Source organism: Hakea prostrata, chromosome 5 (assembly GCF_041222555.1).
Source record: "Hakea prostrata isolate BN-2017 chromosome 5, UWA_Hpros_2, whole genome shotgun sequence".
Lineage (NCBI taxonomy): Eukaryota > Viridiplantae > Streptophyta > Magnoliopsida > Proteales > Proteaceae > Hakea > Hakea prostrata.
Window position 1 is genome coordinate 13,518,859 of NC_142604.1, and position 108,113 is coordinate 13,626,971.

General features: G+C 37.1%; 8 protein-coding genes, 1 non-coding gene and 1 pseudogene across 12 annotated transcripts; 2 read left to right on the plus strand and 8 right to left on the minus strand.

The window, feature by feature from the left end:
• Positions 1-297: 297 nt before the first annotated feature.
• Positions 298-8,715, minus strand: LOC149015287 (uncharacterized). The gene is made up of 6 exons (XM_089157204.1): positions 8,137-8,715; positions 6,686-6,820; positions 6,476-6,563; positions 6,124-6,218; positions 1,445-1,612; positions 298-1,347 (listed from the first exon to the last, which is right to left on the minus strand). The coding sequence occupies exons 1-6, from the start codon at positions 8,489-8,491 to the stop codon at positions 1,187-1,189; spliced, it is 1,002 nt and encodes a 333-aa protein (XP_089013330.1). The 5' UTR covers positions 8,492-8,715; the 3' UTR covers positions 298-1,186.
• A 5,200-nt stretch (positions 8,716-13,915) lies between these two features.
• On the minus strand, positions 13,916-17,959 carry LOC149015288 (basic leucine zipper 23-like). The gene is made up of 4 exons (XM_089156471.1): positions 17,671-17,959; positions 16,478-17,396; positions 15,492-15,546; positions 13,916-14,803 (listed from the first exon to the last, which is right to left on the minus strand). The coding sequence occupies exons 2-3, from the start codon at positions 17,280-17,282 to the stop codon at positions 15,518-15,520; spliced, it is 834 nt and encodes a 277-aa protein (XP_089012597.1). The 5' UTR covers positions 17,283-17,396; positions 17,671-17,959; the 3' UTR covers positions 13,916-14,803; positions 15,492-15,517.
• An 8,416-nt stretch (positions 17,960-26,375) lies between these two features.
• LOC149015289 (uncharacterized) lies at positions 26,376-30,989 on the plus strand. Its single transcript, XM_089155265.1, has 3 exons — positions 26,376-26,730; positions 28,909-29,248; positions 29,350-30,989. Exons 1-3 carry the CDS (start codon positions 26,647-26,649, stop codon positions 30,498-30,500), a joined length of 1,575 nt encoding a protein of 524 aa, XP_089011391.1. The 5' UTR covers positions 26,376-26,646; the 3' UTR covers positions 30,501-30,989.
• Positions 30,990-31,071: 82 nt separating this feature from the next.
• On the minus strand, positions 31,072-35,658 carry LOC149015290 (kinase with adenine nucleotide alpha hydrolases-like domain-containing protein). Its single transcript, XM_089155264.1, has 10 exons — positions 35,266-35,658; positions 35,090-35,163; positions 34,840-34,958; positions 34,638-34,756; positions 33,931-34,548; positions 33,603-33,851; positions 33,353-33,513; positions 33,020-33,247; positions 32,789-32,938; positions 31,072-32,158 (listed from the first exon to the last, which is right to left on the minus strand). The coding sequence occupies exons 1-10, from the start codon at positions 35,429-35,431 to the stop codon at positions 31,943-31,945; spliced, it is 2,100 nt and encodes a 699-aa protein (XP_089011390.1). The 5' UTR covers positions 35,432-35,658; the 3' UTR covers positions 31,072-31,942.
• Positions 35,659-43,642: 7,984 nt separating this feature from the next.
• LOC149015291 (vacuolar protein sorting-associated protein 35B-like) lies at positions 43,643-69,000 on the plus strand. Of its 2 annotated transcripts, XM_089157063.1 has the most exons (22): positions 43,646-43,824; positions 43,930-44,026; positions 44,182-44,305; positions 49,502-49,687; positions 50,081-50,168; positions 50,324-50,380; positions 50,482-50,571; positions 50,693-50,815; positions 51,228-51,302; positions 51,404-51,463; positions 55,771-55,887; positions 56,117-56,356; positions 56,461-56,526; positions 56,776-56,865; positions 57,000-57,089; positions 59,379-59,468; positions 66,130-66,198; positions 66,357-66,437; positions 66,583-66,690; positions 66,784-66,887; positions 67,896-68,009; positions 68,104-68,999. In XM_089157063.1, the coding sequence occupies exons 1-22, from the start codon at positions 43,732-43,734 to the stop codon at positions 68,312-68,314; spliced, it is 2,373 nt and encodes a 790-aa protein (XP_089013189.1). In that variant the 5' UTR covers positions 43,646-43,731; the 3' UTR covers positions 68,315-68,999. The 2 variants fall into 2 exon arrangements, with proteins under 2 accessions (XP_089013190.1, XP_089013189.1); XM_089157064.1 differs by lacking the exon at positions 57,000-57,089 and having other exon boundaries at positions 43,643-43,824; positions 68,104-69,000.
• Positions 69,001-69,967: 967 nt separating this feature from the next.
• On the minus strand, positions 69,968-71,348 carry LOC149015292 (ubiquitin-conjugating enzyme E2 28-like). Its single transcript, XM_089154919.1, has 4 exons — positions 71,198-71,348; positions 70,597-70,724; positions 70,356-70,460; positions 69,968-70,264 (listed from the first exon to the last, which is right to left on the minus strand). The coding sequence occupies exons 1-4, from the start codon at positions 71,265-71,267 to the stop codon at positions 70,121-70,123; spliced, it is 447 nt and encodes a 148-aa protein (XP_089011045.1). The 5' UTR covers positions 71,268-71,348; the 3' UTR covers positions 69,968-70,120.
• Positions 71,349-72,988: 1,640 nt separating this feature from the next.
• Positions 72,989-79,284, minus strand: LOC149015293 (rac-like GTP-binding protein 5). The gene is made up of 8 exons (XM_089154918.1): positions 79,175-79,284; positions 78,697-78,904; positions 77,993-78,080; positions 77,801-77,910; positions 77,603-77,666; positions 74,066-74,130; positions 73,772-73,837; positions 72,989-73,675 (listed from the first exon to the last, which is right to left on the minus strand). Exons 2-8 carry the CDS (start codon positions 78,793-78,795, stop codon positions 73,574-73,576), a joined length of 594 nt encoding a protein of 197 aa, XP_089011044.1. The 5' UTR covers positions 78,796-78,904; positions 79,175-79,284; the 3' UTR covers positions 72,989-73,573.
• A 3,157-nt stretch (positions 79,285-82,441) lies between these two features.
• On the minus strand, positions 82,442-90,904 carry LOC149015294 (putative chloride channel-like protein CLC-g). 2 transcript variants are annotated; one of them, XM_089154926.1, is made up of 8 exons: positions 89,837-90,904; positions 89,535-89,735; positions 89,257-89,434; positions 86,346-86,608; positions 85,008-85,277; positions 83,793-84,921; positions 83,252-83,444; positions 82,442-82,913 (listed from the first exon to the last, which is right to left on the minus strand). In XM_089154926.1, exons 1-7 carry the CDS (start codon positions 89,992-89,994, stop codon positions 83,301-83,303), a joined length of 2,343 nt encoding a protein of 780 aa, XP_089011052.1. In that variant the 5' UTR covers positions 89,995-90,904; the 3' UTR covers positions 82,442-82,913; positions 83,252-83,300. The 2 variants fall into 2 exon arrangements, with proteins under 2 accessions (XP_089011052.1, XP_089011051.1); XM_089154925.1 differs by having other exon boundaries at positions 82,442-82,991.
• On the minus strand, positions 90,896-101,703 carry LOC149015295 (uncharacterized; annotated as a pseudogene). Its single transcript, XR_016173390.1, has 5 exons — positions 98,995-101,703; positions 97,042-98,703; positions 96,863-96,918; positions 95,874-96,023; positions 90,896-94,842 (listed from the first exon to the last, which is right to left on the minus strand). The product of XR_016173390.1 is annotated as an uncharacterized LOC149015295 (transcript).
• A 1,396-nt stretch (positions 101,704-103,099) lies between these two features.
• Positions 103,100-103,171, minus strand: TRNAQ-CUG (transfer RNA glutamine (anticodon CUG)). The gene has a single exon. It is a non-coding gene; the product is annotated as a tRNA-Gln (tRNA).
• Between the last annotated feature and the right edge of the window lie 4,942 nt (positions 103,172-108,113).

Sequence of the window (108,113 nt, forward strand, 5' to 3'; positions counted from 1 at the left end):
AATGACTTTTAAGGTTAGAACATTGAAGCCATATAATTATACTATTAGCAAAGTATTGAAGTTGATTGACCAAAACAGTAGAGAATGTGGAGAAGAGACCTTTTATCTGAATTATTTATGCCATGTGATGTTGAGGTAGTTCAGAAAATACACCTCACTGTTAATCGTCATGAGGACAAATTGGAGTGGGGGGGATCCAAATCTGGGTTCTTCACTGTTAAATCCATATACCATGTTCTTAAGAACAATTGCAGTAACAGTTCTGCAGATCAAGAGTCAATCGAAATAGAAAATTCAGGAGTCCTCGATGGATAAGAAGTTATGGGAGCGCACTTGGCATGCAAATACTCTCCCAAAAATAAAAATGCTATTATGGAGATGCTGCTCAGGTGGTATGGCTGTTCTTTAAAAGAGTTCTTGAAGAGTAACATAAATATTGATCCCTCATGTGTTTCTTGTGGTGAAGGTATGGATTCTGTTGAACATACTTGTGATTTTTCAAAAACTACCTGGTTTGGCTCATCTCTATCCTTTCATCTTTCCTATCTTGAAAACCCCAGTATGGAAACTTGGGTGAAAAGTTGGGATTTCCTTACTTCTTGCTCTCCGATCAGATTATGATTCTATTGCGGTTGAATTAGAATATTGTGAAGCCATCTCGATGATCAGTAAGTATGGTAACCCACAGGTGGAGCTTTATAATGTTCTACAAGACATTCAAAACTATAGCCCCTCTACACCGGGGTTGGGGATTCTGCAAAGCTTTTGCAGTTCTGCATGGCACGAGAAAACATCATTTTAGCAAATTAAGTACTGCTTCTCCTGATTGCAATGTGCACACAAAGGCATGGAATAGGTTTCCTCTCTTTCATTGAAAATGCATGCAAAAGATGATACGGAAATTTCAACACATGACTTATGTTCAGGGAACTCCACAATCCTATCATATTCATATCATCATAATCATTAAAATCCGAAACTCTATGCTGACACCAAATAATGAGTGAAGTTTTGGGCGAGCAAAATTTCATGCACAAGTAATTAAGTCAATAACAAAGTGACACCATATATGCTTTCAAAATTGGTCCCCTTTTATTGCCTAGGCTAACTTGAAGAAAGAAAGGTTATCACTTCAAGTGGAAGTAGAGGGCACCACCATGCGTTCAACCACCCAAAAAGCTCCAACCTACATGTTGATCCTAGAAGACTCACCTACCGCTCTTTCCATTTTTGTGTACCAATCACCTATTCGTGTGTTCTCCACCATGTCTCCACCCGATCTCAGGTGTCTGATGGGTCTTAAAACACCAAAGACTGCAAGATCAGCCAAATTAGGCCTAGACCCCCCTGTCAAAATGAGCAATTCACAACAAAAATAAGCCAACAGTCAAACAAGGAGGGGTAAGTCATCATCCTTATTTAACATAAAATGAACTGAGGATACCTAGAAAATCTCGACCATTTAATGCATCCACCCAAGTCTCTGCTGCTTTGTACAGTGCTGCACGTTCATCAGTAATGTTATGTTTCTTCTTCAGATTCTTAGAGACAAAATACATAGCAGCAGCTCCAGCATATTTCACTGTTATTTTCTCTGTGAAGCTGAAATTACCTGCAATATGGGACACTTTTAGATGAGAAATTCATATTATGTTTTTCCTCTTTTGGAAGACCGGGGGGGGGGGGGGGGGTGTTAATATTGCATTCAGTATATAACTTAACAATATTCCAAATCCCATTTGTTTTAATTTGATGACAATAGTCAAAATTTTCCTCTAAAGAAATTTATAGAGGGAACAACCAAATAAAATAAGAACGCGGACTGATTTCCTATTGAAATCACAAAGCATGAATTGAAAGCTAAGCAGTGGTATTCCTAAAGATCTCCTGGAGCAATAGAGATGTCTCCTACATCACCTGTAATGTGGAAGTATCAACATAAATTCATAGCATCATATTATCCGAATGCTACATAAAGAACATAAGCCAGAACAGGGAGAACTAGGATATAGATGATCATAACATGAGTGATTTAGCACACTAAGTTCCTTCATCCTCTCATACTTCATCATATGATTCTTATAGCATCCATCTGTCTAATCAACACATCCCACAAAAGCCATATGAAGCTAATATAGTTTAGGAACGGGTTTTGGTTGATCAAGTAGAACAATCTAATACAACCAGTAGACATCACACCTGGAAAGAGTGGACAAGCTAGAGCAAAAACTACTCAACAACATTTAGACAGGTGGGTAGTGTTGGGGTAAACCAGGAAAGTCTGTAGAGACTACAATGTACACCGTAGCAAAATGAAACATATATTCAAGAATATAACTGCAAGATAAAGCTAAGCAGGTTTTCACACACTGACCAATTAGAGGTGGTCAGAATCATCCCTTTCTTTACATCAACCAATAAAACTGTCAACCTTGACCGTATTTATAAAAATATTTAAATGAATTAGCAAAAATTTCTCTAGCCATCAAGCATTAGAACTCCCACCCCCCACCCCCCCCACCCCAAAAAAAAAGGAAAAAGAACAAAATTTCAACCTGCAACACATCTCTTCCTTATCTCTACTTTTTCCTCCTCCCCCATTCTGTATTTATCAGTGTCTTAGTGAACTGACCTCTAAAGGATCTAAGATTTCAATACTATGTTTTAATACCGCAGCTAGGGAAAAAAAACTATCAGGGATAACTACACAATAAGAGGTGGCAGGTAAAAGACTAACAACATAAGAAGGATAACATTATATCTATTTGAAACCTTTTTTGTTTTTTTGTTGTTTTTTGTTTTTTTGTTGTTTTTTTTGGAGGGGGGGGGGTTGAAAATTCTATTTGAAACTTAAGACATAAATAAAAAACTATCAGGGATCACTACGCAATAAGAGGTGGCAGCTTGGCAGGTGAAAATATAAGAAGGATAAAATTATTTCTATTTGAAACCTTTTTTTTTGGGGTGGGGTGGGGGTTGAAAAATCTATTTGAAACTTAAAAGATAAATAAAAGTTGGCCAATAAAGACAGAAATATGGCAATATATTTACTAGACATTCTGTTAACTCCCTCTAACAACAAACATGGCTGTATTAAATAGACTTTATTCAAGTCACTAGTCCTATTTAATTAAGGGTTAGTTGAGTCAGGTTACGTTTAATCGAAGAAAGAATTGCGAGGATACATTCAAAGAGAATGGTGGTTTTCCCAAATTTTTGACAGCAACTCCGTTCATGTTCATGCATACAAAATAAGGTTTAATCAAGAATAGAATTCTGAGGAGTCATATATTCAGAGAGATTTTCCCTAAATTTTCAATACGCAACACTGCACAAAACATTATATGCAACAGGACACTAAAGTCACACATATTCATTAGTTTGACTATCTCACACTTTCCATCAGCTGTATCTCGCACACTCCCTTAGATGAGCCAAATGAAATCGACACTCCCCAGTTGTACATGTAAGCTTCTGTAAGTCTATTAGTTTTTATGAGGATCACAATTTAAACCAATAAAGAAACGACACAACATAATTCTGACCATTTAAAATTATTGCTAAAACAATATGAGGGATAAAGACCTTATTGTCAATTAGATAAAAGAAAGGACAGAGACTAAGGTGAAAACAGAACAATACAACCCCAACAAAACTGTGGGTCCCAACAACGAGTCCTATTTTCAACATATTTTGCAGAACTGCAAATCAAAGAAAGTGGGAAACATCTTGACGCATAAACTAGGAAGAAGAGGTTGAAATAAGCCTGCGTCTCCAGATTCTTCATCTTACTGAGAATCAAAATCCTGTCCTTCATTAGGAGTAGTTATCAGTCCTAATTTGATTTTTTATTTTTTATTTTTATAATTCAAGGATGCTCAGGCATAAACCTGCCATATCTCCTATCAAAGTCCACCACCAACTTAACAGCTCAGGGTGGTAACTATGTTGAGAAACCAGTGCCTCGTAGGACAACTCCTCTACCTCTCCCACACCAGTAACTGCCTACGTTGCAGGAATTGTTTGCCGGTTTTTTAGTGATGCAGAAACTGTTCACCTAGAAGTATGCAACATTCTTCAGTATTTGAAGTCAGCCTCAAGGAAAGGAATCATGTTATCAGACAATGGAAGTCTAGAGTTAGAATTTTTTACTGATGCAGCTGGGCCACCTCTGTTGATGACCATTGATCCACTTTTGTCTACTGCATATACCTCAGGTGGTAACTTGAAGGGGAAATAGTCTGTAGTCTCCAGATCCACGCTGAAGCAAAATAATTGCAGCTTAAAGGAGGTACGCAGATTTGGGCATCTAAGCAGAACCAGACCATTCAACTTGCCATTTACACTCTCCTAGGGTGCAACCTCAGGGAGCTTGCTTTGAATCAGCGGCACAAGGAGTTTGTGAACTCATTTAGTTAAAGAAACTACTACATGATCTGAGAATAGCACTAGAAAAACCTATGAAACTCTACTGTGATAACAAAGCGGCAACTAGTACAGGTCATAACCCTATTCAGCATTATACAACAAAGCATGTTGGGATTGACAGACATCTCATCAAAAAGAAGATTAAAGAAGGCCTGATATGCACTCCAACTGTTACAACTGAGACTTAGCTGACCCTTTGTTTTTTTTTACTGAAGGCTTATCAGTTAAATCCTTCCATCCTACTGTTTCCAAGTAAGCCTTCACGTATCTATGAACCAACTTGAGGGGCAGTATCAAAGAGTAGCCCATTTCTCTTTTAGTTTGGTTCCCTTGTATGTGTTCATTATGTATTCTCCAGATTCATTGTATTTCTATACCAGATAGGATCTACACGTCAGGCCTTGATATCATACTTTCCTGTGATTCATTTCCCAATTACCTCTATCAATTTGACTAGCCAATCTATTCTCTCTAATCTTCTGTCCTCAACGACTCCATCTGGATTATTGATGGCAGTGCATCCTCCCTTATGACTGACAATGGCAATTCAGATTTTCTTCCATGTCAAAAGATTTCAATACTTCTCATAGCATTCTTGCTGAGAGCTCCACCACCAAGGTAACAGTGTCAGGTACAGTCTCACCCACTTCATCCATGACCTTGTCTTTTGTTCTTCATGTTCCACAAAAATTACTCAGTAAGTCACTTAACTGTTATGGTACTTTCTACCTGTCGTACTGTGTTTTCCAATACGTTCAAACAAGGAGAACAATTGGTGGAGGATTTGAGCAGACTAACCTATATTATCTAGATGGCACTGACTGTCTACCATTGCTGTTACAACTATTTGTTAAGCTTCTCTTCTTCAATGTCATCTTTCTTTATCCAACATCAACACATTGTTCCAAGTTGCAGACATGTTTCTTGTCTTAAGTGTGAAGCTAATAAACTCAGGAAATATCATGAATCATCTTTCCCTAATTGTAGTATGTCAGAGTGGGTCTTTATTTGTTTTGATGACTATTCCCAATTAGCTAGAATTTATTTGCTCAACAATCCTTCTTGGTTCTCATGGCTTTGAAGAAACAATTACCAAGAAATAAAAACTCAGCTTGATGCATCTATTGAAGATCTCCAATTGATAATGCTTTTAAATATACTCAAGAGCAAAATCTTTGATCTTCAGTAGGCTTATAAGATGATTCATCAAAAAGTTGCTATACAATTAGATCATCTTTCCCTAATTGTAATATATATATATATATATATATATATATATATATATATATATATATTTTCATAGGCAGAAAAGTTGCTTATATACCTTACAACAAATGGGGAGGCGCCCTCCCCCTCCCTCCTTATTTTCCCTCCAGAGGATGTGTTTACAAGAAAGAACCTGTTAGAGCACCACTTTTCAAATGCATGGATCCTGGTCAACTCATGTAACCCTAAGTAATTGATCTGTCTAATACGCACCCAGCAAAAATTATTATGCCTTCTCTTCAAAAATCAATTCGCAGCTTCCCTATACTTGAAAGAATGGGAGGGTTGAACAAATCCCAAAAACTAGAATTATTGAAAGATTTGTCATATAGAATGTACAAGAAATCTAACTAGAAAAGAGAAATTTCTAGTACTAACTCAGATGTAAAGATCTTATTTGGTGGACTGCTTTGAAAAAGAACATCTTACCATTGCTTGTGATATAGTCGAATGACTCAAGAGCCTCTGACACACTTCGGTATATGTTTGGCGATAGGACATGCACCAAATCATTATCAACCCACCTACAAGGTGAAGAGAAGAAGTATTATAGCTTAGTGAATATCCTAAAAATATACATTATTGTTCAAAGGCTGAGATGCACTCAGGAAAAGAGTTCTGATGCTTTCACTCTAATTAAAAACAGTGTGATATATGCAGGGAACATAAGTTCCAACTACATTCAGAAAATTAAAGTACAAGAGGATTTTTATGTACTCTAAAAATTCAAAAGAAACACATATTCAGACAGATTAGGCTGGAAAGACTAGAGAAACCATACCTACGCCACTTTTTCTCCTCATCATCATCAGGAATAGAATCATCTGATTTTTCAGGATAAATCTTGCAACTTAACTTGTCGATTATATCTACAAAACCACCGCATTGTAGCCTTAGATAAATAATACAAATATTAAAGACTCAAGAACTGGCACAGACGCTTCCCAAAAACCAAATTGATGTCTTGGAGAACCAGATGGGCAAAACCAACCTGATGAATCAACCAGCTGTTCACCATCCACCACCAGTATAGGAACCTTCTTATAATCAGACCACTTGATCTCCTTTTTGTTGAGAGGGTTCACTTCCACGACTTTGTATTTTATATCATAAAAATCTAAGAATGCTGAGGAATAATATAAAATAAAAAAATTTAAAAGAAGGAAAGAGATAGAACATGTCAATTAAAGAATATATACATAATTTTCAGAAATTATAAGGAGTTATTTTAAGGGGGGGAAAAATTATATCTGCTTCATTTTTTTCCATTTGATTATTTAGGTAGTCTTTATTAAAAGGGCAGTGACAAATTTACTAAAAAGAAAGCCAAGAAAACTATTTGAAAGATATTTCCAGTTTCTTCACATTGCTGGTGAAGCCTTTTGTTGTCAAATTCCAGGTTATTTCTGATACATGCCTGAGCCTGACCTATACAAGTAATACTTTAAGACCTTAACTACATCAGTACTAGTGCTAACAACAGCACTAATACTGATCACAACAGCAATATCAATTGTACTTCACTTTAACTTCTGTTCATCTACTGCGTATGTTAATTGGTCATACAAAATAACAAGATATCATCCGGAATGTTTATTCCTTTGACACTTGATAAAGCACAGAGTCTGCCTCATGGTTAGGAGCAGCAGGCAAGCAGAAATGTATCCACAAATAGCTAGTCTTGAAGTTTTTGGAGCAATTGGGGATAGAAGAATGGCAGAGTTCCTTTCAGAGAAAACTCAAGCCGATACGTTCTAAAAGTTAATGAAGTAGCTGTAATTTAATTTTCTGATGAGATTCCTGTCAGAGTAACTAAAATTTTATTTCCTACTCCTTTATGTTGATAGTAATTAGTTGTTCTCGGACTAGCCTAGTCCATCAAGACATTTTAGGTTCCAGGGGAAACAAGAACCTTCCGCTCTAGGAATCATATTACACCAGTTTAGGTTCTTCAAGCAACATCTTGTTCATCCAAGGCCCGAAGTCCTACAACTGATGCAATTCACCTGCAGTAGGTTAGCTTATGAGGCAATCCTATTGGAGTTGTATTCTGTCCCCACTTTCGTGGGTTGTTTCTGAAAGGTCTTACATGGTTATTTGGGTAAATTCCTGTATAAGATTTTGCTATTAATCTAGCGAGGGTTATTTCTCTATAATGAAATCTGAGAAAAGTATGAGGAGATGGGGCTGTAATCTTATTCTCTATTGATAGTGAAACAGAAAACTTGCAGATTCTTGTATTTGTGTGATTTTTGTTTCAATTTCCTGCTTGTCAATCATTCCCAATCATTCCCATTCTTGATTACGAAACAAGAACACACTTCAACTCCATAAAATCCTCCACAAAATATAACTACAACATTGAACAAAATCAAAAGTATTTCTCGATTGAATTTTTAGTGGGAAAGATAGTACGAGTAAAAATGGAGATTAAAGCAGCACCTTTAACCTTGTTGCAGAAAGGGCAAGCTTCGTACTGGTAAAGAACGACATCCTTAGGCAAGAACTGTGAAGCTAGAGGCTCCTTCGCATATGCATTCGGGACAGCTGAAGAAGCTGCAATGGAGAAAGATAAGGCTCCGGTGACACCGAGAGATACAGCTCGAGCGGGTCGTCCACCGTACCCAGAGAAAAAGCGCTGTCGATCAGAAAAACCGCTGTAACTGTTGTATGAAGCTACCTGCAAAAGCCTGCTCTGAACAGGTGTGGCATTGGCAACGGCAGAAGAAGAACCCTCAAGGGCTGGAAGCAAAGCTCTTCCAATTACAGAAGAGGCTAGACTCTGAACCCTCCTCATTGCTTCCAAACCCACCTCCCAATTCGCGAGCAGAAACCAAGAACTGGCTTCTAATTTCTGGGTTTTGCCGTTTAAGGTTTAAGGTCGGTTCCCAGGTTTGTGTTCCTTCGAGAGTGTTTGACTTCCAATTCTATGGAAATCGACGCTCCACATAGAACCCCTATATGGAATTCTTAAATGGAATCTCAGTAAATTACAATTGGGTTAGCGTTCTCTATGCAAGAAGCCAATGGGGAGATGCAGAACGGCATCAACAAAACATTTAATTCAATAAGTTCATATTTTTTTTCCTTCAACTCAACTGAGAACTCAAGTCATAAGATCATTTATTGTGTGAGTAAATGGATTTTCATTGAAAGACAAGTTGAATAAGATTTTCAACTAATCATATTCTCAAGGAATTCAAATTCTTGACCTCATATTATAAAAAAATTGATAAAAATATTGATCTTTTGCCAACGGATTAATCTCACCCTCAAAGTTTGACTCATAAATATGTATACCATACCTATTGAAGAGAAAGGGCATACAAAACTAAAATCCAAAAAATGAAACTAGTTTCGGAATTGCTCTTCTATAATGACCATGGATCCAACTATGTTCCATTAAATCTTTTCGATGCATCAATCTAACATGTCGATCCTAAAATATTACCCAACAAAATGAGGGCTGCAAATGGTTTGGTTTGGATTGATTTTGATTTGGGTTTTTAAATTTGAGGTTGAAAGCATCAAATGCAAACATGGATGGTTGAGAGAAATTTTGGTTCTAGTTTAGTTACAGGTTGTTATGGTTTAGTTCGGCTTACACTAATAGTTTGGGTTCAGGTTGGATTAGTTTTGAAACAAAACTACTTAGACCTTGGGTCTTGCCTACAAAAACCAACTTCTTTTCCTCTTTAAATGAGGAATGAGATCGTTGATCTCCAACTCAACCTCAGGTTCAGCCGCCTCATCCAACATGGAGGGCTCTTTCAATCTCAGCTGATCAACATTGAAGATAGGGGATCGTTGGCAGTTCTAGTTTGAACGCATTCTCCCCGATTTTCTCTTGCAGAGTGAATGGTCCTGCAATGGTTTAAGCTTGCGGTTGGTACCCTTCATCAAGTTGGCTTTTCTAATGATTAGGTTAATGGTTCCATCCATTAAGTTTAAGGATGTACATAGATCTAATTCGGCTGGATATGATAATATCCGAATTTGAATTTGATTATTAGAAATGTTGTCCAAATTCGAATTCGAATTTAATATCTATCAAATGTATAGTTTGATTACTCAGTATCAATGATTATTATCTCCTAAAATTAGGCTTTAAGGTTCTTGAAGTGCACATTTTTGTTGTATTCCAAACAAAAGTGATGACTACTCAATTTCTACATAGATTTAATTTAACGATAAAAAATAATGAATTATTAAAAGCAATATAAGATTTTGAAGCCTAATGATTTGAAATGATAGAAAAATGTTTGCTTCCCACCTCACCACAAGAAAAGGACATCAAAATATGACTCATTTAGAAATGTTTTACATCTTTCGTTTTTTTTTTTATACATAAACAAGATCTTTTGCTATTTTAGGATTGATCTATTTGTAATTTTTTTCTCAACTTTAAAGGGATAAAAGGAAATTATATATATATATATATTTGGAATAATTACTATTGCCCCCCTATACTTTGATTTTATTACTAATGTATCCATTGTATTTGCAAAATTACTAATCCAACCTTTAACTTTGCTAAATTACTAATGCCCCCGTAGTCCGTTGTTTGTGTGTGGCACTCCATATTTTAAAATCCCAAAATCCCTTTCTATCTCTTACTTATTTCCCTTTGTCAGTTCGGTTCCCTTATTAATTGTAGAGAAAATAATCATATCTCTTTTCTCTTAAAAAATCCCAAATAAAGAAATAATAATTGAATAAAATTAAAATAGAACCGAAGAGGAGGGTGTTCCTCAATTTGGCAATTCCCTCGTTTTCCTTCTCGGCGTTTTGGGTTCGCTGGTGGGTTGTAAGCGGTTAGTCTAAACCATCGTTTGAATTTTGCCAATTTCTTTATTAAAATAAATAAGTTTGTGGGTGGACCATTTTTTTAATTAAAATAAATGGTTGGGTTTGCTTTTCGTTTTATATGGGGTGTATCCTTTTGTTTCTTATTTTAATGAGGCGTGGCATTCTATTCACTTCGGCTCTTCCCGTTTGGGGGGGCGTTTTGTCTGGTTTTATTAGTTATCGTCGGGGCCGTTTTCCCTTTTTTTTATAAAATGTTGGTCAATTTGAGTTTCAATTTATAATTCATTTTTTTCTGCAAGTTTTTGCATTTCGTCTTTTGTCTCTCTCTCTCTAAGATTTCTTTCTCGCTTCCTTCCCCACACATGGCCAATGCACGTGCTAAGTTTACTAGTGCACATAAATGCATGTACTCCTGTTTCATGACAAATCTTTTTATGTCATTTGTTTTTTAAAATACCTTTAATTTTGTATTGTGTATTTTGTTTTTACCTATTTTTTATTAGATATTTTTGACATTTTGGTTATTATTAACAAGATATACACCTAACAAAAAAAAGAGAATTTTTAAATTACAAACTAAAAAAACTAATTATTTACTCCAAATTTATATCTTATTTTTCTTTCAAAATCAAGAAAGAGAATTTTTGTTTTTTTAGCAAAACAATAAAGAGAATTTTTAAATCATAAAAGATAGCTTGTTTAAAGAAAACTTTCCAATATTTACTTTGGTAGATTTTATAGAAATCACAATCACAAATCATAAAAAATCTTCCGAAAAAACAAATCTGGAAGAAATAAGGATGAGACTTTTGAAATCGTCATATGGATCCTAATCAAAATGCATTTATGCTCGCCAAAACTCCTCATATGCTTCCATGGCTCTATCAATGACCTCTTGGTAAGGGTGTTGATTCGATACGGTACTAGTAATTCGGTATGGTACGGTATTAAATATGAAAACCTCATACTGAAACGTACCGTACTAAATTTATACGATACGATATGAAAACGATATTTTAAAAAACGATACGATATGAAAACGCTATGAAATTGGTATTAAAAAACGGCACGGTTTGGTATATGATTTATCACGATATGAAAGTATGAAACCCATTCTTTTTGTTATTAAACTAAGATCCATCCTACGGGAAGAGGTCATGTGCTGATGTTCCATGACATCAAGTCTCATTGTTTCTTTTTGTGATTCAATAGATTAATCATTTGATCCATTTGACGGGAGGTAGTGATCAGTTGCTTACGTTCATGTATGACATCAAGGGATTCAAGGCTCGTGCTTTCTGTTTTGTAATTAAAGAATAAATATAAAATTGAAAAGAAACTTGTATGTCATATAAACAATTTTTGGAAAAGCATGGTTGCAAGCAACTTGCAATGGAGTAAATTTTGTTGATCAAGTAGCTTGTTGGGAACTTGATCTGGTCAACGGATGCATCTGTGTTTTCATGTTGTTTTTTGTGCTTCCATGCTTGATCTTAATCAGTTACTAGGCAACCTTTAGGCGCGGGCGGTGGGGGACTTGTCCCCTGTGGGGGAGGGGTTTGTGGGATGGCCCCTCCCTTACCCCCGGTCTGGGGGGCCGGCCCCCCCCGCCCCCTCCTTGGTGTTTCTTTTGTCTTCCTTTTCCCCCTTCCCCTAGAGTTTCGATGGGTCAAGATAGAACGATACCACCATAAGCTTCAATCAAATCCTTGAAGTTGTTCAACCAACCTAGATTCATTTCTGGAATTCGAATTCCTTGGAGTTAGCTCCTTCCTGTTGTGCATGATGTAGAAGACATACAAAGGGGCAAAGGGATGGACAAAGAGAAGTAACCCAGTGTCTTGTCATATGCTTATTGTAATAACTTATTAGGTTAACTTTAAAATAAAATTACAAAATTAACCTTCACAACAATACTAGGTACGGTATCGGCATTCAATAATTCCGTACGGTATACGGTATATACCGACGGTACACCATTTGAAACCGAAACCGTACCGTACCAAATTCAGAAAACGGTTTCAATATAGACCTTACCGAATTTGAGACGGTGCGGTTCTAAGCGGCGCGATTCAGTGCGGTTAAACTTTTTAGTTTCGTATCAACACCCTTACCTCTTGGGGAGACCAAATAACATTACCTTGGATCCCTTTACACCTCACTAACCACAAGAACCATGTTATGAAAGTGCAGTAGCTTTTCCACTTTTTAAGCTTCCCTTTTTCCTAGCATATCAAACTTCTTCCACTCTGATATCCAATCTGCCAGAGAGGTGCAATTTGTAGTATCAATTCTCCAAGAGAGAGACCCACTGAACCATATTGCTCGAGCTAAAGAGTAGTGGAGTAGAATATGCATTAGAGATTCTTCCACCATGTTACATACTTGATCCTCTGCCACTCCTCTTCTCTTAAGTTCCACTGTTGCAGGCAGACCTTCCTTGCATGCTCTCCATAAAAAGCTCTTAATTTTTGGGTAGGTCTTAGAGTTCCACAAAGCTGTCCAGTGGGTTTAATAATCATCTCCTTCCATTTACTCATCTTTGAAACTTTGGTGCTTCCTTTTCCTCCCTGTTTAGCCTTTCAAACTATGTTTTATAAGTTCAATATAATTAGTTACCATTAATGAATAGTAATGAAGGGATAATGATATATTCCCAAAATTTCAGAGCATATATATTTTATATTTTATCTACCTGGAATTTTTATTTTTATTTTTTGTAAAAGACAATAGAAATTGACAGTTTAGGTCTACATACATGCCCCATTCTTCTTTATATCTTGTTAAATTCCCAAAGATATGATTCCCTTCATACGTACTTTTTGTTGTCTTTTTCTCTTTTATTCGCAATCATACTCACAGAATACAAGATCCCACACATCAAAGAGAAAATAACCACATCCACCTCCTAGTTGTCTCAACTCATCAAAACCCTTCACCAACCTTCACCACTGAATGCATATTTCATAGAAAGAAAGTAAAATTTGCATTCAAATAAAATCTACGAGTATCAATTTCCTTGTGGAACCTTAATCCTTAAATATTTAAGTTTTGCTACGAAAATAACTTGACCTTAGACCAAGACATGATCTCTAATGCTCACGCATTTTGATCAAATTTCAATGCTTTTACCAGAAAAAAATCAAATTTCAATGCTTGATGCTCTCTAGTCTCTTCTACTTGACACTGACACACCCACCCAACACTGTAACAAAAATATCTGTTGTGCTTTAGCTATAGTGAACTTTTTAAAAAGAAGTCAAACACCTTTGGCTGGGATCTTAAAGCTCTTCTATTTTTTTTCTTAAAAAAAATCACAATCACTGAAATCTGACCAGAAAGTTCAGCCAAGCCACATGAGAGATGCTTAGACATCATTAAAAATAGATTTAATACCAACAAAAGAGAAAGGACAATCCCCCAAAACCCCACTTTTGATTCTCTGAGAAAGCTATTTTTATCAGATTAAAGAAAGATGACTCACCCGAGCGGTGGAAGGTCAAGCATCTCTTATTATATTAGTGATTCTCAACTGAAGATATTCACAATCACCTGCAAATCAACCATGAATGATGTAAAGACTGCTTTTTTATATATCTTTTTGAGTGGGATTCGGAGACTGGGGGTTGAGAACGCGTTAACCTCGGATCCTAGGTAGTGCTGCATCAAAAACTGTAAAAAATAGTCAAGACATTAAACCAATGAATTAAAGCAAAGATCACACCACCACATCCCAAGAGACAAATTCTTTCCCCATTCACAGCATAAGTGATGGTACTCCAATCTGCAGATACTATTAAATAAATCACCTCTAATTAACTTATCCATAAAGTTTGATTTCAAATTTCAAGCTACTATCTTCTCCCCAGCCTTCACCATAAATTCATTCACCCATGGATGGAAAAGGCAAAAAGCATGCCATTACAGTAAGGACTACTCAGGATCAAAAGCTTATTTTAACCACTCAGTAGATCTTATTAAATGTTGATGCAGGCTTTGGTGAGTCTTCACCCTCTTGTGGTAGTATGCTACAGACTGAAGTTCCACTTGCTGTCATATCTTGTATGAGACATGAACAGCTTGTTTCCTCTTCTGGATAGACTTGCAGCATCCACTGATAAGCAAGCACTTGAACCGACTTGCAACCACAAGCAAATATCATCCTTGGATAAAGAAGAAATGAATGAAGGCTTCATTTCTGCTCTTTCTCTGTTGGGAGCAGAAAGGAGGATGGTGTTATGCAAACCTTCTCTACAACATTATGTATTACTGCCTTAGGCTACAGTCTCCCACGACATGCCTGCAAGGCAAGCCCAGAATGAATGCAAATCATATTTCCACAAAACTCGGGAGGTAAAAAAAGCATCTCGTGTTGCTTTCTGTAAATGCAGCAATCTAGAATTTGTGAAGCTTAAGAGAAGGAAATAAATCAAGAAAAGAAACCAGTTTAAAAGAGGAGGGCATGATATACATATTATCAACACAAAATAACAACATTCAATAATTTGAAAGATATAAACAATCCTCAGACAATTGAAGAAGCCAGCATCTCTGTTCACTGGCATTGCCAATGACTGCTTTAAAACAGAATAGACCTTGCCAACTTCCAGATTCATATGACAAAATTAAAACTAGGTATAACTGGAAAAAGTCACTGAAGCCATGTGGGTTGGGAGATAACAGGATGCCAATGTTATGGTTACCGGATTGAATTGGATCAACAATGACATTGAAAGACTGCATTGTATTGCATCAACAATAACATGGATAGACTGGATTGTATCAGATCGGCAAAGACAAGGGTAGACTGGATTGAATCAGATCAAGTGACAGAAGCAACTCATATGGGCAGTAGCTAGAAAGAGCAAGCCCAACACCAAGGAGTCAAAAATATAGCATACGAAGTTTAAATAGAACTTGGTTAAAAAGATAAACAAAAGAAAAGGGCTGCATCTACACATGTCTACTCATTTGAAGATGGTATGTACCCTAAAGCCAAAATCCGAGTAGCTCTTCAACCCCCTGTTGCTGCACGGGCTCCTCCTGATGAAGAAACACAATGATCAAATTATAAATAAAGAATTTAGAATAAAGTCATCAACAAAAAATTGGAGGATTGTTTTCTACAATAGCCTCATTAGCTGCTGCTCTATACATGAAACTGTATGAGAAAAAAGACATGCTTGCATTTCTACATTGAGTATAAGCATATAAAAAAAAAAAAAAAAATACTTTTCTTCTACCTTAGAAAGAACAAAAGCATTGTGTATGAAGTGTAAGAGAAAGAAAGAAAAAGAAAAAAATGCACTCCTCAATGGCAGCTATAACTGTCATCAAACAAATCACGAAGTAAATATATAGTTCCCTGAGTAGGAAACAAACAAATTTTGGAGTTGCTTTAAGAAGTCTATTAAGAAAAACATCACAGAAACTATAAAAACACATTCAAGGTAAATTCACCCAAAACAAACACAACCAAGGGCATCCCCAATCAAGAAAGAAAGCAATTTATGCATCTCTGCATGCTCAGATAAAATTGTTAGAAGTTGATGTCAAGGGATCAAGTCAGAATACGCTTAACTATTATTACTAGTACCACCACCATAGACATGCTATACAAGCGCAATAGCACAAAGAATCCCAACAACTTTAGTTATCTAGTTGGCTTTTTTCTTTCTTCTTCTTCTTCTTTTAGGGGTGGGGTTGTCTGGGAGAGAATTAGTGAGAAACCAAATGAGTTCAAAGCTGCCAGAACACTCATACTGATGACAATATGAGAACAGGCAACAAAAATTGAAGGCAGTTCCATAAGAGTTATGCATAGAACAATCACCAAATTGCAATTATCACAAGTTATGAAAGACAATATTCCCTGTATGCTAGGTGCTGCAAAAACCAAACTAAACCCCATAATTCATTCACTAGAAGATTGTAAAAAGTAAATTAAGATTCAGGGAAGCATTCAAGATGATACCTCTTCTCTTACTCCCATTGGAGGAATTTGCAACAGCACTTGTGTTCCCACTTCCACAACCAGGAATGTCCTTCAAACCCAAGTTAGGATTCCCCATACACTGATCCATTCCAATTTCACAAGTATCAAATCCTTGGCCACTCAATTCTACACCATCCCCACCCTTGCCTTCCATTCCAGGATGTAGACAATAAGCCTGATCATCACACCTCAAATCACATGGGTTCATGACATACGCACCTGAAAGAGGGTGCGAGAGGTTCTGGATCCTATCACCATTCTTCGCTAGTTTTTGGTAAGGAAAAGAACCAATCTCCCCCTCAATCCTCCCCCTGATGTCCACAAGCAAGCATTTGAGTCTGGCTATCTCTGCCTCCAGTGCAGCTTGGCCTTGCAATCTCTTAAGCAACTGCTGATTCACAGTCCTCAACCTGACAACTTCATCCTCTAATGAAGCAGCTCGCGCTTTCTTCTTCTCACGGTACTTCCTGACAGCTTCGCGATTACCTAAAGGTCGCTTCTTTGATTTCTTCTCTCCAGACTCAGCTGTGTCATCGCTACCAGTTTTATTTTCAGAAGAGGCAGGTAGAATTTTGGTATGGACATGAAAACAAGTGTGTGAATGGGAGTTGTCAGGTCCGGGCGGGTTGCAAGTGTGCGTATGGGTACACGCATGGGTATCGTTTAAGATATCATCGATATCGAATAAACTATTCATAGAACAGCTGCTTGGAAACTGATCAGCCAAGTTAGGACTTGATGAGAAGACATGCTGGCTCGAGTAATCGATCTCACCGTCGTCCATCACCAAAAAACGATGAACCACGGAGCAAAAGAGACGCGTAGAAGCCTAGTAGAGCTTAAGAACAAAACCACCACACAATTGCCCAAATAAGATACTGCTACTCCATCGAGAGCTCTGTTAAGAAAATTGAAATACAATTTAGGATTTTGGTGAGAGGCCATTATAAATAAAGGGAACGAGTGAATTAAAAACAAATCAAAGCAGAAAAGCGACCATTCAAATAAATTCGCCGACCAAATAGTCCTTCCAGAGAAAACAAACCAAATAGAAGCCCTAGAACGATTAAAAAATGTCACCAAAAAGAAACCATTTTTATGGAAAATCAAACGATTTTAATGGCGCAAATCATCAAATACAAACTCGCCTGATTCCTGTAATTGTTTCTTACCTGGAAACTTCGACACGATAAAGAAACGAAAAAAGAACGGCCGTCCGGTGCGATCCCGAAAGAGGATTTGGTGAAGAACAACAGAAGAAGGTGATGTCGAGAAGAAAATAAACCAATGGTGGTTCTGGGATCTGACGTCGGGTTCCGATTTCGAGACAAAAAAATTTCAATTCGAAAATAAATAAAACCCTAGAAATTTTCGAAGAGCAGGCCTCGTACGTATGGAGGAAAATCTGAAGCGGCGCAGAGAGAGTGATTTGTTCGGATTATCAAATCTTTTCTAGAATTTCTCCATTCTTTTTGAGTCGCAGAGATGAGATCTACGGGGTGCATGAATGAGGGTAGAAAAGTAATTTCTGAATGGCTGGCAGGACCTGTGAACCGTAGGACGAACGCACGGCCAGGATCCCATTAATTTTGGGCCCACTTTTTTCACGGTTATCCAACGGCCTGGATCAATGACCATCGTTCGTTATGATACACAGACGCTTATGGGTGGCATTTATAGTTGAATATTCCTTTTTGGGACTCAAGATTTTTATTTGCAATAAATTCAAATATATTAAATAAATATTATACATTCAATCTTAATAGCTTCTGATAATACCATTAGAAGTTAAGGGATAATATAATTTAATGAAAAACAGAGTTTAATTAGTAATGAAGCTATAATACATTGCATCAAAAGTAATTTTTTTCAATAATAAATAAATATTGAAATATTTTTCGACTGCTTTTTTTTCTTCTTTTAATTTGGTTGGTTTCAGACATAACTTATGTGTGCAATAATGAGTTACTAGGTTTTGTGCGTCAAGAAACATGAACCTACCTCAAAAAGATCAAAGTGAAGATATTTTGTTGTTTTAACTTTTAAGTAGTTTTGTTGTAAAGTGATTTAGCACAACTTGGTAATTCATTTTTTTTCTTTTTTTCAATAGAAAAAAAAATAATGCTTTACTTATCTAGGGCCAAGCCCGAGGCAATTTAAAATCTAGATGTTATAGATGGTTTATAATAGACCTACCTAGATCGACCAAAGAGAACCGGACTGAGTCAATACTTGGTTGGACCACGAATAAAACAAAGGCACTAAGCAAGGTGTACAATTTGAATCACATCTAACTTCCTTAAAGATAGGGATAAAAATTCCAATTAAGTCGGGTATTTTGCATTACTTTTAGAGTCCAGGTCGGACTCCACAACTACAATCCAAGTAATACTCTCTTGGCAGATAATATTTCTCTCTTAGGAAGTTAGCAACAATTATAGAGTTTTATTCGAACTCCATTATTGCACAATTAAGGTAACCTCTCCTAAGATCTATAAATACCCACATATTCATCATAAATTAATATGTTTTTTCTATAATACCGGTGTGGTCGAGCATGTTTTTTGCAGGTTCAAGCGATCGTACGGGAAGGACCGAATTCTGCAACAACACTAGAGAACTAATAACAAAGGTCATGAAAGAAAAGAGGGGAGAATGTTGCAAGGAAATAAAGCACTCATGGGATGTAGCATTCGCTATAGAATCCACCACAAAATTATTTTCTTTGTGCATGTTGAAATTGAAGATGTTGAATATCTGAGGCCATTACTTGAATATCTTGCAGAAAATAGAGGATTTCCAAGGTGGATGAGGAGTAAAACAAAGTAATAATCGATTGATTGTCACTTTCTATAATAACGTGTGAGAGATTCAGATCCTTGCTCCATTTAAGAGATTTTCTTATCACTAGAGCTTGCAGAACCATTGCCAAAACATAAAATATGATTGTCCTTTGCGTCTCTTGCTACTCCTCTATATCCTGCCACCTGCTTATCAAAAAAGGATGATCCGTCCACATTGATTTTGACCTAGTTGGGAGGAGGGGCTCCTAGCAATAAAAGATATTGGAGGAGGGTGGTGTCAAAGAATGAACATTCTGAGGCAGTAGTTAGCAAATTGTCTTGTTATTGCACTACTAATCACTTGTGTCGTTGAGGTCCTAGATTTCTCATATAAAGCTCTATAAAATTTCCATTGCATCCACGTAGTGATGAAGCTCTTGGAGTGTGGTATTAATGAACAAGTGATCAAATTCTGGTGGAGACGTGAAAGGGAGAGGTGGAATCCAACATTGATAGATTTAAAGATGACCAGACCTATATGGAAATGGGGCACTGTAGGAATAGATGTTGGGCATTGAGTTTGCATGTTCCATAGAATAAGTAGTGTGTTGGAATTTGGCATTCTATTCAAGTCAACATATTCGATGATGGTAGGCGTTGGTATAGAGCTTTCCACAAGAAATTCAATACATTGGGTGGGTGTTGAATGTGCCACCAATGACTTCCAATGAAAATTAGTTGAGATGATTTGAGAGCGTGTACCTGTCTTTGAAGTAGAATGCAAAACAAGCTTATACAAGGACTTAACAGACAAGTCTCCTGAAGAAGTGTATTGCCAAACCATGCGATCTGGCTTAAGGAACTATGTCATGGGAATTTTGAGAATATTATGCACCACTTCTAGTGGCCACCATTGATATAGTAAATCTCTATTCCACATCTTTGTGGTAGAAGAAATGAAATTTGCCACTGTTTGTGATGTTTGTAGCACAAATGGATAACACCCTCTATCAATTGACCGGTTAAGGATCCATTGTTGACTAATGATCAATGTTGTTGCCAGTACCAGTATACATTAATAATCCTTTAATAAGCAACGCTTTACTTTGAATGAAGGATTTCTACCCCAAGATGCTGAAGGTAGTGCTTTGGTTTCCAAGAAGGATGAATCTCTAAAGTATTTATGTTTCATCAAACAACTCCATAATGATGAAGGATTAGGGAGTTCCCAAGCCTTTTGAGATAAAAGAGATAGGCTAAACAATTCTTGTCACACCACAATTTTGCCGAACCAAAATGCAACACTAGAAACACTTATCAAATTATTCCCAAACCAAATCAGGATCAAGTTGCAGTATACTCTCATTCGTCACAAGAACCAGCCACACCAAACCAACAAAGTTAAACCACAAATAACTAAGGGCAAATAGGAAAACTTATGTTATTCCGTTTCTACCACTTGTACACATATATTCACCACTTGAAAGCTGGGATGCATCACAAAAGACATACCTGGTTTCGACCCCAAATAGGTGTCATACACACAAGATAAATAACACAGCTCTCATGACACGGTCCCTCGCTACTCACTGAAAAACCATAACCAATAACTCACACTGATATCAATTGTACTCAAGTGCACTACGTCTCCAGCTACCTCATGCAATCTATGTGGATCTATTGTAGGCACAAACGCCACATACACAATCATGTCCATGATTGACATCTTCAAGTAGTGTATGATCTAAGGAATATGCATACATATAAAAGTGAACTCGCATATTCCAGTGAGGGAAGCATCTAATGCGCAAACACAACAATATTTCATGATGCTCAAACATATGCTCTAGCACACAAAGGCCTGGGTCCGTGAGGATTAATCGTTACTCTGGTCGAGGTGCAATATTCTTCAATCGCGGGGCAATTCCATATCATTCACACAATACCCCCAATATCATTAAGGGTCTCTCATCACTTATCATAATCACATATCTACAACAATACCACATGACTGTTGGAATACACACATTTCACCCTAAACAGCCACATGGTATACACACATTGGGCTATTTGAATTTTACCCTAGGATTCTCACATTTCACATATATCCCATTGGCAAGCTAACAACTAACCCCTTGTTGGCAAGGGGAGTAGCACTGGGGTATGCACTTTAGCCATGCAATCAATCTACTATGATGATGGTCCGAAGTATGTTTTGTGTCCTATACCACAATCATACAAATGACCTCATATGCAATATAGAATCAAAACAAAGATGTTTTCCATTTAATTATAATCCATTCATTTCACACCCATTATCATCAGAGTAGTGACGAGTGTAGGAATGTTGAGCGTAGTGGCCATAATATATATATATATATATATATCGATCCTTAGTCATCTATTCGATGAATGCGGCCTTAGGACTGTTCTTTAATCCATTATTAGATTTGGCGCATTTAGTAGGGTCACTTTGAGTCTAAAAGGTATGCTACTAGCTTGCAAGCTCTCTCGAGGGAATCACTTTTAGCAAGCTTTGGAGAAGGGGTGTGCGCTCCTCACCTCCTCCATGAGGACGATCCACTGGATTCATTGCAACACCACGAAACAATGGGGTGTTTGCCTAACCACCGGCTTTGTCCAGCTTTTCTAAGCTTACGTGCACGCATATGTTTTCCATGAGTGCTTTCTTCGCATGCTGAAGACACCCATAAAAGGGAATTTTTTTCTATCTCTACCTAAAGTCAGGGTCTTCTTCACCTAGTTTTGCAACATACAACTTTTGTTTTGTTCCCGAACAACGATCATTCATTACGGCCAGCCTAGATGCATGTTAAAAACATATAACTAGCGAGCCAGCGCCGGTACATAAGAAAAGTATACCTAGGCATTCCACTTCCCGGTTACCCTCCCACTCACACGGGTTCTTCTATTGAAGAGGTTCCCCTTCTTCTATGTGAAGTGGGGCATACGTAAGAGCGGAACCTAGATAGAACGCGGAGCATTGGCCCAGGCTGCCTTTCCTCCCGGTGTATGTGAAAAAGAGTGACGAACCCATTTTTTTCGGTCATAGGTTGGTTCAAAGAATGAGAGTCGGCTTCCTTAAGGGAGTTCTATGACCTTATTTGACTTGCAATTAATAGAGAAACAGTAAAGGAAAGGATCTTTAAGGAAGGAAGATAGGTTGCCACGCCTTTCAATAGATAGAAAGCCTAATCTATAGCAACAAGGGCTAGACCAATACTGATGGGATCACCATACCTAAAGGGAGAACCTTGCTGCAACCTTGCTATATCCCCGCGTCCTTGCACGGCTCGCTCTTCGAGCCCTGCTTCGGTCAAGGGCGAAAAAGCTTTAAATAATAATTAGGCAGAAGAAGGAGAGGTTTGACAAGCAGAAGCTGAGTGTAGTGGCCATTATCATCAGAGTAGTGACGAGTGTTATATATATGAGTTAAATTATTGGTACCCTCCATGTTCAGAAAATTTTATTGATTATTTTTCTGTATTTGTGTTAATCTAATTTCATTGGATATAGAATCTACATGCAATATTGGAGTTTGGCCAAATACGAATTTAGGGTTACCTTTATTGTACTTTTAACTCAATTATTGTATCCTTAATTATTCCAAGAAGTTGGTACCCTTTTGTGAATTGAGCCGGTGCATTGTTATCAGTATCAACACTGTGATGATTATTTTATTATTATAACTTATGTCGACTTTAACACAAAAACTTGAAGTTAAATTTCTAAATAATCGAATAGAATCTCTCCGAAAAGGCATTCCCTTTAAAGGTATCTGGTGGTTCACTTACTGCTTTAGTGAGGTTGACCCAAGGTTCACTAGTTCAAGATGGTTTGTTAATTAAAAATCAATAGTTTGGATTAGACCAAAATTTTGGGGTGCGAGTGTTGCAATCCCATTCGCTTGAGATTAAGTCCTCCTTCCTGTTTTGGATGGCAAATAGTATCTTAGGTTATAGTGTGGATGTGTTGTTTTGTTCCTGACAACCAAAAGAGATTATGTGAAAGCTTTTCCACCTTTTGAAGCACTAATGAAAGTAATTTAAAAAGCAGGACATATAATATGAAGGCATGGTAGAGATTGTGGATTGTATCAGTGTGTCTTTACCTCCTTCAGAAAGAAGTTTGGGTCTCCAACCCTATAGCAGATCCCTAAATAAATGTCTAAATCTGATGAGGTGGTAGTGTGAATTTGGGCAGATAACTTGTGCTTCATTGAGATTGAAGTGCTAGGACTGTAATGAGTACGGTTTATTTGCAAGTTCAGTTTTTGTCTGGAGTATGTGCAATATGTGCAATAGTTGTTGATAACTTTGTGAAATTTTGGTTGTTTCATGTCAAGTGGCTTGGTCAAATAGTATGAAGTTATCTACAAAAGCTAAATGAGTCAACTTTTCCCCACTCGAATGAGTTGGATCCCTTTCAATTTATTTGCGCGAAGACCTTCATAAAGATGTGAAGACATGATTTATGCACACAAGTCAAATTATAAGACAAGGGATCCCTTTGATTGATTACTCAAGAAGGCTTGAAGTATGGAAGCGGGCAACCATTCAATAAGATAGAATACTGGGGAGTGGTTATGCAAAACATTATCCAGTCTATCAATTGACAAGGGAAGCCATAAAGAGACAGTGCAACACAAATGAAATTACATTCTAAACGATCATATGCCTTACTCATATCCAATTTGACCATCATTAATTCTTTTTTCCTTCTTTTGTAAAGATGAATTCTGAGCACGAGCTCATGGGCGATAAGTATGCTATTTTGGATATGTTTACCCTTCACAAATCCATTTTGTTCAAAGGATATGAGTAAGGGTAAAATGCATCTCTCGAATAAGGTTCTTATTTGATGATTGTATAAATGGTTTGAGATTATGAATTTTCAAGCACAAAGCTTATTGGGTCACCCAAGGACCTAACTTGTTCACGATCATAGAAAACTAGAAACTTTTTATTCATCTGATGTCAAAAGTTTTATATAAAAAAACCTAAAGTCCATCATTATTTCCCAAAATACTATGCAATTAAACAGTATTTTGGTTTTTAAAATAGTATAGAAGCTAAAAAAAAATTGATTTTTTTGGTAGTCACGAGAGTTAAATAATTGGACGTTAGGAAACAATAAGTAAAACTTATGGTTCACTGGTGATAGCCTCCCATATAGAAACAATAATATAAGAAAATAGCAATATATCTTCAAATATGGACAAACAAGTCCTAAGGAAGAGGGGTGAACATCTATGAGAAAGAAAAAAAGTATTATATGCCCATGCTAGAAGCAAAAATTAATGTATAACGAATCCATTTCAACTTTTATTCCTATATGTTACGAACTCCAACTAACTCTATATTTAGTACCGGTGGATCTTTTATCTTTGTCAATGAGTTTGACTTTGTAGTGACCATCTAGACCTCTATATAGGGATTGATATTTGAGAAAATAAATATGTGTCATATGCCCATGCTAGAAATAAGAAACAATGCACAATAAACCCATTTTAACTTTTATTCCTATAGATAATGAGCTCCAACACGCTCTACATTTTGCACCAATGAGCTTTAATCCCTGTCAATGAGTTTGACTTTGAATAGATGGATTGAATGAAGACAAGATCATGGCAATGAGACACTAAAAAAAGAAAGTAATAATAATTGAGTCAACTAATATTAGAAGCCCCCCAAATTGGGAATTTTGGGATCTTCTACTCGCACAATAATACTATTATCACAACCACACTTCAAGGAGGGGGAGGGGGACCTCTACTCCAGCTTGTCAATATTTAAATGTAGGTCTTCCTCCTCTATGTGTGGTAAGGGAGTGTGAGGGTAATGTTCAATTCTTTACGCCAAGATAAAGGATCCAAACTCTCACCAATTGCCCTCAAATTATACTCAAATGCTTCACTACGTGATGGAAATGGCAGCACTGGGTTTGTGATGTAAAACTATGATGTAAGGTCCTGTTTGCTATCTTCTATTCTTTTTTTTTTCCGGGGGGGGGGGGGGGTGTGGCAAAATGATACTTATATTAGGCTCTCCATATTAAAATTTCTGAAAGATATAAAAGAGTTGTCCACAATGAAAAGCAGAGGCACATCCACCACACCCTAGACAAAGAAAAAAGCCTAGCACCATAGGCTAGAAAGTCAACGTATATATTACTGAACCTATTCATATAATGAAAAGCTTGATGGGTGGCCTTTGTTGTTGATCAAAGAGCCATGATGGATGCATTGACTAAGTACAATGTGAGTCTTTGTTTATATCATACGAGTGATGCTTTCGGAAGACAACATGTGAGTTAATACATCTAATGATTGTGATTACAAGAATAGAGAGATGAAAGTCGTTGAATCCAGATGGATCCATATGTAACAAATGGAAAAAAAAACGTATGGTGCATATATATCGAGAGGAGATTTGTCAACACAAATATATGCTTTATCATCATTTGATTGATAGCTTAGCCACATGTCAAACTCTAGACATCACATCGCATAGGAGCCAGATCCCAAAATTTGAAAACAAACCGATCGATACGATTTCATGTCTACCAAGTGAACATATTGATATGATGTTGTAATGTCACACCAGGAAATTGAGTCTCATTTAAGAATGTTAACTTGTAGTGCACTCTCACTAATTAACTCAATTGCATACACAACCCACATCCTAATGGCCTAATCTTTTGCATAGTAACCAATTAGGTGAAATATCAATTATAGTAGAGCAAATTATATATAAACCCCCTAGGTTTGCAATCAACTATATCTACCACCCCTATAATATATCAATTACAATTGCACCCTTGAAAGTTAACACCCTCTATTATTTTTGTAGGGTAACAGATGTAATTTATTATAAATCCAGGGGTTTATATATAATTTGTTCATTGAAGTTATATAGGTTTCCTTTTCTCCCAAAAAAAAAAAAAAAAAAAAAGCGGAGAAATCGTAAACCTACTTGAATTTGTACTTATTTTTTTTGGGTAAAAAATTTGGGGTTCTAGGCTATAAATACCCCTTCTTCGCTTCTCAGAAAGATTGAAATCTCTTTCGGCTTTTGGAGCTTTCGTCTGTTCCGGAAGTCGTAACCCTAGGGTTTCGTTTTCTCTGCTGGGTTTCCTCGCAGACTTCGATATCGTACCAATCTTTTGTGGTATTTTTGAGATCGGATCGCAGTTATTGAACATCGAGTCCTAGATTTGTGATTGTCAGTGTCTTCTTGGGGTTGGTTGGAGGTCTGTTGGGTATTAGCAGACGATCTCTAGTTCGTTTCGTGTTTCGGTACTCCATTAAAGCTCCTTTACAGTGTTGATTGCGCTTGTTAAAGGATGTCTAGGTGCTTTCCTTATCCTCCTCCGGGGTATGAGAGGAAGAGTGTTGCCCTGGATGAAGCGTTGATTAACTCGATTAAGGTTTGTTGAGCATTCACGCTGTGTGCTTATTTTTGCATATATGCTCGACTACTTTCTTCGGTTTGGAAAAAAAGTATTCAGGAACGAACTTGGGTGTCTTTCTGTACTGTTGTATAGATTCTTTGTGTAGAAATCGTTTGATGGAATGGATGATCTCTTAAGAAGATGTTATATGGATACTTTTGTACAGTTATAAATACCAAGAAAACACTTAGGGCTGGAGGATCTGTTCATATTTTTATGATTTTGGTTCCGTGACCATAACGTGTGCAGAGTGATTATATCCCTTTAAGGTTCATCATAGTTTCTTGTGGGTAGTCGTGTGGTTTCAGTCTGTTCAAAGGGTTTCTGTCATGGGAGGTTTCAGTTTGATGTTGGGGGTTGTGATTATAGTGTAACCCAGTTGGTGCTTGTGAAGCTGGACTATTAAACATTATTCTAGATGGTTTTGATCATTAAAATTAGCTATTTGATGATGTTCCAGCTACAGATTAGAGCCATTATGTTCAATATTTGACATCATTTTCTCTATGGCTGAGTAAAGACAATAACTGAATTGAATCCATTCAATATTCCACCTGTGTAGTCTTAAGGGGAACTGAAACCTAAAACTCTCGAGCTCCTTCTAATACTGCCACTACATTTAAGTGTTATGAATGCGGTATTCTCATTGGAGTTCAGAGAACAATCATTCTAGTGGGCTGCTGCTTGCCATTTCTGGGTGAAAATATGGCGTTTAAGAAACAAATAGGGAAACCCTTGTTTTCATGATGATGATGTTTTGCTGTACCATCATAATCTTAAGGTCATGGAATTTCTTGTCTGAAATTGCAGTTGGGCAGCTATTGATGTTGCTCCATATGTTATTAATGTTCCCTTTTCAAACCAAACCTTTCTTTTACTTTCCCCCATCAGAGAAAAGGTTCACAACTTCCAGACTTTTATTGTCTTTTGTCTCAGCTCCCTTCCTGTCTGGCTTTTTTGATCTTCAAGTGGGGTTGTCCATTGTCCCTTTTGTTAAGTTGCTCTCTTTGCTATTTTGTACTTGAGAAGATAATCATATATTCTAGGTGTAGCAGGCTATTTGTTCAAGTCAAATGGTGACTTCGGCATTTGACTCGACTACCTTAGGCATCATATCCTTGATTTAATCAGAAAAACTAGGCCTTCAATTTTTTATCTATGTTGAGATTTCCTCTCATATTTGTTTAGTTTTTGCACTGGATTCGTATTCATTAACATACTTTATAATACTCTCAGAATACTTTCCACTCATTAAGTATTTTACATAACCTGCCTTCCCTTGAGAGTTTGAATGCTCACAATTTTTACTTCTCCTATTAACCGTTTGCAACTTCTGTTAGTCTGTACCCTTTATTCCAATTTGCTAGTCTTTTCCTGGTCACTTGCAAATACTTCATATTGGCAATTGCTGCATCAAACTGATCATCTTCCCTTTCTTCAAGCTTTGTGCCTCAAATCTGTGAGATGCATTTATTGTTTTCTATCAGCTGGTCTTCCTGCTTGGGGTTTAGAGGTTCAGGTCAGTTGTGGGTGGGTTGGTAAGTTCGTGTTCAGTTTTAAAACAGATGAGAAAGTTGCTTTTTGCGTATCAGAAAATATGTACTCATCTTCAGTATAACTTGCTTTGTTGTAATAGCCACAGAAAGAGAAGTAACTGTCTTTCTAGGTCCGGGTATCGCTTGAAGGTGCCTGCCCTCTCTCTGTTTCTGTGTGTATTTTGTATCTTTTTGAGGCTGAAACTGAGTTATTTCTAACCTTGCACTAGGTGCTTCTATAGGAAAAACCTGTTATGCTGACATCTTTGCATGTCAAATTATTGGGGTGCATTTGAAGTTGTATCTTTTGGGATATAATCCATATTGAAGGAACTAGAAGAGCTAGGGGTAGACCTAAGATAACCTTAGGAGAAGTGGTGAGAAAGGATATGTATAGCTTAGGCCTTGTATCTAGCATGACCTCGAACAGAACTGATTGGAGGGCAAGAATCTATGTAGCTGACCCCATTTAGTTGGGATAAGGCTTATTGTTGTTGTTGTTGTTGTATTTGAAGTTTTATCTTTTCTTCAAATCCCTGTCTATGGAAGCTTGGTCTCTCTCTTTTCCTTGCTCTTTTAAGTTTATTGTTGGATTGACTGTTCTTGTCCTACTCTGAAGCTCCAGAAAGAAAAGGAGAAGGCCAAAAAGGAAAAGAGGAAAGAGAAGAAGAGGGATAAAAAAGAGAAGGAAAAAGCAAGGGATGATGGAGGAGCTGAAGATAAAAAACATAAACATGAGAAGAAGCACAGGAGTGAAAGGGGCAAGGTAGAACCTGGGGTAGGAGATAAACGGAAAAGAACAGAAGAGGAAGCTGAACAATTGGAGAAGAGTGGCCTCACTGAAGAACAGGAGCAGCCAATCAGTTCCCAGAATTTGTATGACTCAACTGACAGCACTCAAAACAGCCACAAGAGGAAAAAATTTGAACCACCGGCTGATGGCAGTAATCATAACCATGGTGAGTTTGTGTATTCTTTTACGCTTTGGAGGATACTTTGATTGTTGGGCTTTTTAGCTTCTTACAGTTACTGACTTTTCTTTAAATTTTCACCACAAAAGGGAGCATATTTCGCATCCGTCTGAAGCCGAAGGATCAGGCAGTACTCCTCAGCAAAGAACTACAGGTTCCAAATTCTGGGAGGGATGATCACACTTTGCAAGCAAAATACAAAATTCCTCAAATACTAGGTGAAGAGAAGCCATTTTCTACTTCCGGAAGGCAGCAGCAAGCTTCAACCTCTGGAAGGACTACCTTTGCCAAGCAAGATAGTTTGAAACAGAAGGATCAAGATGTACTCAGCAACAATGACATTGGCAATAGAGAGAAAATACAGGAAAAAAGCATCAATAACACTGCCAGGAAAGAGAGCCTGAAACAGAAGGATCAAGATATACTCAACAAAACTAATATTACCAGGAAAGAGAGTTCGAAACAGAAGGATCACAAAATATCCAGCTACACTAACACTGCCAGGAAAGAGAATCTGAAACAGAAGGATCAAGATACACTCAACAACGGTAATATTGCCAGGAAAGAGAGTTCGAAACAGAAGGATCAAGAAATACTCTGCAACCCTAAGGTTGCCAGGAAAGAGGATTTGAAACAGAAGGGAAACATACTTAGCAGCACCAATGTTGCCAGGAAAGATAGTTGGAAACAAAAGGGTCAAGAAATACCGAACAACACTAACATTGCCACGAAGGAGATTTTGAAACAGAATCAAGATGTACTCAGCAACAAGAAGTTATCTCCAATAGCTTTTAGTGGTCCCAGTTTGCATGAAATTTCTCCAAAAATTAGTGAAGTGCAGAATTGCCCTACCTCAAGGATTACAACTATTGTGCAAGAGAGGTTTGGAAATGATTCAAGGCCCAGTGAAGAGCAACCTTGTTCTACTTCTGGAAGATCTAGTATAGAAGCTTTGGAGGTCGCTGAAAAATCTCGGAAATCTAGCAGAAAAGTGAAGAAAATAGAATCCTTATATAGAGAGTTGATTGAAAACTGGGTTCCACCTGTTGTTGAGAATGATGGTGCTGATTTTGATGATCAAGATTGGCTTTTTGAGAGACGGCCTAAATCTGAGTCTGAACCAAAAAGATCTAAACCAAGCAATGATGTGATGTGTGAAGGAAGCTCTAGCTTGTGGCCGAGAGCCCGTTACTTACCCGAGGCTGATGTTTATGCGTTGCCATATACAGTTCCATTTTAAGCTTCATTTTCACTGAAAGCTGTTCACGTAACCATTGTGAATACTAGAGCCTGAAAAAGTCATCATGAGAAGAAGATGAGAAGAGGTTGCTGGAACTTCGGCTGCTCCCATGCGTGTGTCATGACAAAGGTTTTCCGTGATGAAGCTCAACTAAAATTTTAACTGCAAGTTTGAGAGTTCTTCATGGGTTACATTATTCTTTTGCCAGAGCACAGTTGAGTTGAAAAGGGAGGAAAAGAATATAAAATGAAAAAAGATACATTTTAATGATTTTCTATTGTCAATTTTGGTATCGAATTCTTTAGCTTTGATTTTTCACATGGACCTGCCAGTGTGAAATTTAGGGTTGTAATTGACTTGTAAATGAGAAATGAGAAACATTTTGTTACAGTTTATTAGCTTTAATTTCTTCTTCACATGGACCTGCCATGCCTGTATGGAATTTAGGGTTCTAATTTCTTATTGAGTTCAATTGTAAATGGAAATCATTTTGTTACATTTTATTGCTGATGTTTGCCGAGCATTCCTTGCCATGTCTCAAAATCATTATTTATTTTGTTGGGCGGCTGACAGCCTCTCCAGGTCTTCTGTATTTTCAGTATGATTTGACTCCTTAGCAGCCAAATCCAAACAAATAAATTTACAATAAAACAACACAGGGGGTGTTCAGAATCAGGTTTTCTTGGCAATCCTGTTGAAGTTAAGACCACTGAAATCAAATGGAACATTCTCATTCAGAGATCACCATATTTGACTCGTTGAAAATGTCAAATTGCCAGCCAAGAGAGTAAAATACATGACTTTCCGGGAATTATTTTTCCATATTGGACACTGGGGCTGAATGTGCAGAGCCTTTTTGGTTAAATCAACTTTAGATTTAAGTTCCTCTCTACATCTCAAGCTTCAATTTCCTCTCTATCATATGTGAAAATTTCCATGTTCAATTCTATTTTAGCCACTTCAAACATACCAACATTGTAGGGGGAAAAAATTACAAACATGTGAAGCCACACACTTTTGTAATCTCGCACAGCAGATTTCCTGCTCGAAACAAGAGCAAAGATTGAAGAAAATGACATCCAAAAAAGAAGCACATTGGCATTTGCCAATCCTTTTATTGCTTGCTCCTATTCTCATACATTTTTTGTTTTGTGCAAACTGGATCAACCCATGATCCCTTGGCAAGCTATAACACCGAGCTCCTCAGACTTGGGGTTAGGCCCTGTTTATTACACCTGCAAATCTTAGACTCATGGTTTAATTCACACTGCAGTTGGGTTTGGCACTTCTACAACAAACCCCCCAACCTCTCTTTTTTACACAACTCAAATCTGTACAGAGTAACATTACATTCTCCCCCACTCAACTGTACAAAGCAAAGACCACGTCCTATGATGCGGAATTGGCTACAAAATTGTCTTCAAATAATTGAATCCTCTCAATTAGTCCTCTGAAGATTGGTCGCTGTTTTGCTCCATGCTACTCGACGATGTCTCATTATCCATGTCAAGTAATGCGAGATCAAGATGTAACTCAGCATTAGAACTTGGATAGATTTCTTCGTAGTCATCATAATGACCATCTGACTCTTTTGGAGCACTTCTGGAATAGCTCATCCAATACTCAATATCATTCTCGCCTCTTAGAAGCTTCAGTATCTGTATCATGGATCACACAAACAAGAAGTTGTCTTGTGAGCATTGCTAGACCAATTTTAATGAAAAGAAAGTAATCTCAACTAGTATTCCTCTTAAACCAAACAGCTATAAGAGAGTTCAGTTCTCTATTTCCTGCAGTGCTGCCATTTGCATAATCGTCTACAAATATGCTCAGAGCATAGGCAAGTCATATATGACCTTCAGTAGACATGTATTTAGTGATAGAAGATTATAAAGGTTACCATAAAAAAATTATTTAGACATCAGATCAGCTACCTGTGAACAACTCAAGACTGCATTTTGCATCTGCAGTCAGCTTGCTAGAAACTAACGGTAGGTCTCAATACTGTTTTTGTTGCCTGCAACCTATAGTCCCCTATTATTGGAGGTTGTTAGAGATGAACTACCAAAAAAGCATAATTAACCTACTTGGTCAAAGAGTAAGTAGGTTATGTCTGGAGTTTGTTGATCTGATCTGACCTAAAACAGGCCAAACCATTCCCAATTTAGAGTTGAACTCCTTTATATATGTTCATTGACTTCAACCAGGAAGCATATCTCAACTAGTAACAATTGAACAGATGGCCTAGGAACATAAACAAATGAAAGATGAACTTTGGCCGTTAGTACCTCATTCATTTTCGGACGTCGACTAGGTGATCTTGTGAGGCAAAGAGCTGCAGCTAGAACCATCCTCTGCATCTGAACCTCGTCAACTTTTCCAGTTAAATTTGGATCCAAAAAGCCATTCAGGTCTCCACTTTCAAGTAATGGTTTTGCCTGGATATGGAGCAGTTAATTGTAAAATATGATGAACCAAGAAATGAAGCTCTTGTAGAAATCCAGGTCCAAAATCCTTACCCACATAACCAAGCTTTCTTTGCCTTTGGGAGATTCAGTGATGATAGGCTTTCTTCCAGATATCAGTTCGAGGAGAACCACACCATAGGAGTAGACATCTAATTTATCACTGACATTTCCATACATGAAATATTCTGGAGCATGATAGCCAAATGTTCCTACTACATCACTGTGTGTCACATAAGGTGCTGTTGTTGGTGACCAAATGGCAAGCCCAAAATCGGATATCTGTCACACATGAAGAATACAAGATCTTGTCAATTTATTTATTTTTCCTGACAATTCCCATGGTCAAAAATCCAACTCCTAAAACGTTGGAGGAGGTAAATGCACCTGTGGCTCAAGGTCATCTGAGAGAAGAATGTTTGATGACTTGACATCTCTGTGAATAACAGGCCGTGCACAATCTTTGTGTAGGTAGTCTAAGCCCTCAGCAACCCCAACTGCCACTTTGAATCTCACCTCCCATGATAGTACAGATTTCTCTTTGTTATCTGCCTTGGTGTATCAACATAAAGGGTCAACATTCAAAAAATTGTATTCTTTTACAGAGTAAGCAAGACATATGCATAAGAATCTTTACCGTGTAGGTTTTCCTCCAGACTTCCTTTGGACAAGAATTCATATACTGCTATAAGATCATTATCTTTGATGCAGAGCCCAATCAAAGTGGTGATGTGTTTGTGGTTCAGGGAAGAGGAGATATCAATTTCCAAAGCAAAATCCTTCCATACTTCTTTTGTTGATTTCATAACCTTGACTGCGACATGCTTTCCATCCAACAGGCAACCCTTGTAAACTGAGCTACACCCTCCCATCCCGATAATATTGCCTGTTAGCAGAGCAGATGTTTAGAAAGAAAACTAGACTGAAAACAGATAAGGTTAAACCAAATGACAAACCAAAGCAACCTGAGGAGAACTGAGATGTTGCAGTCATCAGTTCTTCATGGCTGAACCAACGACAACTGGTAGAGTTTGTCTCTAAGAGAATCTCCAATTCCTTCTGTAGTTCCTCAGACATTGAGAAGCTCTTATTATGGCTCTTGCTTCTATGGTTATCGATGTCTGTTCCAAAAGAATTTTGTGTTTGATCCGTGTCATCACTCATCTGGGATTGAGGTGTCGAAGGTGAAGATCGGTCTGGTAAGCTCAGTACCCATTGAACAACCGACATTTTTCTAGATTCTGAGTCTTTCGGACTTTCTGGGTTCTCTGGAACAATTTTTCGGAGAAGGGGCCAACCAGGATTTTCTGGGTTCCGTGGAACAATTTTTCGGAGAAGGGGCCAACCAGGCTTTGTGTCTGAAAGCTCCTTCATTAGTTGAGACAACGAGTTTGAGGAATCAAGGCTTAAATCATCAACTCCTGAGTCTCCGCTACTATTCCTGGATAGTTGTTTCTGGTTCTGATCAGAGAAATTGAGTTCAAAATTTAAATCATCAGCATTGGAATCTCTGCTGTTGATTTCAGAAGCCACCTCAGAATTCTGAACCAGACTCAGACTCGGCCTTGGATCTCCTGTGATTCCTTCATATTTGAAAAAAGCAAAATTAAATTTATTGGCAACTGATTAATCCATAAACCAAAAGGGTATCTGTGGATAATAGAGAACAAACCTGAAATCTGGTTAGTGAAAGAACCCCTTTCAAAGATTAGCTTCCCGTTGTCTATAGCAAGAACTGCAGTACTTCTTGGCAATCCATGTGCACAATACTTGGCCATGGAAAACCAACCCCTGAAAGATTTCCAGTTCAGAGAAATTAGATATAAATTTTATAAACAAAGTTCCAAGAGGTTTCTACTTATAGCAGGACTTACTTTAGATGATTTTGCCAGTTTATCCCAACAACTAAAGCTGTTGCATTGCAAGATTTTGCCTCTCTAACCAAAGCCCTCCGAGCAGAACTTCCCTGAATAATCTTCCCTGTAAGAGTTACCTAAAACCATGGTGTGACTTGTGATCAATATTTTTCCTATATAGTGCAAATACCTAAAATTTTAATGAAAACGACCCGACAGAGAAAGGAAAATAAAAAATAAATAAGAAATCAAAGGAGGAAATACATACCTGCTTCACATGGCATAAACCTGTGTAAACTTCTAAATAATCATCCATTGAAGGACCTTCTTTAGAATTAGCATCTGAAATGATTAACCAGTTGAAATCAGATTAGTATAATGAAATTATGGAACCAAGGAATTTAAGATTAAGACGGGATTGGAGGGAATCAAAGAAAGTACTACCGAGATCACGACAGACATGGACAGCCACGACGATATCCCCAGCTTCTGCAACTTTAACAAGGGCCCAATTCAGGAGTTGTCTGCTAATGTTATCTTTTCGGATTCCAACCAAAACAGTCTTCTTAATCTCACCCTTCTTCTCTGTTACTTCCCCCAAAACCGTCATTCTCCTTCCACATTCAATCTCCAAATCCTCTTCTCAAAAACCCACTTAGGTTTTGAAGGAAACCTCTCAGAATATGTGTAAGATCAACAACACCTCGATCAATTCCGTCCGAGAGAGACTCAAACGGGAAGAACAAACGAGGGGTTTCAACTAAAAATGTTATGAAATGGGTCATGCGTCTCTACGTGGAATTCCTATTCCTCTAAACAAATTACAACCAAAAACGACAAATTTAAAAAATTATTCAACTGCCTAACAGAACTTTTTTTGTACAGTAATAAAAACGGTCCTTGTTGAATAATTCATCAACCATCATCGATGAGCTCAGTTTTCTGATACAACCCAGATAAGAACAAGCAAAATCTACCTCAATTTTTTGTCTTCTTTTGTTAATTGAGGTATGAAACACATTATAATTCGAAAAGATCAAATTGCCGCCAAAGATATTTATCATACCTACTGCAACAGACCTCCACCACCAGAGAAGAAAAAAAAACCTACTAAAGGTGGAGTCTCGATGACGATTCAAGCTATTCAAAAATGTTTTTTTATATAAATATTTCTTTTTCATATAATAATTTTCAAAAGCAAGAGAGACGGTCAGAAATGATCTGTGAAGAAGAGAAAGAGAGTGAGAGACTCAAACTCAGAAAAAAAAAGGGAAACTCTAAAAACGGATAAATTTCCCGCGAATTTATCGGTTATTGATAACCGGCAAACCCGTACACTTGGACCTTCCACCGGCTACAGCGGGTTTCCACACAAAATGATGAGGCGTCAGTGATACGTCAACGGAAGATTCTAATCTAACGGATTTAAGTGAGTAGATGGCGACGACTACAACGTACCGTTGAGAAGTTTGAAAAAAAATTTGGTCAAAAGAAGTTTCAAAATCGAATCAAAACAGAATTACGGTGACAAGTGGCGACCATGCGTTTACTGACAGAGTAGTTGAAGTATACACGCCTCTTCATGTCCACGTAGGAATAGAGGAGATTATTTTTTTCTTTTAAAAAAAAAAAAACTTTTTCTTCAAAGTTCAAATCACCATCACCCACCTATTCGGTCGTTAAAAGTGGGAGTTTTATATGGTTAAATCAAAGTTTCCGGTTAGTGGTGGGGGTGGGGCCTACCTACGAGTCAGTAATTTTAACACGTGCGATAAAAAGGTGAAACGGGAGAGGGTCACCGACACTAGTAAAAGCAAATGGTGGCCACAAGCCCAAGTCGTCTTTAAGCGATTGTAAATTTGGTGGGTCGAAGGCATGTGAATGGCAACATGTGGCGTGTTTGTGTACCTGCTCCATTTAGTTAGTTTGGCGGGTATATGGCGTCCGTCTAATATTAGGCACCACCATGTCAGAAGCACCAGTCCCGCAAAATTTTGAAATGAATTAATTTTATTTATTTTGGACCATGAATGGATACTTAGATGTTCATTTTTGGGGTCAAAGGTAGTTTGACTATCGAATGACTAAATGTCTGCATTTTCGGATGGAAAGTAGACCGTACGGATTTTAAATGCTTATAACTTAAGAATACATCACTACACCATACATTTAGGGGGTCAGAATCAACTACTTATAAGTAGCACATGGGACTCATTTTTGTTGAACACTGGGTGTGAGACCCATACCCCATGGATGACTGGGATTGATTTTTCAAGTGCAATGTGGGTTGTGGATCCAAATTCTTGACCATCCAAAACTATATTGATGGAGACACAGGCTCTGGTTGAGGAACAGACTTCTTCAGCCAAACAGTAAAATTTTGCCAAATCAGTGCAGTCTCAAGCACTAGGGCTAAACATATGGAGTTAATGCCATTTACCGACGGTGGGTTGTCCTTTGCCATCATCAATTGTATTGATTGTGCAATATGGCAGCCAAAAGAAGGAAGATAGAGAGAGCCATCACCATCCGTTTCTCATCAATTCTATACTGAAATACTAAATAAAAGCATACCTAGCTGTTAAAGTTATCATTTGCAACTTGTGCATTTTTTATTTTTTGTTTTTTGAGAGTGGGTGGATTATCATAAATTTGGAAATCGACTTACCAGATAGTTCTAGAAAGATTTGATCTTAATATTCTTTAGATTTTTTTTACTTTATTGCCGTTTCTTTACAGTCACAACAAATACAATTTTTTCTCGCTATTAATACCTAGGAGGTGCAACACGGGTATTAAGTAATATCATATCAATACATAAAACCATTGATTCTTGGGTTTCAAGTTGAAGTTGTAAGTTTCCCATGTGGCAAGGGAGGGGACCCACATGTATTGAATAGCTTGGAAATCAATGCAAGGTTGGCAGAGTGGTAAGATCCATACTTCTCAGTGGAGTAGTCATGGGTTCGATCCTTGCGGACGACAAAGCTCCTTTTGAGGATGTAATTGAAGCGCGCACAGGCTGGACCGGATGAACCTCAGACAAAAAAAAAAAAAAAAAAAAAACTTGAGACCATGTAGACACATAGCCCAACACATGAGTGTGTAGCCCAAGGTGGTTTAAGGACCCTTTACCTTGACTTCTGCTTGTTGTTTACCCTAATTCGAATAGCATTTTTTGTTGTAGTTTGAACGGTAAAAAATGTCTCTCTTCTTGTGCCCTTAAATTCAAAAATACCAATGAAAGACCGAGAATTCACTCAACTTCCCACATCTATGACAATCACAATGATATTGTTGAAACTTGCTTGAACATGAATTGTTCATTAGATTTCATTTAACGCCTAGGCTAAATTTGTTATCCTTGACACCAATTTGTTAGCCATGGTTGCAACTTTCTGATGCATGGTTCAACCCCCCCCCCCCCCTCCTCCTCTTTTTCCCCTCTTATTTTATATTGTACGATTTTTCTAGTTGCAAATTAGGCCATTTGATAACTCACTTGAGTGTTTATGCTATGAGAAACACTAGAAACAGTTCTAAGTATTTTTAGAAGCATAAACATTTTTTAGACGTTTTATAAAACTTGCTTCTAGAAGTAGAAACAATACTCGTAAGGATTTGATAAAATCCATTTCTCATAACAAATTTAAAATTTGTAATAAAATTTACGAAAGTCGTCATTGTTATGTTTAGAATGCCAAATGTCATAAATACCACTTATAAAATTGTTTCACTTAGATCCAGCCCATACCCAATTTTTACTTTGAGAAACGGACGCAACAACAAATAGTTGTATTAAAAGTGTTTCTAGAAGCATAGATTTCAAATTATGTTGCAAAAATCATGCGACAAAATAGTTTTATCAAGCGGTTTTTGGCCCATTATTTTACTTCTCAAAACAAAAACAAAAAAACAAAAACTGTTTTTCGATAGGTTATGAAACAGGTTCGTACTCTTAGATGATTAGTTAGTTTGATCGTGACCCAACGAAATTGATTCTAGAAATAAATTATTGATTTATTCAAATGATCAGATTTACCACATAATCCTTAAATTAAATAAAAGTAATAAATTTTTAAACAAAGTATTCCACATTAAATAGCATAGACTAATACATGTGTTGTTTAAAAAATAAAACAAAATAAATCTAAAGATATGTTAAAAATCATAATAAAAATATTTCTTGACCTAATGTGATCCTTCACATCATGGAATATTGGAATATTTTCTTTAATATTTGGATTGCTATGAACTTCAAAAAATAATAAAAGTTCACTTTTGAAAGGATCACCTAGAAAGTCAAACAAGTAATAAGAAGAAAATATTAAGTAAATAAAAATAAATAAATAAATATATATATGATAAATTACTTAATTGGTAAAAAACTAACATCTTCATGTAAGAAAGTAAAGTTGAAGTCCCTTAAACCAACAGCAAAACTCTTTTTTTTTTTTTTTTTTTGGCCAAATCAAAACCTCCTTATATTATGTAATACCTCTTATAAAAAATATAATAATAATAATAATAATAATAATAATACAAAATTAATATAAAATAATAAAAAGTGGAAAGAAAAGTAAAAGTTTGTGAACGACCATGTTTTTATTAGTTGAACCACCAAAGAATTTCAAAACCAGAAATTCAATTGAGGAACTCTCTAATCCTAGAAGATTAGGTCATAGTCTCCTTTTTTGAAAACAAAAGCCGCCATAATACTAAATTTGACTTATAGTTGAATACAAATACAAGTTGGATAAAAGATTGGCATCTACCACGCTAAGTCAATTCACAAATTTTTGAAATTTTGATAACTAATTACTTTTAGACAGAGTTAAGGCTTTAAATGGTGTATTAATTCTAAATATAGAAAGGTTTATGGGTCTTCTAATCATGTTTAACAAGCAATACAAGTTAACCTTGACAGGACAACAGATTTTGTTAGATTCTAACATATTGTTTGTTAGGTCTTAGGTTAGATGTCTCCATCATTTTTGAATTCTTAAAATAATTATATTAATTAATGTATAATTATCATATATTTTTTCTTTTAGAACTGCACGCAGTGATGCAGAGCTATGCATGCACTTCTCTGTAGAAGATCCGAATTCTTAACTTCATACCAAGAGACATTGATGCTTGTCAACTTAACCAACTCTTGGTAGATTTATAATTATCTTATATTTAATTAATCAATTGAGCATCTTGCATATCCAATTAGAGTTCTAACAAAAACGGTTGGTGTCACGAGTGTTTTTAATTTTTTTAAAACACAAGATAGATCTATCTAGACTCCATTTTAATGGTTTATTACATAGAATTGCAACAAAAAACAAACAACTCTTGCTTTTACGGTTCGAACACTGTCTTGGTTTGTTCCAAGCCCGAGTTAGAATTGGATTCAAGATTTCGGCCTTGAGGGTGAGTAAATGCAAGAATAGGGTGGTTCTGATCAGGGTTAGCATAGCATTGGCTTAGGATTGAGTGTTTAACTAACCGACCACACACCACCTTGTAGGTTGTCTTTAGTAAAAGTAGGTACCAATATGTAGTTTTATATTGCTTCATCATTTTTTTGGGTTAGGGTTGGGGTAAGGTGTTTAACTTAGCATGGCCCAGCAACGTTCAATCATGTAGGGGTTAGTGTCAACCAACCTGACCCTTATTGCAACCCTGACAAGAATCTTCAATCATATGAACTTAGCCCAATAATGCAAATGGTGACGACCTCAAGTCGTCAATATTTAGTGGGAAGTTAGGTTTTTGAAGGATTAGTTTTTGGACGGTAAGTTTACTTTTGTTTTGAGAGAGGCAAATGAAGCAGTCGAGTCTCTTACTGGGAGAGATTGTCCTTAGCTTGTAGGACAATCTAGCTCCCCTCAACTTCATGGATCTCCGACTTACGTATGCATTTGACACATTTCAATAAATAAGTTTCTTTATTTGGACCCTCAAAAAAAGTTTCTTTAAAAAGAAAAATGAATGGCGAGGACCTCTACCAATAAAAGGAGGCCAATCTTCAAGAACCATTGAATGTGCAAGCGGTTTGTTGCAAATATCCTATTTTTGGAATCTCAATTCAACAACTGTAAATTTTGTTTTGTTTCTAGGAGGTTCAATCACGTATCGGACCAACTAGCAAGGCGCAAGTCACTTACAGGTGTAACTAGTTGGCTTATATCCACTCCTTGGTTGCAGGTTTTGTGTAATCCTGTCTCTTCGGCTTTGCCGTAGTAAGATGACTTGTTTACCCTAAAAAAAAAAACTCCAAGACACCCTTCCCTATAAAGAATCCAATCCATGATTGCTAAGAGATCATGAAGCTCGTTTGTGGTAATGTGCTCTTCCACGTAACCTTGGATCTGCAAATATTTATATAATCAGTTAAAAGTGGTAGTTGATTGTATTATGACTATGTCTGCCCTAAATGAGAAACCAAGGGGACCACTTCAGTTCTTTTCTTGGCATAATGGCTATGACCCATGGGCAATAATGTTATAGTTGTTGGTTAAGAGGTCAGCTACCATTGTGAGTATGGGCCTAGTTTTAATGGGCTTGAGCTTAATTGTATACTCTTAAAATAAATTATCAGCCCAGGCCCATGATAGTGAGCTAGCTGCTTGAAATCAAATACTTGAGCAGGCCCTTGTGAAGGCTAAACAGTATACAGCATGCCTTCACAAGTCCACCGATTTGAGGTTGAAGCAATCCAAGCCCACACTACAAATGGGCTATAGACCATAGGCCCAACAACTTCACAAATGTCTCCCCAACGTGACTGAAACAAACCAAATTGAATGTGAGAATGATACAACGACAGCTTTGGGGTTCTAACTTCTAATCCCAAGGGTTGACTCATTCAGTATAAAACTAACACCTCGAAATAGGGAAGTCATAATTTGAATCTCCTCAGAGCGCAGGGCTAAAGCCAGAGGCGGAGCCAAGATTGAACATTTTTTTTTTTGGTAAACCAAGATTGAACATTGGGGAGGCCGAATAATGAGTCTGTTTCACCTCGAACAAGCATTAATATCTTTTTACCATATATATTATGTTGGCCAATGCCAAACTCAATGTGGATCCCACATCTGAATTATTTTATTATATTCAGACGGGGGATCACATTAAAATTTATGTAAATTAATAAGAGGACTAAAATGTAAATAATATAATTATAAGTAAATTATAAAAAATATATTGAAATAAAGCATGCAGTGAGAGAAAAACTAAAATAAATCATTAATATATTGAAGTATGCAATGACTCTTTTCTCCATTTGGACTTTCTCAATAATATCTCTGTAGATTAGATTGATAATTTATAATTTATAGATCAAATTTGCCTTCTTTATCTCTTCAATATTTCGGAGTTGACCCATAATCACACATCTCTAGTCCATCATGCTCCAAATCAAGCTCATTTTTGCATTTGAGAATTTGAATGGATTCTTAATGTATAAAATTGCATGATTCAAGTCCAAAACTCCAAATATTTGCTTAAATATTGAAAAGTTCTAAAATCTACAAAAACAACATAAAACCCAAGGTAACTCCACTCAAAGTGTATAAAATGCATGTTTTATGCTCTAAGATTTCACACATAAATGTGCTCATCAATGAGCATTAAGAAACTTAGAAAAATATGCATATCTCAAAACATAAAAAATTTATAGGGCTATTGTATGGATTGGTCATGTTGGCTTAGGTACAATACAATCAAGATTTATCATAATCAAACTTCAATGTGAGATACACAACATTTTTCTTTTGGATTTGACAAAAGTTTTATGAGCAAATATAATTTGATATAATTAACTTAAAATTAATATACTGTAAAAAAAGCTCACCTGGTTAGAAACCAACTACAAAATTCACCTCAAATGAAATATATTTTAAACTACAAGTGATAAATTTCACCCAAAAAAATATTAAAAAAAATACAATTGACAAAAGAATACGAGAAATGTAGACTTCTTCCAAAATACAAGCAAAGCATTTTTAAGACATCGTTTACTAATAAAAGCATTTTTTAAGACATTCTTTTTTGGTGAAAAAGCATTTTAAAATTTTTAAAATTCGTTATTTTAGTTTCAAGCTAACATAAAAAGTTAATCGTGGCCAGCCAATGCAGGATTGGTAGAGTGTTAGAGATTCATAATTGTTAGTGGAGAGGTTGTGGTTCGATCCTTGCAGACAACGTCTCCCCACACTGAGGATGTAATCAAAATGAGCGCAAGCTGGCCCTGATAAACCTCAGCTACAAAAAAAAAACCCGTGAATAATTTGCAATTGTACAAAAGTGTAAAATAACGTTACAATTTAGCCCACTTGATTAGGATTATAGATTCACTTAAGGGAGTCAGGATCGTCTCCCCCAACAGGGCGCACTTTATGCTTCCCCAAGGCTGTTGACCATGACTTATATGGGCCTACAGGTTTGGTTAATGGGGGTTTTATTTATTTATTATTTTAAATGTTATATTTTTTACTTGTGGGTCTCATATAATTTGCAGTTGTAATGCCGTCTTGAGGAGCAGAGACGTTAGGCGAGATGATCCACACTTAAGGAGTCTTGATCGTTTACCTTGACGGCTGTTGACGATAAATTACAAAAGGGGGCATAATAAGATTAGGGGATGAAATTTATTTTTTTATAAAAACTTTATTATTTTTAATTATAGATTCCACGTAATTTATGATTGTAAAGCTGTCAGACTAGCACATCAGTTGGGAGAGATGATCCACGGAGGCATGAAAAAAGCTCGAAAAATGAAATTCTCTTCAGCTCCCAGCGGTTGAGCCGTTGGTTCAATGCGAATTAACGCGATAACATTTTCAAAAGAGGGGAACATTTGTAAAGAAAAGAAAATATAGGGAGAAGCGCTAGGGGGAGAGAGAGCGGAGAGAGAAAATGATCGGAGACGGAGTGGAAGACGAAGAGAAATGGCTGGCGGAAGGGATCGCTGGTCTTCAACAGAACGCTTTCTACATGCATCGAGCTCTGGTAAAACAAACTTCTGAAACCACGTAAACACCTCTACCGAACCCTAATGGAACCAGAAAGAAAGATTTCTTACTTCTTCGTCAATTTCGTCTTCTATTCTTTCAGGATTCCAACAATCTCAGAGACGCTCTCAAGTATTCCGCTCAGATGCTCTCCGAGCTTCGCACTTCTCGTCTGTCTCCTCACAAATACTACGAGCTTTGTAAGCTTCATTATATCTGAGATCCAATTTCAATCTGCTGGATCGAGAGATCTAAAAATATTCCTCAATTGAGTTTTTTTTGGTTTCAATTGCGATTCAGAACACGGAATGCAAGTTTTCCTGAATTATTGTCTCTCTTTTTATCTGTTTATCAGACATGCGGGCGTTTGATGAGTTGAGGAAGTTGGAGATGTTCTTCAAGGAGGAGGCCACGCGCGGTTGCTCTGTCATTGACCTCTACGAACTTGTACAGCATGCCGGAAACATATTGCCCAGACTGTAAGTGAGAATGAATTGATCAATTTTCCCTTATTTGCCTTTCGCAAAGCCGTTCTGCTTCTGCTCTTTACATTCTAGAGGTCCGTGCTTCCATGTTTTCCTCATTGGTTATTGTCTTAAGATCTATCTTTGGTGCAATTAACGAGCATTTTCTTAATAATGTTAATCCACTAGTTCTTGATACATTCAAATCATCAAAATAGTCTAATTAGTTTGAAAGCCTATTGCTTTGTACACCGGTTCTTCTGAGGACTGAGAGAATATTTTTGTTCTACCCTTGTTGGTCCCGAGGAGTGGATAAGGCTAAGTATTACTTTTGTGCTTGCTGTAAGTTTATGCGAGTGCAAAATCTACATAACATGGTCAAAAGGGCGAGCCTAGTGCTGAAGGCTTCCGGACAAGCATAGTCCAGGGGGCAGTTTTTTTGCACAGCCTGTACCTGTAAGTTCATAGGAGTCAAAATCTACGTAACGTAGAAAAACATTATCCTAGAATGATCATATTAGTCAGTTTCGGAGGTTTATTTGATCGCAAACCCTGTCATTGAATTGTCCTAGAACAGAAACCTTTCTTACCACATTGAGGTATACATTTCAGACTAAGTGGGTGAAGAGTTTTTCTGTTTGGCTATGATAGCAGCAAATGATCATACCTTAACTCAGGTGCGAACCAATGACAATATTAATGTTTTTCTTGATTGTCTTCAATGAAGGAAACTTCATTTGAGCTAATAATAGCATGCACACATGAGAACCGTAGAAAATGCTGAGAAAAGATTCAATTGGGAATTTCTTGCTCATAGATGTTCATTTCTACTTATATCTTATATATCACATAGCAGGAGACTGCTCCCTATTCTCAGTGAACATAGTTTGTAAACTTAATCCCATTCACGTCTTCCGCTTATCTAGCCCTGTTTTAATGTCAGAATGGTAGTGCCCTACTTATATTACTCCAACTACTCTATTCAGCCATGGTTTCAACCCAGTCAGAAACTGAGATATGTTTGAAACATAGTGCTTTTTCGCAGCCAACCTGAGGTGGGCTTGACACCAAATTTTTTTTTTTTTTTTTCTAAACCTGCGAATCAAAAGATCTATGTAGCCAGCCTCATTTATTTGGGAAAAGGCATTGGTTATGGTTCTTGTAAACGATGCATGAACTGGACCCCCCCTCAGCCCCCCACCCCAAAAAAATAAAAATAAAAATGGTACTTCTGGTTAAGGGTCCAAATTTATTACTCTTTGCCATGGTAAACAACAGCTGTAGCATAACTGACTAAGTGGTTAGTAGAACTTGGAAACAAAGTAATAATGATGCAGCCTCAAATGAATGGAGGTCAGTCTTCCAAGATCTTCAATAAAATCTGCCCAAAACCAGATTTTTGAACTAGGCTTTAGAGGGGTATGCTGGGTATTTTAATGGTTTCATTTTAAATTCAACTTTGGTGATTTTGTATGCAGGTTTCAAGGATGATATCGTAGAAAACTGGCTAAATTCTGATGGCTGGTTGAGAGTTTTAAATTTGATAGGAGTTTGAATCCAAGTAGGACTCCTATGGTTAATGGGTCAAGAGGACTTGAATGGAGCTGCAACTTGAGGGAATGTAGACTTAATAGGGAGAAAGGGTTCCTCAGAGGTTGAGTCAATTCCAATGGTCAAATTGGAATAGATCTGACCTTGAAATTTGGGTGTATTGGGAAATCCAAAAATTTTAGACTCCAAGAAAATGGAAAAAAAGATAATATAGAAGGGGAATGAAATGTAGGCTGCCATTTACTTGGATGGGAAGCCTTGTAGAGCTTTCAATTGAATGGGGATGGGGTTGTAGAAGCCTGCCCTTTCAGCCGTAGTAAGAATCTAGGCTTGACATCACCACAGAACTTGAAACTGAGATTAACTTTATTAATAATATAAATTGTTCCTCGTTCTAATTGATGGTGAGCTATTGTAGCCTTACATAAAGAAGTTGTGGTGAAAATGTGAAATTAGGACTTACAAATTGACTCAAACAAGGAGAACAGTTAACCTACTTCTAATTAACTAAGAACTCTAAAAGCTGAAATAAAAACATAATAAAAGACTATTCTGCCTTTATAACTTAAGTTAGGCAGAATTTACATAATTGAAGCAATTAATTAAATTACTTTCGTACTTAGCCTAGGCACCTAACTTTAAGGCTCACAGAATATGCTCATAGCTACATAAACCTATTGAACAAAGGCAGTACCCGTAACTATCAACCCTAGGTTGATTTCAAAGTAAAATAGCCCAGTTTGGTGCTGGATCTGCATCAAGTGCATCTGAAGTGTAATCCAGAATAACAGATAAAGTCATAAATTATTAAGTCATAAAACAGTGTGGGAATACTATAGACCCTGCTGTCAATCCCTTAAATTCCAAGCAGAGTTTCTTGTTGAGTCTAATCCCCAAGTTGCTTACCAATGAAGATATTGGAGCAGTGCCTCTAGATGCTCCAAGTATGTAACCCATGACATTTTGTGGTAGCAATTTGCCCGATAATCCATAAATGCTTATTGATAAGCCCCATCATCGACTTGGCTGAGGTATGCCAATCAACAGATGTGTTTTCGAGAGTCTAAGAAGATAGATCCAACTCGGGTTGACACCTAAAGATGCTATCAATGAAGGTTGACCCATCGCCTGACCCTTACCCATATATAGCAGCAAATGTATCATGACTATTCCTTTTCCAAATGAACATGTGCTCTCAAAGGATAGTCCACCAGCAAATCCACCATAAATCCATTCCCAGAGTATGGTGTAGATCTTATGCTCTGGAAGCCACCATAATGATTTTGTGCTGGACTAGAACTGTCTTACATGAAAAATGATGCGTGCCAATACCCAGATACTCTAGTACCCCCTAATTTATGGCTTTTGCAGTCTTAGAGAATAAAAAATTTCGTTTGAAAGAGTTTTAGATCAAGCCATATATTATAGCATATATGTTTTGAAACAGCTCTGGTAAATATCTTGAAAAAGTACAATAAATGTGAATTTGGAAGAGATAAGGTTTACCTTAGGGATTATAGTCAAATTATGAGTAGTGGTCAGTTGATCCTTGCCTTAAATGCAATAGTTTGTCAAAACAAATGAAGAAATCCACATTTTCCCCCAAAGTCACCTCCCCCATGTTGAAAACCATAGGAACAGAGGGATAGGTGTGAAATATGCAAGTCTTAACTGAAACAATGTATTTATTTGAAAAACTTAAAACTTTGTCCAACCATTTTCTGACTGATATCCATGTTTCAGTCAGAGCAGTGTTGAAACTGTTCAGTTGGGGTTGAAACCTAATATTTTTCAGTGCACTCCCTTATCTTGTCTTGGCCCAGCCAAAAGCCAAGATTTGTTCCCATGGATTTTAACTAATAATTACTAGAAGCTGGCTTCTAGAAGGATCAAGGAAGCAGAATCAGAAAATTCTTAGCCAAACATGGCATTGAGATGAGCTGCAAGTTGTTTGCATGCCTACCTAATGTCGCAATTTACTTGTAAGAAACGCTATTTTGACTTAATAATTTTTCAAATTCCAACCATTGACAAAACCAAATATTTTTCTGGTATTGACGATAAGTTCAAAAATTGCCAAGGGATATGCTAGGCAGGAAAGAGGATGAAGAGAAGATGGAACCAAATCACACCCCCTGTGCCTTCTTTTTATTTCTTTCTTCTTACTTAGCGCTAGTGCTAGGAAACTTCATAATGAGATATTTCATAGGTCTGAATATATGTATGTGGCCTGAACGGCCTGGTATTTCTTTTGTTGGAATGACAAATCCAAGGCATTTGAAATGACACTTGTGTGCCTGATAGAGTGTATCCCATCCTTCAATGGTTCAAAGCCGTGCCCTCCTCAACATTGCCCTGGTTGGAAGATTTAAAGACCCTGGATAACTGCCTAAAATTTAACCGTGAAATTCAATGAGCCTTTGGAACATCCCACGTGTACACGTCATGGACATCCTGCCTTTCTATGCTATATAGACCTGTTTGTAACTATTGAGGGTCAAGATATTATACACAATGTGAATATTCCGCCAAAAAGTTTTCTTTTAGTTCAAAATGATCAATATGTAGAATCAGAACAAGTCATTGCTGAGATTCACGCGAGTACATCTACTTTGAATTTTAAAGAGAGGGTTCGAAAACATATTTATTCTGACTCAGAGGGAGAAATGCACCGGAGTACCGACGTGTACCATGCGCTTGAATATACATATGGTAATATTCATCTCTTACCAAAAACAAGTCATTTATGGATGTTATTGGGAGATCTGTGCATATCCAGTACAATGCCTTTTTCGCTCCACAAGGATCAAGATCAAATAAATGTTCATTCTTTTTCTGTCGAACGAAGATATATTTCTAAGCTCTTAGTGACTAATGAGCAAGTGAGACACAACTTGTTTAGTTCGTACCCTTCTAGTAAAAGGGGGCCTAGGATTCTTGATTATTCAGGACCCGATCGAATCCTATGCAATAGTTGTAATTTCACCTATCCTGCGATTCTCCATGAAAATTCTGATTTATTGGCAAAGAGATGAAAAAATAGATTCATTATTCCATTCTAATCTAATCAAGAACAGGAGAACAAACTAATGTCCAGTTCGGGTATCTCGATTGAAATACGTATTTTTCGTAGAAACAGTATTCTTGCATATTTCGATGACCCCCGATACAGAAGAAACAGCTCAGGAATTACGAAATCTGGGACTATAGAGGTGCATTCAATCGTCAAGATTGCAAGAGTCATGACAGATTGATTAAGACAAGGATTGATCTGCATATTAGTAGTCGCTCACTAATGTGAAGTTTGCAGACATAAGGATTTGATAACTTAGGGTGCTCTTTATGTAAGCTTGTTGACACTTCCATTTCTTTTTCTCCCCCTGTCTTGTGTTGTTCGTACCCAGCTTGAACTTCAATCTGGAGAGTTAAGCCTGAGAAACAAGCTCTTTCTCATAAAAAAACCCTTTGGTTTCTTATAAAGTCCCTTTCCTCCCCAGTTTAGGTTTCAGTCTAGAGACTTCATAATCAATCTGTCGCTCCTCGAACAATTTTGGCTGGATGCTAGCATGGGAAAAGAACGCCTCATTTCCCCCTTCCCTTTTCTGGCTTTTGATATCTTTGTTGTTAATGGCATGTGATATCCCTGTTGTGATATTTCAGGTATCTCCTATGCACAGTGGGGTCTGTATACATCAAGTCAAAGGAGGCGCCTGCCAAGGATATTCTTAAAGACCTCGTGGAAATGTGTCGAGGTGTTCAGCATCCTGTACGTGGCCTCTTTCTCAGGAGTTACCTTTCTCAAGTCAGTAGGGATAAGTTGCCAGATATTGGGTCTGAGTATGAGGGGTAAGGATATTGGTTCTTTTTCTTTTTGACTGCCAGTCTTTAAAGAAGTGGGAATCATTCACTGTGGATTGTTTTGTTCATAAATATATTGGCATTCTCTGCAGCTATATCTTTTGGTTTATACATGACCAAAATCAGCGTCATTTGTTGATGAGTGTGGAATTTATATCCTGTTCTTTGGTTGTTTTCTTTTAGTGTACCTCATTTTTTGTGTTACATATTTCTATGTTTCCTGATATTGCGTTAGATTAGGTAACTGAATTCATGTTGTCAACTCATTGATTGTCTTGTGCCTTTTGTTTAACTGTGATAACTATGATCCATTTAAGTTGGAAACCTCCCCCTCCTCGCTCTTTGGTTGGGTTCTTATTTAATTTACCATTGCCTTTGTAGTGATGCTGACACAGTCATGGATGCTGTTGAGTTTGTACTTCAAAACTTCACGGAGATGAATAAGCTTTGGGTCCGAATGCAGCAACAGGTTGGTTGCAATGTCTTACCTGCTCTCATATTTGGACATGCATGGCACCACAATCCTTGCATGTTATTTGTGGTCATGCAGGTGTTAATTGTGATACATTCATACTCTTAGGTGATCCTGAGTTGAGGCATGCAATCGACCTTTCTGGTCTGCAGGGACCTACCCGGGAAAAAGAGAAGCGGGAAAAGGAAAGGAGCGAGCTTCGTGATCTTGTAATCCTAACAACCTGAATTGGTTAATATCATCCACTATATGACATATATGCATCATGTATAGCAATAGTTACTTGCTTCCTTTTGAACTCTCCTATTAGGTTGGCAAAAATTTACATGTCCTCAGCCAGATAGAGGGTGTTGACCTAGATATGTACAAAGAGGCTGTGCTTCCGAGAGTTTTGGAGCAGGTATAATCATCTAGCCTCTCTCTGTCTCTGTGTCTTCTAATCACCCTCTCTTTTTCTGGTGCTGAAAGCCCCATAGCATAATAGAATACTAAGGAGGAATCTTCTAAATTGATTATGACAGGTTGTTAATTGCAAGGATGAGCTTGCTCAATATTACTTGATGGATTGCATAATCCAAGTCTTTCCAGATGAATATCATTTGCAGACTCTTGAGACATTGCTGGGTGCTTGTCCCCAGCTTCAGGTGGGTAGTAAGACAATGCATTTGTATCCCTTTTCTTAAATTTAGTGTCTTAAAAACAAATTTCGAACAAGAATAAGGTTGAAGCTTTTTCCTTTTGGTTTCTAATAAAAAAAAGTAGGTTATCATCTACAACTTTGCTTTCCTTATGATCATTTGTTTTTTTCTTTTTTCCTTTTTACTCAAACTATTCGCCTGTGTATGTGGGTCATGTCAATCTTTTCCACATGTGATTTTGGGACAAGATTGGTATGTAAAAGGATGTTAAATTTTACCAATGTTCCCCATTACTGTTGGAATCTAATTTCAGTTGTATAAAATAAGTATAAAAAGTTTTAGCAAATTTCTTTGGTATTATTTTTAAGAAACTAATTTGTTTCTCTTCCCTTTCTCATCTCACTTCTCTGTTGCTCAGCCGACTGTTGATATCAAGACAGTGTTGTCACGACTTATGGATAGGCTGTCAAACTATGCTGCTTCAAGTGCAGAAGTGAGCTCTCCTCATGCTGTTTCATAGCCTATTATCCACACATGCACGCATTTGAATTCTTGCAAGAATGAGAAAATTTTTCTAATGGTTTTATGTTGCAGGTATTACCTGAATTCTTGCAGGTAGAGGCTTTTGCTAAATTGAGCAATGCCATTGGGAAGGTAAATCTAGCAACTCTGTATAATTCATCATAATTTGTTTATATAATTAGCATGACTATACAATCTCAGCATGATTTTTCTCAAGGGAAGATGGTGACTAAAAAGTGGTAACCTTTAATACATGTATAATCCCATCTTGGTTTTCTAACAAAACTGATTTGAAATTAATAGCAGCCACGATTATTGAGATTATTTACAGAAGAGAGTGACGGAAATTGATTCAGAAACCAGACTTTAAAAGTAGAGTTGAACAAGGAATTTTAGAAGCCAACTGAGAATAGATACTGCTGGTGTTCAGCAAGTACAGCAGTTTCAGAAATTTGGGAATTTTAGATTCAGAATGCAATAGGGGTTTCTGAAGTTGATATACAGAACTCTGGTTTGACAACTGAAAAGCAGAACCAACTAGAACTAGCATATAACAACTGATCGAATACAGAAAATGGTATTGGAGAAGATCAGATAGAAAACCATCTAGGCATCTAACAGAAAAGTATAATGTATAATGTGCAAAAAGAACAGAATAGGTTGTGGAAAACTTTCTAGGCACAGGGTAGGAAAAATGCAATGAAGTGGCCTGAAATGATAGGGAAAGAAGAGAGTTTTAGTGTTGAAATGCCACCACTCCACCAGTACCATATCCAGGAATCAATCAGTGGTTCCATTCAGTCCTACTCAAGAGCAGTGCTTTGAATCTCGTGGAACTAAGAAGCAAAAGTTAGTGTTTAAACCTCAAAAATTGTGTTGGATGATTTGTGGCCCATTTTTTTATTTGTAGAGCTAGGACATCAACAGAAATATGAAACATCTCCAATCACAAGCTAGGAAATCAACAGAAATATGAAACATCTCCAATCACAGGCCAAAGGAGAATCCTGTAAACTTATACTAGTATAATTCATGAAAATAGAAATAAAGTAGGACTGGAATTTATATTTTCTTTTCCAGATTTAATAAATTTATGTAATAAGAAAATCAAGAAAATAGAAGCTTGATAGAAGACCCAAGATGATTGTTTCCAAGAAGAACCTGAACTGAAGCTGCAAGCTAGAATGGAACCAGAAAGCTGGTCCAAACCATGAGCTGCTGGTCTTGGTGATTGCTTGGACCTTCTTCCTAAGATGGTACTTGAGTTTCTAGTTGGTGTATGACCTAGCAATTGGGAGGGGAGGCTTATTTAGTGAGACAATCTCATTTTATCTATTTATTGTTTTATCTTTCCCATTTTCCCTTTATCTGGTTGTAATGTTCCATAAGCTTCATCTCTGTTGAATAGAAGTTGTTTTCCTATACGGAATAGGTATAGTTGACATAGGAAGGTGGCCCCTTGCAATTTTGTTGTTGACTTTCTACAGAAAGGTTTCAAAGCAGGACCATGGTTCCTTGTTTGATCATTGAAACAGTTAATGAGTTGCTTTTATAAGTTTAGTGAGCTTCAATTCCTATGGATGCCCTAAAACCATTGAATTGGTCTAGAACCACCAGTAATGATGGTTGGAATGGTGGGACTGGGTCATCTCCATAACCCTTTTCCTCAGCATTACTGGCTCGTTGGCTGAGGTTGAGCTCCTCCTTTGTGAGAATCTGTATGGGTTTGTTTGTCTCTACAGATTTCTTCATCAATGGCCAAAAACTCTAGTTTCAGGTCTGCTAGAGGTCAATGTACTAGGACTATGCCTGAATAGGGGCTTTCTTTCCTCTTGTGTGCCTTCATTCCTGGTTTCCTTCATACCAAGCAACATTGGGAAGGGATGGGGTTGGTGCATTGGCTACAGTTGAATGATTTCAGACACTTAGGAGCTGACATGGAATAATCAATGATCAAGCCACCTACATATTTTCATACTTAAATATTATACCTCTACTAGCATTGTGACTTGAATTATCATGCACAACATTCTCAATATTTAGCTTAACAACCATACTGGAATTTGACATCTCATAGGGTTAAGTTGCATTAATACAACAACTGAGTATTGGATTCAGAGCTAGGAAACAGCCCTCAGCAAGATGGGAGTGAGACAGCATACATTTACCCCTTCCAGACCCTGCAGTGGTATGAACCTTGTTATGCAGATCTAAAGACCTGCATCTGCAAAAAGAAGAAGAAGATTGCCAATATTTTATAGTTATTTCATGTTTTTCAGATGTATGGTGATAGGCCCCTCATATCTCGTGTGTATTCTCGCAAGCACAAGAAGAGAGCTGGATTTGGGGAGCAGCACTTAGGGAAAGAAATCAGATCTGGACCTGAGAAGGAGGTTGCTGAATAAAAAATGATTTGAAGAATATTTACTACTGAATAAGACAGATTTGTCAAGTGGTTAATTTAGGGAACTATCTACTATAAGTATTGGGGAGGGTTGTAGGTTAGGATAGTTTTTGTCATAAGGGAATATTGGGGTGAGGGCTATTGCTCTTGGGTAGCTGTAGGAATGCCTACTGCTGTGTTATTCTGAGTTCTAGAGTTTATTAGTTAATAAAGTATATTTCTCTCAGTATCTTCATTATTACTGTCAAGCTGTTTTGCTGAATCTGGGGTCCTAACATATGGTGTGTTAGTTTTTTTTTTCATGTTTTCAAAATATATGGTATTTTTTTAACTATGTGGCAGTTTTCAATTATAGGGTGGTTCTGTTTTGGTTTAAACCTTGCCCATGATTTACCTAGGGGGTTAATTTTTTGTTTTATTTTGAATTGTTTCAATAGGAGAAACAACTTAATTTTTGAATTTTATTTTGAGATTTAGTGTTTGATCTAAACTCTGGTGGGATTGGTGTTTATATCCAGTCGACTGCTTGGCAGTGTGTATCTTTTCTTTGGCTTTGATGGTGTGGAGCCTTGGAATCCTCAATCAAGCTCCCTTTTCATTAGTTTGAAGAACAACTTCTCTGTTCAAGTTCCGTTTAGGCAATCCAATCCTTCGTATACCTACTGTCCAGCCTTAAAACACTAACATGCAAGTAAGTGTTAATCCCCATCACCATTTCTACTTTTGAACCCTTTAGATCCCAAAGGCTACCCTCTCTCTTCTATTGTCATTTTTTCAAATTCTACTTTACCAATTTTTTTTCACAAATTGAATTCACCATGAGAATCCATTGAAATTCAGCCCACAGCATCCCCACATCGCATCCCATACTCAATCCAGCCTGATGCCCTTCTCTCTACTGAAACCCTGACCCTAATACCCATCTTAGAACATGATCCCTGCCTAGCCCTACGAGCTATTCAGAGTCAGTCATTTTTGGATCGCACATCCCTCTCCAGTCCTAGCTGCTCAATCCCATGCTGGTCCCATGTAGCCAGAACCCTAAATATCCTTATTCTTCACTTTTCAAAACCCAAGACCTTAACCCTAATTTTTCTGAAGCATCAAATTCAGCATTCAAACCAATTCTGGGAAACCCCAAACTTTCACTGTTAGATTCTGCATCACTTATTCGTCATAACCATACCTTCTATCTCGAGCCTTGACCAAACCCTACCTCTAGTGGAAGCTATACCTACTTTTAACCTAACTGAATTGGGTTCACACAGATCCTGTGTGATTGGCCCCCAGTTGATCCCTTTCAGTCTAGGGCTAAACTTCCTCATGTGCTGGCATCTAGAAGACACTTTTCCGCTCCACCACTATACCAGAATTTTACATCCAATGGGAACTAATATTCCTTTTTAATATAATAACTCTTTAGTAGTTCTTTTTTTGCGTCCAATTGTTCAACTAAATTGTTCTAATGCTGAAGTATAATTGTGGATGGCTTCGTGTTGAGTTCCTTGTTCCTTTTTAAGATCACTTCCTCAAAGAAGCAGGAATGATGCTATTCTTTGGGAAACTTTTCTTGTTATTTTAGCTTTTCACTTAAACAATTACCATCTATAATAAATCTTGCAATACTTTCATGACATGAATTGATTGTTTAGTGTGGAGTAAACCTTGTAGTTTCATTCTATGCAGCTGCATGCTTTATGTTTTCTCATTCAAAAAGTAGAATCTTGTAGTCTGTTTGAAACAGTTCTTGGTGTGTGTTGATTATATATCTATGTCTGTTTTGAAGATGATTAATCTAGCGATTTTATCATTGTAATGGCTCAGATGACTTGGGGATATATCCTTATTGAGTGAATTTGTGAATGATCTTTAATTGTATATTTTTAAATAGTGCAGTTAATGATCATGTTGCTTCCTAGATCTGCTGAATCCTGTACTTCTGCAGTTCTGTTAGGGCCAGCCTGTGTCTGTCTTCTTCATTTGTGCATTTTTATTGAGGATTTTAAAACTTCAAGTGCCTTTACTTCTATTGCAGGTGATAGAAGCACAGGTTGATATGCCTGTTGTTGGAGCTATAACTTTGTATGTTTCTCTTCTGACATTTACTCTTCGTGTCCACCCTGATCGGCTTGATTATGTGGATCTAGTGCTGGTATGCCTCTTTCTTATGTGCATTCACAATATTTGTTGTATAAATTTCGTTGCCTCATAACCTCGATATTAATGGATGTGGTATCAGTGTGCTCAAAAAAGAAACCAGTGAACTCGCACAATTCACTCATCCACACACACAAAAAGAAAAAAAGAATCTCACACAATTCGGGATGGCTAAATTTACAGTTCAAAAGGTGACAGACAAGCCTTGTGTTATTTCTTTGCAGGGAGCGTGTGTTAAGAAACTTTCCGGTAGACCAAGACTTGAAGATACCAGAGCTACAAAGCAAGTTGTTGCACTTCTGAGTGCTCCGTTGGAGAAATACAATGATATTGTTACTGCTTTGATGCTTTCAAACTATCCTAGAGTGATGGATCATCTTGATAATGCTACAAATAAACTCATGGCAGTAGTTATTATTCAAAGCATTATGAAAAATAGCAGTTGCATTTTGACTGCTGACAAGGCATGCTTTATTTCTCTTTCTTTTGTTCCCTCCCCAAAAAGGAAAAAGGAAAAAGGAAGAACAGAAATTGAATATGTCTCTTAACTTCTCAATGGTTCTTGTAGGTTGAAGCATTGTTTGAACTAATAAAGGGGCTTATAAAGGATTTGGATGAATCTTCTACTGAAGAGGTGCATCTTGAGTTCTTCTAATTGTTGTTTTCATTTGTTGAACTAGATTATGGAGACATCTACGTTCAATGTTTAAAAAGTAGTTCCAGATTCTTGGTTGTTGTCTTCTTTATCAACTGGTGTTAGTTTTAGTTGCTTTTGGTACTATTTTCTTTTCTTCTTCTAGAAACTAATCCTTGTGACTTATTGTGGGTTATAGACAGTGATAAGTAACATTGTATGCATTAATTATTTTATTTTTATCTATAGCTTGATGAAGAGGATTTCAAGGAGGAGCAAAATTCTGTTGCTCGTCTTATTCACATGCTCTATAATGATGATCCAGAAGAGATGTTTAAGGTAAAATATGCAATTTAATCTGTCTGTTACTCTTGCACAAGTCTTGAAGTTGACCTCATTGCATGTTTCAACAGCAACGACAACTTTTATCTGTTTCCAGTTATGGTTTTAATTTAATATATATTGAATTTCAGATTATATGTACTGTGAGGAAGCATATTCTTACTGGTGGACCAAAACGGCTTTTTTTTACTGTTCCTCCTCTAATTTTTTCTGCCCTTAAGGTTTGCTTCTCCTGCATCCTAGTTGTAATGTTACTCTGTTTAATCTATTATTATTTTTATTTTTAAAGTTCATATTTAGTAGACTGAGAGTAATCATATGGTGTTGTGCTTAGAGTAAGCATAATTGGATGCTTTTCAGCAGTATGCATGTTTTGTTATTTTCCTCTGATATTTTCAGTCATAATTGATTATATTGAAGTAAAAAGTGACAGGATTTTTGTGAGATCACAACCTAAACATAAGTTGACAGCTTGTTTTAATGCTTCAGTATGCTCCTGCCATTGTAAATTTCAGTTAATTGTTAAGTTTGTCATTCTAATCTTCCTCTTGATGGTATTCTATGAACAAACAGTGTTATTTTTTCTATAAGCTGTGCCTGGAATCAGAGCATTCAACAACTTATGTAGTGCAGTTAAATTATGCCCCATTGTTGGACATGCAAACTGTAAATATTTTAAATTTGCAAGGGGAAGTGGCTGCTGGCTGGACTTTGAATAACAAGAATCTTATATGACTATCGAGGAATAAAGGAGGAAGGGATATAAGGGTGATCGTCAAAGTGAAGGGGTAGACTTGGAAATAAATAAGAGAACAAGGCATAATGGTCAGAGAGAGTTAAATCACGAAAACAAAGTAAAACTAGATTAATTATTAACCATGAATTTATCTTCAACCTCAAATTGGGAAGAAAGGGTGTAAAATTCAAGAAGAGACTCCTTCAGTACTTTTTCTGTTTGACCTAATGATTGAAGGGAGGTAGATGAGGGACAGATCTTTTGAATGCAACTAAGCATCACCCAGAACTAGGATGAAAGACTATCAAACCTGGCAACAACTGGAATCAGATTTGGAGATTTGTCTGATTTCCTCAACTAGTTGGGTTGTTTGGAGCAAGAGTAGGGTTGTGGACCTGTGGTCACCCACTGGGAAGGAATTATGGAAAATGTTGTTCACTGGAGCGCCACAGTGTGGAGGACCGGAGGCTTTGATGGTAAAGCAGGCCTTAAGCTGCAGTAACCATGAACTATTGGCAGGACTGTGGTGACCTACCGTGACGACAAATGTAGAGGATTTTGTGCAACCTTGCGATGGTGGTCATTGATCAGGAAAGAAGGCTCTGAGAGCTATCGTAGAGGAGAAGGAATCATTTTTGAATATTGAGGTGCAACTGTGCAAGGCTTTCACTTTTCTTTTGATTGAAGAATGAAAAAAAAATGCTATGTCAGGAATAGAGGGCTGGCCTTTGCCTCTTTGACAGAATTAGAGAGGGATAAAAAGGAAGGGGGGCTAATTATTGTTAGGCCCCAAATTTTAACTTGAGGGGACACAAAGGCCTATATGCCCTTCCATCCCATGGATGACTGGATGACAGATATGAAAGCTTGAAGAACAGAAGATCTCTCTCTCTCTCTCTCTCTCTATCTGTCTATCTATTCAGCCGCAGGGGAATGGTACATAAACAGAATATTAGAAGAAGGGATTGAAGGAGAAGTAGAAGAACGAAGACATAAATAGGAAAGGTAAAGAAGATAAGGAATAGTTATTAAATAAAAGAGGATTGTAGCGATTTGACATAGAGTAAAATAATATGATAGAGAGGAGGAAGATGGAAGAAGAAATTGCATTCAACCAGGCTGCAATTTTCCACAGTTGGGAGGCAGCCACTTAAATTTTCATGCTGTCAATTCTGACCAATGCATCAGGTTATGAGAAGAAATTGAAAATATAATGGAATCAAACTTCAAGACTGAAAATGGAATTGAACTGCACTACCTCGCACCCTATCAAGGTGAAAGAAAAGCCTCCAAGAGAAACCCAAACAATATTACAAATAAATAAACTACTAATATCCTATATCCTATATCCTACTGGACAAAGCTAATTTTGGAGCTGGTTCTCTCCATCTGGGATCCCAATTGGTTTTGGGCCGGTCCAAGGAAGTGCTTCTGTATCAGAATATATCACTCAATGCTAGAATTAATTTGTTTTCATTGGAATATGGATCCCCTGTGGTGTTGACCACTCTGCCATGCACTCAAGCTTCAGAATGTAGGAGAGACTAAGATCCATTTTATTATTATAAAGTAACATAGAAAACTATAACAAATGCTTGTCTGGAAGCCAGAAATGCAAGTTATGTTGTGTGTGTGTGTGTGCAGTGTAGTTTGATTTCCTGAATGTTGAAGTGCCAAATATCTCATTGTGCTTCTGTTGGCACATGCTTATCTGTTTTTAGTGACTTTCTTCCAAAAAGATTGAGGATCCTCATAATATTTTTCCCCATTGCAGTTGGTCAGGCGATTGCAAGGTCCGGAGGGTGAAGTGACCGCAGAAGACGAGGCCGCGACTCCTAGGAAAATTTTCCAGCTTTTGCATCAGGTGACTTCTGCTTAAGATGTTTTTGCTATTCATTAAATAATTTGGTGACTCATAAACAACATATAAAGGTACCACCATTATGCGTTTAGTAAGGTGATGGATCTGAAATTTTGTCATGTTGACTAGTTTCTCTCTAATTTTATCTCCAATATATTTTCATATATATTACCTATTATATGTTCCAGGTTTAGTTTGAATTTATGTTGAGGAAGTCAATTGTGGTAGAATGGCTTGAATTGATCAGTGTGACCTTAAGCCCTCTATTTTTAATAAAAAGAAAGAGCACTATTACATAAATACCCTTACTTGGGTAATAAGAAATAGAAAAATACATAAACCAAACTTTAACAGAATTGAACTTCTAATAGAACTCAACTAACACTCCCCCTCAAGTTGAGGCATAGATATTAGTCATGCCCACCTACAATAGACACTTGGTCTTCCTTAAAACCCTTAGTGAAAATATCTGCCACTTGGTCTCTCGACCTCACAAAAGGCATGCAGATGAGCCCTTTTTCCAGCTTCCCTTTGACAAAAAACATGTCAATTTCAATGTGCTTAGTTTGATAATGTTGCACATGATTATTGATATTACTAATGGCAGCCTTGTTATTACAATATAACATCATAGGGTTTGGAACTTGAACTCCAATATTTTCTAGAAGGCCTTCCAACCATAGTAGCTCACAAATTCCACGGACCATAACTATATATTTAGCTTCGGTGCTGGATAAAGCTACCACATTCTGGTTTTTACTCCTTCAAATAACTAGATTACCTCCAACAAAGGTACAATAACCTGAAATTGACTTTTTTTCAGGAGATCCAACCCAGTCTACATTCGTGTATGCTTCTAATCTTAGATTATTAGTGGGTAAGTATTCCTTTTCCATGAGTTCCCTTCAAATACTGCAATATTCTGGTAATAGACTTCATATAAGCTAAATATGGATCATGCATGAACTGACTCACTATTCCCACAACATAAGCAATGTCTAGCCTAGTGTGGGACAAGTAAAAAAGTTTCCCTACTAGCCTTTTATATCTTATTTTGTCCATTGGTTCTCCCTCCTCCTCCTTAAGTTTAGTTCTAACCTCAATAGGGGTATCAACTGCTTTACACCTCAACACTCCAACTTCAGATAATAAATCTATAACATACTCCTCTGGTATCGGTATATGCCCTTCTTTGATTGTGCCACCTCAATTCTTAGGAAGTACTGTAACTTCCCTAGATCTTTAATCTCAAACTCTTTGCTAAGAAAGTCCTCCAACCTTTGAATTTCCTCACCATCATTCCCTGTGATGACAATATTGTCCACATAAACAATGAGAAGTGTAATATTGGTACATAACTTCTTCACAAATAGTGTATGATCAACATTGCTTTGCTTGTACCCAATAAAGGTCACTGCCTTCTGGAGGCGTCCAAACCAGCATCTAGGAGACTGTTTTAACCCATAAATTGATCTCTTCAACCGACAAACTTTCCTTGCAGTATTGTCATCAGAGAAACCATGTGGAATTTTCATATAGACTTCTTCCTCCAACTCTCCATGCAAGGAGGCATTCTTTACGTCTAGTTGGTGCAAGTTCCGGTCTTTGTTCACGCTACCAGACAACATAACTTTGACAATGTTCAGTTTTGCAACAGGGACAAAAAGTCTCCTGATAATCAATCCCATAAGTATGGGTAAACCCCTTTGCAGTTAGTCTAACCTTCAACTTATTGACCGATCCATCCATATTTTGTTTAACCACAAACAACCATTTGCAACCCACAGGTTTTTTTCTTAGAGGAAGTGTAACCAACTCCCAAGTATCATTTTTTCTTCATTGCCTGCATTTTTTCTACCATAGCTGTCTTCCATCTCGTATCAGCATAGGCCTCCTGTCAACTTTTAGGAACAGATTCAAATGATAAAGAGGATATAAAAGCACGGTACGAGTCGGATAAAGAGTTGTAAGAAATATGTTTAGCTATGGGATGTTGAGTACAAGATCTAACTCATTTTCTAATAGAAATACAAAGATCAGAAGAAGATACCTCAAGGGGAACAATAGAGTCTGATTTTGGAGTAAAGGACTTAAGTGGTAATATGTCGCCTTTCTCCACCTACTTTGGCCGATTGTAATTCTTTCTCTGATTAGTTTGCACCTCCTTATTATGGTTAATTTTGTTTTGAAAGACTTCAATAGTGTGCCTCACAAGAGTGGTCTTCTTTTAACCAGGTTGCTCACATGGTTTTGAAACCAGGGGGGAAAATTAGAGTCCTTAGGTAATCCAAACACCTTTGGGGGGGATAACAAAAGAAGATGCTCCCTAGAGAATATCATTAGGACATTTAAAACTAAATATCCTACTAGGCATTTTATTCAAAAGGTAAGAGGCAGTGAGTATAGCATCACTCCAATATTGGTTAGGAACATTCATAGCAATCATAATGGAACGGGCTATCTTTAATAGATGCCGGTTTTTCCTTTCGGCAACCCCATTTTAGGTAGTTCTATCAACACAACTGATCTGGTGTATTATGCCAAAGTCAAAAAGATATCTCTGAAATTCACCATCAATATACTCCGTACCATTATCACTACGAAGGATCTTCACAGTGGCATTAAACTGAGTTTTAATCATATTATGAAAATTTCGAAAACATCGAAAAACCTCGTTTTTTTTGTTTTAAAAGATAAATTCATGTAGAACGAGAGTGACAATGAATAAAAGTAACAAAGTATCTATGGCCAGTAATAGATACACGTTGGCAAGGGCCCCACACATCAATATGAATTAACACAAAAGGAATAGATTTTCTATTATGAAGAGAAGGTAAATAAGTAGAATGAGTCTGTTTCACAAACTCAGTGTAGCAGAAATGAGGATGCTAAGATGGATGAGTGGCAAAACTAGGATGGATAAGATAAGAAATGATTATATTAGAGTTGGTCTGGGAGTTGCTCCCATAAGTGATAAGCTTCGAGAAAGTCGTTTGAGGTGGCATGGCCACGTTCAACAGAGACCTATAAATGCCCCTGTACGGAGAAGTGATATAATCCATATTGAAGGAACTAGAAGAGCTAGGGGTAGACCTAAGATAACCTTAGGAGAAGTGGTGAGAAATGATATGTATAGCTTAGGCCTTGTATCTAGCATGACCTCGAACAGAACTGATTGGAGGGCAAGAATCTATGTAGCCAACCCATTTAGTTGGGACAAGGCTTATTGTTGTTGTCACAAAATGCAAGGTTCACAAAAAAATTCATCCTTATTACAAGAAGAGACTAAATCAGAAAATACTTTCTTTAGAGTTTTTAGAGGGGGATGACCTAGCCTACGATGCCACTAATAAGGTCTTATCATTACCGAATGGACCTGATGAGAAGATGCAGTTAGAGCAGAGGTAGATCCTCCAGTCGGCTCCAACAGATAAAGTCCATTGTCTAGTTTACCACGTCCAATCTCCTTCTCGGTTACCCAATGCTAGAAAACACAGTTAGATGGGAAAAATGTCACTTTACAATTCAAGTCATGTGTAAGACTACTAATAGAGAGCAAGTTAGTAGAGAATGAGGGAACATATATGTTGAAGTATATACACTTGGGCTATTTCCTGTTCACGACACTATTCACGTGAACAGTAAAAAATCTGTTTTTACTGTTCACGTGAACAGTAAAATCTGTGTTACTGTTCACGTGAACAGTATTATGCTTTTGTTTTTATTATATTTTCTATTTCTAATGTGGGAGTCTTGCTACATAAGTTTTAGGAGTTTTTAGAAAGTATAGTTTCTATTTTGGTGGTAGTTTCTATTTTCAGAACTTTCTATTTTAGGAGTTAGGAAGTTACTAAAGTTGTAATTTTTTGTTTCCTTTTTCTAGAGGACAATTACTTGTCTCTCAAGTTGTATTAAATTCATTAGAAGTTATAAATAAAAGGGCTTTGTGATTCTAGACTCTTAAGCAAGAATCACAAGCCTCTTCTACTAGTTCTTCATCTCTTTTCTCTCTTTTCTTTGTTCAAGTTCAGCTGCTGTTTAGATTATTTAATTCTTGTTTTTTAACAATATAGAACTTTAGACAAAGAAAGTGATGGAGAATGCTGAATGGTCCCTTTTCTAGTAAGAGAAGAATAAGAGCCATCAGCAATTCGAACTTTATCTTTTTCGAAAGTTGGAGAATAATGTAAGAACAAAGATGATGAGCTTGTTATATGATCTGTGGCTTTGGTATCAATGATCCAAAGAGCATAAACTGAAGAAACATGGAAGCCTTTAAAAGTTTTACCTGAAATAGCAAGGTAGGAGTTGGTATGTGTAGTGGAGGAAGCAGTAGTAGAGTCTGCACTGGCAGTAGAAGGCTGTAGAATACGTCGCAGAGTCGCTAACTCCTCCTGTGAAAAACCAAGGTCTACAAAGGGTATTGTGGAAACCGTCTCAAAAATATTAGCTTTCAATATTCCCCTTCTTTGTGCCTTTTTCTGCTCAAAATCAATAGGCTTCCTATAAAGCTTCCAACAGTTAGCCTTGATATGATATGGTTTATGACAGTGCTCACACTTCGAATCTCCTTGGTCGAATTAGATCTAGTGCTAATAGACTGTAAAGTTGATTTCTCCACAATAGAAGCATGAAGTATGGCTGATCGACGGCTTTCCTCACACTGAACAAGGGCATAAAGCTGTTCTAGTGTCGGAAACAGAGAACAACTCAATACTTGTACTCTGATCTGATCATACTACACATTTAAACCTACTAAGAAGTCATGTACTCAAATCTTATCAACATGCTTCTATAAGTAGCAACATCATCCGTATTAGTGGGGTGATAATCCCCATAATGATCCAACTCCTATCAAAGAGATTGCAATTCAGCGTAATATTGGATCACAATCAGTTCCTTTTGAGTAGTCTCATGAAGCTTTTTTCCGTAGCTCATAAACCTGTGCATCATTCCCCAACTGTTCATATGTTTTAGTAGTAGCTTTCTAAATTTGGGCTACAATATCAAGAAATAAGTACACACGGATGATATTTGGATTCATGGAATTCAGAAGGAACGACATACTAAAAGAGTCATTCAAGATCCATTTATCCTGTGAAACACTTGTGGTGGTAGGTTTGATAGTGGTGCCCATAATGTGCCCAACAAGTCATCTTCTGGCAATAGTTAGGTACATAGATAGAGACCAGATTAAATAATTTGTTCTATTAAATCTTACCGAGAGAGGTGGAAGAGTAGAATAATGTTTGGCACCAGTGGGAGTAGTAGTACCATCGGTGGTTGCCATGTTTTCAAAAAATTCACTGTGTTCTTCAGTCTTCACCATTTTTAAACAACTTAAATGTCGGTAGCCTGACCACCCAAATAGGGATTCATAAAAGAGAGGACAACTTTTTTCAATTACAAAAGAGACCCCTGAATTGATGGGAAATTACAAATAGACCCCCAAAGATATAGAAAATTACAAATAGACTCCTTGAAATATTAAAAACACAAATAGACCCTTATATGTATAGAAAATCGCAAATAAACCCCTGAATATATGCGAATTCACAAAAAAGGATCCTTGTACATGGAAAATCACAAATAGGCCCCTGAATATATGTGAATTCACAAAAGAGATCCCTAAAACGTCAGATTTTTTATTTTTTAATGGAAAAGACATGGTTTGGTTAGGCTTGGTCTCGTCTGGTCTAGTCCATGTGGGTTCAATGGATTTAGAGGGTTTGGTTTGATGGGGTTCAATAGGTTGGTTTAAAGCATCGTTTCAAAGAGAAACGAAAAAAACAAAGAAGCTGGAGATGGGTTCGGTGGTAGGTTTTTAGGTTGGTTCCAAGTTGCAGGATGAAGAAGAAGAAGAGGCAATGAGTTTCAGGTTGAAATTGATGGAGAAAAAAAAGTAGAAGGCAGGTGGTGTAGTGGTTCTGCAAGAATTTTCAGGTTGCAACGATGTGGTTTTGGTGGTGCGATGGCTCAGGATGCAGCGATGGAAGGGGTAGTAGCAGTGGCAGTGATGTGGTTTGATGGTGTGATGAATCAGGTTGCAACGATGTGGTTTTGGTGGTGCGATGACTCAGGTTGCAGTGATGGAAGGGGTAGTAGCAGCGGCAGCGATGCACGGTTGAAACGATGTTTCTTTTTGCTTTTCTTTTTCTTCCCTAATCGACTTTTGGCTCTAATGCCATGTTGAGGAAGTCGATTGTGGTAGAATGGTTTGAATTAATCAGTGTGACCTCAAGCCCTCTATTTATAATAAAGAGAAAGAGCACTATTACATAAATACCCTTACTTGGATAACAAGAAATAGAAAAATACATGAACCAAAATTCTAACAGAATTGAACTCCTGATTGAACTCAACTAACAAGTTTATCTTACATTTTATTGAAGTTTCTTGATCAGGCCTTTGTGTTTCTGTGTTTGAAATGAGAGGATATTATTATAAGTAGGTCACTAGCTTTATAATTTTCACGTTAAGTTACTGCATTAAATAGTCCTTGCCCTCTTTTGTCTCTGTTGTGTTATTCTTTGGATCTCTCTGCCTCATGGTCCTTTTTTCTGTAACATTAATATTTAGTTTTTGCATCCATCAAATGTCTTGTCCAGTCATATGTCTTTAGTGATTTTATCTATTTCCTGAAACTGAATGTACTTTGTGGCAGATTATTGAGGCTCTGTCATATGTTCCAGCACCTGAACTTGCACTTAGACTATACTTGCAGTGTGCTGAGGTATGTTGATTTACTGCTTAATATTTTCAATTCTGCAATTTTTCTTTTCGAGTATATGGTTTAATTACAAAATAATTCACTGTGTCTATTATACAATAGAAAGATGTACATGCTTAAACTGTATGTGTTCTAAACTTTACTAGCTCTGGTTTCTGCAGGCAGCAAATGACTGTGATCTTGAACCCATTTCATATGAGTTCTTCACCCAAGCATTTATCTTGTATGAAGAAGAAGTTGCGGTAATTGATCTGGAACATCTTTATGTTTTCTTCGTTGGAACAGCTGCCTTTTTTGTTCCTTTAGGGGGAATCAACAATTCTGTAAAATTATTTTAGTTGCAATAAGATTCTTTTAGTTTGCTTATGTGGATGTACATTGTTATAGGATTCAAAGGCACAGGTAACTGCAATACACCTAATAATAGGGACTCTTCAGAGAATGAACATATTTGGTGTTGAGAACAGGGATACACTAACTCACAAGGCTACAGGGGTAATAGCTCTATTTTTTTTGTGTCTGATGATTGAGCCGTTTAGAGCTACTAATGCTCAAACTTTAACCCTAGTATAATTTTTCATTGAGCAGTATTCGGCAAAACTTTTAAAGAAACCGGATCAGTGCAGAGCAGTTTATGCATGTTCACATCTCTTCTGGGTTGACGAACAAGATGGTATTAAAGATGGAGAAAGGTAAGCACATGGATTAGTATTTCATACACATGAACCCACATTCATCTCTGTATGTGGCTGTGTTGGTTTTTATGTTGAAAATGGGTTCATTTTGGTAAGGTGCACTACTAGAGTAGTACCCTCACCAACTTGCTAGTGGCAAGGATCAATTGTCATATTATTTGAGTAGGCTTTAACAGTTTATTTACTTCAATCTTTTTAAGCTTTCCTGTACTGTGTTATTTAATTCTTAATTATAAATTTTTTGGTGAATCCATGGGGGTGAATTTGCTAATTAGTTTGATTAATTACAAATTTACAATTATATAATCATGAATTCATGTGTACTTAATAGTTTTATGAAGGGGTACCCCTTCTCCCAAACACCACCCGAAAAAAGAAAAGGAGACCTGAATTAGGTACCATGCTTTTTTTTTCTACTAGTGTAACCTTGTTGAGATTTGGACAGCTAAAATAAATCTGAAGATAAAGTCTAGAAGCCCTTATCTATGGCTATAAAGCATCTGAACAGATTTGGGATCCAATGGGGATACTAGCGTACTTCAATGTGGGGCAAAAGTTTCATCAATGTAATTAATTATTTCAGTTCTGCAGGACATTGGAAGACTGCAAAACCTGGCAACTAGACTACTAGTGTGTGTTTTAGACTATTTGCTGAAACAGTATGAGTGTGAAAATGCCCTCTGTATTCCTGGGTCTATTCACTTAATTTGAGTTGAAAGGTGCAGTTGAAAATAATCTAGTGGAAATTCTGTAGCTTCATATATAATGCAATTTCTCTTTGGACGGGGGGATAGGTGCATAAAATATGTCCCTCCCCAGACCCCAAAGCAGATTTGTGCATCTTTTTTAAGGATTCTGTCAATAAACACCACAAAGCTCAAGTGCCTGTATTCCAGTTTTGTTTGGTGCTTAGTATTCACGGAAACTTACCTGGCACTTAGATTATGTTGGAAACCAGGAAATAGATAATGCAACTATATCGTTGATTCCATTTGCTTTTTACAGGGTCCTGCTTTGCCTAAAGCGTGCCTTAAGAATTGCAAATGCTGCTCAACAGATGGCCAATGTGACAAGGGGTAGCAGTGGACCTGTCACACTCTTTATTGAAATACTAAACAAGTAATGTCCACTCAAACCAAAACTTACTGCTCTAGTATAATTTTGGCTGCTTTGTGCTGAAGGATTTGATAAACCTTGAATAATTTAATTTCAGGTATCTTTATTTCTTTGAGAAGGGGAACACTCAGATCACTAGTGCGGCAATTCAGGGTCTGGTTGAATTGATCACTACAGAGATGCAAAACGATACAGCAACACCAGATCCAGCTGCAGAGGTCTTTTTTGCAAGTACATTGCGCTACATTCAGTTTCAGAAACAGAAAGGTGGTGTAATGGGTGAAAAATATGAGCCCATCAAAGTTTGATTTGCACATAAGTATACATTTCCAAGATAAACACAGGCCAGCTGTGCAGATTGCTTTGCTTTTGGAAGTTGGTGTGGTTTTAGAGTAGTTTTATCTTTTGGGGTGACAAAAGGAGGGTGGGGGTTGGGGGTCTTTGTTTCTGTTATTGACAACAAAAATGAAATAGCCATGCTGTATTTCTTTTTTCTCCATCGAAGAATTCTCTCAATGGAAGGGGATAGAACTTAGAAGTACCTCAGAAATTTAAGAGTTCAGTCTTTGTATCTAATTAAGTGGTATTCAGCTTTTTCTTTTTCATCAGGAACTCAGGATTAGGGGATACGTATCCTTCCATTGCAGACTTGCAGTTGGTACACCTGCACTCTGTCATCTCAAGAATAATCCCTTGTCTATGTGGGAGTTCAAATGAAGTTTTCTTCTCTTCTGCTCCTGTCCCTCTGTATCAACTTGGCCTTCCCCCTCCTGACTCTTACTTTGTTAACTTTGCGGTGCTTTGTTTTTAGTGACTGATTTTTCCTAGTAAATTTGTACGACAGAAAGACCAAGTCACCAAGGTAATAATTCTTTTTGGCATTCCTACGATCAGGTAGGTATCTTTGGGGCCATGATCATTTGTATTTGTACCTGTTCATTTTCCTCTACAAATGATGTTGCATGTAATAACTCTTTTGTTACTCCTTCTCAACTATCTTTTCTTATTTTTGGGGTGTCCGATTGGGGCTTTTGGGGTGGGTGATGTTAAAACAAGTGCATTTAAAAATGATTTGACAATTATTTTGGTGACTTTTTTCCGAGGGAGATCTACAAATGATTTTTACACTCCATAAATGCAAACCGGAAGCAATAAGCTAATCATTCGGAAATTTAAAGCATCTTCCTAGGAACAGAAACAAAAATTAAGAGCTCTGATTTATTGAATTCTCTACTATTTTCATGGGTTTGACAATTGTTCTGGTTTAGTCTCCTGAGAATGGGTCTGAACGCAAACCCATTTCTGTTGGATCTGACTTTAGTCATTGGAGCGTTTGTATGTGGTTCAAGCTTCATGATTCGATGGCACAAATTTAGCAGCAATAAATATATACTTCTGTAAGATAATTGGAATTTATTATCAGTCCTAGCATCGAATGATCTGCCACTATTAAAACCCAATAGTAAGATTTCTGTGGAAATTTTGCCAGTGTTTTGCTGCCGGTCCCTAGCCCGGCAGCCCGGTTAAAGGAGGAGGGTTCGTGTGACAAGTCGACACCCGGCACCAGAAAAAAAAAATCTAACCTAACCCCTTTTTCAGTAAGATTTCCGCGGAGAGACTTAAGGAGAAAGGACAGAAAGGCTTTCTTTTTTTTTGGGGGGGGGGGGGAACTAGGAAGAAGGCTTCAGGTAGAACCCTGCAAGAAGCTTTATGGGTGGGGAAATAGCTAAGGTCTTGAAGAAGGTCTCCATGTCCTCTCCCAATCCAAAGGATACTCACTGTAAGATTCATTGGTACTGGAGATCAGGCATTAAAGAGATTTGTATTTAGAGAATCTTCATTTAGCGAAATGGGTTTTTAATCATTTGAACTCTTTTTAAAGGGGGAGTACGTAATTCGTGATATTGGATGCATGTAGATGTCTTAGTTATTTTTGAGAGGGTGTAGGTAAAAAACTCATTAATAAAAGACAATTTTAGTCATTTATTTGTAAGTTAATGTAATAGCTTAAAAGTGCTTGCAGCCTTGGAACTCAAAATAGCTTTCCATAACTAGTACATGATCCAATGACACTGAACACCAATAAGGGAGATGGTAAATGAGGTGCTGGGGGTTCAGCCCATGGCATACTTCTGGGTCCAGTTGCGAGCCGTGAACTCATACTTGACTTTGTCAGATTTGCACATATGAGCTATCTCAGGAACCAGTGGATCATCAGGGTTTGGGTCAGTAAGCAGAGAACATATGGAAAGCAAAACCTGCATGAGGCCAAAACCCATCATCAAATACCAAAGCTTAATCACCCAAAAGAAGGAAAAAAATAAAAGGCAGTCTTCACAAAAGTGCTACCTTGGATATGGTTAATGCAGGACTCCATTGTTCCTTGAGAATGTCCAAACATATATTTCCATTGCTGTTTATATTTGGATGGAAGACCTTGGTCCTAAACGCAACCTACCAAGAGGATAGTTGATCAATATTTTACGAAAGATTTATAAAACAACGAGTCTGAACTGATATAGTGCAAAGAAGTCAATCAGTTGTGATCAGATGAACTGAAAATGGAAAATTATCAGGTGCTCTTCTTTACCTTGGGAGGCTTGAAAGGATAGTCAGGTGGGAAATGGATGGTCACAAGGAAAACTCCTCCAGCGTATGGACTATCGTTTGGTCCAATTATGGTTGCCTGCCAATGAAACATGTCATCGGCCACTGGACCTGAAATTTCCATTCATATATTGAAGTAAGTCACAAAACCCAGAAGCAAATCCCAAAGAGTTCATCTTATCAATTGAACCCAGAAAAGATTTGACCCCCAAAAAAACCCCAGAAAAGATTTGACCCAAAATAAAAAAACCCAGACCTGAAATTTCAGTCATATATTGAAGTAAGTTACAAAACCCAGAAGCAAATCCCAAAGAGTTCATCTTATCAATTGAACCCAGAAAAGATTTGACCCCCCCCCCCCCCACAAAAAAAAAACCCCAGAAAAGATTGACCCAAAATAAAAACCCAGACCTGTTCGCTATTTGGTACAAAACCCAGAAGCAAATCCCAAAGAGTTCATCTTATCAATTGAACCCAGAAAAGATTTGACCCAAGAAAGAAAGAAAAAAAAACCCAGAAAAGATTTGACCCAAAAAAAATTGAACCCAGAAAGAAATGATTGAAATTGGTGGAAAATCGAACACCTGCGCTGCATGAAGTTGGTGGGTCTCTCTGCAAGTCCTTGAGCTCCTTAATAATTCTCTTGGATGCCATGCCAGCACTCTGGAGTCAATAGTTCGTTTACTCGCATAGAAGAAACAGAAGCTATTAGGAAGGGTTAGCGAGGAAGGGTGAAGCTACAAAAAACGATATATAATAGATGACCGATGCATTGAAGGAGGTGGGAATAAGGGAGTAATTGGTCAATTGATGATTCTCTGTGGGGGCTGAAAGAATATGGACCCACAGCATTCAATTGATTCCCATGGTGGAAAAGCAGTGCAAAGAATCACAGAAAGAATGGAAGAGAAAAAAATGGTTTTTTTTTTTTTCATTTGTTATTGTTTCAATATATTCCCATCGGTAGGAAAAAGTAAGTTAGGAGACGAACAGTTTGGGTTTTCTATTTACTGTTTGAAACCATAGAACCTGAATCCCCTTTCTCAATAGATGCCTTTATTAGCATATATATAAAAAGGTTTCTAGATGATTATGTTTAGGTATTGTTTTTTGGAGATCATAGGTTTTGGGAATCGAGAAAGAAAAACCCACTTTCATGGAATACCATTAGAAATATAAATTTAAGAATCTGAGGATGTTGATCCAAAACTTTTCAACTGAGGATGACAAACAACAAAACACCTTTGCCTCTTGAAAGTGAGATGGAGAACCTTGCTTTATTCCATATTCCAATCTGGGTCCTCGCCTTTTTTTCATGTGGTTATACCTTATACGTACATGTGATAGAAGTCATATATATATATATCTTTATGGCTAAAAATGAAGCAGGCTTGTGGTTTTAACAGAATTCCTGTGTCCACCATCACCAGGCATTGCAAAGATCAAAATGAATTTTTCCATTTTCTATAGCAGAAATAATGAACCTCATTTTCTTATTCCCTATAAATTTGTCTAGAATTCATTATGTAGGACTCGTGATTGAGGAGGGAAGAGTCACGCATCTTCTTTTAGCTAGATCTCTGTCATTTATTTTACCAAGGGAAAGTAGGTCAGGATGCTTATTTTAGATTCAAGGCCTAAATCTCATTCTGGGGAACTTTTCATACTTGAGAATTGTTGAACACTGGTTTGCTTAACTGGTCATCTCTCTTTATCAGAACCTTAACCATTTTCACTATTTGACCCACTCCCACAGTTTGTGCATCTATTGGAAATGAGAAAACACCAAATTATGTTTTCTTCTAAGAAAGTGTAGGACAGACAATTGGAAGTCTCAACTTCAATATGGGGAGAATCCAAACACACAGCAGTACGAACAATAATATGAAACTTTGTGCCGCCTAAAAAACAAAAATATATTCGTGCTTAGCACAAAGAATTCCTACCCAAGCATCCATCCATTTATGGGGTCTCGGATGAGAATCCCAGAAATATCATATACTGGACCACATAACTTCCACAACTTTTAAAAAAAAAAAAAAAAATCAGAGTTAAAAACGTATAATAAGATTACCATTGATTTATGCCAACTGGGTGAATAGTATCATCTGTAGGATCATGCATACGTTTGACATTCTCATAATTAAAATAAAAGTAATGCACATCGACAGCATTTTCTTCTTTCAAATATTCTCTTTTGTTTCAACTGGTTGCAAGTAGAAAAGGGAGGTAACCATGAATGATTTCAAACCTAAAACTCTCAAGTCAAAAGGTGATGTTTCTTGATCATGCGCGCACAATATTGAGATCTTGCATTATCTCTAAGGTGCATGGTTTATGCCTCTCCAAGCTTTCCCCCTAACCCCAAGGGCCCCAAACCCCATTGGTTTCAATTGAAGGCGACAATGGTTGGGCAAGCTACTCTGTCCCTGACATTCTGGGCGAGAGAGAGAGACATTTAATATCATCTGCAGCTCATCCATATTAACATGTAACTGTGAGGCATTAAAGGATACACAATGGAACTGACAAACAGCCAACCTTTGGAAGCACATTCTTAAATAGGGATACAAAATAAGAATATAATCATGTCCATGCAATGAAACAGTGGTTCTTTTTCAGAAGGGGTTTTCCTCCCATCTGGTTAACATACCAGAGATGAATCCTTAAATCTGGAAAAACAGAAGAGCTATGCATCTTACATGAGGTTGGCTGTATAAACCATCAATTGCAGACCACAAAAGACGGAGAAAGCGAGATATAAACCACCTGATTCTGAATCAGAAATCTCTGAAATCTCTCCCTACAACTGTCAGTCGAAGAACTATAATACACCAAAGGCCTGCAGCTTCCTCATGAAGTTGGGATAGATGAAAGGAACAATCTCTGGCAAAAAGACTGCAGATCAAGAGGACTGGCTGGAAGGGGTTACCTTTTCTTCACACTTCATCTTTCTTTAATCACAAAATGGAGCAACTCTTCTGTGTCTTTTTCTTCTTTTTCTTCTGCTTGGGAGGCTGGAGTACCACCTTTATGGCTGCATCAAATACTGCCTTAACATTCTGCACTCATGGACAAGAATTCACAAACACATCAAAACACCAGTTAAGTCATTCAACATCTCTTCAAGCCATTGCTAAAACAAGCATTCATAATACCTGCTGGGTTTTTGAACTGCATTCTATGTAGGCAGGGGCTCCAATCAACTTCTTCAGCTCTTCTCCCTGAAACATAAATGGAAACCAAGAGGAGCTTTTATTGTTAACAAAGATGACAGGATAGATATCAACCAAAAGAAAAACATGAGAAGATAAAAAAAGTTCAAAGATAATATGGAAGCCATGTAAATCTCTAGCCCAAACATATAAATATCAGCATAGTTTGCTTATGGGGCATATCCACTTAGATAGAGGATAGTGATGATTGATTCATGGGTAGATGGAAGTCTCTACCTGAACTGTGGAAATAGGCACTGCACCAGGATGGTCCACAAAAAACTGCTTATCATCCCGAAGATCTGAAAAACAAACAAAAAAATCTCCTTGGAAAAACAAAAAATTATACCACAGTAACTCAAGCAAGCAAAAATATCACAACACAGTTTCTGATGTCGAGATGTCAATAAAACATATGAAGCATAAGACTCTAAGTAACAAAAAGGACGGCAGCAACACTGGAGATTAAAAAAAGCCATACAGAAAGAGGATCGTAAAACTACAAAATAAGTACTCACTTGAGTCAACAAATGTCCAAGGATAACCAAAAATATCAGCAGTTTTGAGTATCAGTGCTATTCATGAATCATTAGGATTAATTGCAATCAGTATTCCCTTCCACCCATCTTTTCCAATAAAAGTAAAACAAAATTTTAAAAACCGAAAAAAGAAGGAAGGGAAGAAAAAAAGAAGTGCCAAAAACCACCAAAACTGAGCAATGCAATGTTTGAAGTCTTATCAAATATAAAGCTGCAATGTGGTTTTATTCTTGTTTTAGTGTGACTAAAAGGATTACAATATTATAAACCTCAAACCTTTATTCTCATTGTGTACACTTCACATCCAACCAATGTCTTGAAGAGCATATTTCTGCATCATATATGCACAAATGCTTTCGAGAGGTAGGCCAACCAATCTAAACATTTATAAGATGAGCTGAGAAGAAACTAGAAAAGTTTATATGCAACATAATGTATGTATCTACACAAACATCTGCTAGATCCAACCCAATCTAAAACTCACAACAAAGGTTTGAACACACAAATTTCATAAGATGTTTACATGCTTTAAGCAGAACACAATCGAACAGAAATCAATTTGGAGTGAAAAATGCAATTTGTTTACATTGAGTCACAGTTATCACAGTTATCACAGATAACATCAGGGTAATAACAATTTCCCAAAAGATTAAATCTTGTATTTTACTTCTATGCATCTGAACTAAATGAAAAAGGATTTGTCTTCCCTAATATGACAAGACATCATTACCAAACCATATATTTCCATAGGCATGACTAAGAATTGGAAAGCTGAAAACCCCCCGTAATCACGGGGTATAGATGTTCAGTAATATAACCCCCCCCCCCCCACCAAAAAAATAAGGAAATCAGATTTCCTTCTGAACAACCATATAAATTAAATGCCTCAAAATGGTAATATGAAAATTTTAAATAAGCGTCCTAAAGGACAACCTGTTGTGGTGAAATTTGGCTCTTCTCAGGCATCATTAATATATTATTGTAGCAAACAGGTGTCAACAACAAGACTTGAACCCTTACAGATTTGGTTTTCCAATTGTGTACCACGAATAGAATCTTCCATACATAGCAGTGATCCATAATCATCCGTTCTTTTAATAATCTCTAATATAAACTGGATGTCCCATTTCACCTTTCTTTAATAATTTGAGGTAAACTGAATTATTTTAAACATAAATCAGGATTTTTTTCTTTCAATAAACAATGAGTACTCCTTGGCATTGCAGGATTAAAAATCAAATGGCAAAATAACTCATCTCAGAACTCCTATAAACAAACCAATCACTTCAGTTTTGCTGGCACTAAGTTGCAATATGTTCAGCATCAAGATGCAAACTAAAGACATTTCACAAATAATGAGTACTTATTTATGACATCAGTTCCTACAAACATGGCCTATATATTGCAACTCAAAACTTTCAGAAGTGGTACACAACTTGGTAAAGAAATGGGGCTACATCTGAACCAAAATACTTTCAGTACTAGTGACTTTGATCTCATTAAAGGGAGATTGATGTCATGACCTTTCAAAAATAAATAAAATAAATTCAAAAAACTTAATCACACCTCTCCAGCTCTCCCACTTTATTTGGAAAGTATTTTGTGATTTTCCTTTCTCCCTCTTCCTCTTACTCTCCAGCAATAGCTAAAAATTCCACCTTACCTGTCCTGACCTTTGTCAAGTCAATGCACCAACTTTGGTTCTACCACATCATTCTTTTTTCAGAAGCAACAACCGAACAAAGTTACTTAGTGGTTGTATGGTAAAGTTCCCATTTCTTGTTTTTTTTTTCAAAAACTGTGAAACCACATAGAAACAGGAAAAACTGTTTCTTACCTAAAAACAAAACTGAACAGAAGCATTACCATACAGCCCCTTAGCCTCAAAACCACCAGACCCATATCAGAGACTTCTCTGGGCATGCTTTCAGTTCCCAATCCTTCTACTTCAAGTTCTTCAGGGAACAAAATCTCATTCACCTCATTTTCACCTCCCCCTCAAGTAATTCTAGAAATGCAATAATATGTTCATTTTACTGTTGTGCTTTAGTTATCCCTTTCATTCAATAACTGGTGCTTATCATGTCACAAAGGACAGCTCCAACAATGCGGAGGTTCGAGACCCACAAGATTGTACCTTGCAAGCAAAATGCAGTGTCAAGCATTGACTCCGTGATGAAGAAAATCCTAAAGCATCTTACAGTTTTAAGGTGGTGCTGGTAGACAGCCAAGGAAAGGTAAGAAGCTGCAAGAGCTTACAGGAAAGAGCTAAACGAGTTCAGTTATCTGGGCTTCACTCTGCAAAACATTCCCTGACTTGATTTACAAAGTTACATAATCAGACCCTCTATTATACCGCATTGTATGAACAGGGAAAAAGTTTGATTACAAACAGGAGAATCTGTAACCAGGTTCACACCCACCTCATAGAAGCTAATCGCATAAATATGTTAACACATAAATGCTTATCCCAAAATAAATCATGATAAAGAAAATCCTAAAATCAATTGACAATATCAGACTACATCCATTTGACTTTTCTCCCCATTACATTACTCCCATGAATGATAAGAAACTTATCAGTACTTAGTGTACCCCAAATTTGACCTCTGACCAACTTTTCTTGTCATAACATCCTCTCTTTTTTTCTTTTCCCCCTTTTTTTTTTTTTTTTTGGGGGGGGGGGGGGAGATGTTTACTTTCCTGCTTCAGATGCGCATCCAAACAAAATATATTAATAAATACTTGGTCATGGCAAGATAAGTTAACATCGAGCCTGGCCAAAAACATTTTTCCACACTGATATTCTAAATGCAGGTCAATTTTAAGGAAAAAGTGGAACCACCCTCTCTCCTGGATATTTTCCATAGCATAACCTTGATGTTACACCTCTAGCCCACAATGGGAAAGACGCCTGTATTTGTTACCATAAAATGACACAATAAATAATTAAGTAGACTGAGTTTATCTAAAGAAGTAAGACATGCAGGAACCAAGTTAAGCAGGGACACGATTCAAACTATGGAATGATTGCCAAGTAATCTCTGCTTTATTTACCCATTTTCATAGAACAATCATGAAGTTTAAAAATCTCTACCACTACATGTTTGTAGTCAACAAAAAAAGATTTCCATCGTTTCCCAAAAAATGACATGTAAAGATTGGTAACAACAACAACAATAATTAGAATAGCAAAACAATGAAACAAATTGACAAGATTGGAGGGATGTCTAACCAAGCTTCGTTCCAACAAGAATTATGGGAACCCCAGGTGCATAATGCCTTAGTTCAGGAATCCACTGAAAGAAAAAGAGCCCTAACATTAATAAATTACCAGGTGGCCATTGGTCTATATATCAATAAACATGTTTTAGTTTTCTTCTTTAAGGAGTCGACATTTTTTTGGGGCAAGGAGAAAGAATCAATCTCTCACCTTCTTGGAAACATTTTCATAGCTAGCTTTGCTAATGAGAGAGAAGGCCAACAGGAATACATCAGCCCCACGATAGCTTAAAGGTCTTAATCTATTGTAATCTTCCTGGCCTGATTCCACAAGATAAAAAAAAGTAAGAACCACAATGAAAGTGTAAACATTAAAGCTGAACGAGGAAGAGTATTGACTTACCAGCAGTGTCCCACAACCCTAGATTGACAGTGTTCCCATCCACAACCACATTTGCACTGAAATTGTCAAAGACCGTAGGTACATAATCCTGTTTTACATTACAGTAGAAATAAATTAGATTTTCCCACCATAACAATTACACGTATTTAATTGTTCCTTAACCAAAAGTTTCAGGGATCAAGACCTTTAACATCACAGTAATCCAAATCAAACTCTACAGTTCAAAAATTGAAACATACATTGCAAATCGATTACTGAAAACAGGAAATTTGAAGAAATAGGAGCAACGCTAATATACTAAAATTTTGATGGAGAAGAAAAATTGAAGCATGAAAATTATTCTTCTACCTCAAAAATGTAAAATGTGTTAACTCCGAGAGGGATTCTGTACCAAGACAAACAAATCCGAAAGTTGGATTTTATTTTATTTTCTACAGAAAAATTTTCTTTTTCTCTTCACTTTTCTGACTCAAAGATTTTTCAAAATCTAGCAATAACAGATATTGGTCAATTCAACGGTTCCCTTGTTGCGTGACAATATCCCCAAAATTGGGAGGGAGAACATAAGCCGCTTAAAAATCGAGCAGTTTTCTCCCAGCGAGATACATGAAGACGCTCAAACAGACAATGGAAAGGCCAAATTTCCTCAGAAACTGTGAAGAAAACAAGTTCTTGAAAAGCAAATTTCAGCAATTGGAACTCACCGTTGGGAATGTGTTGCTGGTGTAGGAAATAAGCATACAAGTTTTACCAACGGCACCATCCCCGACCGTGACACACTTAATGAAACGAGACGCGCTCATTTCAGCCGGTGAAGCCTCAGATCTTCTCCCGACGACGATCGATCAACTCAGATGACTCCCAAATCTTCTTTCTCTCCTCTTCCACTTCCACTGTCTTTCAACTACATATCTGTCCACGAAGAACCCAACAGAAACCCATTTCTCAAAAAGGCCCTAACAAGTTCCAAACCCTAATTCATTCAAAAACCAAAAAAGAAACAAAGAAAGAAATAAACAAGTCACAAAAAAGGTAACCCTAGAAAGGAGGCTACAGTCTCCAGTCACGGAGAAGGAAATTAACAGAGAGACGCAGGGAATGTGAATTGGAGAGATGATCCAATCACAGATGCACTTGCATTGACACAGAGAGCGAGAGAGAGAGAGAGAGAGAGGACGATACCTCGGAGCCCGGAAACAATGCTGTAGAAGCGTTCGCTGACCAAACCCAACTTCGCCAGCTATCAATCAGCTCTGTCTCTCTCCAAAAAAACCATAAAATTATTAACTCTCTCTCTCTCTCTCCAAAAAAACCATAAAATTATTAACTCTCTCTCTCTCTCTCCAAAAAAAACCATAAAATTATTAACACTCACTCTCTCTCTCTCCTCCTCACCCACTTCTACCATCTACAGGTCAGACAAGATTTGATCGTAAGATAAGAAATGTTAATATAAATGGTGAAGTACCGATACACTTTACGCTCATCATTATATGTCTGCCACGTCACAGATGAAACTTACTTTTACCTTACGATATAATATTAGCCGCATGATTATCCTGCCTTTTTCAATCAACGAATGCTATCTAAAGTTTTTACCTGTGGGCCCTGAAATTGAAGAGGTGCGCAGTAGTGCGCACCACGATTTATGTACGCACGATTCCAACGTTGTTTCAAATTACAAGAGAATAAATAAAACAGAATTTTTATATGTGAGTCCCTTACTGGACCACAAAATAATGCTGGGTCCAAGGTTTAAAGTATCCTACGATACTAACCGATACGTATCTATATTTGATTCAACTGATACGATACATCTCGATACGTCTCTCCATTAAATTACATCAAAATACATTAGCCATAACGATACAATACTCGATACAGGACGATAAGTCTCTTAAAATCACTTGACTAATACTATAGTCGATACCGATACTTTAAACCTTGGTTGGGTCCCCTTAATTCAATATATTACGTATGGGTCCTAACTAGTCTAACACCGTTAGTCGCTGTAAAGTATATTCAAATTTCAAATGTTGATAGACCAAAATGTCCTTCAAATTATTTAATAAATTATATTATAAAAATTTTAATATATATTTTTTGAATCATATAATTAATGCTTCATAATCAATTATCTCTTTTGCATTAACACAATGTATTAAATAACATGAAGGGCACTTTGGTCTTTTTACTTTTGAAATTTGGATATACTTAACGGCGGTTAATGGTGTTAGTTTGCTTTGAACCCACACCTAATACATTGCATTAAGGGGACCCAACATTAGTTTATGGTCTATTAAAATGACTCATAAATAAATGAATTACAATGTGTCTAAAATTAGAATTATATTTTTAATTAAAAAACTATAATTATTAATTTGAAATAATTGTTATCGCCCCAGTACTATAGCTTAATTACTAAAATGACCTTATTTTTTTATGAAATTACTATTGTCCTTAAGAGGTGGTTACAATTGAATGTTTAATATCTATTTTGTTCTTCTAAAATTAAGAAGTCAAAACAAAATACTGTTTTCATTTAGAAAAAAACCATATCAAATATCAAACTTTTTATATTTTTATCATTTTGAATTTAAAAAATATACCTAAATAATTATTTTTTGCTAAAAAAATGAACTTTCTAAAATTGATAATGCCAAATCAGATAGTAAATAAATGAAAACTTAATAGAAGTAAGAACTTCCTAAAATTAATAACATCAAATTATAAAGGTAAATAACAAATACTTAAAAATAGCACCAAATTGAAAAGTAAATGTAAAAAAACTGAAAAATAAGAAGTTATTGAATAGAGTTAATTTTTTTTCTAATTATTAAAATAATATTGTAACTCAATATAAAGTATAAATACGTAGAATAAATCTTAGGATTATTTTGAAATTTTTAAATAAATAAAAACTGTCACATCATCACTTAACAGTAAAGAGCAACATAATTAAAGAGAAAGTAAAGTATAAAATTGGATTAGTAATTTAAAAAAATTAGAAAAAAATAAGGTAGTAATTAAACTAAAGATATATCAATTGATTTTAAGATGCAAATTAGAATAAAGATAATAAGAAACCTCAACCGTATAGGGCTGGCTGGAATTTAGAGATACAGAAAACCTCTTAAACCACTGGTGTGTTGGGCTTTCTTCTTCCATTTCTAATTTCAACTTCGTTGAGTTTTTGAACTTCCTTTTACGTATGACATACGGCACATAGCTAGATCCATTATTGGGATTTCCTGCCATTTTCTGGAGCATTGCTTCTGAATTGTGGAAACCAAGGAAGAGATACGGCTCACACTTTTATGCCAATGCAGTTCTTCTGACATGGAAGATATGTTCCACTAAGATTTTTCTCTGAATTGTTCAGTTATCTCAATCTTAGTTTCGTCATCGGATTAAATGGATTTATCTTGGGTTTAGTGCTGCAGAATTCGGACATCACCTCGTTAGGGGAGCACTCTGTGCTCTTCGACGGCTTTACCACCACAAATTTGATGGGACCCACAGGTATTAAAAAAATAATAATAAAAATAAAAATAGATCCATCACCCAACCCCTGGTCCCCCTTATACTTATGATGGTAAAGCCGTCAGAGAGCACAGAGTGCTACCCGACGGGTAGCTGATCCGGACTCCTATTTGCAAAGGTAGGGCAGAGCGTGGTCTAAAGAAAAGAAGGAAAAAAAAAACATGTAATTCTCATATGTAATGGAACGAGAGAAGAAAAAAAAATATCCCACTTATTATTTTTCATATTTTTTTACAAAATTTTACTTATTTTGTGGATTTTAAAAAGACCTAAGGTAAAAAAATTAACATGTCACATCATCAAATAAGTTTATTTAATTTAAGGAAGTTTGTCTACTAGCTTTGTAATAAGTTTCCTTAAAAAATTAACATGTTAAATATTTCAACGGACAAGCTTCTTCTGCCTCATTAAGTTGATACCGATTGATCGATCGGATCAACATTAATGAAAACAGTCCTAGTAGGTAATGGTTTAGATACACACGTATATGGTGAAACATCGTCCACAGGCATCCATGTTTTCCTCAGCGAGAGAGCTCGTACTCAATGAGTGCTGAAGAAACATCTTACCAAGGCATCTAAATTCTCTTCAATTGCAGGTCCAGGAGAGTATAATCACACAACCTTACGCCCGATTCATAGATGATTCTTAGAGATGGTAGTTTTATCTTTTATGTTTCCATGAAGAAAACGCCATATTCAGCCAGCCATTCAGTCTTGGAAACTCCCAACTGGAAACAACACACTTACCAGGGAAGACTAGAAATGGCAATGCAAAAGCACTTGAATTTCTCGGATTCATAAACCTGCAACATTTCCTTAATCATCCTGAAAAATACATAGTAATAACTATCATTGGGAGTAGAAAGGAAGGAATGCTTATGCAATGAAACTACGTGATGGGATCTTCAATTAGTTCCGGGGTTAAGGGTAGTGTGAACAAAGCACCAGGCACTGAAATTGGGCACAACCAGTTTATATACAGTCTTCATGCTATCAGCTAGAACATTTGGGAGTCAGTTTGCTGTTGATCCATCGATCAACTGAAGCTAAAATATGAAAAAGGCACATGCTTAATGAGGTCAAATATCAAAGAATTCTGAAGAAGCACAAGTTCCAAGCCAAATAATCAATATGACTTTCACATATTCAATGCTTTGTACACAGAGAGCCGTCTAATGTTCTCTTCTTGTTTCGCCTCCTGTTTTACTGTTTTGATAAGTATTCAATTTCAGGGTTACATCTCTCTTTTCGGTTGAGCACAAGCCAAGGTAGCCCATTATGCAAGTGCAACAAACGCCGGAAGGGCCTGCTGGAGCGCTTTCTTCTTGGAGGCTGGTCCATAATACTCGAATTGCACTGTAGGAAGCATCCATAATCTGAAGGAGAATGACCGGTCTCTTAGTTATAAGTTTTTGTTTATAAGTTTTTGTTGTAGTGGATGAGTTCGTGGTACTCTGTCAAGCAGTAAGACACTAACAGTAAATCCCAGTTGGTAGTCATTTTAGTCAAGTCTATTGCTCATATTCCTAATGTTATATTTACAATGCAACAAGGAAAAGTGTTGCACTAAATTCTAGGGGATAAATAACTGTTAAACAGAATGCACTACAGCACAGATAAATCATGAGACTCATGACAAGCAATGCAACCTCATCCTGCTTCAAAAGATCTGAACAAAATAAATGCTGATGCCCAACTATCATAAGTTATGTACCTCATATAGCTCTGTAAGGATCACTATTTTCGACTCTTTCCGTGTCTTCCTAAGTTGCCCAAAAAAGTTTAATTATACTGCAAAATTGGAATCTCAGTCTCTTCCATCTGCTTTTCACCAAGGAAGGATGCAATCCCAAAATATGTTCAGGCATAAAATCGTGCCTGGTTAATATGCCTACAACTGGATATCTCTGCATTATAACAGCAAAACAGTACCAACAATTAGACAGGAACTATAAGCACAGAAAGACAAGTTCCTTCACAAAATATTCAACCCCCAAAAGTAGTGTACAGACCCACGTTATGAGCTTGGAGTCATTGAATGGAAGAAGTGCTTGGCACTATCACACCTGAACCTTTCATGGCCAGGTATGAGTTTGGTTGTCTTAAGAAAGGTAAGCCAGATCATGTGAGACCATAAAGGAAGGCACCTTATATGAGGTGCATTGCAATTCTGCCTACTGTTTCTCCAGGCTATCTCATTCACCGATGGTAGATTTAACTGTGTAAAATAAAACAAATTAGACAGGATTACTTACACTAGAGCACTTGGGTACCACCAGTAGGTGCCTCAAACCAAGATCTCGGAAAAGTATGAGAGACTTTGCAAGTGACATTGTTTCCACTGCTGTGTAGGGTGAAGCATTTGTAAATGGGTGCAAATCCACAAACATCTCCATATCTTCCTCTGTCAACTGTATGTCTTCTGTCTTCTCACTATCACCTGAACCCTTCTTTGAAAAATCATCAGCAGAGAACTGATCTATGGCATCAATGACAGTAGATACAGGGCTAGGAAGGAAAGCTTTCTTCTTTAATAACACAATAAGGTGGCTGCGGAGGATTAGACCATATAATTGTGAGGAATCTGAAACTGGAGGTTCATCAATCACAGGGAATCCATGATGCCTTGTGGTTTTGAGGATGTGTACTATATTGCTGACCTTTTCAATGCCATTGAGGACCTGAAGTGGTCCTGTGACGACATCACTAACTGACAGTTGTCTCATGTATGGTTCTGCATGAGTTTCTAGGTAAGGAAGCCCTTTCAACTTCATAATAATGTCATATATATTACCATTAACGGTGTCAGCTACAGTCTTTGAGACAAGAAGAACCAGCATCATCAGGGGAAGCAATAACAGACTATTTGTCAGTTCCAGGAGAATAACACATAAGGACACAGTCATCCTCATTGATCCACCAAGAAGGGAAGCAGAACCCAACACGGCAAAGAGGCCATGATTGAGATTTGAGTGGGGCTTCATCAGCATCCCAATGAAGCGCCCATATCCTGCCCCTGTCACAATCACAGGCACAAACAGACCTGAGGGAGCCACAACACCATAACTTAAGATACCAAGAACATAGCATGTAACAAAGAAGAGGAGGATTGACATGTGGTGGAATTCATCATCTGTGTTCTTGCTGAAAAGGTTTTTAATTGCATCATCATTTGTGTTGAAAAACAGGCTGGCGAGTTCATTGTAATGGCCTGGAGGACATTGGAACTTCTTGTAGTTACCGGACCTTCCAATCGTTGGGCATGCTTCTGATGCATCAGTAGGGCAAGGTCGGCAAGTTGCAATCCATGGCAATAGAAATAGACAACAGGATGTGAATATGGAGATTGTGCAACCAAGAACTATTCTGTAAGCATGTCCCTTCCTGAAATGATTGAAAAATATCACTATGCGTTCAAAAGTTTCAATTGAATTCCAAAATCATTGTTGAGAAAAAGAGTTAGTTTTTACCCATTGATTAGATTGTATAATCGGAGGACCTTCTGCAGAAGAAAGTTATATAAACTTCCCAATACGCCCCCAATAACTCCAAGAACTAGAACAGCAGGTACGTCTGAAAGGTGATATGTAACATTTTCTGAGGTCACATTGAACATTATCAGCCCTCCTTTACCAAATAAGCCACACTTGCCACTAATACAAATGTCAATCAGAGCACGGAGAACAATAGCAACCACAGTTGTTGTGAAGAATGCTCTCCAAAGAAGGGCACTTCTCCACCTGCAGAAAAATGTGGTGATGTTAAAGTTGAAACCATTTCAAAGACATGATGTGCATGCCAGAGATTACCTAACCATGATAGCAAGAAGTTGAATGGCTGACTTACTAACAGTGAGAAATTTAGAGGGTGATTAATGCTTGCAAATAGGAGAAGAAAGTAACAAAATTTGCAGAGAAATATCAAATTCTAGGAAAGAAAAATAGCAGGGTAGCATACAAGAATCCAATGCAACAAAACACCATAGCAATTGATGACATTAAGAAAGATGTCCTTCTGTCAAGATTAAGAATGTCTGATAGGAAGCTTGTTGCCCAATTATTTATTTTTGTAAGGGTCATGGACCAAAATATTTCCTAGAGAAACCCACATATTAGAGATATGTGGATACGAACAATGAGTCTAAGTAGAGATCCAATCATCCAAATGCTACAGAGTACCCAACAACTGTAGATCCATTTTTTGATATCTTCTAAACTTATAGCATGTGCTGACACAGGTTGGTTGAGCCAGCCAAGCATGACATTTTATAATTTTCATTGAAAGGGGGAGGGGGGAGGGTCCATTCTGACCACGTGGTCAGGGGTTTGAGTCTGGACCCAGCCTCTTTATAAACGTAAGGGCAAGGTTGCTTGCATTATGACCCTCACCAAATCCCACTGTGGTGGGAGTGCATTTGAGTATGCCCTTTTCCCCCATATTTAGTATCATTGTTATGCATGTTGCTAGTCTGATACAACATTCTCTAACATAAATGATCTTCCCAACCTCTGCATACCTCAAAGAACCCCCCCCCCCCCACCCCCCCCCAAAAAAAAAAAAAAAAAAAAAAAAAAGAAAAAGAAAAGAAGAAGAAGAAGAAGAAGAAGCTAGAAATCATTAGCCTTAGTGTAATAGTACTTGATAGATTCAAGGCGTTTAGCAACTTACACAAGACTGTTAGCGCCTTTAGAAGCAAGGACTAAAATGATCAAGCTCATACAGAGTTGGTTGTAATTAATTACAAAAAGCAAAAAAAATGCCATTAAAGAATTATTACTGAAAGCAACAACTGGAAAATTACTCATTACCATGATGCCATTTCTTCCAGAGCAAACAGAACACCTCCAACAGGAGCACGGAAAGCAGCAGCAATTCCAGCAGCAGCTCCACAGGTTATGAGATCACGTCTATCTCTATCATTCTTGAAGAGACGTAGCGGTCCCCATGTTAAACCATATCTTTTTGAACCACCCTGACCTAGTAATGCCGCAATAGAAGCACCAGTATGCACCATCGGCCCTGCCTTTCCCACATTTAGAGATGAAGATACTGCTGTAATACTACCAATAATCTGTGATTTACATGAACATTTAAGTAGGAGCCTTCTTGATTTTCACTAGAAGAAACACCAAATAATTATTTTTTTCTTTAAAACATAAAAAATAAGCAAAAACTGCATGCTGTAAAGCAGCAAAGAAATTTTTTTCAAAGTTTGTAACCAAAGCACTCAAGGGTGAATTGTACCAAAAGAATAGCATGTTGGGCCAGCCCCATGTGTAGTAGTTTGGGCTTAGTTGGGTCCGAAAACCCAAATGAAGTCAGAGGGCCATTGAGTTTGCATCAACTACCTTTCCTTAGTGGATTGTAGAACTCAAAGAACCACCTTGTTAAGTGTTGTGGGGCTTTGTTACAAGAGAAGAGAAGGAAGAGAGAGAATTAGGGAATTCTCTTTAAGGTGAGGCAAAGTAAAAGGTTTTAGAAAGGATAACGGTTTCAAGTTTTCAACTTAATTGAGAAGAAAAGAGGAAGTTTGTTCATAGAGCTCTTGGAGAAGAAGTGTCATTTCTTGTGTGGGGCGTTTGCACTCACATTTGGATCGTTTTCAAGGTTGTTTCGCTACATCATTCTGTTGTTCAGCCAGGTAACTAAAGTTGTAGCTTGCTTGTTTGGTTTGAGTTCACAAGCATTAGGGGGAAAAAAAGTTTCATGGCTTTTAGAGGTGACGTGGGAGAATTTTCAAGGAATTGTGAGGTAACTTTGTGTCTCTCCAACTGCTTGTTATTTCTTTCTCAATCTTGTGGTGCATCTCAAGTTTGGCCATAAACTTGGGTGATGAAACATTATACTTTTTTGTTTATTAGTGGATTATTAGTTGCTGGCTTGCTGCCCTGTGGTTTTCTCATTTATTTGTTTTCTTTGATTCACACTACAAGGAAGGCTTTTTTGCATGTGTTCCCAACACAGAAGTTGCTGAAAGCATAATTGTAAGAGCAAATTGCACTGGCACCCCAAAATGGGCCTACACACCCCCATTTATATTTAAACACATAAGTCCTTTCTTTTTTTTTTGTTTCTATTTTCACTTTATCCCTTTCTTATTCTCCAACTTTGAACCTCTCGTCTCCTTCCTTGCCCCCCGTTGCTGGTGTTTTTGTTTCCTCTGGTCCTCCTCTCCTTTCTTTTGTCCCTCCCTCCTTTTTTTCCCTTCTTTTTTTCTCTCTCCTTCCTGTTGTTTTCTTTTCCTTTTTTTTTTCTCTCTCCTTCTCTTTCGCCCTTTTTCTTTCTGTTCCTTTTTTCTTTTTTTCTTTTTTTTTCTTTCTTTCTTCTTCGTGTGTGTTTTTGTGTTCTTTTCTTTTTCTGTCTTTTTCTTTGTTGTTTTCTTTTCGTTTGTGCATTAGGCTTGTATTTTGTTTCTCATTTTTATTTTGTTTTCCGTGACATCGTTGGTTTCTTGGATATTCTAACATCTCGGGTTTCTAGCTCGTTCCACTGTGGTGTCAATATGGGTGAATACTCGCGAGTCGTTCTACGATGATGATGTGAGATATTTAATTCTCCCCCTTTCTATTGTTTCTTTGCCCATAATGACTAAGCCTTACATTATTAGTTCACCCCCGCTGTTGTATATTCATATTTTTTATGTTTCTTCTTATTGCGACTAGCAAAACATTTTCATTGTGCACTCTTCTTCTTTCTTCTTCTTCTTCAACTAAACATTGAACAAACTCGAGATTTGAAAGGAAAGGGCGAGATCAGGAGATTTCAACATTTTCGCTGATTTGCGAATCGCCATTTCCGACATCTAAAAGACAATTGTTTCGCGAAGGTCGGCGTTTTTTCTCTTCTTCTCCGGCGTGTAAGGGTATTTTTGGAATTAAAAAATTAACGGTGGGTTAACCGTTTACTAACGGAATGGACTAGTTGTTTATTGAATTGGGGTGTCGTGTTTTTAAACATAAATGGGGTGTCGGTGCTTTAGGCCTCCATTTTGGGGTGCCAGTGCAATTTGCTCTAATTGTAAAGTAGAAGTTTCTTTTTGCATGACTTACATGTAGAAGTTTCATTTCATACATTAGCAAGCATAATTGTTAAGCACAATCAGCTGTAGCTCATGATGTCCATCATGGTGAAAGTGAAAATCAAGGAGACACACGAACGGATTTTTTCATGCCTTACACGTAGCGAAGTGGAGCAAGAATGAGTTTGCAATTCAAGAAAAGGGTACAGAACTTTAACTAGTACAATCTACTGGCATCAAAATCAGCATTCAACATCACAGTGGACTCTTACAAGTAACTGTCTATATATGAATGAGTTGGAAGAATAATCATATTTTCATGGCCAGAGCGGAAAAAAATGATCCTGGAAGAAAACTCCCCTATGGAACTTCCAAACCCAAGACTGAAACAGGTTATAATCTTCACTCTTCAGAAGATCGAAAACCTGCTTCAAAGTTCCACAGAAAGAACACCTTCTCAGGATAAATCATGGAATTCTCACATTTTATCCCCCGAAACAGAGGTCATACCCACTTATCAAGAATGCACAGAGTCTCAGAAAACAGTTTCACTACTCCAAACTTTAAGTGATGGAACTTATATGTGCTTCTCATATTCATATTGCATAAAATATCCAATGATTTGATAAAATAAAAAAATCAAAAGCCAGAAATTAGTTCCATATAAACAAAGAAATACTCCAGGAACCTTAAAATCTAACCTTTACGAACAAAGTTCGCTTAGACAGAATTCCTGGAGCATCCACACCGTTCAGATAAGCCTTGACTTCAGGTATACCAGAACCAGCGGCTGCAGGTGCCAGAAAAACAGTAATAACCGACGAGAACAGAATGAGAACGAAGTTGCAAACCGTAAAAACCGCAAAGGCCATCGCGTACCTGTGCGAATCCTTTGATTAGGTGAAAGCAAGATGGAAAAGGAAAGCGACACAGCAGAGCAGAGTTTAGTCGGATGTAGAAAGAAGTTAAGACATGTCACCTCTGCTCAAACATCATAAATGATGTGATAACAAACTTCATTCCAGCAACATTCTCGACGGCGAGGTTATTGAAGAATCCAACTAGTCCAGTAAGAGCGCCTACAAGGAAACACAGTATCCATTTCATGACTAGATACTGCAAAATCTGGAACTTGTCACGGCTCCTCCAATCTTGCTTGAAGAAATCATTCTCAATCAACCTGCATTTCACATAAACAATGAACAAAGATCTTTAAACAAGACAAGATTTGAAAAATCAAACAAAAAGGCAAAAAAAAACATAACATTGATCGACGCTTACTCGTAATCCAAACTCTCGATGGGGCAGACGTTGGAGCCGACAATTGCGACTTGAGAAGTAGCGTTGGAAGCGCATCGACGAAGAAGTACCCCATCGTGATCGTCGAGCAGAGGTCGAGTCAGAGAGGGAGCTTCTTCATCTCCTTGTCTCGCTGCCATTCTTGGGGTTTCAAGGAATCTTTACGAAGTCGGACTGAAGGAGAAGAAAACGTTTGTCTCTGCACGAGGGTGGGGACGTTGGGTTCGCCCGCCCTTCAAGTTTGTTTGCTTCGTCACTTTGTATAGCGCACACGTGCAATTAAGCAACTAACCAAGGCTGGTGAGGATGATTCAATGCTGTGGCAGCACAAGCTGCCAACGGCTGGATGTGCTGCCGTACACTATCTTTAAATCTAGCCGTAAATTCAACAGCTGCAAGTGCTGCCGCAGCCTAAGTAAAGCCCGTGATTCAGGACAAACGGGAACCATCATTTATATTCATTCATTTCATTTAACGAAGGGAAAACGGCGGGGTAGTTTTTGAACGGAATCTCTGCACGTGGGAATCCATGTTTCTGTGGCCTTTCACAAGCCTTCACGTGTCTAGATTCTAGAAAATGCCGTGTCTCCATGAAAACCTCGGCGCCGGTACCAACTTTGAATACCGAAAATCAAAACTGTACCGTACCTAATTTACATGATGTGGTACGGTTTCGGTATTTGCAAAAACAATTCGGTATTAAATCGGTATAAAAAAATGGTTTAAACATGGTATCTAGTCCTGTACACTTTTGGTACAAACAAACTCATACCACTTTTGTTATTAATTCATTGAGATCTTAATGAAATTGTGACCAAACAATTGATAGAATTTGATATTATCAGAGACAAAACAAGTAAATCTAAGAAGAATGATGGACTAAACAAAAAACTGAAAAAGGGAATTATGTTTAAGGTAAACGTAAAATGTTTTCATTGTAAAATTACATTTATATCCCTTAATTTGGTACAGTACCAATTTGGTACTGTTTGGCATATACTGATGGTATGAGTGCCTAAAACCGAACTCTCTTGAAGAAATTTGATTTCCGTACATATTATACTGAATTTTGAACGGTGCGGTATAGTGAAATTTTAGACGGCATGCGTTCGGTACAGTTAAACGGTTTCGGTATGCAATTGACACCCTTAAATTCATCTATAACCTATTGCAAGAAGTAAATAATGAATCTTGACCCAAAAAAAAGTAAATAATGAATAATTAATTTCATGCCTTTATGGTATTAATTTTCATTGATTTTCGATCACCCTTTGGGAGAACAATGTGCTCCTCTAACACTTCACCACATAGTAAATGTAAGACTTATATAAGACCCACTTGAAGTTTCACTCATAAGTCACAACTATCCATTTTGTAAGGGCCTGTTTCACTACATGAATCTAGGGATTTGAAATGAAATGAGATTTCAAATCTATGGATTCATTGTTCCAAAAAAAAAAAAAAGGTTTGGTTAGCCTCAAATCTACCGAAGTTCATAGACTTCCGTTGAATTACTCCGCATGAATCTACAAATTTATTTATTGTATATTTAAAGTGTAATTCATGGACTTCACCCAATACCCAAAAATGGCTTCATTCACATTTTTAGGCATAAAGCTGAAATTTTGAAATCCAGAGATGTTTTACAACCAGACGGGTATAAATCTCCAATTCATGAATCGAGAGATTTGAAAACTCTGAATTTAGATAATCACACAGTCCCTAAAGTGAGTCCCACTTCTCTTGTGCGATGAAGATGCATCAAGAGAACACATTGTTCTTCTATGATGGAGAGGTGATTTAGACTCATTTTCATTCTCATTTTTTAAATTTAAAATAAATTAATATAAAAATAAACGTTTGGTCAAAAATGAAAAATAGTTTAGTAACTTTTGTCTAGAATAAATTATGAAAAGAAAAAGAAAATTGATATATTAAAATACAACATTGTTAAAAAATGAATAATGAAATTTGATACTAAAACGATTTATGCTTAGATAAGCCTGATTGGTAATATATTGAAACTGGTAGATTCCTGATGTAACAAAACCACAAACAGTTTAAACTTAAAGAGTTCAAGAGAGGCCAGGTCAATAAACTAGTAAAATAACACTAAAATGAAAACACCATAGACCATAATGCTCAGGCCATCACTGCAAATATGTAATAGAAGGATAAATCATTGGACTCCACCATTTTTTTTCTTTTCCAGGTTTAATGCATTGGATTATTGCAATGATTCGACTTAATGGATCATCATGTGTGATCAAAACATGGAAGGATATCATCATGAACCCTACTGCAGCACCCAAAAAAAAGAAAGCATGAACCCTACTGAGACTTTAATAGTTAAATTTCAATATAGGCAGTTTTTGCTATAAGATCTATATTTTAAAGAATCAAGTCAGAGTTCATTTCAGCCAAATGTACAACGAAATATTTCACTTCCAGTCTTTGATAAGCAAAATATACATTTGACTAGCCTTCATGGGTCAAAATTATATAGCAGAATAACCCATAATAATCAGTACACATCTTCAAAAATGAAGGCAACCCAAGCCAATAGGAATTGGCAAAGGGTGTCATTTTAGTGGTTTTCTCAGGTTAACTGATATAGTGATATCATGACTTTGTTGGATGTGCCAAGCTAAAAGGAATTTCAATGGTTATCTTCGGTTGAAATCACGACCTAGCTCCTGGGGAACCTTATCCAAGGCCTAATCATATCATTTCTGAGGAACTTGTTCTTTTTCAAATCTTTGCAGATAAATCATGAGATTATACTTCACACAAAGGAAGTAGAGGTTGCATTATGTGGGATTTCAATGGCGGTCTTGTGGCGGCTCAAAGCAAATGTGGACATAGTTCTTTGGCAGCTATAACTGAATTTGAAGCCATTAGAGATGGCATACTTCTTAGCTCCTCTTTAGGAGCTGTCGACTAGAATATCCATTCAGATTGTTTACCTGTTATTATTGCTCTCCAAGGTCTCCAATCATCTTTAGATTGGATGAGCCTTAACGTAGTTATGGATATTTTGAGACTTTGTTCTTTGTTTAGTAGGGTTTTATTTAGTTATATTCCTAGGATTGACAATGGTTTTGCTGATTTGCTGATTTTCTTGCTAAGAATGTTTGCAGATTCTCCTTAAACAGAACTAGATGAAGTATACCACTTTTGTTTATTGTGGATTCCACTCCTTTGTATAGGTCTTTTGACCTAAACTCTTTCATTTAATATATAGCTACTTTTATGTTTTGGCCAAAAAAAAAAAAAAGGACCACTGCAGCATCTTCCCCTCAGAAGGCCAGATCCTTGTTTATGGTGTAACATTACCTTTTTTACTTTTTTCCTTTTTTCTTCCAGGAAGTTGACATCAGACAACTTTATAGCTGATCAGCTAGTTAGATAAGCAAGAAAAACTAGGGATTTCATGTTGTAGAGGTTATTAATGGTCTTTTTGTAGTTTGCCCATTTATTGTTGTATCATATGCTATGGTAGTCGTTGTTCTGTTTCTGAAAACAAAAAATTGCTGGTTCTGAAAAAAAAGGACCTAGTCAATGGCTCCAACCATGATACTTTATGCCATCACATTGACTCCAGATAGGCTTAGTTAGGCTATAATTCTTGTGGAACAGTGCAAACATCTTTTGGTTACTGTTTTCCAAATATAGGATTTTTTTTCAGGAAAGCTAGAAGCACTCTTCAATCATTTTAATAGGGACCAGTTCTGTGTGTCTGTTTAATTCTCTATTCTGCACATCAGTTGTATTTTGCAATCGACTTTGTTTTCTTTCTAAATCCTGAGTTGCACAATTCAATTTCTTTAGGTAAATTCAGTTTTCTTTAATATGTCACAAAATCAGCTATTAGAAGTTGCAATTTTGCAACCTCTAACCTTGAATTTTGCCAAAGAATTGAATAAGGCCAACCACAGCCTTCACTTTAAAAGAGAAATCATGATTTCTCTAGCTAATGTTTGATCAAGATCCAATGCAAGGAAGGCTTTAATCAAATGAATAATCCATAGTCTGGGAGATAGAATATCTCCAAAGTACACTTAATTCTGGGATTCCTGAAACTCTCAATTCTTAACATTCTCTACTCTTCTTCTAGTCAACCAATTGAAAGGTGATATTTTTTTGCTTTTTGTTAAATAGCTATTGCATCCATTGGGAAGCTAACGTTTCATCAAATTTTCAGAACAGACACTTGTGACCAACTTATGACCATATTTATGACCAAGTTGGCAAACATGCATAAAAGATTTGTTAAAGCCAAAGAAATCCAGGTATCTTGTTCTCCTCATCAACAGATGAAGTAAGTAAATTGAAAAAAGAAGTTCTGGCTAATCATTGACTCGTATGATATCTATGTTAGCTACTTTACCAAATTGAATATTTATGATATCCAAAAATTTTTAGATCCAATTTCTGTTCGGAAATGATATTTTTCCAGCCCTTTTCTAGTTTAATGTTACCATTTTTTGCCTTGTATTCTTTTTGAATTTGTAGTCAAACAGTAGTTTCTATTATGTTCCTAAAGCACAAGATATCTGATTCTTGTTACAAGGAAGAACTGCCAACATGTGCCCTCATATTTGTAAGAATAAAACTTAGTGGAAAATGTCTGCAGTTTATAGTGCTTTTCAGATTTCCTGCAGTATTTTCAGCCGAACTTACTGATTCTACATATAAATTGGCTAGCCAATCTGCCATGCATATGCAATAGTGTAGAATCAAAATCAACCAACAATCAAAACCCAATGAGTCAGGGAATTAGTGCAAACACTTTATGCATGTATAAGTAAAGAGTCCAAGCTCCAATTGTTGACACAATTAGTACAATCTCCAAGGTGCAAAATATATAGGAGAATAAAGTTCATCACAGGAAACTGAAAGGATTTCAGTGAGCTTACATGAATTCCTGCTTTTGTAGCAGCCCAAGTCTGATATACCGACATCCTCTCAGAATCAGGATCTTTGACCTAATAACAAATTCACAATTTCCACTAAATCATAAGTATCACAAAGCATCTAATGGTTTTCTGAAAGAGAGAAAGATATTAGAGTGGAAAATTGCTTGCAAGGACATCAATAAACTAGTGTCAACTTTCTTTGAGGAAGAGTATGGCTCTTGAGAGGATAGACTGCAATTCATATCACATTTAATGCAACAGACTTATTCACTAAGACATACTACAGTGCATTTTCCTGTAACAGTTTCATCTTCATTTGATACACAAAATGGTAGTTACCCATTAAAGGTCTGTTTTGGAACATCAAATATCTTCCTCAGTAGAACCACCCTCTTCCCTCCTCTCACCAATTATAAGGGGAGAGAGGGGAGAGAGAAAGAAGAAAGAAAAAAAAAGGGAAGAGGGATTGGTTTTTTTTTTTTTTTGGATGGGGGGGGGGGGAGTATTTATCTTGATATACTCTTTCAGATCTAGAAGGCCCAGATAACGCACCAGTTAACTACACCTGCGTGTTTCATTCATGAAGCCTATAGGGTAAACAACTAAACAGTCATCGCTCAATGGGTATCAGAGTTCATGTAACCCAAATAAAGCGTCTCAGTGTCAAACTGAAGAGATAACACCAGAGGAGTCTAATCCCTTTGACCACGACAGTAGTATACAGTATACAAGCCAAAAGAAGACTACTAACCTTGTTGAACCGTCCAATGTTAAACCTACCAAGAACAACCAAAGCATCCCCCCTGCCCCCAAAGACAAACAATAAATAAAAGGAAAAGAAAGGAAAGGTGGGCAGTAGGGCTTCCTACCATAACAAAGCAGACCGAAACATCACTTTCTAAAACCACAAATGAAGCAAATAACAGTTGAAGCTCCCTCCCATGGTTTCTCTATATGGTTTCTTCTGTGTTGAACACTTGGAACTTCTAGTAATGCTTCCATTTCAAATAACAGATTGCAGATTCATGAAAATATTAAAGCGCCCATACAGCAATTTGCATGCTTGCAAGAGTATTCTGAGTTACTTCCATTACATTTACCTTCTTCATAACAGCCATAACGAGATTGTCCAGCTGGGGAGTTGGCCCAGCAAAGAATCCTGGTCCTTGCACTGCACAATCAACGCAAAGGTAAGCTACAGCTTTGGAGCCTAGATTCAGAGTTTTCTCAACCCACTCTGTAGATCCAACCTGAAATCACAAATATCAGCACTTCAATATATCCAGCTTTAGGTCATTAAGAGGTAACATATAAGACATCCAACATAAAACCTGGGAAGGTCCATTTAAAAATCTGCAAACCATGACTCATGAGTGCAAGCCAGTCAGGGAGGAGGTAATAATTACTAAGTTTTCCTTCCATGATTATATTCCAGACAGTTAATGCCCTTTAAGACATATTTTTCTTTTGGCCTCTATTTGTATTTCTTAACTGATATTTAGGTAGAGTTGTTCTATTTGTACACCCTGCCTTTTTATACTTCTTTCCTTCCTCTTGACACAATTTTGTTATTCATCAACAAGGATAATCTAATTATAGCGTAAGTGTTGAATCCCAGTGTCAGCATCAAACTTTATCCAAACAAACCAGAATGAACACATAAATATTTGAAATCATTTAAAATTCCACCAAAATACCAAAAGCTTCAAAAAAAAACCAGACCTGGTGTTGATTTTCCCTAATGGAAAAAAAAAAAAAAAAGAAAAACACCTCTTCTGGAGATGGAAAAAATTATCAAATTCTTTGGAATTCCACTGAATCAGAATCATAGGTACAAAAATTTATTGAGGAAGGAACAGGATGAAGCAGTCTCATCTTTCATTTTAAACTAAAAAGTACAAGGTTCATGGTGACAAGACATTGTCATAGAGCCCCCCCACACAAGCTTATTTGTTAAACAGAATATATCACCATATGCAAGAATTAGTGAACCATGATGGGAAAAGATCATCCAATAATCTGCCTATTTTGGCGAGTAGCAACTAAGACCAGTAGAAAAATAGAAACTTCATGACCCTAGCAGTTTTACCTTTCAACCACCGTTCCATTATGAAAGATACTGTCCATTGTGATTGGATTAAGATCCTACAGCCCACAAGAACACACATGTAAATATGGTTTTCTTCTTCTTCTTTATTTTCCCCCTCGTTTTTTGGGTTTGTTGGGTGGCCATGGGGAGGGTTTGGGTGGGGACTCAGTATTACCTACCATTCCAAATTCTTCAGCATCCCCAATGCATATAGAACTAAGGTCCTCCTTGGTATCCACCCAGAGTGCATCAGAAGGGCATCTTGCCTGGCAATACCAAACAGAGTTGCCGTTCCACTGTTGGGGTCAACAGCACCATATGTCCATGCATGGTTTCCTAGAAGCACATAATGATCAGGCTCTTCTCAACCCTTTATGACTGCAAAGATATTGTAGATTTTGACCATCTTTTTCTCCTCCTGGAAAATGAAAAGACGATAATAAAATTCTTAAGATAGATATTGGATATCATGCTCACATATCAGGATCTTCTCTCATGAACAACACTAGGTTGCAAACTGGGGGCTGGGGAGGGAGAAAAAGAGTCAGACTGCCCAGCATAATCTTCAACCTGAACCGTAATATAGTACTAGAACTAAAACAAACCATAAAATGAGGCACTGTTGAAAACTGAATCATTTATATTGTCTATCAATCTAACATTTAAGGTAGTAAGTGGCCATGTGTTACTTGATGATGCCATTTCTAAACAGATGTACAAACAGACAATTACACGATGAAACTTGACACTCCACCATGGACTGAAAAGAATCTCCAATGACAATTTACCTCTCATCCACTGCCTCCTTTCACTCCATAGTCTAGCCTAATACTCTTTCCAGGTTCACTGCTAGAAACTGCAATTCAATAATAGCACAACCCCATTATCAAATCCCTAGTCAGAACCTGAGACTACCCAAAAAGAACATGAGCATGAAAAGATGAGGGGATTAAACACTGTTACAACTCACGTTGTAATGTGAGTCAAACCATCACAAATCTCCTCCAGCACCCAAGTTACTGACACCTACACCCCTTCATTAAGGATTTCAGCCACTGAAGCCATTCTATCCAAAACCTGCTATAAACCATGTCCCCTCCCATATTTATTTATCAAAACCCCAAGAGGATGCCAATTATCTAACCAGATTCTTTGATCAATACCATTCCCAATTTTCACCATCATCTCCTTTCCAGATTGTCTTAGATGAAGCATCTTTTTCCAAGACCAAGAGGAATCCGGTACACATTTAACTGTTCAATAAGAGTCTCTCCTTAAAGTACTTTGAGTGGATCCACCTTAAGTCGAGTGAATTATGCTTTGAGCCAACCTTCCAAAACAATTTGATGCAAGCTGCCCCATAGACATCCTTTAATCTTCTAATACCCAACCCTCCCTCCTCTGGTAAACCTACTGCCACTCAACTGATACAGTGCAAGAAGGAATTACGGTCTGACCCATTACACAAAAATGCACTCATAAGTATTCATTTTTCCCAACACCATCTTCGAGATCCCCAGTGTTCCTGCCCAGTGAATGTACATACTTTGCATCACAGTTTGGACTAATTCTAGACTTGTAACTGTTTCCTTAGAGCTTCCAAAATAAGCAGACCTAGATAGTTTTGTGGATACCAATGGCCAACCTAGATATTTAACCAGCAAGGAGCACTTTGCACTATCAACCTGCTGAGACAATCTATCCTTGTTCGCTTCTACTGGAACTATATCCAACCTCCTCTTTATTCATTTTCAAGACTGACCCACTTCCAAAATCCTCCAGTATCCTGATCACAGCATTGAGAGACTCCTCCGCCGCCACGGAGAATATCATAACATCACCTGCAAGCATACAATTTTCCTGTTCTTAGTTTCCTATGCCAAAAATAAAAAAATTAAGAAAAGATGAGGCACTGTGCAAGTGGCACTGTTTTCTTCAACCTTTTACCTTATTCATTTGCCATCCTAATTAAGTAATAGGTGGCAACTGTTGATCATTGAACTAGTTAAAACAACTGCGGGGGGGGGGGGTGACCCTAGGATTACTGCTTGAATAACAATAGAAGTAGTCATCATCCATCCACCTTAGCGGAATGGCAATGGAAGAAAGCAAGATGGAATAATCTTGATTACCTGCAGTTCCTCTTTTCTCTGGTGTTCCAGCAATGAATAGAACTGTAGAATTGTACGAGTTTCCAGCAATTGCAATGCCGACCATATCAACTATACTGCAGTTATCACAAAATAACACTGCCTTCAAAATCTTGAGCCAAACACTAGAGATCACTTATGGTCCTTCAGTCTCTTTTCCTGCCATTGCTTGCCATATAAGTTCATAACTCACCCTTTTACTCAGAAAGAGTGAAGGGGCACAGATAATCAGAAATTGATAACTGCAACTCTAAAGTGATTGTCCCCAACTCTTCAGCAAATCAGTGCCATAATACCTCAAGGGAAGGGTGTGGAAGCCATAATCATGCATCCATACTCCTGTCTTAAGCTTACTGCTAAATCCTACCTGCCAGAAGTGGATCGAATGTCTTAGATTTGAAAGGTGTTTGGACTTTGGATCAATCATATGACTCTTGTGATTCATTCAAAAAATATCTCCAAGTGCTAAATAATTGTAACAAAAGGCAGATTGTAGAACTTCCATACCAAAAGCTGTCAATGAGACTTATATAATAGATATGATTGAAGCAATTTGGTTTCCCTCACAAAAGTGAGAAGTACTTCAAGACTCAATTCTCTAAAAGGATGCGAAACTTCACCCGCTTTTTGACACTACCCCATCTGTCATAACCAATACCGATCTTACTATGCATCAGTTTGATTGCCAAGTCAGCATTACCAGCTTTCCTTAATGCATTGATCATAGCAGTTCGAACTCTTCCTAGTATCTCACGACCTCTATCAACAATTCCATCAGCCAACTTGCAAGCCTGCTCAATGCGACCTGCTTTACACAGAACATTAATCATATCCTCATAAGCTGTCTCTGGAAGAACTCCCATTGGTGCAAGTTCATCCAATATCTTACAAGCTCGGGCAACCTTGCCAGAAAGGCAAAGCCCAGTTGAGAGAACTCTGAAAGAGGCTGGAGTGGGTGTTATACCCTTGTCAATCATCCTGTCCCACAACTTCAATGCCTCTTCGTTTCTATGTTCTTTGAACAATCCATGATGAGGATTGTGTATGCATAAACAGTCTGATCACAACCTTCACATTCCATCCTACTAAAGAGCATCCAAGCTTCATCAATCCTTCTACACTTGGAGAAGGCATCTATAAGTGCATTGTAGCAGTACGAATCCCTTGTGCATCCCTTGTCAATCATTTCCTCAAAAAGCTTCTCTGCTTCATCCACTCTACCAAATTTTCCAAGGCCATCAATAAGGCTGGAATAGAACACGGCATTAACAGAGATTCCATTCTCTCTACAGAACTGGAAGTACTCCATGGCCTTCTCCAGCTTACCAGCCTTACATAAGCCATTCACGATTGCCCCATAAGTGACTTCATCAGGCTGAAATCCATCATCCTTCATTCTCTGGAAGAGCTTCATAGCTTCCTCCACATTTCCAGATTTAGCGAATGAATCAATCAAAGTGGTATAAATCGCCACGTTAGCTTTGCAATCCTTCCTAACCATATTCTGATACACAGTGTAACCTTCAGCAGTCTTACCCTCTTTACAAAGCCCTCCAATCACTAGACTATAAGCATGAGGGGGAACCTCTAGCCCCTTCTCTATCATTCCATGATAAAGACCCAGATAATAATCAAAACCCCCTTCTGCATAACACGACTGCATCAAAGTCAGATAAGTAATCTTATCAGGGTCTATATTTCTAGCTTCCATGTCCCTAAATTTCTCCATTGCTTTCTGGGTTTTCCCTGTCTTGCAATACCCCTTAATCATTATATTATAAGTTACAACATCAGGGGGGTTTTTGCCACCTTCCATAACCTCAAAAACTCTCTTCTGCAGATTCAATAAACGTTGAGTTCACCAACCCATCCAACAGAAAATTATAAGTGAACAAGCTAGGCTCAATCCCATTCTCCTTCATTCGACGCCAGACCCATAACAGCTCCTCCAGCATCCCCTAAAACCCCAAGGTTCTTAATCAAAGAATTAGCCGCAGACACAGTCATAACGTAGTCTTTGTCTCTCATTTCCGCAACTGAATCTCGAATCCTCTCCAAATCACGCACCGATGACAAAGCATCAATCAGAGAAACGTAAGATTCGAGTTTGTGACGGTAGCTTCTCTGTTTACCAGCCCAACTGAAGAATCGAAAAGCAAGGCCAGGTTTTTCTCTAATCTCGGTTGATCTTAGCAAGTAGGCAACGAAATTGGGGGACAATCTGAGCAAAAACTTCTGACAGTAATCGTTTAAGTTTGATTCCATGGTAGGAGAATCGTCTAAGAGACTAAGAATCCGATAGACCCAAGGCGAGGGTTCCAGATTGTTTGGGCTTACGACAAGATTGGAAACATCAACCAAAGGTTCTATCCATTCGGGAGGAGGGAGAGAAGTTTTAGAAATGAACCTTGAATTGGAGTGCAAAGACGACCTCCCAGCAGAAACCGATGCAGCCAGCAGTGCAAAATCCTGAGAACTGCCATTGTTGTATGGATGAAGTATTTGAGTTCTACAAAGAAAAACTAACTGATTGAGGCTCACCTTCCCTGCAAATCGAGACATTGAGAAGAGAAATCCAAGTAACTTGAACTTGGGCAAGAGCGAAGGAAGAAGCACCAAGTTGGTTCCTTTGAATAGAACGAAAATGCGAGCAAAGCCAGGCTAGATGATGAGAAAATCATATCCAGACCATTGGACCCTGAATCCAATAACCCGAGTTCTAATCTCGGTGGGACCTTATTCTTTTTCACTTCGAGAATTCCAGAAAGTTTTTGCCATGAATTGTCTTTGCTAACCTGGCTTAACCTTGTTATTTTCAATTCTTGGAAAAGATTAGGTCAAAGCGTAACAGTAAGTCTTTCAAACATGTGTTTACCAAAAAAAAAAAAAAAAAAGTCTTTCAAACTTGAATATCTGTTCATCCCCTATGGCATTTTATACGGTGTCAGTTTATAAGAAATGATGAAATTTATATCTTTCATTATTGTGAACATTAGTAGTACATATCAGCAAGGTTTAAAGTATCTCACGATACCATACGATACTAGCCGATACGTATCTATATTTTACACAACCGATATGATATATCATGAAATCTAGAGATCTCTACTTAATTGAACTAAAATACATTATTCAGAACGATACAATACTCGATATGGGACGATACGTCTCTTAAAATCACCTAACCACCCCCTATCATAATGGCGATCAAGCTTGTTAACCATCAACCCAACCTATAATATTTCAACTAGCAGACATGTCTGAATTTTGATTAGCAAATAGCAAGACTATAGGCGACCTAGGCGAATTTTAGTTATCAAATGACAAGATTTTGAGAAGTATTGAAACCATATTGCTTTCCAATCTAGGCAAGGCCTTAAGTTTGGGTGATTTGGTTAAAGATTTTTCCTCTTGTGGATGGTAGTGCATTTTGGTCCACTTTTGGATTACAAGTGGTTAGCTCCTATCTCCATGGTTGTTAAGATCTTCCTGTGTGCGCCACCACGTACTCACCGATGGACTTAATGTCTTAGAATCGGTCGAATCTTGTATTTTTTTTTTTTTTGGGAACTAATGTTTTTTTAATAGTAGAAATGCCGTCCTCCACAAGGGTCAAACCTACGACCTCTTCACTAAGAAGTATAGATCTTACTATTCAACCAACCCTACTTAGGGTGTTTAATAGTTTGGGTGATACCTTGACCCTTTTTCACTCCTTGGTTGCTGGGTATTCTCCCACGAGTCCAAATCCTCTACCCGTCAAGGTAATGGTATATGCTCCCTTCATACTTCTCCATGGAGGCCACCACACAATAAAGCTAGAGCTCATTGGGGTCTCATCGCTAATTATTTAGTTAGCACTTAGAAGTGGATCCACCCCTATTGTGCAGTGAAAAGGTAGAGAGGAACATAGACAACTTACACTTTCCAAATACAAAATCATGTGGAGTCCACAAATAAAAAATAAGAAAAAAATTAAAAGAGGTAGGACACGCATATACAAGAATTGAAAATAACAAGGTTAAACCAGGTTTAGCAAAGACTATTCATGGCAAAAACTTTCTGGAATTCTCGAAGTAAAAAAATAAGGTCCCACCGAGATTTGAACTCGGGTTACTGGATTCAGAGTCCAATGTCCTCACCACTAGACCATGGGACCATTGATGTTCATATATTATTATTTTCTTATTATCCAGTGTATCTTTGCTCACATATTCGTTCTTCTCACGGTAGGGGTGTCAATTTGCAACCGAACTGCACCGACCCGTTATAACCCGAACTGAACCTTAATGGGCAATGTTTGGGCTGAAGGGTGGCAAAGCCTGCACCAACCTGAACCCAAACCGCAACCCGTTATATAGTTTAACATTAAATATTGTTTGAATCATCATACTACTACTAGGTAGTTGGTATAAACTATTAGAAAAATTGAGCATGAATTTAAAAATCAAATAGTCATTCTACTACTTGTAAAAGACAATTAGAAAGATTAAGAATGAATGTACAAAGTTTGTTTAAATTAAGTAAATATTTATCAAGTATGAAAATGTTGATTAAGTATGATTATATTTATCAAAAGGTATTTCTATTGCATATCAATTAAATACCAACTCAAAAAAGAGATGGATTTCATATAAGCGGGAAAAAATCAACATTCTCGCAAAATAAGAACCCAATTTCAAGACAATCAATTATAGCAAAAGTTAGAATTTAAAAGGGTTTTTTGTTCGAATATTTGTTTCAAGACCATCCGATAGAGCCTAAGGAATGAGCTTGCAGTTTCTATGTTACTACTTATCATTTGAATTCTTGATTTCTATAAGGTGAGTGGAATTTCTACAATATGGAATGCCTTTTCATTTTTTTAATGAGAATTTATCAATATCAATTTTGTTTTCCATAGAATTTTGGCTATTGTTGTCGGATGCTCGACTATTTATTTTTATTCTTTTTCTTGCATGCCATAAATTATTAGTCCAAACCCAAATCGTATCAAACCGAAACTGGCCCGAAACCGTTATTTTGCTAATGGACTGTGCTTGGAGGTATTTGAGTCATACCCAAATAGGTTGAGGTACTCAAGTTATACCCAACTTATTGTTGAGGTATTTGGGTCACACTCAACTTATGTTCTAATATGAGCCATCAGATTAGTTACGATCTAACGGTGTAATGGGCCTTGTAGGAGAGTCCAATTACCAATAGAATTCAGTATTTATTCTATAAATACTAGCTGGAAGCAGCGGTCTGGGTATTCCAAACTAGATACTCAGGGTGTAATGCTTTAAGCAACCTCGTGCTTAAACCCTAACCCTAACAATCTTAAAGCATTATTTTTCTTGAGAAGTTCTTATTCGAAAAAGGTGATCGAGTTGCGATCGACGCTGCTTGAGTGTTCTGCGACTCAAGAATCGGTGAGTTATCCTCCCTCACAATCCTTTGAGGTCATGAGGTCATGAGGTGTTGCTTGAAAACTTTTTGTATCTGGTGGGACTTCGTAGAGCTGCAGGTTTGTATGGCTCTCTCGAAGATATTGTTTTCTTACTTATCTAGTAGTATCTCCGGAACCGATTGAGCTCCGATTCCAAAGTAGAATGGAAGGAACGTGTGCTCTTAGCTTCCTCATCAGTTAAAGGTTCCCTTATTTCTACTGTTTCCGCTGTTACAGAAGTTACAGATCTTTTATGGACTCTCTTTTATTATGTGTTTCCATATGGTGATGTCACTTGTGTTTTATTTTCTTCACATATGGAAACCCATGCACATCCGTACTTGCAATGTGGCTATAGTTTTGAGTTGTGGTCGCTGGCCTTGAGGTGGCTAGGTGTCATAGTGACAACATATGCTACATGCATGGGAAGATCTACTTGCCTTAATAGTTAATTGGGTTCCAAGGAGACTCAATGATGGCACAGCTAAAGAAGTTAGTTTTACCTTTTGTTGTCTGTCGCCTATGGCAACAGTGGAACTTGAGAATTCATGGTACTTCACCGTCTAGCGCGACGGGGATTGGACTCACGATTTCCATCGGAGTTTCTGTTCTGGGTGTTGCCTGGAATATTTATATTATTAGAAGTAGTTTAATTGGTGCTGCCATCAAAGCGCCGTGAATTACTTTGAAGAATCTCATTAGGTATAAATCTAAGATGAGATCATTCAAGCATGCATTGTGCAGCCAATATTCTGGCCAAGCTAAAGAAAATAAAGGTTATGAGATGCCGGTGGGTTATGTCCAGGTCCAGATTCCTGTGGGAATCGCTGGTCCATCGTTGCTCGATGGAAGGGAATATATGGTGCCCTTGGCAATCACTGACGGTCGTGTGGTGGCCAGTAACCACAAGTGTTTTTTTTTTTTTTTTTTTTTTCCTTTCAACTTCAGGTTTTGTGATGCAAAGGCGCGGAACTCATGGACAGAGTTGCGTTTTGATTCCTCTTAAATTCTTCACCTTGAATTGTTATTGAGGTAATAGAAAAATGGCTTTTTCCGGCAATTGCGGGAGATCGCTCTAAGCCATGGGCCACTTTTGTGGCAGCAGCAATAGTTCAGGGGCCTCATGGTAACTTGCTTAGGCCTTACGTCTGCTGCTCTGCATCTCTGAAGCTAAGGTGAGCATCTTCAGTTTTTTTAAATAATATATTCATGGAAGATTTTTTGCTTCAATCTGAGATTCAAGTTTTGATAATGGGATTGATAATTTAAAAGAAAAGAAGAGGAAAAGGAAAACCAAAGTGCCTTAAACGGTTTTTTGATTATTCCTCTTCCTTGCTTGATTTAATCAATCCATGGTCAAATTTTCAAACTGAATTCAAAAGATTAGATGCTTTTCTACATGAAAAATCAAAACTGAAGTTATCTGCTTTCTTTCTGATAATGCCATGATTATAGTCAATTTTTACATATTTTGACATGATTAGAATCAGGTGATCGATCATATATATATATATATATATATATATATATATATATATATATATATATATATATATATATATATATATATATATATATATTGTGGGAATTCAACTATTGATCATCGATCAATTTTCTGAAAGATGAATGTGTTGAGATGGGAATTGTCCCTTTTTATCTTTTCTCCTTCGATATAAACTGTCACTTACTCTCTTCTGTCAATATTTTTTTTTGTTGAAAAAAAAAAAAAATGGAAGAGAAAAGAGAAAACAAAATTTAGATGAAAGAGTCTAAATTTGTTTTATAGAACATTAATGTGCTTTTTATTCAATCTCATGATTCTTGTGTCCTCGACTCTTGGTCTTGTAAATAAAATAGACATGTCTCTATGTTTTTTGTTTCATATCAAATTATTCATATCGGTTTTAAATCTTGTGGATTCTGATAGAGTGAATGATATGAATTATAAAGCCTACATGAACAAACTTGAAGAGTATGTCATGAAAGGTTTCGAATATAAAGACTATAAATTAATTTAGTCATTTGATCTTAAATAAGCACATAGATTATGGCACAAAAATTTGACAAAATAAGTAAAGAGTTTTGGTTTCAAATGAGTAACTCTGATAAATGCCTTTACTATAAGTCTGTGTCGAATAAGGTCATAATTATTTGCTTACATGTAGACGACATGCTAATTCTTGGTTCTGATTATTCTGTAGTGAGTGAAATCAAAGAAACCTTAGCTAAAGAATTTGACATGACGGATCTTGGTGTTGTAGATATCATTCTAGGCATGAAAGTAAGTTTTTCTGGGTAGGGAATTACCTTAACCAATCTAGTTGTATTGAAAAACTACTTTCTAGATGGGGATACAGTGGATGCAAACCGGTAGAGGCATCAGATGATTATAACAGCCTGTATCAAAAGTTGGTAAAGTTGTGAATCAGTTAGAATATTCTAAACTAATTGGTAGTCTTATGCATGTAATGAGTTGTACTAGGCCAGACATAGCCTATACAGTAGGCATGCTGAGTTGCTTCATATGTAATCCTAGTACAGAGCACTGGAATGCCCTCAAAAGATTAATGAGATATCTTAAGGGTACTACAAACTATGCTCTTCTTTAATTTGGACATCCTCAAATTTTGGAAGGATAATTCTGATGCATCTTATTGCTCAGAAATATAAACCACAATTTACTAGTGATTATTCTTACACTAGGTGAATTGGCTATTGAAAAGGAAATCCAATAGATGAACTGTATTGTTCTGAGTTCTATCTTTTATGGAATCAGAATTATATTCTCTAGCCTCAAGAGAGATAAGGCAGAGAGCGGATAAAAGATCTGATCCTGGATATTCCTATGATTAGCTTGAAGTTTGTTTTGTGATAATCAAGCAACAACAATGATAGCTAATACCTCACTCTTTAATGGTAAGAGGAGACAAATTAGGCTAATGCAGGTTGTGCTGAATTATTTAACAAAACAAGAGTGATCACTTTAGTTGATCAATAAAGAACATAGCAGATGCCCTACAAGGGATTGAAATACAAATCAACATTCAAAATTGTGGGGGAGATGGGATTAAAGACCTTATAGATAGATAGGTCTTAATCCAATTTCATGTTATTTTGAATTGTTCAATTTCATCTAGCAATAGTTAGCATTTATGACAATTTGCATATTTCATAATTTGCAAAATTGTAGTATAGAGTTTGTGAAATCATTCCACATTGATGATATAACCCTTTTATGAAGCTTGATTACCTTATTATTCCATTCAAGGAATATGAAAATTGTTGATATGTTTCAATGATGTTATTGTTATCTTTATATCATTCCACATCTGATGATATGTCTTCCATAGAAAGGTTTATCATTCCAAATTTGATGATATAACCAATAAACTATGTTGGACACGATAACTCTAACATTCCAAATAGAAACATGGAATGGTTCTTTGTAAAAGAAACCATTTAGATCTTGTTCTTGTATAGAAACTTGATGAGATGCAATTATTTAAACATGATTCCAAATAGAAACATGGAATGGTTCTTTTAAAAGAAACCATTTAGATCTTGTTCTTGTATAGAAACTTGATGAGAATGCAAATCATGTTAAACATGATTCTAAATAGAAACATGGAATGGTTCTTTTAAAAAGAAATTATTTAGATCTTGTTCTTGT

Excerpts from the sequence above, each read along its gene's own strand:
- LOC149015291 (XM_089157063.1), top strand. The coding sequence starts at position 43,732 with ATGATCGGAGACGGAGTGGAAGACGAAGAGAAATGGCTGGCGGAAGGG. Across the intron at positions 57,090-59,378 it reads TAATTTTTTCTGCCCTTAAG|TTGGTCAGGCGATTGCAAGG; the intron begins GTTTGCTTCTCC and ends TCCCCATTGCAG. Across the intron at positions 66,691-66,783 it reads TAACTCACAAGGCTACAGGG|TATTCGGCAAAACTTTTAAA; the intron begins GTAATAGCTCTA and ends TTCATTGAGCAG.
- LOC149015293 (XM_089154918.1), bottom strand. The coding sequence starts at position 78,795 with ATGAGCGCGTCTCGTTTCATTAAGTGTGTCACGGTCGGGGATGGTGCC. Across the intron at positions 77,667-77,800 it reads ATGAAAATGTTTCCAAGAAG|TGGATTCCTGAACTAAGGCA; the intron begins GTGAGAGATTGA and ends TTTTTCTTTCAG. Across the intron at positions 73,838-74,065 it reads TGCCTATTTCCACAGTTCAG|GGAGAAGAGCTGAAGAAGTT; the intron begins GTAGAGACTTCC and ends TTTATGTTTCAG.
- LOC149015288 (XM_089156471.1), bottom strand. The coding sequence starts at position 17,282 with ATGGACGACGGTGAGATCGATTACTCGAGCCAGCATGTCTTCTCATCA. Across the intron at positions 15,547-16,477 it reads CAATGGGAGTAAGAGAAGAG|GAGGAGCCCGTGCAGCAACA; the intron begins GTATCATCTTGA and ends TTTCTTCATCAG.
- LOC149015289 (XM_089155265.1), top strand. The coding sequence starts at position 26,647 with ATGTCTAGGTGCTTTCCTTATCCTCCTCCGGGGTATGAGAGGAAGAGT. Across the intron at positions 26,731-28,908 it reads CGTTGATTAACTCGATTAAG|CTCCAGAAAGAAAAGGAGAA; the intron begins GTTTGTTGAGCA and ends CCTACTCTGAAG. Across the intron at positions 29,249-29,349 it reads TGGCAGTAATCATAACCATG|GGAGCATATTTCGCATCCGT; the intron begins GTGAGTTTGTGT and ends TCACCACAAAAG.
- LOC149015294 (XM_089154926.1), bottom strand. The coding sequence starts at position 89,994 with ATGGCAGCGAGACAAGGAGATGAAGAAGCTCCCTCTCTGACTCGACCT. Across the intron at positions 89,736-89,836 it reads ATCGAGAGTTTGGATTACGA|GTTGATTGAGAATGATTTCT; the intron begins GTAAGCGTCGAT and ends TGTGAAATGCAG. Across the intron at positions 89,435-89,534 it reads TTTATGATGTTTGAGCAGAG|GTACGCGATGGCCTTTGCGG; the intron begins GTGACATGTCTT and ends GGATTCGCACAG.
- LOC149015290 (XM_089155264.1), bottom strand. The coding sequence starts at position 35,431 with ATGACGGTTTTGGGGGAAGTAACAGAGAAGAAGGGTGAGATTAAGAAG. Across the intron at positions 34,757-34,839 it reads AACTGGCAAAATCATCTAAA|GGGTTGGTTTTCCATGGCCA; the intron begins GTAAGTCCTGCT and ends GAAATCTTTCAG. Across the intron at positions 32,939-33,019 it reads AAGAAAGCTTGGTTATGTGG|GCAAAACCATTACTTGAAAG; the intron begins GTAAGGATTTTG and ends CTCCATATCCAG.
- LOC149015292 (XM_089154919.1), bottom strand. The coding sequence starts at position 71,267 with ATGGCATCCAAGAGAATTATTAAGGAGCTCAAGGACTTGCAGAGAGAC. Across the intron at positions 70,461-70,596 it reads ATCCTTTCAAGCCTCCCAAG|GTTGCGTTTAGGACCAAGGT; the intron begins GTAAAGAAGAGC and ends TCCTCTTGGTAG. Across the intron at positions 70,265-70,355 it reads CTGCATTAACCATATCCAAG|GTTTTGCTTTCCATATGTTC; the intron begins GTAGCACTTTTG and ends GGCCTCATGCAG.
- LOC149015287 (XM_089157204.1), bottom strand. The coding sequence starts at position 8,491 with ATGAGGAGGGTTCAGAGTCTAGCCTCTTCTGTAATTGGAAGAGCTTTG. Across the intron at positions 6,821-8,136 it reads TTTCTGCAACAAGGTTAAAG|CATTCTTAGATTTTTATGAT; the intron begins GTGCTGCTTTAA and ends ATTATTCCTCAG. Across the intron at positions 6,219-6,475 it reads GAGGAGAAAAAGTGGCGTAG|GTGGGTTGATAATGATTTGG; the intron begins GTATGGTTTCTC and ends TTCACCTTGTAG.